At 37.3% G+C, this 144,179-nt stretch overlaps 6 protein-coding genes and 2 pseudogenes across 8 annotated transcripts; 4 read left to right on the forward strand and 4 right to left on the reverse strand.

The window, feature by feature from the left end:
• Positions 1-19,665: 19,665 nt before the first annotated feature.
• Positions 19,666-22,036, reverse strand: LOC143618231 (zinc finger protein WIP5-like). Its single transcript, XM_077090523.1, has 2 exons — positions 21,147-22,036; positions 19,666-20,157 (listed from the first exon to the last, which is right to left on the reverse strand). The coding sequence occupies exons 1-2, from the start codon at positions 21,942-21,944 to the stop codon at positions 19,720-19,722; spliced, it is 1,236 nt and encodes a 411-aa protein (XP_076946638.1). The 5' UTR covers positions 21,945-22,036; the 3' UTR covers positions 19,666-19,719.
• Positions 22,037-24,448: 2,412 nt separating this feature from the next.
• Positions 24,449-26,350, forward strand: LOC143618673 (putative receptor-like protein kinase At2g23200). Its single transcript, XM_077090785.1, has 2 exons — positions 24,449-25,504; positions 26,252-26,350. Exons 1-2 carry the CDS (start codon positions 24,449-24,451, stop codon positions 26,348-26,350), a joined length of 1,155 nt encoding a protein of 384 aa, XP_076946900.1.
• A 12,570-nt stretch (positions 26,351-38,920) lies between these two features.
• Positions 38,921-50,063, forward strand: LOC143618674 (uncharacterized; annotated as a pseudogene). The gene is made up of 14 exons (XR_013151064.1): positions 38,921-39,244; positions 43,084-43,455; positions 43,545-43,638; positions 44,033-44,219; positions 44,815-45,073; positions 45,531-45,746; positions 45,863-45,949; positions 47,055-47,189; positions 47,267-47,380; positions 47,460-47,707; positions 48,018-48,098; positions 48,196-48,427; positions 49,206-49,304; positions 49,506-50,063. The product of XR_013151064.1 is annotated as an uncharacterized LOC143618674 (transcript).
• Positions 50,064-52,449: 2,386 nt separating this feature from the next.
• On the forward strand, positions 52,450-62,170 carry LOC143618741 (uncharacterized; annotated as a pseudogene). Its single transcript, XR_013151069.1, has 15 exons — positions 52,450-52,574; positions 55,447-55,817; positions 55,913-56,006; positions 56,324-56,510; positions 56,662-56,920; positions 57,260-57,475; positions 57,555-57,641; positions 58,373-58,507; positions 58,601-58,714; positions 58,802-59,049; positions 59,664-59,744; positions 59,865-60,052; positions 60,798-60,925; positions 61,633-61,818; positions 62,017-62,170. The product of XR_013151069.1 is annotated as an uncharacterized LOC143618741 (transcript).
• Positions 62,171-63,403: 1,233 nt separating this feature from the next.
• LOC143618236 (adenylosuccinate synthetase 2, chloroplastic-like) lies at positions 63,404-67,108 on the forward strand. The gene is made up of 4 exons (XM_077090527.1): positions 63,404-63,697; positions 64,325-65,017; positions 65,742-66,053; positions 66,737-67,108. Exons 1-4 carry the CDS (start codon positions 63,404-63,406, stop codon positions 66,905-66,907), a joined length of 1,470 nt encoding a protein of 489 aa, XP_076946642.1. The 3' UTR covers positions 66,908-67,108.
• Positions 67,109-67,529: 421 nt separating this feature from the next.
• On the reverse strand, positions 67,530-72,750 carry LOC143618742 (uncharacterized). The gene is made up of 7 exons (XM_077090840.1): positions 71,865-72,750; positions 71,576-71,772; positions 71,374-71,472; positions 69,720-70,102; positions 68,577-69,506; positions 68,125-68,197; positions 67,530-67,866 (listed from the first exon to the last, which is right to left on the reverse strand). Exons 1-7 carry the CDS (start codon positions 71,962-71,964, stop codon positions 67,699-67,701), a joined length of 1,950 nt encoding a protein of 649 aa, XP_076946955.1. The 5' UTR covers positions 71,965-72,750; the 3' UTR covers positions 67,530-67,698.
• Positions 72,751-75,244: 2,494 nt separating this feature from the next.
• Positions 75,245-78,485, reverse strand: LOC143618675 (WAT1-related protein At5g40240-like). Its single transcript, XM_077090786.1, has 5 exons — positions 78,358-78,485; positions 78,023-78,221; positions 77,768-77,926; positions 77,331-77,482; positions 75,245-75,392 (listed from the first exon to the last, which is right to left on the reverse strand). The coding sequence occupies exons 1-5, from the start codon at positions 78,483-78,485 to the stop codon at positions 75,245-75,247; spliced, it is 786 nt and encodes a 261-aa protein (XP_076946901.1).
• Positions 78,486-85,853: 7,368 nt separating this feature from the next.
• LOC143618743 (WAT1-related protein At5g40240-like) lies at positions 85,854-92,772 on the reverse strand. Its single transcript, XM_077090841.1, has 7 exons — positions 92,532-92,772; positions 92,334-92,399; positions 90,501-90,614; positions 90,107-90,308; positions 89,847-90,005; positions 88,958-89,109; positions 85,854-86,145 (listed from the first exon to the last, which is right to left on the reverse strand). The coding sequence occupies exons 1-7, from the start codon at positions 92,735-92,737 to the stop codon at positions 85,992-85,994; spliced, it is 1,053 nt and encodes a 350-aa protein (XP_076946956.1). The 5' UTR covers positions 92,738-92,772; the 3' UTR covers positions 85,854-85,991.
• Between the last annotated feature and the right edge of the window lie 51,407 nt (positions 92,773-144,179).

Genomic DNA, 144,179 nt, shown 5'->3' on the forward strand with positions numbered 1-144,179 from the left:
TTTCACAAATTTGTTTTCCAACTTTAATTACCCTTCAATCAATCAACCTACATGGAAGGCCAACAAAAGCGCATGCATGAGGAACGACTCATTTTACTTTTCAAAATATTTTAAAAAATATTTAACCCGGCCTATAGCCGTTCTAGAAAAAAAGTACGGAGTATGATTTTTCATATTTGAGTGTTATATGACAAGTGCGAGAGGTTGAGCTTACAAGTTACAACTGTACTTTCATTTTGTTCATTTATAAGAAGGTTAGATATAATATAAGATAATACAAATATGAAATATATATGCTCATCTCATATGTAGGGACCCATATTGGGATGGGTTAATGTGTCTTTATTCTATTTGTCAGGATGATTATGCACCACGGACCCCGGTTTCAGGTGATGGTAATGACTGGGGTCCAGTCTCTAAACACATGTTTATTCATATGCAAGAGAGGTCCGCATGAAATACTATTGATTAGGGATGGGAATGATATCATACCGATATTGAAAATCCTGATTCATGCGATTTTTTGTAATATTCGGTTCGGTATCGGTATTAAAAGTAACATTCAGAAAATGCCGGTATCGTGCCGTACCGATACCGAAACTCAAAACTTTGATACCGATTTCGGTTCGTTACCGGTACCAATCGATAAAAATACCGAATTTACTCATCCCTACTATTGATACATACCACCCAAATCATTAGGGTTATTTTAGTTAGACCTGAGTCATGAGAATTAATTGCAGTTAACCAAACGTTATTATTGTTTCAAAATATATTAGGGTGATGTTATACTAAAAATTACACCGTATCCAAGAAAAATAAGGAGTCTATAACTGAATTACTTGATGCCACCTCTTGATTGGATAACGCACAATGCTCCAACAATTTTTTATTCTTCTTTCTTGAACCTGCTAACCAGATGTGTATACAAAAGTCAGACACACGTTAAGTGAGTTCTAGCTTACAGAACAATTATTACAAATAATATATGTCGTGCCGAAGCACAAAACATAGCCTTTTATTTACCATGCCTAAAATAAGTCAACTGAATCTTGTCAATACATCTAACCTTCCTGACCATGACATGATCAAAATCATCTACATACGTAATTGTAATTACCGACACACACCACAAAGGCGTTTCCCAACTTTACCTTACTAGACACATTTATGTATGCACACCAACCAAAAACATGTAAAGAGAAGGGATCTATAGCTCATAGGCTCGACCTTGGAGGTGTGCAAGCCGCACCTTCGGCCAAGACACATTCTTTTTGGCGACAATTTTTTTATAAATATTAAAAAATAATTCTTAGGTATTATAATCGGATTTTGACCCCTCTAAAAATTATCGGGCTCCAAAATTTGTTTGTTCATAATCCATCGGATAAAATTGTAAAGCCCCGTTACTGGTACCTAACATTTGGACGTTGGATTTACTCATTAAGATAGTTCTAATCATCAGAGTTAATAAAAACATTCGCGGAATATAAAACTTTCATAAAACATTACTATAATCCATATCTTGTTTTAAAACAAACATCTTGTCTTTCAAAATAAACAAAACATTAAACATAAAACGTCATGAGTCTTCTGATGCCAGTCTCTTATTCGTCCACCATGTGCCCGCTCAAGCTAGCTGCCTCATCCTACTCACCTGCATGCATACTAAAAGTCAGCTACGCTGAGTGAGTTCTAGTTAATCAGGCGACATACAACACATACACATATCATACATGCTTATATATATCCGAGGATACATATTATACTTAACCAGTTACCTTTCTGTCATACATGCATACATACTAATACTTACCTCAGTCCACCGAGAGTATGTTCATAGTCCCCCGTCTATACCTATACTCAAGGCCGTGAACACGAAAAAGGTCCGCAATCCTTACCTATGTTCACCACTTATGGTAAGTGCAAGGTCCGCATTCCTTCCCTATACCATCCTACATCCACAACACGTACAAGGTCCACAATCCTTCCCTATGTTGCAACCTAGTTCATAGCACGTACGAGGTCCACAGTCCTTCCCTATGCTACCACAATACAATTACAGCACGTATAAGGTCCGCCGTCCTTTCCTATAATAGCCCCTATATGAAGTACGTATAAGGTCCACAGTCCTTAACTACGTTCTCATCTATCATCTATAACACGTATAAGGCCCACAGTCCTTAACTACGCCATTACATGTCAAGTCTATGTCCAATGGAAGTTAGAGGGATTTGCCATTCTAACTTATGTGCAATATCCGAAGATCATTCGCGTACCGACAAGCAATCATTCATATCTATCACATATATCATATATGGCATACACTTACCACGTAAGGTAAGTGTATTAACTAATCACATCGAGTATGCACACAGCCCCGAAAACATAATAAGGAATGGGGCTAGAAACTCACCTGAATCCTGCCATGTTCTCCGTTTATCGCTATTCCTCTTCTTAACTGAGCCATGCTGACTTTTCGAGTTCGTTTGGTCTTGTTTGGCTTGGTTATGAACTCTAAACCTTGGATATATCTTATATATGGAAGATCTAATAATATTTAGCGTTCGATCTTGCTTCTCCTCTCTTTCTCTCGGCCGTTTATAGTAAGGTGTATGTGTGTGTTTGAGTGTGTGTAGAGATTATGGAAGATGGAATGAGGATTTAGGATTTTTGAACGGTTTAAGGGAGTATTTATACTACTCAAGGCCCATGGACCTAAGACCCATCCACCCTCTTAATCCATGTTAATTAATCTAAGTCCATCTTTCTTTCTTTATTTAACACCAATTAAATATTAACACTCGTTTCGGATCATAAACTTTCTTTTATTAAATTCTAAAATTAGGATGTTACAAAAATTTAGGTTATTGGGATAAAAACAGGATTGGACAACTTGTTGTCACAAAATATATATATAATAAAAAAAATATGAATAAATTGCTATAAAGTATAAAAAAAACTTAGTCAACTAAATGAATGTGTTAGAAACAAATTTTTTTAGAAAGTTTTGTCATATGCGAATCCGAATAGGTTAAAATAGCTATTTTTCTCAAATGGTATAAATCTACGCACTAATTTTAATTTGACCAATGAGGATCATACGAATGAATTAGAATGAAAATAAAACGTCATTGGAACCACTACTCAATGAATTTAACCAAATAAATTTAATAATAGGCTTTGGTCCTGAATCATTTAAGTTCTTATGATAAAGTTATGGCACAACCTTTGTTGGCCAAAATGTCTGCCAATTCTAGATCATTGTAATCGGCAATATCTTTGACATTTTGAAATGATTTTTGATGAAAATAAATTGTAAGTTATTGATGGGATGATGAATACATCATATAGAGAAGATGTATCACCAAACCCTTATGGTTATCGTATCATAAAAATTAATAGAAATACTATAAACTACAAGAAATGTTAGAACTTAGTTAATGTGTTTCCATTGAAGATCATTTGAAAACTTTATTTCTTTGTCTCCTTCACTACACACGCCACGATACATAGATTATGTGGGATCATTGACATGAGTATATGACGACTTTAAAACTATGTAAATGAAAAAGATGAACAAAGATTGAAAGGAAAGATTATACTACTACAACTTGTATTTCAAACAAGTTAGATTACTTTGCGATCTTAAGATGAACAATAAAATAAATTAAATTAAGATGAAGATTTTCTTAGCACTTGGTTGATTTCTTAAAGAGGGAGAGAGAGTAAATTTTATTGTGAATAATGTTGATTGATTTCTTAAGATGAATTTTTTGTCATTTTAAATATTGGCACAATACTTTTAGTCTTGAGACACCGGGGCAAAAAAATATATTTATCATTTTACCTTTGGCTACAAAAATTTGAAACTTTTAGACCTTTTACTTCATCATAAAGGTTTCAAATTTTCAAATAAGGTCACAAAACTTTACCGTAGCTAATCGAACCTTTACCGACCGATATGTACTCGTCACATAGGCACGCTAAGTTTTAAATATGTAATTCATTAAAAGTTGTTCGCTGCAACATGCGGGTACAACTACTCGTATAGATAAAATAGTTAAATAAGTTGCGTTCATGTTACATGACTTTAAACGTTCACAAGTTATGGTTGAGGGTTTTTCACACAAATAAAATTTTAAGTTATGTTCAGAATGAACAATTCAACCCGCAATCCTGCGACTCATTACCCGTCACACCATCACAAATTACAACCTTACACTGTAGAATAACTGGACTAGCTAGGAAGTCTCATATCATCATTTCGAGCAGGAACCTTATTTAAAATATCATAACTAAACATATTACTCTACTTTTTGGTTTTAACACAAGCAGTTATTGTCCTTTTTCTATATTGTATTAGAACAATAAATGATGATTTTGACCCGTCACGGTGTCACGGTATTTACCTCAGCGGCCGTTATATGGACTAATCTACTCTTTTTTTAACAACAGCATAAATAAGATTAGTCATAAAATGACTAATCTAATATTGAGTAGATTAGTCATTTTATGACTAATCTACTCAATATTTTGATTATCCAAATGTATAAGTGAAGAGGTAGGTCCCAGCAGAGCCCAGTTGGACCCGCAAGATTCACCTTGAACAGGGACGTCTGCGCAACGACCAACTGCTCCCGCAGGACCCACCATGCTCAGAGAAAACCTTACGCGCAGTACGCCAGCTGTACCCGCAGGGAAAGCCTCCCAATGGTGAAGTACCCCGCCTGTTCCCGCAGTTGCAGATACAAGCCATCAGGGAAGGCTACCCGCACTAACAGCAAGGCTACACGCACAAGGCATTAACTACTTCAGTAGTCACATGAAGGAATGAGCAAGGCGGGAATACTCCCGCCTAAATGAGCCAGTCCGTATGCTTCTGGAAGATCTTTCGTACTATACCTACTAAGGTATGGGCAGAACAGACGATTTGACCAGAACAGCCCATGAACCAATCACAGGGTGACAGCTCACCGACAACAGTACGAGGAGGAGCACCCTCTAGTACTGTTTGTCACTATTAGCCGCTGCCTACTCACCAACCCTTAACGATGGGACGTGCGCAGCCTACAGTTGGTGGAACAGTGCGTAGCCGGCAGTAAAGGAACAGTGTACAGCCGACCTTGTTACTGTCGGCCGTAGCCTATCCACCAACCAGCATGGCCTGTGCGTAGTCCACTGTTGGTGGAACAGGAATACTATTCAGCCGGCTGTACCTTCTAGGAAACCTACCTTCGGCTATAAATACTCCAACACCTTAGAATGGTAAGGACATCATCTGATATCTCATCTTATCTAGCAATCTCTTAATATACACTTATATTCAGAGCAATCTAGTCTGATTCTCACGCCGGAGGGTGGTCACAAGGAGGAACCCCCCCCCCTTCTCAGTGACGAGCTTACGGTGTTTGTTTTGCAGGTCATCTGAAGAACAATCTTCTCTGCTGAACCTCATCCTCGTGGGAAACATTACTTAACCCCCAAATTATCTATAATCTGCCCAGGGTTCACTTAGTGTTTCTTCATTGGCGCCATCCGTGCATAAAAGCTAGAACTAATTCTTAGTTTTTTCAAAATTTCTGAAGAAATGGTTAACGTTACTCCGGTCCCAAGGCTAGTAAGTGACCAGGAAACCCCGGTGACCACAACCCCAGCAACTGGGAACACCGGCGGTTATACAAATCTTACGAACACTACCCCGGTTACCCAAGCTGGGGCAAGTGCAGTAAATATTCCACTGGGGTTCACTGATGCCCAGTTGGAGAAACGAACGAGGGTCCCTCGCCAAACACTAGATCAAGTTAAGGCGTGGGCCGAAGCACGTCAGAAAGAGTTCCAAGCTGAGTTGGATGAACGCTTGCGTTCAGTTCAACAGGCTGACGAATTCGGCAGTACTCGCCAACATCTCAATATGAACAGTGAGTGCGAGTACTCAGACGATGAGCGGGAAGAATCCGATACCGACGCAAACCCTCGCCATAAGGCAAAAGGGAAGCGTAAGGAAACGGACTTCCAACCGACAAGGAATTTTGGGGAAGCCTTTAAACCAACAAATGCGGAGAGAAACCCGCGTGACTTCTCCAAAACCTTTAGACCAACTGCTGCAAATGCAGGAAAGTCTAAGTTCGCAAGGGACATTGCGGAAGCAATCGCCCCTAGAAGTGCCAAACAAATGTCCAACATCGGCACTTATGATGGTCTATCCGACCCAGACGACCACTTGAACAGATTCATTGCGGGGGCAACCGTCAGTAACTGGACGGAACCCACGTGGTGTTATATGTTCCAGATGACTCTGGTTGGAGCGGCCAGGGCATGGTTCGATCGTTTACCGGTCCACCACATTTATGATTGGGCGGACTTTCAGAACAAGTTCAGCCAGCACTTCAGCCAGCAAAGGAAATATACTGAAGAACAGTGGACGATCCTCAACTGCGTTAGAGAAGAGGATGAATCTTTACTAGACTTCATCACTCGCTTCAACTCCAAAAAGCTAAGTCTCGGCAACATAAGTGAAGATCTTGTTCGCGCCGCTTTCATCCAGGGCGCCGAATACCCAGAGCTTATCCGCACATTGACGGGTAAGGACGGCATGCCATCAACATGGGATGCCATCATGACGGCGGCCAAGCGCTTTGCCGAGACGGAGAAGCAACTGGGAAGGGATTTTCCCCAGAGTACACACCTCTACACGCAGAGGACTAGAGAAAACAATGTTCGGATCGCCCGGCAGAACAAAAAGAGGAAGCTAGGTATCTGGCAGTCAAGGGTAAACTTTGACACCTCATCCAGCTCTCACCCTTTTGTTGGCGGAAGAAATAACACACACCCTTCAAGCCAAAAACACCGGTGGACGCCACTCACCAAAAGCGTCACGGAGATATTTGCCACTGAAAAGCTACCATGGCCAAAAGCTCCAATGATCCGGCAGCGACCTAATGCGGATCAGAGTAAATCCTGTGACTTCCACGGGACAAAAGGTCATAGTACGGAAGAGTGTACATCCTTGAAGGATATTGTTGAAGCATTCGTCAAGGATGGAAGACTGGCACACCTGGTGGCATCAATCAAGAAGGGAGGAAGGAACGACAACCGGTACCGAGGCAACGGACGAAAGCCCGTTGACATCAGCATCAACATGGTTCATGGTAAGATCAGAGGAAGAAAAAGGCGAACGACAGAACCATGCGCGTGGAAGGAAGCTGAGGTGCGCTTCCCGCGAGTGCCAGGTGGACCCAGCAAAGAAGGCCCTATCGTCATCAAAAGCCAGCTGGGGCACTACATCACTTCTCGCACTCTTGCTGACAACGGCGCCTCGTCAACGGTGATGTACAGGCAGTTCTTCGACAAGCTAGATGACGAAGACAAAGAGCGCCTGGAAACGATCTGTGCCTCGATGGAAGGGTTCGATGGCAGCACAAACACCCCCTGGGCATCCTATCTTTCCCCGTCACTCTTACGGACGGGAATCACTCACGCACAGAAGACGTGGATTTTGTCGTAATGAGGAAGCCACACCACACATACGACATTCTCTTCGGAAGAGATGGGATGGCAAGATTCAACGCCGTGGTATCCTCAGTCCACGGCATGATGGGATGGCCAACAGCTGAGGGTGTAGCGATGATCACCGGCATTCCCCAGGTATGCATCGCATCTGTCTCATCTAAACCCAAACCAAAGATGGCTAAACCAACCATTACCGAACCAGAAAGATGGGCCTTCAACGGCAAATACCCTGACCAGGCCGTTTCCATTGGCCCAATAGTTGTTGATGCCACACGCACCTTACTCAAGCGCTTATTACAAAAAAACGTTGACATCTTCGCGTGGACACCAGCTGACATGACTGGTGTACCCCGAAGTAAGGCAGAGCATAAACTCAAATGCGATCCGGCTGTTACGCCAATCGTACAAAAGCGTAGAGTAATGGGGCCAGAACAAACTAACGCGTGTAGAACCCAAGTCAAGGAACTCCTTGACGCAGGCATCGTACGCGTTAGTAGATATCAAACTTGGGTTGCAAATCCCGTTATGGTACCGAAGAATAACAAACAATGGCGCATGTGCATAGATTTCAAGGACTTGAACAAAGCATGCCCCAAAGATTGTTATCCGTTACCCGAAATTGATCTTAAGGTGGATTCGTTGGCACCGTTCCGCCTTAAATGCTTCCTGGACGCGTATAAGGGGTACCATCAAATCCACATGGCTGTTGATGATCAGGACAAAACCGCTTTTCGGACGCCCGATGGCACATTTTGTTACCAAATGATGCCATTCGGACTTAAGAATGCCGGGTCCACATACCAACGCCTGATGGACAACCAGTTTCATGCCCAAATTGGGAGGAACTTGGAAGTCTACATGGATGACTTGGTCATCAAAAGCCCTGACCCAGAAGCGATGTTGAAAGACATCGAAGAAACTTTCAACACGCTCAGGAAGATAAACATGAAGCTCAACCCGAGCAAGTGTGCCTTTGGAATGGAAGAAGGGAAGTTCTTGGGGGTCATCGTTACTAAAGATGGCTTCAGAGCGAACCCTGAAAAGGTCGAAGCCATTATCAAAATGGAATCACCTACTACCATCAAACAGGCTCAGACACTGAATGGACGACTAGTGGCACTTAATCGCTTTTTGGCAAACCACGCGGATAAGTCGTTTCCCTTCGTGTCAACGTTGAGAAACTGTTTAAAGAAAACGCACTTCCGCTGGACACCAGAAGCGGAAGCAGCTTTTCAGGAGATTCGGTCACGCTTGATCGAACTCCCAACGCTCACGGCACCAAAAGCGGGAGATGAGTTAATCCTATACCTTTCCGCAACAGATAGAGCAACCGGGGCAGTCCTGCTAGTAGAGCGAAAAGGCATCCAGATGCCAATCTATTATGTCAGTCGTATCCTAACAGATGTAGAAACCCGGTACTCTACCCTCGAAAAATTAGTCTTAGCACTTATACACGCTTCACGCAGGTTAAGACGATATTTCCAGGGTCACCCAATCAATATTCTCTCCAACTTAAAACTTGCAAACGTTCTAGGCAAACCCGAGTTATCGGGACGCCTAGCCAAATGGGCAATTGAGTTGGGGGAATACGCGATAAAGTATAAGCCAAGACCAGCCATAAAAGGCCAGGTTTTGGCCGACTTTATTGCAGAAGTGCCTGCATCGCGGGAAAAAGAGTGCCAGGAAGAGGCTCAACCCTCTCCAGCACAAGACATCAATGATGTCTGGCGACTCTACACTGATGGAGCAGCCAGTAACGAGGGTTCAGGCGCAGGGCTGAAACTAACCAACCCAGCAGGCCAAGAATACACTTACGCTATTCGACTGGATTTTCCAAGTACGAATAACGAAGCCGAGTATGAGGCATTCTTGGCTGGGCTGAGAATTGCGCGCAAGATGGGAGTGAAACACTTGGAAGCCCACGTGGATTCCATGTTAGTAGCCAATCAAATCAACGGGACGTACACGGCCGTGAACGACACAATGGCCCTGTACCTCGCACAAGCAAAATCCCTTATGCGCGATTTCAACGACTGCAAAGTCATACACGTCAAGCGAAGTGAAAACAAATCTGCGGATGCGTTAAGCAAGCTTGCATCGTTAGCCTTCACCCACTTAGGAAAGGACATCCGCATTGAACTCCTCGAGACACCTTCGGTCCCGCACAAGGAAATTTGTGTCATCCAAACCGGCACAGAAACATGGATGACACCAATAATAAAATACCTTGCGGCAGGTACACTACCAGAGTCAAAAGCAGAGGCAAGAAAACTACGCTGTAAAGCACTGAATTATCAACTCATCGATGACATCCTTTACAGACGTAACTTTCTTGGCCCACTCTTAAGATGCGTGGACAACCAAGATGCTGACTACCTCCTAAGGGAAGTACACGAAGGCATCTGTGGAGTACACGCAGGTCCCCGCGCTGTTGTAGCTAAGCTAAACAACGCGGGATACTTTTGGCCGGGGATGCATACGGATGCGCTGGCATACATCAGAAAATGTAGGTCTTGCCAGCTCTACGCACCCAACACGCACCGACCGAAGAATGAACTTGTTCCAGTCACCACTTCATGGCCATTTCAGAAGTGGGCCATCGATGTGACAGGCCCATTTCCTACAGCAGCAGGAAATGTTCAGTTCCTAGTGGTAGCCATCGACTACTTCACCAAGTGGATAGAAGCAAAACCCTTAGCCCAAACAACCGCGAAACATATCAAAAAATTTATTTGAGAATTTATTATTTGTCGTTTTGGACTTCCACAGAATTTGGTGAGCGATAACGGCACCAACTTTGCTGACAAGAAGCTACAACAGTGGCTGAAAGAACTTCAAATCACCCACACCTTTACCTCAGTGGCACACCCGCAAGGTAATGGTGAGGTGGAAAGAGCAAATAAGAGCATCGTCGAAGGCATCAAGAAAAGACTCTTGGAACACAGATCCGGCTGGGTGGACGAGCTTCCGCACGTCCTGTGGGCAAACAGAACGCTGAAGAAGGCCAGTACGGGAGAAACCCCGTTCAGTCTCACTTATGGCACTGAAGCCATGGTCTCGGTCGAAGTTGGTTTACCCTCACCAAGGGTGTTGATTCAGCCAGAAGACAATGATGCGGAAAGACAGTTGGACCTTATGCTAACCGAGGAACGCAGAGACTTAGCCGCAGTGCGTGAAGAGAACTACAAGCGACAAATGCAAAAGTACTACAACACGCGGGTAAAACTCTGCAACTTCAATGTAGGAGACTACATACTGCGTAACAACGAGGCTTCGAACCAAGAACGCCCGGGAAAGCTGGCCCCGGTCTGGGAAGGGCCATACATTATCAAAGAAGTCCTGGGAAAGGGCGCATACCGGCTCGAAAGGCTCGATGGCACTCCCATCCCAAGAACATGGAATGGAGCTCAATTACGCAAATGTTATATGTAGATCAATTCCAAACTTGTAAAGAAAAGGCCTAGAGCCACTTCTAATGGAAATGATTCTCCTTTCACAATGTGTTGATAGCCTTACCTTTATACTTATGAACTTCCCACACTGATGTGCCGGTATTCACCGCATAAATGGGGGAAGAAGTAAGTCGTACGTGTGGAAGGCGGCAAAACCCGCATAAACACAACGCTAGAAATCTCAAGTTTTAAGGAAAACCTACACGCAGGTCAGATGTAAGTAAAGTTTAGCCATCCTTGTAAGTGCAAGTGATGGTCTTACCCGCACAATCACGAACAAGGAAGCAAAACTTCAACCTATCATCTACCACGTTCAAAGGTTAACTTATTCTGAACACTTAGAAAATTTCAAAGGAAAAGATGAGGAAAACTTCCACGCAGGTCAGATATAAGTAAAGTTAAGCCATCCTACTAAGTGTAAGTGACGGTCATACCCGCACAATCATGAAAGAGGAAGCGAAACAAACTTATAATTTACCACGTTAAAAAGTTAACTTATCTAAGTACTAAAGAAATTGCTAAGTTAGATCAAAACATGCGTAAAATAAACAAGGCAAAGAACTAACACAATCTTTATTCCATCAAATTCAAATATTACAAAGATAGCTATACAAAAGCAAAAATCTACACTAATGGTGGAAAGGGATCTTCAGAATCAAGCTTCAGGACCACTTCCACTTGGACCCGCTCCATCAGTAGAGCGTGGTGGTTCAAGGAAAGCTTTAAGGATAGCTAGCCCATCATCAGCAGCAGCGACTTCGTTCACCTTCTCCACCACCGGATGCGGGAAGGCGGCATACTGGTTCACTGCTTGGTCATAAACAGCTTCAGTATCCACATCATACAAAGGGAAGTTGGAAGGCGGGATGCCTTTCTCAACGAACCCTAGACCAAGCAGGAAGCCGGCCTTTTCCCCATCCTCATGAGAAGCGTTGAGGGCTGCGCTCATAGCATCGTCATAAGACGTCTCTGAGAAGACCCGATGCACAACCTACAAAGAAAAAAATACATCAGAACCTTTTCTATTTACAAAGAAAAGCGTAAAGACATGAAAAGCTTACCTGAGACAACGCTTCTCAAAGAAGCCATTCCTTGGCAACCAGAGCTTCTTGGATGGCGGCTTGAGCTTGGGTACAGGCGCGTTCGGCTTCACTTTTATTAAGGTTGGCAAGCAACACTTCCTTTGCAGCAGCCTCTTCGACGCCCTTTAGCTTACGCTCAGTGTGGTCAAGCACGCCCCTCTGGTCCAGGATCTCTTGGAGCTTCTTCGCGTCCTCCATCGCCAAGGCATCATGAGCCTGTTGAAGCGCCTCTAATTTAGCTTTAAGTTCCTCATTCTCGAGGCGTAGAGACTCAGCAACAGCTTCAGCCTTGGTGGCCCTTTCAGTTGCGTTCCTAGCAGTTTCCTTAGCCAGCCGAAGCTGTTCGTTAACAGCTTGGGCAGCCTTGGAACGGGCCTCGAGACGGGCCTGAACCTCAACTTCAAGGGCCTTGAACGCCTTCTCCTTCTCTGCAGCCGCGGCGGAGAGCCTCCTATTCTCCTCCCGGACAGCCCGCTCCTGAGCCACCTCTTGAATGCAAGCTGCTTTTAACTTGTCGTTTTCACGACAAAGCAGCTCGACGCGCGGCTGCATCCGGGCCAGGAGAACCCGAAGCTCATTGGTTAGCCTACCCTCCTGGTAGCTAGCCATGGCTTCCCCCAACGCACCACTGGGAGCTGCGTGACGAGCCCAATCCACGCACTCCACAGGGGTGCGAAGGGTTGTTCCTCGGCGGATGTTCCATCGTGGAACATACACTTCATTGGAATCCGACACTGCAAAAAACAAAAAGCAGTTAGGAAAAGATGATAAAAATATATATATATATATATATATATATATATATATATATATAATAATAGGCCAAGAGAACCCTACGCACCTGTAGGGTCAATAACAGGCCGATAGCCGCCAAACCCGTCACCTGAACCCAAGGGAAATCCGTCCAAGAGGTCAGGTAGATGGGAAGGAGGCAGAGGTTGGCGAGAAGCCCCATGCATACCTGAAGGATCGGCCGTCGAGGCCGATGACGGAGGAGGCATGGTGAAGTCCGCCGCGGTCGCCGCTGCGGAGTCCGCAGCAAAAGTAACTGCCGGCTCGGTGAAAGATGCGGTAAAAATGGCACTCACAGCCGGCGGTGACGTCATCACAGCTGGAACAGTCGGCTCAATGGAATGAGCAACTGAACCAGCGGAAGCAGGCGCAGCCGCCTGGGTCGTCGCCTCAGGTAGGCTGACCAAGCCTACCATCACGGGCGGAGGGGTACTCCTCCCCGCTCCACCCTGGAATGCGTCAACATCCACGCCTGCACAAAGAAAAGTATTAAAGATGGAAAACTATGAAGTTAAAAATAAAGTTTGTACTTACGGGTTTTCTTGAGCCTGAAAGTGCGGACAGGCGGGGATGAACCCGATGGAGCCGGCCTCTTTGCACCACTCACCGTCGTCATCCGGGGCTCTCCGGAGGTGACAGTCGTCACAGCCTCCGGAGCGGTGGTCTTCTCACCACCGGGGTTCCCCGCCACCTCTTCGCTCTCGGCCTCGGAGTCAGACCGAGGCACCGGATCGGCAGTGGAGGCCACCTTCTCCTTCCCCTTCCCGCCGGCAGCCTTCTTCTTCCGCACCAACGGAGGACCATCTGCGGATTCCTCATCAGAACATAAGATTAGAGGAATTCCAGCAGAGGTTTCAACATTGAGGGGTCGAGGGTTGAATAGCGCCTTACCATGCCGCCTGGCGCTCAGGATGTCGTGGCCTAGCGGGTAGACCTCCACGAACCGATCCGCCGTTTGTTCTAGGATGGGCAACTCGTTCTCGTCTAGAGCGCGAGTACTCATCCGAGCGGGACCGTCAGTTTCCCGCGGATACAAGAGCGACTGCAAGTCGTTTCCCTCTGAAATAAACAGGAAAGAAGTTAGAAGAGATTCTAAATCAACAAAAAGAAACATAGCATACCATAAGGAATAGAGTTCAAACCATATTCGAGGATGATCGGGATCTTTCGCGCATCCGCATCCTTCCACACCCGGCTCATCCCGAGCATCACCATTCCGGACTCCGCAAACCGGTAAACCGGAGATTGGACTCGGGATATCCTCGAGAACCATTCCGCCTCCTGGTAGTTGGAGGCGTGAAGGCTGGGAAGTGCTTGCCCATTTTTGAATTTCATGGCAAGGGGGATGGCACGGGCGGAGATGAAGAAGAACTTCCGTTTCCACGCGCGAAGACTGCGCTCGGTTGCGCAAATCTTCAAACCCTTTATCCGGGTTATCAGGGTATACCACCCCTGGATGCACCTCCAAGAGTAGAAGGTCATCAGGCGGTCGACAAAGGGCTCAATGCCCAGAATCCGGCACACCCACTCGAAGTGCCGAATCTTGGCAATCGCCATCGGGTGCACCTTGGTCAGGTGCACACCGTGCCTCTCCAGGACACGGTACACAAACTTTGTCAATGGGAACCTAAGATTCCCATAAACAAAGAATGCAGCATGTACCCCGATCTTGCCTCTGGGGGCATCGTACACCGTCTGATGAGGTTCAGGAAACTCAGGCTCGAGAGACTCGAGCATGAACTTCCTGACGACGTACTGATACAGATCGACAGGCAGAGCACACTGGCACTCGCCAGCAGTACTCTTGTCATCGGCTGTAGCTTCGACATCATGAGAAGACATGTTGCAGATGAAAGAAAACGATTTCGAGAAAAAGCTCGACTGAAAAGTTGAGTATTCACCGGAAATCGTTCTGAAGATGAAGAGAAAAGTGAAAGGGCTCCAAGAGTAGAAGGTTGCGCAAATCTTCAAACCCTTTATCCGGGTTATCAGGGTATACCACCCCTGGATGCACCTCCAAGAGTAGAAGGTCATCAGGCGGTCGACAAAGGGCTCAATGCCCAGAATCCGGCACACCCACTCGAAGTGCCGAATCTTGGTAATCGCTATCGGGTGCACCTTGGTCAGGTGCACACCGTGCCTCTCCAGGACACGGTACACAAACTTTGTCAATGGGAACCTAAGATTCCCATAAACAAAGAATGCAGCATGTACCCCGATCTTGCCTCTGGGGGCATCGTACACCGTCTGATGAGGTTCAGGAAACTCAGGCTCGAGAGACTCGAGCATGAACTTCCTGACGACGTACTGATACAGATCGACAGGCAGAGCACACTGGCACTCGCCAGCAGTACTCTTGTCATCGGCTGTAGCTTCGACATCATGAGAAGACATGTTGCAGATGAAAGAAAACGATTTTGAGAAAAAGCTCGACTGAAAAGTTGAGTATTCACCGGAAATCGTTCTGAAGATGAAGAGAAAAGTGAAAGTGTGAATTACAAAGAACCCTCTCCCCCTTTATATACTAATCGCAATTAATGCGATGAATTTAATGCGGAGGAGAGAGAAATCGAAGGTGCAATGAAACTATGACACGTGGCAAAAAGCAAGCTGGCAACAGATGTTGAAAGGACGCATACCATTAATTTCGCGGCCACGCGCCCGAAAAATCGGGCCCACGCGCCTGAAAAAGCGTCTGGAATGACCAAGTACTGTCACGTCACCATAACTTCCTGCACGTCCTGACACAGTCAGAAGAAACCGTCGCACGACGTTTTAGAGGTTTGGACTGTTCTTATCCTTTCACCAACTCTTCAAATTTCAAAAAAAAAAAAAAAAAAAAAAATTCAAAAAGATTCAAAAGTAAGCGGGAAAATACCCCTTACCTTGGCAACCAAGTAACCATAAGACGGGTGCGGGTACAGTGTCAAGGCAAAACCCTTCACATACTTAGCACCCGCAGGGAATTGACGCCAGGAATACCTTGGAAGTAAAGTAACCGTAAGACGAGTGCGGGTACAGTGTCAAGGCAAAACCCTTCACATACTTAGCACTCTGCAGGGAATTCAAACCAAGAAGGATCTTCTGGGCCATGCTTGCGGAAATGGGAATAACATCCCCGCATGACGGGAACGTCGAGAACAATATTGTTTGAAACTCCATGATGGGATTGGTGGTTTTAGCATAATTGATCAATATGTTGAAAACTACCAAAACCCCATGGAGAATCCACACAAGTGGGACTCAACGCTCCTGACTTGCGAGGAGGTTACAAACCTACCCACTTTACACCCAAAGATCAAGCAGAAAAGTCGGGAATTTCTGCGTGACATCAGGAAAACCGCGGGAAGAATCACCACGGAAAACCTAAAAACTAAACCCTTTTCAAAACCCCTTGCTAAGTCCAAAAGTTCACCTCACTTATTAATAATTCATGAGAAAAACATTGGACTGGGGGGACTTGAAGAGGTAGGTCCCAGCAGAGCCCAGTTGGACCCGCAAGACTTACCTTGAACAGGGACGTCTGCGCAACGACCAACTGCTCCCGCAGGACCCACCATGCTCAGAGAAAACCTTACGCGCAGTACGCCAGCTGTACCCGCAGGGAAAGCCTCCCAATGGTGAAGTACCCCGCCTGTTCCCGCAGTTGCGGATACAAGCCATCAGGGAAGGCTACCCGCACTAACAGCAAGGCTACACGCACAAGGCATTAACTACTTTAGTAGTCACATGAAGGAATGAGCAAGGCGGGAATACTCCCGCCTAAATGAGCCAGTCCGTATGCTTCTGGAAGATCTTTCGTACTATACCTACTAAGGTATGGGCAGAATAGACGATTTGACCAGAACAGCCCATGAACCAATCACAGGGTGACAGCTCACCGACAACAGTACGAGGAGGAGCACCCTCTAGTACTGTTTGTCACTATTAGCCGCTGCCTACTCACCAACCCTTACGATGGGACGTGCGCAGCCTACAGTTGGTGGAACAGTGCGTAGCCGGCAGTAAAGGAACAGTGTACAGCCGACCTTGTTACTGTCGGCCGTAGCCTATCCACCAACCAGCATGGCCTGTGCGTAGTCCACTGTTGGTGGAACATGAATACTATTCAGCCGGCTGTACCTTCTAGGAAACCTACCTTCGGCTATAAATACTCCAACACCTTGGAATGGTAAGGACATCATCTGATATCTCATTTTATCTAGCAATCTCTTAATATACACTTATATTCAGAGCAATCTAGTCTGATTCTCACGCCGGAGGGTGGTCACAAGGAGGAACCCCCCCCCCTTCTCAGTGACGAGCTTACGGTGTTTGTTTTGCAGGTCATCTGAAGAACAATCTTCTCTGCTGAACCTCATCCTCGTGGGAAACATTACTTAACCCCCAGATTATCTATAATCTGCCCAGGGTTCACTTAGTGTTTCTTCAATAAGTATGCAAAAGTAGTACGTTGTCATATTCTCATAAATTTATATATGTATTCCTAATGTCTCTTCGATTCTAACACGCATAGCGGTGTACAATGGCGGTTTTATGTGGGGGCCAGGATACCCCTCAACTTTTTGGCGAAATGCAATTTTATGTATCATACACCCCAAAACTTTAAGACTCGTTATTTTCATATAACAAAACCCTTTTTTTAATATGCAAATTTTTTTTGGGGGGATTACCATGAATTTTTTCTTCTAGATCCGCCACTGACGTTGTATCGACCTAACCAATTATTCAGAACAAAAGAAATTACAAACCCGAGTATATGAAAAACTCGTAGAATTAATGGAGGAGTTTTAATGATAAAATGTTGTTGTGTGAAAAAGAAATTACAAAAGGGAAAAACTGTCAGTGGGATTCCAAGTGAATTGATGATGGTTTTCAAGTGTTTGACCAGAAACATAAACAAGCACAAATGTATACTGTTCATCATGTATGTAGAGTCATAGTCAAAGCCATACAAAGATGCATTTGCTCATGTGAAGAATTAGACGTTATTGTACATTTGTACTGCAACTTACCATATCAGAAGGATCAGAAATGCATGGTGTATGTTCTTTTCATTGAATGTTTCTTCTATTTATTCAAAGAAAAAGAGGCAGATGCATCTGTCTTAATTTGTGTGATAGTTTTTAATGCACTCATCATTAATGCTTGGATATGTGTCACATTGATCAAATTGTGCACAGCAAATTAAAATGAGTACATTTTTAATGATTTTATAAGAATTTTTGGTCATTATCAATGATCCATATATAATGCATGGCGTATGAACGATTGGTATATATTCTTTTAAGAAGGGTTTGTGAAACATCCATAGGTGCAGATATGCAAAAATAAGATTCTGAAGCTTTTAAGTCGTTGCCCGTTGAAAACAAATACGACACCACTAAAATCATCACGATGGCATGAAGCCCTAAACCCAGATTGGGTAATTCAGAGGTTGCGTTTACACATGTATATATCATAGTCGTAATCATTCAAAATTTCATCTAATTTGTAGCGGAAACATAACAAATTTCATACCGAAGGTATGATACAAATAACAGTCACACATTGTCTACACAAACATAACTAAAATCTTAAGCTTCTTGGATGTCAGTTTTCAACCATACCTTATTCTTAGTGCTAGCTAATCCTTATTCTACATTCCATACCTTTAACCTAATTTAAAGTCAACCGCACCGAGTAAGTTCTAGGTTCATAACTTTCGTACATAAAAGTTATTAAAATAATAGTGCTTCATGCTCATATATTTTTTGTAGATATACTTATATTCTTCGTGTATTTTCATGGCTGATTTTATAGGATTTGTTTACAACTGAGCTGTAACTTATTTCACCGATCGATGGTTACCAACTTGTAATTTCTCGGCATTTTCAAATCAACTTATCGTTGATGTATGGTTTTTTAGCATCTACTTATAATAATCTGAAACTAACAAAATATCTGAAGGTATTTTATTATTTTAATGAATTGTATGCTAATAAAATTAGCATAATTCTCCATTAAGCTTTTAGTGTAAATCCAAATATATAAACAATTATACCTAACCTTTTTTGATATACATTGATCAAGAATACTTTGACAACAAATTAAAATAATTGGATATTTCAATAGCTTTTATGAATCTGCAATGATGAGTGATTCCATTGAGATTTATATATATCAGACACCATTTCTGAGCTCTCCTCAGCTTTTCCATGCTTTCTGGGGCAATGTTTTCCATTTTCCTGTTGCCAACAGATTAATTTACAAGTTTCTGTTCCATGTGTAGTATATGCCTTATTTTCTGGTTCTGTTTACTTTTAAGGCTTGTAATCTAAATCCCTATTCAAAAGAGCAAACCACAAAGGTTATATCATCATCACATGTTATAGTGATTTTAATGGAAGTATGCAAGAGTAGAAAATTCTGATGTATTTATTTCAACATAAAGTAATAGAAATCTAAGACATGCCCTCTTTAATCTAACTTCCACAGGTGTTTTAGTATCACTTTTATGACGCATACTTGTAGAGCAAGCTGTGATTTATCTGATCACGTTGGTTTGTACGTCCATAAGTTTTTTTTAGTATTGGTTCCCAAGGTTACCAAAAAGAATATATATTTTATAGATTAGAAATTACCTAATACCGCCCCTAGCATAGTTTGGTGTTCCATTATATAGTTGAAATATGACTAACGCAAAGTTTATCGGTTTTGATGGCAACAAAACCGCAATTGTAACAATCACCATCCTAGAATAACTAACTAGTGATAATAGATATAAGCTTGTACTAAAACGAATCGGCAAGGGGGTTTAGCATAAACTTAGTTGAATATTATCGATCCTACAATGTTTCTTTGGATTAATAGATTAATAGATGGATTTCTTATACCAATGATCATGAATTGGCTTCATCATCTTGTTCGATTTCCGAAGCAGGTTCATCTTCTTCTTCGAAACCATTAATGTCGTAAGCTCCATGTCCATGGCCAAAAGCCTTAATGTGATCTTTGAGTGATCTTTTGTGCTTAAAATCCGAACCGCAAATGCAATACCAAAGCTTCCCACAATTCTTTTCATGTGTTCTCCAATCACCCTTAACTGCAAAAGCCTTGCCACATTTTCTACACATGAAAGGCTTAATTCCATGTTTTCTTTTGTAATGTGTTTGCAGTGTTCTAAAATCTTTCAGTGGACTTGATCGAGGGTGATCGATGTTATTGCGACAGCCGAGTGCACAGCAGTAGCATGGTAGCTTTAACATGCCAGTTGGTTGAGTTCCTCTTAGTGATTCCGGACCTCTCCTGTATTGAGATCCATGCCCCCACATATGCATCTACGATAACAAGTTTTTGTTATAAACCAACATAGACTATTAGTTGAAAATACACACACACACACACAAGCAGTAATTAACTGAATAAATCTAAACCTCATGATAATTTAACTATGTAGTTAAGGTATTGACACATAGATGCATCATCATTCAAGCTTAATTATACTCACACTTAATTGAGACCGTTTTAACATGTAGAGGTTACACACTGCAACCACTCAAGTATTCCACATATTGGGACTTTATTATTATTATGACCTTGTTTGATTCATAAAGATTTGTTAAATGTCATTTACATTACAATATATCTTGATGATAGTTATCACATCGGTCGGTGATCGTGTTTATAAATTAATAATAGATCCCATCTCTTGCAACACAGTATTTTAAACCGTTTTGTGACCATTATAAAAGCTCAATTTAACCGTTATATGAGAAGATGATACAAAGGAAGAGGATGAAGAGGGGTCCGGGGGGGGGGGGGGGGGGCATCTTGAAAGGTAATTAAAAAACTTAAAGGCACTGTAAAAAATGTTAAGTTGGGCACTATTCAAAAGCACACATATCCAAGTATACCAAAAAGCAGTATGAACTATTGCCTGTGCAGTTAAAACAAATGGATATGTAGGGTACTACTGTTCCTAAGCCACTTCAATCATCAGATCCCAAAATCCACAATCCATGCATATCAATAAATTATATGAATCAAACAAATACTAATCAGGAGATCTATCATATGTCACTATGTCAGAACTCCATTCCAACAAAAAGAAACAAATTAAAGCACCCATGTGTCCAGGCTTTAAAAAAATTAACTTTATCAAGCTTCATGGATTGATCTCTGATCATTTAGGTTTTATGAGTTCTGTTAAGAACATAAAAGTTTGAAAAACCACACACACACACAGATATAATTAACTTCTGTAAGATGGAAAGAAAACTGAACAACAAAGGGTATTAATTTTGAGATCAATTATTTGGTTCCCAACCTGCATATTGTTATATCTATTGAAGTTCTTGAAGCAAACAGGACAAGAAAACTGAGTAGGGCCAATAAGAATTTGAGAGGGTGTTGGTATCCAATATTTGTTGAGTCTGCTGATCATTGGGCTATATCCAAGAATACCTTCATCTCCATCTACACTCTTACTATTATTAGTAACCATTATTTCACTAGTAGCAGATGAAGAATTTGATGAATTTGACATTAAAGATGCAAGATCAGCTGCACTAGCCTTTGGTAATCCTATGTGTAGTGCCACAGTCACAGCTGTTTCATCATCTTCATCATCATCATCAACATCCATATCTTGTTTTCTTGATGGGCTCAAGCTCAAGAGAGGAAGAGCTTCGATGAGAGGAGGAGAAGCTGGAGGAGGGGTTGGATGTTGAATATTACTCACAGAAGTGGATGGATTAAAGTTAAAGCTATCATGAATAGTTCTAGTCATGTTTGGATATGAAGAAGGTATGAAGCTGTTGTAGAAGTAGCTTTGAGGGTGTTGATATTGATAATTAGAACAAACATGATGCTGAAAATTTGTAGGGGATGTATTGGTGAACTGATCCAGCCTGAACCACTGTGAGTATAGATTTGAAGAGTGAGGGTCAGTCATGGTGCTTGCTGATGAAACAATAAAGGTTAGAGAACTGATTTGCTTGATGACTCTTAGACATGTGTGTGTGTTTGAGAGAGAGAGAGAGAGAGAGAGAGAGAGAGAATGTATGGAGATGGTGATAGTGATAAGGAGGAGTAAATAAGAGACTTGTTCTGTGTCTTTAGCCATTATTTCATTATGTAAAAGAGAAACACATAAAGGCACATGATGCTACGTGCAGATGAGTGTTTATGGTATATGACAATAATCTATAACCCAAATATGTCACCATGGCCAACATACACTATCTTGCTATATGGATCTTTCATCAGGTTAAACTTGAAAACCCGATGTATATTTCTCAACTTACTTCTACCTATGCATACATAGGTTGTTAAAATTTAACTAATTGTCAGCTTGGTATGGTAACGGATTGGAGAGAGAATGGAATGATTAAGGGAATAAAATGGATTATTACATTTCCTTTGTTTCTTATTTAGTTAACCTATAGAAATGGAATGAATATATCATTACTTTATATTATTTGGTAAATACAAAAAAGGTGTTTGAATGAAATACAAATGATAAGAATACCCCAACCTCAAAATAATGAATATTTGCCAATATAAAAATGGCAATGGCGGCGGAGGTGATGACAACAATGATGGTCGTGTGGTGGCGGTGGCGTTGGCGTTGGCTACAGTGTGGTGGTCAGACAATGGTGGCAGCGGCGACAATGGTGGTGGTGGCGACGATGATGGTAGTGGTGGCGGCAGCGGTGTTGGTGGTCAGGTGGTCCCCTTTTGAAAAAAAAAGCAAAGAAGTAAACTGAAATAGAAAATTGTTCCGATGTGTGATCTAGATGTCGTGGTCTAATAAAAAATAAAGTAATTATGAGCATTAAATACCTACACAAGTACGGGTAAGTAAGGTATCAAACCAAGAGGAGTAAGTGGTCAATGTGCAGTTACACTGATTTTTAACATTATGAAGATTATTATGTTATAAAAATTTAGTCAAGTGCTGATCACACTAGCAATAATTTGAGATGTAAACAATATGATCAGTTGACAAGTTGTAAACAACTAATCAAAGACAAATGCAAATCAGATTTTAATTCAATAAACAGTGTTCTGGTCTCGAGTTGTTTAACATTTGTGGCAAAAGTAAAGCAAATGTGGTGATAAGAAATATTTATGGATAAAACAGACTTTTTGTAAAAAGAGTGAAAGTTTTATGTAAAAAGACATTTTATTTTTGAAAGAAAACACTTTTGAGAAAAAGAAAATAATATTTTGTAAAAAAGGAAACTTTTATGAAAAATGTTTGTAATAAAAAGATATCTTTGTGATAAAAAAGACAATTATGTGATTATGAAAAAAACTTTTGTAATACAAAAGCCATATACGTGTGAGAAAAAAAAAACATTTTTTATGAAAGAAAAGTTAATTTTTAAAAAGTCGGGCAGGCTATGAAATTTGAGCTTATCGTGTTAGGTAAAGCTAAAGAACAACAAAATGGTTGGGCCAATTTTTGGAATATAATTCAGTATGCCCAAAGCCGGTGTCGGGCTGACGGCTATTTGCATACATTGTGATTGCCAACTGTTGATTGGAACAGCTGAAAGTGCAGGGTATAATTACAAATTAACACACATCAATATAGACATAATACGATATGACAACTACTCTCAATGAGAATTATCGTTGTTGACAATTTGAAGTCAAATGATAAGATTGAGAGGAATGAGACTAAAGCCTTTGGAGTATGTCTCTTCAAAGGAAAAACTATCCTAAAAGATAAGGAGATAATCATACAGAAATGATCTTGGCCTCCAATTAGCTCCGGAACCGGGTTTTATGCCCACCTCTACTCATTGGCGGATCTAAAAATGGGGTAGCCTAAATTATTTTTTTTAGAGTTAAGGGTATCCTAATTTTGAAAACTTGAAAACAGTTTATAGTTAAGAGGTAGCCTAAAAAAAATTGGAGCTAAGGGTATCTTAATTTAAAAACAATTTATAGTTAATTGATCAATCTAGTTTTTAAAGGTTAGAAATAGATGCAAATAATAACTGATGACTAATTTTGTAAACAATTTATAGCTAATGGCATATCAACAGGATTCGAACTTGGGCAAAGAACACCCTCATGATTCTTATTCACACCTGGTTGCCCATGCCTCTAGTATATCTAGAATAAACTTTAGCGGTTTAGCCTAAAAAGTTATAGGGCCTTAAAAATTTAGAGACAAACCGTTAATGGGTTTGTGCTAGCCTCGTATACAATCATGTGATCAGAGCATCTGGGCTAGTGGGCTGTTACACACACAGGTTGACTTGGCATTACATATATCCTAACCTCATCAGGTACGTTAGCATCTAGTATTAAGGGACTTGATAACTACCCACAAATTATCTAGTCATGTGATCAGGACAACAAACCTGCCACACGAAAAATAAAACATATGGATGCTTGACTTTTAGGATCTTGTACCAACTACATGTTTTTATAATGTACGCTTGTTTGTAGTTACTTTTTTAATCTTATGCTATCTTTCAAGTCATTGTTTTAATAAGACATTAGGGAGATTACAAACACCTTTTGTGTCGGTTCTTTACACATCTCCTGTCAATCTTTGCACTTTGCAATTGCCCTTGATTGAATATTTAAAGCACTATTTGATCCACAAATATGGAGAACGCATTGCGGCCCTATAAAGGTCTTGAGATCCCACTCGAAGAGATAAGATCAGCAACCAACAACTTTGACGATAAGAACTGTATTGGAGGCGGTGGTTTTGGCAAAGTGTATAAAGGAGAAGTGACTCACTCTAGAGGGCGAAGCATGGTTGCTATTAAGCGTCTAGATCGTAGATATGGTCAAGGAAAAACAGAGTTTTTGAAAGAGGTTACATTGCTTTCCCGTTACAGGCATAAAAATCTCATTGCTCTTTTGGGATTTTGTTACCAAGGGGATGAGATGATCCTTGTGTACGAGCATGCATCTCGTGGAAGCCTTGACCGCTATCTAAATTCCCCTTATCTCACATGGACACAACGTCTCAAGATATGCCTCGATGTTACGAAGGGACTAAGTTACCTTCATGATCCAAGGGAGACACATCAAAGACTGATCCATTGTGATATAAAAAGCTCCAATATCCTTCTCGATGAGCAATGGAATGCTAAAGTTTCTGACTTGGGCCTATCAATAATAGGCCCGGCTAATGAACAAAACTCGGTTATTGTCACCTCTGCAGCAGGTACACACGGGTACTATGATCCGCAATACGCGACGACTCACACCTTGACGAAAGAGTCAGACGTGTACTCTCTTGGTGTGGTCTTATTCGAAGTTTTATTTGGGACACTATGTTGTACATATAGCAATGGCCATGTTAAGCAGATTTTAGTGCCTACATGGATTGAAAACTATGAACAAAATAATTTAAAGGATACCGTCTTTACAAATGCTACAATTCAGTCAGTTATGGATCAAAGCTCTTTAAAAACATTTTCAGACATTGCGTATCAATGTTTGAAGGAGTCTCGTGAAGATCGGCCAAAGATGGCCGAGGTGGTTACAGAACTTGAGGTTGCATTCGGAAGTCAGGAGTTTAGTGAATGGGAACCACCTTTTGATTATGAAGAGATGGCTAAGAGTGTAGAACCTCCTCTGAACTATAGTTCCAAAGGTGAATTGTGGAAGCTTCTGTCCAAAGGGTTCCTCCTTAACCGTGGCAATACGGTAATTACTTTCTATAAAAAAACAGTGTGTGCCGGGGGGGGGATACATATTTTAAAATTTTAAATTGTTTGGGAATGCAAATGGCTTTGTTAAACTCTTTTCACAACATAGTAATAGTGAATGTACACTCTAGTCATCTCCATGATCCTCCAATCGAGAGTTATCTTCACTAATCATCTCCTTAAACGATGGGGATCACCAAATGCAACGTTTCACTAATCCAAGGTAGTGATCACCTTCTTCAACACAGTATGTTGAGATAATATGCTTTTACATGTCTTTAGATATTCACCATGTCAAGATAGTGAACACACTCAAAAAGTAAGTCAAGATCGTGTGTCCTCACAACAAATATAATACTATACCAAGATAGTATTCCCAACCCAACTACAATAACACTATGTCAAGGAAATCATCAATACAATGATGAGTATTCTTCTAATTAAATTAATCACCAGAATAACTTCCAGTGATGCCCCTTCAACAATACAAGAATGAATGAAAGATATTGTAGCACTTTCTTCTATTGATCTTCTTTGATCCTGATTTATTCTTTTTTCTTTGATGCTTGAATGATGTGTTTAACATGATGCAACTAATAATCAAAGTAATATAATTGAATTGGTCAAAAATAACTTTTAGTAGTCAAGACTTAAGACTGACTGGCACTCTCACAAATCATATCATTATACATGAACCAAACTAACTTAAACTTGTTTAATTGACATAGTGGCTTTCACTAAATAGGGAGAGAGAACACTGTGTAATGATATCTTTCGTAGAATGTTTGGATTCAACTCCAAGTATATTAATGTGCAATCCATGGCCTTCTTCAGTTCCAAGTAAATTTAAGTACAATCCGCAATCGTCTAAATATAATTCAAGGTGACTTCTTCCCATGTTTTTTTAGCTTTTGAGAAAATATAATAAGTATAAAAAAGTTTATCATTCTTTGCTACTATGTATGCAGATTTGTTGTGGGTCCCTACCATTATAAGAATAAGAGAGTCAAAATACATATAAAAACTCAACTCTTGACACCACAAATCACATACACGGTAAACCTTGTGTTCAAGATGTACCCCAAAAAGTCGAGAAGACCTACTGATCATATATCCCTCAAATATAAATTACATGGGGAGAAAAAAACTTCAATTTCATATCTTGCGTATAAGAGAGAAGACGGATGGCGGATGTGTGAACTGTATCAGTTTACTAGTGACCATAAAATTGTTGATCTTGAAATTCTGTTTGACGGTTTCTTTTCTAAGTGTACTTCAATAGAAGTAGAAGGCATCGAGTTTTGTCCCTTGGAAAAGGTAAGATGACACATAAATGTTTGTGGTATCAAAAACGACAAACATAAAGATAATCATTTCCATATTAGCTTATGAAAGTATAATATGGTTACGTCTATAGGTGGAACATAAAAATGAGAAGGAACCCGTATTAGATTCAGATGCAAATTGGGAAGAAACATTGCCTGTAGATTATGAAGACATAATGAAATGGTCAAAAAATAGCATTCAGTGGACAACAAAGAAGGAAGCGTACTCAATTATGCGCAAAGGGTTCTTAATCAATGATGGTCAAGAGGTAATTTATTTGATAGTAAATGACTATTTGCTTTCACTAGTGAATTGAACATATTTTGTTATCATATGTATTTGTTGTAGAGCCTATAAACATGGTTCAAAGGGATGCATTACTGAGTTACTAAACATATCTATATTATTTTATTATAGTGGTTTTCTCTTGACAAAAATGGAAAGAAGTGTCATATGCTATCAAGACGGCCGGCTAATGTGTGGGGCATGAATGCGGTGATGTTGTCACCCGAATCAAGGTTCTTTTTTTTTATATCTCCCAACTTTGTGTTCACAGTGTGAGTCTATGAGTATAGATTTCCCTAGTCAAACGACTAGACTGCTTTTAGGTTAGTTTAGAGACACAATTACAAAATTAGTCCCTACGTTTCCGTTAAGGTATAAGATTGTGTACTAAGATTTAAAAGTTGCAAGTATGGATACTAAGGTATTAATTTTGTAACAATGTTAGATACTAAGTTTAACTTCAGTTAAAAGTTAACGGAATTTGCGTCAACTCGTCGTCGTAACGCTCAGGCTTACCAATGGCTAGGCTTCAACGCTCGACTTTTAACAACACTCGATTTTCACGGACCGAATAAACATCGTTATACAAAAAAAATTAAAATATTTATAACGATGTTTATTTGGTCCGTAAAAATTGGGCGTTGTTTAAATCCGAGCGTTGAAGCCTAGACATTGGTAAACCCAAGCGTTACGACGAAGAGTTGACGCAAATTCTATTAAATTTTAGTGGAGTTAAAGTTAGTACCTAACATTGTTACAAAATTAAAACCTTAGTACCAATACCTGCAACTTTTAAACCTTAGTACACAATCTTGTTACTTTATGAAAACGTCAGAGACTAACTTCGTAATTGTGTCAAAGTTTATATTTAAATTGCATGTTAGTATACATACTATTGAAATTCTTACTATTTTAAGTAAACAATTTACTAGACTAATTTTAGGTTAGTTCATATTAAAAGTAATGGAGAGAAAGGAAAAGAAAGGAATGAAAAGTAAATAATTGATGTGTTCCTTAGTTTTTTTAGAAGAGAAAGGAAAAGAAAGATAAAAATGATTGTTCTCAAGTTTCATTAATGTAAAGAAACGAAAGGAAAATAAAGAGAAATAAAGAGGAAAAGCGGTGGAAAACTCTTTCCAAAATGGAAAGAATTGAGAAGAAAGGAAAAGAAAAAGAGAAAGGAGATGAAAAAGAAAAGAAACTTTTCCTTTCCTTTCCTTTCTCTCGTTAAGTAAACTCGGGAACACAACGTAAATTTCATATGTATCTATACTTGTTAGTTAAACTTTCTAAGCATTCAACATGCAACGCAACACGCTGGTAGCAATTGAGATGTTTATGATTGATGTTTCTTATCTGTGTATTCGTTAATTTTTAATTGAGATATGTAAGGCTCATGAGTCGATGGTACGAATCAGAAAACTAATAGATGTAGTTTAAAATATATCACGAAAAGATTAATAAAACAAATTGAAAATGATTGTCGCACTATAAATTGTCATTGGTTCAAAGGAGAACTCATAAAAGTGAAAAACTAGGAACTCATTTCCTTGCCCTTAATCGTCTCCCTCTATCTCTATGTGCACCCTCGATCTACATCATTTTAAAGGGGGAGGGGGACCCCTCCAAAAAGAATTATAAAAGGTAAAAAACAAAAAAAAACGCAAAAATAAATTAACTAAAAAAACAAAATGTATGTATTAGGGGATTTTTAGGTTTTTTTTATGTTTAATGAGGTCATGTGACATGCAAATGATCATATAACACAAAAGAAGCACTATAAGATTTAATGGTTAGTCTAAAATGAAGTTTCCAAGTTTTCAAGGTCTTGTTCGTGTTCGTTCGTTAAGGAAATAATGTGTTCACGAACGGTTCACAAACACTTACCGAACGAGATTTTATGTTCGTGTTCGTTCATTAAGGAAATAAATGTGTTCACGAACACAAGCGAACACAAATAAAATCAACAAAGCCTAGAGATTGTGACCAGCGTATTCATCAATGTGAATAATGAAAGCCTGTAAACGAATCGAACAAACACAAACAAGGGCATATTCGCGTTCGTTCATTTAACTTTAAACGAATACGAACATTTAATCGAACAAATATTTATGTTCCTTTTCGTTTATTTAAGAAAAAGAACATTTGTGTTCATTTATATTCATTTGTTTATAATCTAATCTAAGGGAACATAACTGAACAAAGATAAACAAACATAAATGAATATAGATGAACAAATGTAAGTTAACACAACAAACATAAACGAACATAAATGAAAACACTTCAATGAACACAAATTAAAAAATATAAAACCTTTAATTAGATGACTCATCTAGATAATAATTAATTATTTTATATTAATACATATACGAACATAAATAAACGAACATAAACGAAAGTTCATGAACATAAATGAACGAAAGGAACATTTGTTCATGTTCGTTTGTTTAATTAAACGAACACAATTTTTTGTTCGTGTTCGTTCGTTTAATAAATAAACGAACATAAACGAACTTCCCGCCGAACGGTTCATGAACAGTTCACCGAACGTTTGGTTTCTTTACAGGCCTAGTTTTACATGTAAAATGATTTTCTAAGATTTTTCAGATTTGGAGTAGCCGGTAGATATGAATCCTAAGGTTTTGGGATGCGTATCGAAATCAAGCCCCAACTACTGTCATCTCAAACAACATATGGAAGTTACCTTATTTACAAGTTAACAAAAGACCAATCCCGATGTGAGGCTCCTATAACAATGAGGTTTTCAAACTATGGGTATATCTATCTTGCATGTCCTCGCACCCCAGTTATTAGCCCAAAGGCTGGTCAAAACACCCACAACCCACTCAATAAGCAAAAGATAAAAGGCTTTCCACATCAGAGAAATGACGGTTGGATGGAAGTACAAATTTGGGAATTCCAAACTACTACCATCGCAAAAACGATTCCTATGCTCATTGATTTTCTCACTTGTAACTCTAAGAAGCTTAGTGGGCTTCTTATTGAAGGCGTTGAGTTTAGACCCATATAGTTTTCTAATTTCATAGTCAACAAGAATTTGAATTTTGTTCTTAGTTCTTTAGAAAGTACTATTAAATCTTCTTTCCTTCAAACAAGAACCCTCTCATTTTACTTTTTGAGATGAAGCAGTTACTATTTGTTAGTGATGATACGTCTAACAAAGTTTATTAATAAAACAATCAAAGGTTGTAAATGCTACAATATAATGCACCTTTTATAATTGTTTAGTTCTTTTAACTAAATATATCAATTGATCAATTTATTAGTAACATATATGCTATATTTTTAACCAAATTATAAGAGTACAAACACCTCATTCCTCTTCTCAACTCAGTCTCTAAAATATGGTGAAAAAAAGTTAAGATTTTTCGTCTAATATGATTATACCTTTCAACAAGCGTAACGTCAACAATTTCAAGCCTTGACGACCATTGATACATCACCAATACCGCCACGAAGCTTTAGTGGTGAGAATCTACTTCCTACCCAACTCAAAACGGCTAAAAAAAAGGTCAAAACGGTTGCAACCATCAGCTAAACATATCCAAAGAGGTTCATCTTGTGAAAGCTTTATATGCATATTCGAAGATCCAACGGTACTATGCAATTTATGTACTATGTACGTAATGTTTGTTGTCTCTCTTTACTCTCTAGTTTATGCAATGTGATGTTTTATGTTTTAACTATTTAGGTTTTAACTTTTAGTTTTAATTATATTTATTTATATTTAATTAATTAATTTATATTTTTATTGATGCAAATTTAAACGAATGTATTACTTACAAAACCATTTAGCATTTTAAGAAAATCTAAAGCATGGTGGATGTCACACCCCGACTTAAGACCTAGGCGTGTAACTACAAGTTGGTACCTATTTTGTAAATATATCAGAGTATTGGGTAAATTTTAGCGGAAGACTTTAGGTTTGAATATAATATTAATTTATATTGAAAATTTACTCGGGAATTAAACAACCGAGTATTAGTTTACAAAATATATGTTTCGTATTACAAGGATTTTTAGTTATAAAAAACGAAGCCATCTTGTACGCGCTTCTATCTTCATTAAGACTCCAATCCTTACTAATGCTACTTATGCTTAATTACCTGCAATGGGTTGGAAAAATACGTCAGCTATATACTAGTGAACACGTATGACTCAATAAAACATTTTGAATGACGATTACAATACAAATATAGTTTTCTTGACAACCTCAACGGAAGCATTACTACTTCAGGTATATGTACCACTGCCCTACACACATAACGGTATTCTCCGAGCCAAACGGCCCTGAACAGAGAACTGGTCATGACTGTTTAAGCCCGCGGCTATCTTGCCTTTGATTGATTGATTGAGCTTTAACAGTTATGTTTGGATCCAGACACATGCGTATTCGGTCTGAGTTGATTTTATTCTCTACTTTGTATTATAATGTTTTAGAGATCACGTGATCTCATGTAGACATTCGATTGACTCGTTAAGACAAACACTCGTTCTTCTTATCGAGTATAAATATGTTTTGACTGATTGAAAAGGTTAACGTATTCACGTTATAAAAGGTTTGAACGTATTCACCTATACCGTCGGTGTTGGAAACCTTGATTGATCGATTGATTGTGAATGATATTTAACCTATACATAATAGGTTTGTATAAATACTTTGAATGATGTTACTTGATTAAGCTATGATTGTAAGCTTAACCTTGAAATCGTTTATCTTTGATTGTGAATGAAAAATACTTAGTTTTTATGTGACATTTGATGTAACATGCTTTGGCTTAATAGGTTATAACACGTTGGTAAGTTTCTCCAGGCAAGTAAACAGGTCCCTCGGTTGATTGGGATTTATACGAGTTACTTTTCCTTAGGCAAGAAACATACTACTAATGATATCACCTTTACAGTTACTACATGCCCGTCAAAATATATCTTTGATTGCCATTACTTAGTTATGAAGTAATGTTTATGAAAACTCGTTTATGAATGTTTATAAAAACCTTTCAAGGTTAAAGGCCATAGCCTTGATTGATCGTCTAAGCTATAATTCAAATAACTTAAACATAAATCCTATAACCTTAGATTGGATACTTAGATTGATAATAAGAAAAAGGCAGGTTCTTGATCTACTCGATTATACAATTGCTAGCTTGATTATCATTTCGTTCCTTGCACGAACTACGAGAAAATGGCACGTCAGCTTGTTACGGCAACGGGGCACACCTTTCGAGGTTAAGTGTGTGTAAATGGAGGTGTAATGGGATGAGGAGAGCTCAATAGTCGTCACCCCCCCTTTTATAGGCTGATTATGAACCCCGTCGCGGTACGCGATGGGTTCTTTTACCCCGTCGCGTACCGCGGCGCCGCAATTTAACGCCGCCTTATCTGGTGGTGACACGTGGCCTGTCATATCGTGCCACGTGTTGACACGTGGTTGGACACGTGTCCACTGACTCAACAAGGCCATCGCGCTATGCGATGGGCTTATGTATGCCCTGTCGCGTATCGCGATGGATGAAGTTTTCAAATTTTCATCTTTGGTCCCTATACTTTCTAAGTTAATATTTTAGACTCAGATTTTATAGGGTAAAATACGCGGTGTTACAGTGGATGATGTAGAATTGTTAATATTGGTAAGAATGTTTGTATGGTGGAGATAAAATGAGTGTTTTTGATGCACTTGTGTAAATCTGATGTGACATCTGATTAGACGCGTTTGCCACTAGATAACATTAGTGAAGCTGTGAAGGTAACGATGATGGTGGAGGCGATGACGGTAGGGGGTGGCCAAAAACAATGGTGTTGTCTTGTTGATTTTGTTATCTAACTCACTTTAAGTTAGCAAATTCTATAGAAAGTCATGTTGTAGTATAATACTTTAATTTAATATTACCTCCTGATTCTTAATGATATTTGAGCATTTTATAGATATACATCTTTTTTGTGTTTGGATATAAAAAATTAGTGCGTAATTTATGAGAAGTTTGGGAAGCAACTAGGAAATGTCATGTGTATTAAAGGTTTGAGGGGTAAATTAATCCAACTAAAAATCTAACTATACTAATAAAAGAAAATAATGAGAATGATGTGACAATCTCACATTTATTCTTAGCCTAATCTCTATTCTCATTCATCTTACTTATCCATGGGTTATGGAGCAAAATCATATTGGCAAATGGGTTATAATTTCCTTTCTAATTCTCTAATCTATCATCTCATTCATTCTAACTATCCATTGGTCATGGGTCAAAATAATTTTGAAAAATGACAACTTATAATTTCATTTATAATTCTCTAATTTTTCATCTTATATATCCTACTTATTCATGGGTCGTGGGACAAAAAAATTTGAAAAATGAGTTATAATTTCTCTTCTAATTTTCTAATCTCTCATCTCATTTATCATAGTTATCCACGGGTAATTGGTCAAAACAATTTTTGCAAATGTCGTATTAAAAAAATCGAATTTGTAAATTTGAGATTCTAGACTTCTTATTGTTTGTACTATATATATTATCTTCTTTTTACCTATAATTTGGTTCTTTTTTTTTCCAGATAATGAATCTTTTTATTTTTGTTATTTGATAAATTCCGTGTAATACACGGTTCAAAAGCTAGTATTGTAATAAGACACATTAGGGTGATGTACCATATATAAATTTAACGCACCATGTACATGGTGAACGCTTTAGTTAACTACTGTAGCAATATCATATATGAATTAAAAAAAAAGAATCTTGACTTTATGATAAACTTTTTTAAATTTATTTAGTTGACAATATATAGTCATAATAATTTCTCATTTTGTGATTCCTCAACCATAAATAATGTCCATTTTGATACATCTGATTAGGTAATCGTATCGTAAACTAACACTCTAGTGGTAAGTGGTATGATGATTTTCCTTTGCAAAAGTGATGTGACTTTAAATTCTCATATGTACAAGATTAAAGGGGTGTTTGGCTGAGCTTATTTTTTTTGTTTTTTGCTTTTTGGAGAGGCAAAATGTCCAAAATGCCCCTCCAAAAGCACCTAAAAACACCAAATTAAAGCTTTTTTGCTTTTTGGAGGGACATTTTACCCCTCAAAAAGCAAAAAGCAAAAAAATAAGCTCAGCCAAACACCTTCTAAATGGTATTTAGGGCGGACGGGGCGGTGCGTGGTGGCCTCCCCGTCACGCGTGATGAGCTAGCCCACACCGCCACCGCTCCCATGGTCACGCGCAAATAGGAAGTTTGCGTGATGGCCATCACGCTTGGTGGGGGTGATTTCCAAGAAGAAATAGCCGTTGAGGGGGGTCAATGTAGCCGTTGGAATTGAAAAAAAAACATTAAAACCAAACACAATAAAAACATTATAAATATATCTTCAAAACATACACAAATCCAACTCAAAATCTTCTATTACACACACCATTTTTAACATATCAAATGGAGGGTTCTAAGAAACGTGGGTCGGGTTCAAAGAAAACCCAAACCCGACCAAAGGTTCGACAAAATCTAGGCGAACCGACGAGATTTCGCTTACAAGACGAACCCGACACAAACCAACCTTCCGAACAACAACCTTATTATCCCCAACCTTTTCAACCGTCCCAAAACCAACAACAACCTTCCCAAAAACAACGTTATTATCAACCGTCCCAAAACCAATCGTATCAAAACCAACCTTTTATACCCCATTTTTCTACCCAAAATTACCCAAATAATGCTTTTCAAAATTTTGGATCTCAACCGTCTCAAATGTTTGGCTCTCAACCGTCCCAAATGTCCATCGATCCCCTAGACAATAACGCTGTTATACATCAATTTGCAAGTGCTTTTCGTCACGATGTGCATACTTTGGATGAAGATGAATCCGAGGATGAGGAGCCGCATCAAAGAGGTGCTCGGCGTTGGTTGGCCGATGAGGAGGTCGCCTTGACCAAGGCTTATTTACATTGCTCCGAATCAAAAAACGCTCAAACCAACAAAAAAAGACGCGTTATGGAAACGTATTAAAGAACATTTCTCGCAACTTCCCAGGCGCAACCGAACGAAACAAGGATCAAATGATTAGCAAGTAGGGAGATTTGAATCGGAAAATGTCAAAATTTAATGTTTGTTACGTCCAAGAGGTAACTATTTTAGTTTATTTATTTTATAATCTAGTACTTTATTTTTACAATTTGTTATAAATATATTTTTTCTAAATGTTTTGTAGTCCCGAACTCCATAAAGCGGAGCGAGCGAGGCGACTATGATAACGAACGCTTTGCGCGAATATGTCTCAGTTTACAAATGTAAGGATTTTCCCCACTGGGATGCGTGGCAGATTGCGAGACGTCACGCGAAGTGGGTACCGATTCCGTTGGTCGATTTGAACGGACTAACGGCTCCAAGGAAGAAAGGATCTTGTTCAAAAAGAACAAAAACTTCCGAGTCCGGGGACTACACGACGTCTACCGGTGGCTTGTCATGCAACATGCCGAACATGAACTTGAACAAAGAACCCGAAGACAATCCCGACGAAGACATACCCACACCCACACGGCCGAATCGCAAGAAAAGTGGGGAACCGTTAAGACTTGGAAATGAAGCGGTGGCCGAAAACTTTGCCGAATACAAGTCGGCTAGGATGGGGAAATAGCCGAGAAGAAGGAGTTTAGGAAAGAGGCTCATATGTTAAAAATGAAACGTGAGGAGACATATATCAACCATTTAAATGAAAACAAAAAAACTTTTCTCCTACAACCGCACGACCATCTTGATGAACCATTTAAATCGCTCCCACTTCAACGAAAACACGAGATATGCGACAAGTGGGGTTGGGAAGGGCCGTAGGTTTTTTTTTGTCGGTTTTTTTAATTTAGTTGTCTTTGTTTAATGTAATCTTGTTTTATTTTTTAGTTAATGTAAAATATTGTTTTCTTTTTATTTAATTTAGTATTTATTAAAAAAAAACCATCACACACCATCACACCACACCACCACCCCTAGTAAAAAACCATCACATGTGATGGATTTGAAGTTGATGATGTGGCACCATTTGATTGGGGGGGTGTGTGATGAGTGATCACACCACATCCACCACCCCTCTCCCTTAGGTGTATAAAGTTATTGTTAAAGTAACACCCTTCACTTTAGTAACTTTACTTGATTAAGGTTCCAATTTCTTACTCTTTATGGAATTCTTTATGGAATGTTCACCCATTATTTTTTCCCTTGTGCTGTTTTCCCCGGAAAAAGTAGAACCTTCTTTGGAAGAAGAACAAGGCTTTGATCCTATGCTTTTTATCTATCCAGTGACAGGGCAGCTGCTTTGTCCAATCTAGTTTTTTAGTCTATCTCTACCCGATGGTAAGCAGATCCAATCTATCCGCCCCTCCCATAAGATTCTTTCTTTCTGGCGGAGCAAAGGTTCGCTGGCCACTGCCCTCCGTTCCAAGCGAAAAGACTCGGCTAGACTAGAATAGAAGACTCAAAAATCCTCGGTATCGGCTTTATTGGTTGGCTAGTCTTCCATCTATCGGAATATCTTCTTACCGAGGCAGAAGCCTCTTTTAACCTTAAGAAGACTTTGCAATCTCATTTAGAAAGTTTGGATTGAATAGCCTGTTTACATTAAAAAATATGACGGCCCGAAATAACGAAGAAATCGTCTTGGTATTGGATCCGCTCTTCTCTTAGCATGGACATGGATTCTATTCTATTCGTCTTCTTTATTCAGCCCCCACCCGAACCCTTCTTAAGACCACCAAGCCCTCCCGAATGAGTTCTACTATAGAAGCTTTCAACGGAGACCCGGGGACAAATCTTTCACTCACTGAGAAGTGAAAACCTGTGACTAGATCGTCCTGAAGACGGATGCGACGGGAAGAAGTGGCATTTGGAAGTGTTGCTGACTTAACATTTAGGTTTCGGCATAACAAAGCTTGCACTGTCTTTTCGCACTTAGGCGCACTGCGTGCCATTGGTAATGATTCTACTACGGTGCCACAAATTCGCAAGCTGATCCTAAGTAATCGTTGTTGTTCATTGGATTCCGGAGGAACTACTTCGTTAGGATTGAGGAATTGCTGTGATTCTTCCTGAATAGCCTGGATTCTCCCGTCGAGAGTAACTTTGAAAGTCTTACCTAAACTCTTCCGACTGAATATGATAAAGCCTATAAAACAACGAGCTACTATCATTTCTTCATTATAGATTGAGATCTTCTTCGAACTTGATGCACAAATAGATAGAATAGCAGCAAATAGCATCTTTCTAGCCTGCATATTCGTGGAACTCAATCTCATTTAGAAAGCCTTCTCTATCTTTCAGCAACTGAACGGGAAGTGGTTTAGGAAAGGACTTTAGAATCGGATGCGCTCGCCCAGCGAGAAAGGCCCTGACCCTGCCAACCAAGTAAAAAGAAAAAAGAAAGAAGAGAACGAAAAGAGAACTTCGTATTTTGGTAACTCTCTAGGAGTCATGTTTAACCTTGAATGCTATTAATAGATTCTACAGCAATAGTCCCTCGGACTCGGAAAGTAATAACGAAAATGGCTAACCCAATAGCAGATTCCGCAGCTGCCACCGTTGGAACCAATGAAGCAAATGATTGACCCATCATATCATCCGAAGAAACGGAAAATACCAAAAAGTTCGAATTCACAGCTAATAACATTGATTCAATTGGCATTGACATAATAGGAATATTTCGTCTATTAAGGAGGATTCCCCGAATACCTGAAATAGAGATGATCATAGAAAATGTGAAATATTTGACAGGATCCGTTTCGGGAACGTAGAATGTAAGAGAAATTCAAATGTTAGAACTCCAGAACCTACATTAGAAAACATAGTTGATTAAATCGAGGATATTTACAATCTCCTCCCATAACCAACTAAGAGTTCCTTTGCCTTGTAAGTCATAAACCTGACTAGGGTACTGAAATATTATCCATTTACTGCCCGAACAAGGTCCGGGATGGACCATTCGGTAGGTAATTGCCTTTCTTTTGATTCTAGTAAGTGAAATATTTGTGATGCTTTCCAAGATTTCATCAAAAGGTGGAGCGCTTTGGGTATCAGATTCTGTACTTTCAATAGCTGTTCCCGAATTTAGGGAGACCCCTACGTTCAGATCGGTGCTTCAGGAGATCATAAACAATTTTTCACTAGGGGTTGGTTGCCCCTCAAAAATGATATTTGGATTCGGTGGGTTCATAAGGACTTCAGTTGTTGACTTCTTTTACTTACTACTTTATTTTTAGTAATAGTAAGCAGGACTTGAGAAGTCTTGTTTTACGCCAGACTTCTTTGGCGGTGTATATGGTTGGTTGTTGACCAACGGAAAGAAAGGGATTGTGTCAACTTTGTTCCTTCATCTTTCTATTTTTCTTCTCTTTTTCTTTTTTATATTGTGTAAGGCAAAGCGCATTCCTTTAAGAATGTATCTGGTTCCATTTTTCTTTCGTTAGTTAACAGGGACAAGTGTTTATAGCTATGCGGAAGACCCCGCATCATCATCTCTTCTCAGAGCTACTTTTTTGCTCAATGAGAAAAAAGCTTTAGAGGCCCTCCCGCCCCACTCGAGATCCTCTAACAAGCCATAGAGCCTTGTCAAGGACGACTCCCCTGTAGTGCTATTGGGGGAGTCGAGAGCGCGAGCCCCCTGCCGCATCCAATCCCCGGTCGGATCAAGACCCTCCATTTGCCGAATGATCTGAACCTTGACCTCGAAGAGGTCTTCCGCTTGCATACGGGCGAAGTCGATTTCTTCGGCACTCGGACGGGGGTTAGACGACAAAAGCCGCCTTTGGATGGATGAGACAGAGTCGCCCCCGATCAGCTCATCCGGCTCGTATGGAAAGCGACCGGGGCTAGCTGGCCCCTCCGTCGAATTCGACACGGTATTGTGGACGGGCCCTGCATCAGCAGAAGCGGTTGAGGCGCCCTCCGTTGATGTTTCGGGAAATGGCTCCATCAACACTCCTATCGAGAATGAATCTTCCGTCCAGGAGTTCGAGTGTGATGGTCCCCCTGAACCTGAATTGGAAGGGATTATTTCCCCACCCGACGGATTCATCATATTGGCTCCGTCCCCCGCAGTGACGAGTGCTCGAAAAGCACAGCCAATCACTGAGGCCAGAGCCTAGGAGCACCCCCCCTTTTTTCAAACAGCTAGATAGGCCCTTCGCCGCTATGAAGCCTGCCACTTTTGACATAATAGAAATGAAAAAGGAGATTCCCCCTAGTACATGACAGAGAAGAGAGAACAGCATCATCAGAGCGACGAATAAAAGAACCGGCAAGAATGCGCGAGAGCAAGTCATTCTCACCTTAGATTCAACCTTATGCAAGAGTTTTCCCATAGTAAACATTTTTTTTGCTTTATGATTTTTTATTTTATTTATGATTTTTCCCAGTATCGATAGAATGAGCACTGTGAACTATCTGCTTTAAAAAAGAGAATTGTAAAAAAAAAATCAGAGCAATCTATCTAGTGTAGAACATATTTGTAGTATTGTGGACCACGATTTCTAGCGCTTTTCAAAAAAATTTGCTTGCCTTGAGTGGACTAGGTCAGACAGTACGCTCACTAGATCCAACTATTACACACACGGAACACTAACCCTTTCTCGACATCCATTAGATCAACAAAACCAAACCATTGCCTGACGTGAACTAAAGCTTTCTCATTTGACTGTTTTATCCGGCTCCGTAGAAAGCTTTCTTTACTCAAGCAAAGACGAAGCAAAACCTTTCTTTTCTTATGATTAGAGGGAAGGATCACTCCAAAAAGCAAGCTTTCTTTATATACGATAAATAAATTTGAAGTTCTTTCCTCGGTCTTCATTCAGTGAAAGGTAGTTCGCTGGGCCTGTATTTTGCTCCCAGAGGTGCTGGTTCGACTCCAGCTCGCGACAAGACCAAAGGTCATAGAATATCTAGGCGCCTCCGTTTTCTCCTTAGATGGATGACAGTCCCATTTTTACACATTATAATTGAATTGTTAATATGGGTGTAGCTTTTCAAGGCCAGAAGTCTTCTCTTTTTCACGTTTTTTTTGTCACGTTTTTATTCAAATTCGCCATTGATTGTAAATATAAATTTATTTATGTTAGAAATTTTAGATTAACGTTATATACATATAAAATGTGTGGTTGTTTATAGATTTGGGTTTATTTTAGTGCAATAAAATACTAAAATCCTTCAAGCAACCCACGTCCCAGCTCCATTTTATTCCTAGATCTAGAGATGGAGGAAATAACTCGATTTCAATTAGATTAAAGTAATTATAAAAACAAAAAACCTTTAACTAAAATCGTCATAAATATAATTGACCAATTAACTGTGTTATAAAATTCTGACTTTTGTTTAAGATATGTACTTTTATAAATTTGTAATGAATATTATATATATACATAAGCCAAATTTAAAATATCATATAGACGTTTTTATAGAAAATATCTTATATACTTATTTTATAAAAAACTATTTCATCATTATCTTTGTAAAACTTAAAAAATTCACCCAATTACTAACCTTAAAATTTCAACCAATTTCTAAATCTTAAAAATATTATACGTGCATGCCATCAGGGACGAAAAACTTAGGGCATGTTTGGTATGAGGTCATGGAATGAAATCATGAATGAGAGAATATAATAAGCAAAATAATGAAATAAACAAACGAATGAAATGAATCAATACTATTTCATTGTTTTATTTGGTTACCACATAGCAATGAAATGAACCATCAATTTATTATTATTTTTTTATTAGATGGTAAACTATTCAATAATAATATTTTATTATCAATTAATAAAATGGTAATAAGATAATGCGATATAGTAATAAAATTATAATAACAATTAGAATTTAATAATAGTTATATTATAATAAAATAACAATGATGATGATAAAATGACAATAATAACAGTAGGAGTAATAATAATAACATTGATTAATGACAACCAAACATGTTTTATTTCATTCATTTGGAATGATCTATTTCATTCCGTCTATCATTATTTTATACCAAACACTACTTTAATGACTATTTATTTATTTAATGATAGCATTTTTTATCCAATATTTTATAGGTTTATTTGAACAAGTATTTGGATCGCTTACAAAATAATGACTCACACAATTATCTTCATTCCACTCACAAGAAAAAACTTACCAACATGTGAGACTAAAAGTACTTAAAGATGAATCAAATTTCCTTTGATGAATGAATTATGTACTAAAAACAAAATTTAGTGCTATCAGTTAATATCAAAATTCTTTCTTAAATGAAAATTTGAATGTCCATTAATGATGTGTAAGATATAAATCAAACAATACTTTATTGTAGAAGAGATGAATCAAACAATTGTTTAATTAAACATTTTAAAATATCAACCTTTGAATCTTTCATTAAAACCAACAAAACCTACATAAATAAATGTATTTTTTAAAATTTCAACCGGTCCAAAACTAATCACAACTCAATTATACCAAAGCAAACCCAAAAATCTCATATGTTAATCATTATTTACTAAAAAAGAATATTTTAATCAATTGGTTAATTCTTTTATTTGGAACAACTAATTGGCTAATTCTACATGGAGTAGTTGCAACTTACAATCGTGGTCAACTTCTAGTATACAAATTGCAACATAACAGGCTGTCATTTGACACAAATACCCCTACACATCGAAGCATATATAGTAAGCTGACCATCACCATCAGGGGTATTTCAGGAATTTTGTCCAGTCGTCATTACTATTTATTTTTCTAATTTCTTTACCTCTTCTCCGGCAGACAACAGACGTCTTCCACCTCTTCATCTTTGTACTTTCTGTATTTAATTTCTTCATTTAATTGGTAAGTAAAGTTGATCTGTTCATTCTTTTTAATTAATGTGTTGGTGGGTACTCATTAAATTTGAAAGAAAATAAAAATTTAAATATTTTATGGGTTATTTCATGTGGGTTTTGAATGAGATGAAAAGGGTTTTGGTGAATTTTAATATTGCTGTGTGTTTGATTAAGTTAATGATGATGATTGGTTGTGTTGGTTTTAAAGGTAATACCTTTTTGAGCTGGTAATCATTCCCATTATGCTGTGTTGTTTTCTTTAGGACTAGTGGTTACTAATTATTATTCAAATTTGGTTGTTTTGACATTTTTTTTGTTTAAATGTATGAAGTTTGACCCTGTTCATTTGGTTTTGTTTATCTAAGGCTGTAAACGAGCTGAGCCGAGCTCGGACTGAGCTCGTTTACGGCCCTAATGTAAATCTGACAAAACACAATGAATCAGGTCAAGGCTCATACAATTGAAACAAAAAGTCTAAATAAGCATATTTGACTTTTTTATTCAGTTGTATGAACTTTGACCTGATTTATTTTGTTTTGTTAGATTTAGCTACAAACTGAGCCGAGCCAGGGTAGGCCCTGGCTTGGTTTGATTACAGCATTAGCTAAATCAAACAAAACAAATGAGTTAGATCAAAGTTCATACAACTGATACAAAAAGTCAAATCTGCTTACTTTGACCTTTTGTTTCAGTTGTATGAACTTTGATTTCATTATTATTTTAGATTTAGCTAAAGATGTAACACAATCCGAGTCAGGGCCAGCTTGTTTACAAACCGAGTCAAGCTGGTTTCGACTTATTTATCTTAACAAGCTGAAATTCAGGCCTTAATTTAAACGAGCCAATGAGTCAGCTAATGAGCAAGCCACGAGCTGAGCTTATAGCTCGCGATCTGTTAGTTTACAAACCAAGCCGGCTAAGCGAGCCACAAGCTTTTAGATTGACTTCTTGATTCCACATAGTTTTTGAACAACGCTAAATTTTTATTCATGGTCTCATGGAATTGACTCGAAACAGTTTTAGATTGATTCCACATATATTTGTTGAAGTGAACCCTCAATCTAACCATGCTCTTCATGTTTGACTTTAACCAGGTCAAACTCTCTTGATTACTAGGTAAATGAGAATTACTTGAAAAGTCAACCAAAAAAATTGACCGTGTTCTCGCTTCAAAAGTGGAATTGCTCATGGTCGCTAATAGCAACCATCGCTTTAACCATAGCATTAGTTTCGGTAATCCAACTATTGGTGTTCCCCGCAGTCCCTTCTTTCGAGTACTTGGGATACAAGCAAGTCAAAGACTCATGCATCCCGGCAACTGAACCTCAAAACACCAATGGGTTGCAAAAACAACCTCAATCTTTAAAATCCCGGTTTCCAGCTGACTTGCATAAGGCGGTTGTATACCGTGGTGCACCGTGGAAAGCTGAGATTGGTCGATGGTTATCTGGTTGTGATTCAGCTGCCAGTCCAGTAAACGTGGTTGAGGTGATAATTAAAGTGCATATTAGAGTATTATTGTGTTGTGTTTGAAATTTGAAATGTGTTGTGTTGATCTTGTTTTGTGTCCTTGTTAGGAAATTAATGGCAAGAAATGTAAAGACGGGTGTAGTGGTCAAGGTGTTTGTAATCATGAGTTTGGTCAATGCCGTTGCTTTCATGGATTCAACGGTTAGTATTGTTTCAATGCTTTATCACATAGGCATAGGCTATTCCCACGCCACATAGGTTAGTCAAACACCAGGTGCTCCTATACGAGTCGTATAGGGACTATACGAGCCGTATAGGCCATAACTATGTCTTAATGTGTCGGAGCGTGTCTCAATCTATACTAGTATAGACTCTATACGGCTCGTATAGACTGAAAAAGCTGTCATAAAGTACATTTGTCAGTTATGCAGGGGTTATACGACTCGCATGGCTCCTATACGAGCCGTATACACTTGTTAACACACCATAGGATGGTGTTTGAATATAACATGTCTACAACAATTATGCAGAGTTTTTTTGAACATGCGTTTAAAAATGTATGTATTGTGTAACAGTTTGTGAATTTATAAAACAGGAGATGGATGCTCTGAGAGACAAGAATTAAGTTGCAACTACCCTGCAACTGAGGAGCTACCATACGGTCGATGGGTCGTGTCCATTTGCTCTGCACACTGTGACACGACACGGGCCATGTGTTTTTGTGGTGAAGGAACCAAATGCCCAAATCGTCCTGTTGCTGAGTCATGCGGGTTTCAAATGCTGTAAGCGTATGAATTATAAGTTTCTTTAAGCATGCCAAACCAGGTGGGTTGGGAAACGGTTTAGAATGGGTTTGGGTCAACACAGGTTCTGGGAAAAATGAGTTCGGGTCAAAACTGCTGAGAGTAACATATTGGTACGGCGTCGCAATGCTTGACTAGGCTCGAGCTCAGCTCATTTTGACTTATGAGAGCTCAAGGTCGGCTCGTTTTGAGCTCTTTTTCTAAAGCTCGAGCTTGGCTCCTAAGCTAAAATTGGTTAAAAGTAACGTGAAGAACAGTGTCTTGGCCCTAAAATGTTATACAAACACAACTAAGCTAAAACTAGTTAAAAGTAATGTGAAGAACAATGTGTTGACACTAAAAAGTTACACAAACTATACTAAGTTGTATTGGGCCAAAAAATTTAAATGTATACATTAACAAATGTAAACAATCATAAACTGATGAAGATAATCGAATTAAAATGAACCAACACTTGCAAACATGAATGAACGAACGAGATCTGTGTTCATGTCCATTCGTTTAACTAAATTAACGAACTTTTTTGTTCATATTCGTTTGTTTCTTGATCTATAAAACCAACGCTCTTAACCAGTTTACCTACCGAACCGGGTGGACCGAAAGTGGCCAACTGGTCAAAAGCCGATCACGAAAACATTTTCTCAACAAACGCAAATGTGCCCGGGTGGTGTAATGTGGACCCGGTTGAAGCTTATGATTCAAAGGTGAATTTTAAAGAAGAGTGTGACTTCAAATATGATGGTCTTTTCGGGAGGTTTTGTGAGACACCCGTGCTATCGACGTGCATTAACCAATGCTCGGGTCACGGTCATTGTCGCGGTGGGTTCTGTCAGGTATATTCATTATTTGGTTTCAAACTGATTAATCCGAAAACCGAAACCGTTTGAAACCGAATCCAGTTATATATTTGGTTTTCAGCTTTCATCTCAGGAGTCTAAATTCAGTTTAAACCAAACAAACCAGAATAAATCGAATATAAGATAATGGTAAAAAAGTAATACTAAATAAAGTGAAACACCTATTCGCAAGTGTGTGAATTTCTGACAGGACACAAACTGGATTTAGTATAAACGCGTTCAGGTTAGTGTGGGTCGAATCCGCGAACCCATTTGGATAAACGGGTCAACCCGGTAGGTTCGCGGGTGACGCGTTCAATTCAGTTCAGTCCTGCTTTCAGTTTCACCCTAAAAAGTTTCAAAACTGAACCAATGAATATCCGTAAAAAGAACTGTGTGTTTTAATAATTAAATAAAATATACATTCATATTTTTGAATGTATGGTGAATGCAGTGTGACAATGGCTGGTATGGAGTGGATTGTAGCATTCCATCGGTTTATTCATCAATTAAAGATTGGCCACTTTGGCTAAGTCCCGCCAAAATTAGTATTCCCGATGGTGGACCGGTTGTTGGGTAAATGGACGGGTTAAAAACCGTGGTGGAAAAGAAAAGACCGTTAATTTATGTTTATGATTTACCATCTGAGTTTAATAGCTTGCTACTCGAGGTTAGAATGTTTATATATGAATCATATGTAGTTTAAAAAAATGTTTATATTAAATTGTTACTGTGATTTTTTTATTTTGTTTTATAATTTATGGGTTGTAATTCGTTTGGTTGCAGGGTCGTCATTTTAAGTTCGAGTGCATTAATAGGATTTGTGACCAGGATAATGCTACTGTATGGACGGAACAACTATACGGTTCTCAGGTATTATAATCCTATGATAGTGATCTTTATAGGTGACATGGGTTGGTTTTGGGCTCTAACCGAACCAAAAACGAAAATATGTGTCTTGGGTTTTTGAAAACCGTCCAGTTTTGGTTTTGGGGTTTCTGAAAACTGTTCTATTTCTGTTTTTGGGATTTCAAAAGCCGTTGGATTTTAGTTTTTGGGTTTTTAAGATCGTTCGGTTTCAGTTTTTGTGGGTTTGAAAAACGTTCAGTTTTGGCTTTTTTGATTTTTTGTTTTTGGGTTTTTGAAAACCGTCCAATTTTGGTTTTTCAGTTTAATGGGTTCAGTTCTGTTTCGGTTTTTACAATGGGTTCGGTTCGATTTTTACAATGTATACTGTTCAGTTTCGGATTTTTCAGTTTTACCATTTGGACTTGACAATTTTGGGCAGAAAGAAGTAGGCCAAAATAATGAATTTGGGTCTAAATTGTTTTGTTAATTAGTAACTAATTGATTATTACACGTTTGGATTTTAATTTTTTGGGCTACACCATTTAATAATGTCTTGCAAATTACTTAAATTCGGTTCTTTGGTTATGGTTCGGTTATTTCAGTTAGTTTTTTATTTTTTTATTTATTTAGTCTTTGGCTGCTAGCAAAACCGAAATTGAACCAAAACATCGGTTTTAAGAAAACATATAACCAAATTCTTGATTTTTTATTGGTTTCAGTTACGACGGTTTTTCCACTTACGATTTGGAACTCAGTTTCGTGCGCACCCGTAGCAGATGGGTGGCTCAGTGACGAGTCAAAATGGATTTGCGTATAAAAGATAGAATTTATGTGTGGGTCAAGATGGGTTGGGTTGACCCACCAACACTTTTATGCCCATCTTTTTTACATTATGTATATAATTAATGTTTTAAATGTGATTACAAAATGTCAAAAACTATATCTTTTAAATAACAAGATAACACACTTAAAGACAATGCAAGTATTTTAATACACGCACATCAGACAGATTTTGACACGGTACATTAATCTAAATATCTATATTTGACCCGTTACCATCAAGTTGAATTGTAACTAAAACAAACTTAAGCCATTTTATGTTTGATAGTTTGTTTTTTTCCGTTTATAGATAGCATTGTATGAAAGCATGTTAGCAAGCCCACATCGGACACTAAACGGAGAAGAAGCAGATTATTATTTTGTCCCGGTTCTTGATTCATGCATCATAACTCGTGCAGACGATGCACCTCATTTGAGCATGGAGGTATAACAGCCGTCAGAGAACTTAAAGTTCTTTTATTTTTTATTAGTATTTATGTTCCTGTTTTAACGGTTTTTCAGAAACATAGAGGCTTGAGAAGCTCTTTCACTCTTGAGTTTTACAAGAGAGCACATGACCACATTGTTCAGCAATACCCGTACTGGAACCGTTCATCGGGAAGAGATCACATTTGGGTATGACTCTACAAAAGTCGATTATATATATAAATGAAATTATTCATACAATTAACGATCTTTTTATACGTTAAGGCAGTCATTCTCGTGGGATGAAGGCGCATGTTATGCCCCGAAAGAGATATGGAGCAGCATGATGTTGGTCCATTGGGGAAACACAAACTCAAAACACAACCATTCAACAACCGCTTATTGGGCCGACAATTGGGATGATATTTCTTCGGATGATCGGGGGAATCATTCCTGTTTTGACCCGCAAAAAGATCTTGTGATTCCTGCATGGAAACGGCCCGATGTCACCTCTCTAAGTCAAAAGCTTTGGGCTAGGTATGTTTCCAACAAAATTTACTTAAAACGAGTCGATTTGTGTTATGCTTTAATGAAAACGGGTTAAATGTATAAATTCAGCTAAAAGTAAAATAGGTTGAAAGCCTCCCAAAGTGGTACTAAAATGTTTTCAACTTCATAATGTTAATTTATTCAAAGCAATTAGATATTATTCTAGTTATATTTAGTTGGGCAAAATGTGTTGGCGGGTCAACACTAGGGGTGTAAACGAACCAAGCCGAGCCCATGCTTGCCTATATATTAATTAATGTGTATACATTTTCTGTACTTATTTTACTTCGATGCACAGGCCTCGAGAGGACCGGAAGACATTATTTTACTTCAATGGTAATTTGGGCCCTGCTTATGAAAACGGACGGCCTGAATCTACGTAAGTGTGCACGTTTATTTACGTATTGATTTTTTTTTTCAAATTGATTTCATTTATTTTTCTATTGTAATTGATTGTATATCATGTCATCATGCAGATACAGCATGGGCATAAGGCAAAAACTAGCAGATGAATTTGGATCGTCCCCAAACATAGAGGGGAAGCTTGGAAGACAACATGTTGAAGATGTGATTGTGATCGCGAGGCATACTGAAAGTTACCATGATGACCTGGCAAGCTCCGTGTTCTGTGGAGTTATGCCCGGAGATGGATGGAGTGGTAGGATGGAAGATAGTATTTTGCAAGGTTGCATTCCTGTTGTTATCCAGGTTAATTCTAGCTCAAACTTTGTATTTAATGTTGAGGGTTTAGGGTTCAGTAGAGATGCACAAGTTAGGTCTAAGGGGGAAAACGAGCTGAGCTCGAGCTCAAGCTCGACTCATTTAACTTAACAGGGTTTGAGCTCGAGCTCAAGCTCAAGCTCGACTCGTTTAACTTAACAGGGTTTGAGCTCGAGCTCGGGTCTTTTCGTGCTCTACATCCAAAGTTGAGTGCTGCTCGTGAGTAAATTTTAAGGCTTGAGCTGGGCTCGTTTATTATTATTAGTTATTCAAGTATTTTATTTTACGTGTGTTTATATTGTTTTTACATATATTTAAAATTATGATTTTATATATATGACATAATATAGATTATTAATTTTTTTATTTTTATCATAATAACATATAACAAGATTTATTGCATAGTCAATATTATTATAAAAAATAAGAGTTATTATATTTATAAAAATGACGTGTTGGTTTAGGCTCACAAGCCTAATCAAGCTCGGTATATAAAGCTCAGCTTGTTTACCAAACGGCAAACGAGGTTTGATTTAGGTTCGAGCTTGATCTCGTTTAAGATGGGCTAGATTCGATCTTTTAGCGAGCTCAATCCAAATAGCTCACTAGCCTTACAAAAACATTTAAATTCAAGATAGTTATATTCTTTTAACTATTTTAGATAAGGATAAAATATCACATTTCCATAAAGAAGTACCTCAATCATTGAAAACAAGTTTAACTATAATCAGTATTCGGAAACTTACATCGATATTACATTTTTCAGGACGGTATCTTTTTGCCATGGGAGAACATATTCAACTATGAGAGTTTTGCTGTTCGGTTACGTGAAGATGAAATACCGAACCTCGTAAAGATCCTTCGGGTAATTTCTCTATACCAAGTATTAACCAGTGTTGACTTAGTTAGCTTTTCTGTTACATAACTAACTAACAAAGCTAGCTTTAGTTGTTTCTTGTGTAACTAGATTATTATATATAGATGTGCACAGTGTACCATTTGTAACTAACTTTCATAATGAAAGAAATATTGCTCTCTCTTTCTAAGCATACAACTGATCTTGTAGGGCTTTAATGAGACGGAAGTAGAATTCATGTTGGCGAATGTGAAGAGCATTTGGCAAAGATTCTTGTACCGGGATTCTATTTTACTCGAAGCCAAACAACAGAAATCGGCGTTTGGGTTCGTGAATGATTGGGCTGAACAGTTGTCCGAGTTAAGTGAGGACGATGTTTTCTCAACAATTATACAGGTATGCACACTTTCGTGTTTCGTATCGTAGATATTTAAATAAAATGCCCAAGTTTTAGAAAGTAGTAAACACAAAATTAATAAGGTTTTCGGTTATTATGTATGTTACGGGCGTGGATTGGGCTGTTGGGTCGTTTGGGGCCCAAACCGAAACAGAAACCTAGAATTTAGTTTTTGGGTTTTCGAAAACCGTTCAGTTTTTGGGGTTTTTTCACAATGGGTTGGGTTCGGTTTTGGCTTTATAGGTTTTGAAACTTGGGCTGAAAAATATGGCCCAAAATACTGAACTTGGGCCTAAACATTTTTGTTAATTAATGGTTAATTGATTATTACACTTTTGGGCCTAAATTATATTGTTGTCACCATTTATTAATTTTTTAGACATTACTTAAGATTCAAAAAAAGGAATTCTAATCCATAAATTCAATAACAAAGTTGGTTTTTACGGGTTCGGTTTTTTTAGTAAATGCAAAACCGAAAAGTTGGATTTTGAGAAAACGTAAAATCAAAGCATCTGTTTTGTGTTCTGTTGTGTTATTTCAGATTCATACACAATCCAACAATATCTATTAAATATGTCCATATTCAGGCTTGCCTGTTTAACTAGTTTATGCAAACATGTCAATCGCTTACGACCCTTTAACACGTTTATGACTTGATTTCAATTTACAACCCATTTATAATCCTCAACCAGTTTGAATTGTTTAAAGAAAAATGGTTAAACGGGTCGTGTTCGGGTCACACGAGTTTTAGTGTGCCTGGGTTAGAGTTGATATTTTGACACACAATGTTTGAATCTGCGATTCATCCCGTCAACCTGACACAATTGACACCCTATGTGAGCAACTCAAATTCTGATTAATGTATATTTCTTGGCAGACATTGCACTACAAGTTATATAACGACCCTTGGAGAATACAAAACACAAACGTGACAAAGGAAACCGGTTTACCTAAAGAATGCTTACTCAAAGTATAGTGAAGAACATAACATACAATATGAGCTTGGGAACCCATCATCAATTGTAAAATCATATCTTTTTTCGGGTTCCTTTTGGTTTTGCTTCTTGTTTTATAGTTTTCTGAGTTTTGAGTTAATGCATAGGTTAATTTCTTTTTTTGATATAGAACATTTGAAAGGTCAAAAGGTAATATTAAAACTTAGTGAATCTCAAATTTCAATTAAAATCTGTTAGGATTTGTGACACAAATTATGAAACTTGATTTAAATCACATATTACAAAATCAGTAAATTTAGATATATCAATAGTTTTACCAAAATACAAAAGAAAGAGCATAACTACATGGGAACGGCAAACCAATAATGAAATGTTTGGTTCAGTACCTGTATTTCGTGCAGAAATACCGATACCGAAAACGCTCATCCCTAATGTATAGTTAAAGTTGTATCAATTTAGTTTGCAAAAATACTTACAATAATGGTTTTCTAACTTAAGGGTTAGTTTTGTTAACTTATTAAATAGTTACACATTTATCCCTTTTCTAAACCAACTATCCCACAAAGTTTTAACGGTCATAACTTTTTTAAATGCTAATATTTCTTTTAAAAAAATTACACTATAAAAACAACATTTTAATCTTTTTAATTTGAATATGGTATTGTTATATACTTTTTAAATGTTAATAAATAGCATGTTACGTGACTACCATTTAGGACCGCAACGAGTCACGTGGGCTTGGGTCGTGGGTCATGTGTCAGACTGAGTTACATGTTTACCGACATTGGTTACACGTCCAACACCGCATTACACGCATACTATAGTCAGGCTACGTGCACACTATTGTGAGGTCACCGCTTACGCGCTCGATGTCTTGTTTGTCCGGACACCTTGCTGCATCGCGCGAATACCCGACTAGTATGACATTATACATGATCTGACCATAATACAAGATTCCAACAGACACGAATCACGATACATGATTCTGTCTATAGTTTAACTCAACAGAAAAAAGTTAAATGACCTAAAGAGTTGAGACTAAAAAGGAAGCTAGAAAATAAGCTCAACTTCAATTGCCTTAAATAAAATTCGTCAAAATTGAGCAATTAAGGGGTGTTGTGAAAATCAAATTTAATTTAATACAATTTATAACATTAATAAAAGAATTAAAAGAAAGTATAAATGTAAAAGCGTTGACATTTAACTACACTGTTGAAATCATTACATTCTAAACCGTTAATCTTTAAATGTACATAAAAATGTATAAGATAGTTTATTTTTTAACATCCCAATATTCCTCATGTAACAACTTTAGGTGGAGTACGTAATGTGTTGGAAAATATTGAAACTTCCGGATATTCGTTCATGCAGTACTTTCTTGTAAACATCTCATCGTTGAATGTTTGATTAAAATCGACCAAGTAATGAACTAGCTAGCAACATCTTGAACTTTAATTTGTAACGATACGAATACATATGAAGTCAAAAGTAGAAGTTATGCCTAGCTAGTCGTTTCAGTAATTTTTTGTTCTTATTCGTGTTATCTATCAGCTATATTTAAACAAAAATATTCTTACCCCGCGTCATCTTTCAACTTTTATTCTAGATCCATCACTGGATTTAAGATTAAAAAATAGAAATTCATTTACATTTGAAAATCTAATATTTTAATAAATCGTTTGATTGTACATGGAGTTGTAGTAACTTGCCATCAGGGTCAACTTCTAGTATGCAAGTCCGTACATAACTGGCTGTCATTTGACAAACATACCCCTACAGATAGAAATCTATCCATCAGCGTCAGGGGTATTTTCAGTAATTTTGTCCGGTCACCATTACTATTTAGTTTCCTAATTTCTTAGCCTCTTCTCTGGCAGGCAGACCTCTTTTTCTCGTCTAAAATTTCTTTAATTCTTCACTCAGTTGGTAAGTTGCACTGTCTGTTCTTAATTCATGCCAATTTCTTAGAATTTTTTATAATAATGTTTAGCTTTAGTTCTCCATAAAAATATGAAGACAATACTTTTAATTTTTAAAAGCAAAATATTTTATTTATCTGAAATTTATTTACAATTTTAAATCAGTATCTTTTATTTAAGTTTGATGAAATATTTAAAAGTGTGACCTTTTATATGCTATGCATTTTTCTAAAACTGTTTTAACAATGCTGACAATTTCATCTTTTATGAATCATTTTTTCTAAAAAAATATTTTTTATTTAAGAAAATATTAACTATATCTTGATGCAGTTAGTCGAGAAGAGAACGTACGACTCACCACTAAAATGTTCACTGCTAGCAGGGCTGTTAAATGGTTGTGTTAACCGGTTGGCATGAACGTGACATGACGTTTATATTAAAAAAAATATATTTAATATTATAAGTATATTATTTGTACATTATATAAAGCGGTAAAGCACATATTTAGAAAAATAAATAAACGAGTTAAATGATTAACCCATTGGGTCAGCGTGAATCGTTATTCATACACCCAAATGGGTTTGTGGTTCAACTCAAAACTGAGCCAAACCCGTTACACTAAATTTAAACACAAAATTCGTACGAATAAATAAATTATTGAGTTGCATTTCGCCTATGAGCCCGAATTTCGCCTATGACGCCGGTAAACGTCAAAAGGTAAACACCCCAAGCAGTGAACTTGGAAGGTATGGTGGTACCAACTTTGTGAAACACATGACTCCGGATGAATTTAGAAGTCTTGATTTGCTGGCTTGGTGGAGAGGTAAGGAGGATGAGTTTCCGATCCTCGCCGCCATGGCCAAAGATTTACTAACGGTCCAAGCTTCCACGGTAGCTTCGGAGTCTGCTTTTTCTGTTTCTGGCAGGGTTATATCGATTAGGAGGACTCGACTCACTCCACCAGCTGTAGAGATGTCGATTTGCTACAAGGATTACTTGGACTCTTTAGATAGGGCACAACATCAACGCTCACTCGAGGGGGAAATGGACTATGAGGCGGGCTTGTATGAAGACGGGGTCAATCAAGGACACACTCAACCAATGACCGATGAAGAAGCCGCGTACGACGATTACCTAAGGAATAGCTCGGGATCGGGTAGCGAAGAAAATTAGTTAAAGAAACAGCAAACATGGAGGCAAATAATGAGTAAGAAACAGCAAGTTGTTCATGTAATCGTGTCTAAGCATTCTTTAATGTTTGTATTTTTGAGTTACGAATATGCGATAACGATTTAATGTTTGTATTTTTAATATAAAAACTATAAATGAAAGTTATGTGTTTTTAATCTTCCAAGCAAAGAACCCTAACAACGAAAGCAAAGAATGGCTTCGGTCTTCCAAACTAAACCCTAAACCCAAAAAAAAAAAAAAAAAAAAAACCGGTTAACCTAAAAACCGGTTATAAAAAAACCGGTTAATAAAAAAACCGGTTTATTAACCGGTTCTAACCGGTTTCTAAACCGGTCCTAACCGGTTAGACCGGTTAGGGTTTTGACATACAAAAACCGGTTATTAACCGGTCCGGTTATTAACCGAACTGGTTTTTTTCCGGACAAAAAAAAACCGGTTCGGTCCGATTTGTACACCTCTAGCCCGAAATAGATATCTCTAGAGACTAGAGTTTCTAATTATGTATATAATCAGGGTTTCCCTTTAGTTATTGTAGTTACAAACTTATGATATATTATTCCACTCTCTTTTACAATATCATATATTTTTCTGGAGTGAATCCACAATCTAATTAACCATGTTCTAAGTCTTTGTGAAGAGGTAGGTCCCAGCAGAGCCCAGTTGGTCCCGCAAGACTCACCTTGAACAGGGACGTCTGCGCAAAGGCCATCTGCTTCCGCAGGACCCACCATGCTCATAGAACCTTACGCGCAGTACGCAAGCTGTACACGCAGGGAAAGCCTCCCAATGGTGAAGTACCCCGCCTGTTCCCGCAGTTGCGGATACAAGCCATCAGGGAAGGCTACCCGCAGACAACAGGGCTACACGCACAAGACAATAGATACTTCAGTAGTCACATGAAGGAATGAGCAAGGCGGGAACAATCCCGCCTAAATGAGCCAGTCTGTATGATTCTGAAAGATCTTTTGTACTATACCTACCAAGGTATGGATAGGACAGACGATCTGACCAGAACAACCCATGAGCCAATCACAGGGTGACAGCTCACCGACAACAGTGCGAGGAGGAGCACCCTCTAGTACTGTTTGTCACTATTAGCCGCTGCCTACTCACCAACCCTTACTGTAGGGCGTGCGCAGCCTACAGTTGGTGAAATAGTGTTACTGTTGGCCGTAACCTATTCACCAACCAGCATGGCCTGCGTATAATCCACAGTAGGTAGGACGTGCATAATCTACAGTTGGAGGAATAGTGCAGCCGACATAGTTACTGTTGGCCGTAATCTATCCACCAACCAGTATGGCCTGTGCATAGTCCACTGTTGGTAGAACAGGAATACTATTCAGCCGGCTGTACCTTCTAGGAAACCTACCTTCGGCTATAAATACTCCAACATCTTGGAATGGTAAGATCATATGTTATCCAGTTATCTAGCAATCTCTTAATATACACTTATATTTAGAGCAACCTAGTCTGATTCTCACGCCGGAGGGTGGTCACAAGGAGGAACCCCCCCCCCCCCTTCTCAGTGACGAGCTTACGGTGTTTGTTTTACAGGTCTCCTGAAGAACAGCCTTCTCAGCTAGATCTCATCCGTGGGAAACATCACTTAACCCCCAGATTATCTATAAACTGTACCGGGTCACTTAGTGTTTCTTCACTTTGACATAATGTTTCTTGATTAGTAGGTGAATAAGGATTACTTGAAAAGTCAATTTATAAATTGACCATGTTCTCTCTTCAAAAGTTGAATTGCTCGTTGTCACTCGCGACAACCATTGCTTCAACTGCAGCATTAGTTTTAGTAATTCAATTATTCGTGTTTCTCGCGGTGACTTCTTTTGATTACTTGGGATACAATAAAGTCATATACTCGTCTATCCAGACAATCGAACCTCAAAACACCAATAGTTTGCAAAAACAACATCAATCTTTAGAATCCCGGTTTCCAGCTGACTTGCATAAGGCGGTTGTGTATCGTGGTGCACCGTGGAAAGCTGAGATTGGTCGATAGTTATCTGCTTGAGATTCAGTTGCAAGTCCAATAAAAGTTGTTGAGGTGATAGTTAAAGTGTATATTGGAATAATATTGGTTTGTGTTTGAAAATTGAAATGTGTTGTGTTGATGTTGATCATGTTTTGTGTCTCATACAGGAAATCACCGGAAAGAAAAGTAAAGATGGATGCAGTGGACAAGGCGTTTGTAATCACGAGTTTGGTCATTGTCGTTGCTTCCATGGTTTCAAAGGTTAGTATATTGTTTCAATGTCTCATCACATGATGTAGAGGTAGTAAATTAACATGTAACTTGTCAATTAAAACAAGTTCTGGTACAAAACTTATGAATAGAACGTACGTTGTTAAGTGTTATACGCAAACCAATCAAAACTACGTAGTTATATATAAAATCCTTTCCATGTTTACGATAATTCTGTGTCTTGCATAAAACTATCTTAAAACAAAACAAAGACAATTTTTTATGCTTTAAAACTAGATAAAATATACAAAATTACACGAGTTTAAAAATGTATATATTGTGCAACAATTTGTGAATATATGAAACAGGAGATGGCTGCTCTGAGAGAGAATAGTTTAGTTGCAACTACCCTGCAACGGAGGAGCTACCATACGGTCGATTGGTTCTGTCTATCTGCCCTGCACATTGTGACACAACGCGAGCAATGTGCTTCTGTGGTGAAGGGACCAAATACCCGAATCATCCTGTAGCAGAGTCATGCGGGTTTCAGATGATGTAAGCCTATAATTAAATTATAGATTTCTTTAAGCATGGAAAACCGAGCTGGACTCGGGATAAAATGGGTCATTTTGGGGATTTTCTCAATGTTATTTCGCCCATTCATAACTTAAAACTGCCACCTTTACTAACACATAATACAAACCAGCTTACCATCTGAACCTGGTGGATGGAAAGCCGTCAACTGGTCAAAAGCCGATCATGAAAATATTTTCTCAACAAACGGAAGCGTGCCCGGATGGTGTAATGTAGATCCAGTTGAAGCTTATCAGTCGAAAGTGAAATTCAAAGAAGAGTGTGACTGCAAATATGATGGTTTTTACGGGCGGTTTTGTGAGATTCTCGTGTTATCTACTTGCGTTAACCAGTGTTCAGGTCAAGGTCATTGTCGCGGTGGCTTTTGTCTGGTATACTAAACTTGTAGGATCCCGATATATGAACTCCTTATTATATCTAATAACAAATCTGTTTGAGTCGATTAAATGTTCATTCCATATAGGTTCTATCTATAAGAACCCCCCACTATATGTCCATTCCCAAAACACTACAACCAAAATGGTAATTTGGTTTCAGATTTTTGAATTCAGTTCGAACAGAACAAGATAAATTAACCAAATACTCCATCAAATAATGATATTTTTAGGTTGTCATTTAGCTCAATCCAGTTACAACTAATTCGGTTACTAAACCGGTGCACACCAGGCGGTTTAAATATTTTAATATTTTTGGATGTATCATGTGTGCAGTGTGATAATGGCTGGTATGGAGTGGATTGCAGCATTCCATCTGTTTATTCATCAATTAAAGATTGGCCACAGTGGCTTAGTCCAGCCCAAATCAGTATCCCCGATGATGAACATGTTGTCGGGAATATAGTCGGATTAAAAGTCGTAGTGGAAAAGAAAAGGCCGCTAATTTATATATATGATTTACCACCCGAGTTTAATAGTATGCTACTCGAGGTTAGAACGCTTATATATACCAACTTGTAAACATGATTCTTTTCTTTTTCTTTATTTTTTTACACCCGTTTGGTTGCAGGGTCGTCATTTTAAGTACCAATGTGTTAATAGGATTTATGACCATGAAAATGCTACCGTGTGGACAGATGAACTATACGGTTCTCAGGTATATCATAACATTTATATGTGGGTCAAAACGGGTCAGGTTGACGTGCCAAGACTTATTTATCTTTTTTTTTTCTTGTAAATAAAAAATACTTTAGATATTGTAAGAATGAATACATGTTTAACTGAATCGTGTGATTAGGACGTAGGAAACCCTTAACTGTTTAAACCTAATAAATTAAAAAGCCCTTTTATTTTTTTGTATTTTTTTTAACTTAGGGTCCATATTTTTACTCACCCATCGCCTAAGATCTTTTAACGATTCTCGGGAATGGCCCTGCTAAAATGTACAACACTGTCAATATATATACAGTTGATAATGAAACCAATCGATCTTAAGCGCATTAGCTAAATACAAATGAGGAAAATTGGATTTAAATAATGCAAACTATTGACTATTTGCAAATAACATTCCCAACTAACAAGATGCATGCCGGCGACTAACAGCTTTTGGATTTTGTTAGTTGCGGATTGTTGATAGCAAATATGTTAAAAGATGGGACCGTCAACATGTATTTTGTTAGTTGGGAATGTTATTTGTCAATATAGTGTAATTTACGTGTTTTCGTCTGAAATTTTTATACATGGTGGAAATTTAAAACCCCAGCCACACACAAACAATAGGTTTGTTCAAGGTTTATGATTTCCTATATACCTATATATATACCAACGGTTCCCTTTAATTATAATTGCATTATAAGTCAGTTGAAGGTGTACTCCAATACTCTACAGATAGCAATATATGAAAGCATGTTAGCGAGCTCGCATCGAACCTTAAACGGTGAAGAAGCAGATTATTATTTTGTGCCAGTTCTTGATTCGTGCATCATCGTTCGCGCTGGTGATTCGCCCCATTTGAGCATAGAGGTATTGCAACATAACCAAGTCCTATAGAGATCGACCACATTTTTCTATACTTTTTTAACTGATATTCATCTTTTTATTTTCATGGTTTCTTAGAAACATAGGTACTTGAGAAGCTCTTTCACTCTAGAGATTTACAAGAAAGCGTATGACCATATTGTTCAGCAACACCCGTACTGGAACCGTTCATCAGGAAAAGATCACATTTGGGTATGATTCCGGCACATAGCTCGATCAATATTTACAAGAAAGAAGTACATGTAATGATGCTTGCTTCTTGTATATGCTAATTGGCAGTCATTTTCAAGGGATGAAGGTGCATGTTATGCCCCAAAGGAGATATGGAGCAGCATAATGTTGGTCCATTGGGGCAACACAATGAGAAAGCACGAGCATTCGACAACCGCTTATTGGGGCGACAACTGGGATGATATATCTTTGGATGATAGGGGGAATCATTCTTGTTTTGACCCACAAAAAGATCTCTTCATTCCTGCATGGAGACGGCCCGATGTCACCTCAATAACCGAAAAGTTTTGGGCTAGGTACATATCTTTCCAACCAAAGCGATAAAATTGATTTATTCATAATGTTCAGATATATTTCTAGTCATATAATTAGCTGCAGAAGCATTTAGTTGGACAAAATGTGTTGGTGGATTATAACACTAATGGCCGGACACAAACTTAGTTCGTCTAGGCTCGAGCTCAACTCGTTTATTATTTATTAGTTAATTTATGCACACTTTAATTAATATATACATACATATAATAATATTTATATATATAACATAAGATGTATCATTTATTAATGTTTATCATAATTATATATATATATAGGGGAGGGAATATATGTTTTATACATTAAGCACAAAATACATATAGATGATAGTTTCGTTTAGGTTCACAAGCTAGCTCGAGCTCAGGCGCACTTGTTGAACAAGCTTAATTATAGCCTCAAGATCATTTAAGCATGGTTCAAGTGTCCGATTCGAGCTTTTAGTGAATTAGTTTCTAGTAGCTCACAAGCTGCTTGGCTTGTTTGATGTTTAAACCCCTAGCTAGTCAACACGACACAGGCAGAACCCATGTTGAAACTTACATGTTACCGGCCAGTATTTGTGTCAAAACACATTATATTTTTATACGTGCGCATGCAGGCCTCGTGAGGATCGGAAAACATTGTTTTACTTCAATGGAAATTTAGGGCAAGCTTACGAATATGGACGGCCTCAACCTACGTAAGTAGCGCGTTTACTAAAGTTACTGATTTTTTTTAAAATTGTACATGTTCCAGTTTATTTTTTTTTATTTTTTTTTTGCATATATAAAATTTGATTGTATATCATGTCATAATGCAGATATAGTATGGGTATAAGGCAAAAAGTAGCTGAAGAATTTGGATCATCCCCGAACAAAGACGGGAAGCTTGGGAGACAACATGTTGATCATCCCCGAACTGATGTTGTTATAATTATGTTTATTTTTATAGGTGTTTGCTGCTATTTTTTGTTCGTATTTGCTAATTTTCGATTATGAGACGTTATAAGTATTTGCTTATTTATATTTTATTGTTATTATTAGATGTTTTCTTTTGCTGTTATAAGTATTTGTTGGTATATGTTGTTATTATTTTGTTCTTGATTTTGATTCTTTTGTTGTAATTTTTAGGTTCTTTTCTTTGTTATTATAAGTCATTGTTTATGTAGATTGGTATTGTCGTTTGTATTGTTTCTTACGTTCGCATTTTTAAATAAATTGGCATTATTTTCTACGTACTCATGTTAATTTCAAAATGTACATGAACCTTCCCCTACTTTTTGAGGTATTTCTTTAAGAAAATGTATGTTTTTATCCGTTTAAGCTGATTACACACGCTATATTATAATACATATAAGGATGACAAAAAAGTATATTTATATAATTTTAAAAGTTCATATAATTACAACTTAAAAACAATGTAAACTGCAAAAATCGTCCATGTAGTTTGGTCGCTTTTGTCATTTGGGTTTAAAAATATTTTTTTACATTTCCGTCATCGTTGTTTGTAAAACTCATGATTTCCGTCCAATCACCAAACGTCATTCATTTATAAATGGCCAATGTGGATGACATTATGTGATTGGACGGGAAATAACGAGTTTTAAAAACCATGATGATGAAATTGCTAAAAAAAATTCTTTTTGGATGGTAATGATATAAGTGTATGAACAATTTTGATAATTTACTCTAATTCATTTAAGCAGTAAAATTTACTTATAATCAGAGTGTTACATTTACATTGCATTACATAGAAGACTATTTCTGAGAGTTTTATTTCCAGGACGGTATCTTTTTGCCATGGGAGAACTTGTTCAACTATGAGAGTTTTCCTGTTCGATTACAGGAAGATGAAATACCGAACCTTGTAAAGATCCTTCGGGTAATTTGTCTACATCAAATATTAACTAGGTTGACAATATGTTGACTTTGTCTATTTTCTTTTCTATTGCATAACAAAGTTAGCATTATTTTTAATGTAACTAGATTATTATAAAGGGAAAATTCTCCACATAGTCGATGTTAAATAATTTTTTTCAAAAATTGCCATGGTTTTTAAAAAATTCTCAAAATGGCAATCAAATTCAGTAGGATCCAACGTAAACCATTTCTGACCTGACAAATTAATCTAGCCTATAAGAAGTCAACATGTGTCCTGATGTCTGGTCATCTGACGAAAAAGAAGTTTTCCCGTCGTCCGATGTAATTTTTTTAGAAAAACTAGAGAAATTCGATGGAGGATTAAACCATCGGATCCGACGGTAACGGGAATTAAACCGTCAGGCCCGACTGTTTACTTTTTCATCGGCTCCTTCACAAATTCGTTGGACAAAAACACAGTCAGCCGGATCCACCGGAAAAATGGAACACTTGACGATTTCTAATAGGCCACATCAATACGTCGGATCCGATGTTAAATTTTGGTTGTTTTGGGAATTCTTTGAAAACTATGGCTAAAATTGGAAAACCTTGGTTAAAATTAGTTATTTTGATCATTTTCCAGTTTTAAATAGAGGTGCATATTCTACCATTTCTAACTAGCATGATCATAGTGAAATATTACCCTCTCTAAATTTTATGTTTATGTAGGGTTTTAATGAGACTGAAGTAGAATACAAGTTAGCAAATGTAAGGAGTATTTGGCAAAGATTCTTGTATAGGGATTCAATTTTACTCGAAGCAAAACGACAGAAACTAGCATTCGGGTTCGTTAAAGATTGGGCGGAACAATTGTCCAAGTTAAGTGAAGATGACGTTTTCTCAACGTTCATACAAGTATGCATACTTTTAAATCTTATAAAATTAAATAAAATGAAAGTTTTAGAAAAACAATCATATCTATTAGGGGTTTGCATGGGTTCATTTGGGTTGGTTTTGGGTTGATGTCATTGACACGAATTAACATGCCAACCCAATATGACTGACACCCCTACGTGAGCAACTTGAATTCTGATGAATGTATTTTGTTGCAAGGCATTGCATTACAAGTTATATAATGACGCTTGGAGAATACAAAACACAAATGTAACAAAGGAAACCGGTTTACCCGAAGAATGCTTAGTCAAAGTATAGCGACGAACATACAATATTCATAGAATCGAGCTTTAGAACCTATCACAGGCCCATTAAGACAATTGTAAAATCATGTATTTTTTTTTCAGGTTCTTTTTAGTTTTGCTTTTCTTATATACGATTCAGATAATCTCATATTCTAAATCTTCTCCAATCGTTACATGTCAAAAGTCCTTTTTGTGCACAAAGAAAATTACGATTAAGCCAAACACTGAGTAACAGGTAACCAATATAGCGATAATATGAACGACATAATAATCAAATAATTGATGGTATCATAATAACTTATGGTAATTGATTAGACAATAATATCACAATAACTAAATTGTATTGCTTATGAAAAGATCGGTAACCCATAAGATATAAAATAGATTGAAGACTTGAAGTGTATATATAGACTACAGGTTTATGCAGCATTGTGTTTGGTGTAATGTGTTATCACACCATGTAACGATATAGAGAAGATTAACATGGATCAATGCATCACCTTATGTAAATCCCACATTGGTTCTGGAAATAAGAGATTTTTGATTTATAAGAAATGTCATGTATCTTAAATCACAGCTCATTTTGGGCTTAATGTTATTGTATGAAATGAGAACTCCGCAATTATTTGTTCTTAGGTGGAAATAATATCATGATGAGTGACCACCTCAAAGTCTTCTTCCAAGCAATCAAAAATAAATCCGTTAGCTCCTAGATAGGTTATCATTGAGGACAAAGCTGTCACAAATGACGAAAGGAGACAATATCAGAAAGAACGGGTATTATTTGCATGAAATGATATATACATAAATAACAATTTTTAGTTAAAACTAAAAATAGGTTAACGGCCAAATTTCTAATATTGAAAAGTCAACTTACTAAGTTTAAAGATACCGGTTATTATTTGCATAAAGATAAACGAACGTTGGGTTTTTGCCCCTAACGATCAAACGTTGGGTCGGAAGGAGGATCAAACGATCGTACACAAGACCGAGTGTGTTCGAAATGATGACATATAGTCGGACAAATTAACGTTTGCGATAACGACACGTTTAAACTTATAACAAAATTAAAAAATCGATGGAACTGTGAATAGTATTTTTATCAATGTTTTATTGAATAAAATTTTGTTTAATTATTATGTATTTTTAAATTTATAATGTATGATTTTTATTTTATTTTTGAGTTTTTTAGTTTATAATTTTTGAGTTATTATAATAAAAAAAAAAATAATAATAATAATAACAAAAATTCCATTACCCATATAAAATCCACTTCTTTTTCCGAAACCCTTAAAAGAGTGATGAACAGCATCAGTTGTTGTCTCCGGCTAGACACAAACCCTGTTATATACATCGCTCCACACAAATCCTTCAACGCTCAACGCATTATTACTCTTCGCCATCAATGCCGTCAAACCACCGCTCCAATCACGTGCTCGCCGGTGACCGTCCAACAACAGACCACTGACTCGCCGAGTCGAATCGGAGAATTGAGTCAGGTCTCGGGCGTGTTAGGGTGCCAGTGGGGTGATGAAGGTAAAGGAATGCTTGTTGATATCTTAGCCAAGCATTTCGACATCGTTGCTCGTTGTCAGGTATATATCTTTCATTCTTTCACTTTTAATGCTTAACATTATTTAATATTATTATCACTCTCTTTCCATAATTAATTAATTAGGTAGGCTTTCTTAATGTTAAATGTTGTTAATACTTAATATTATTATCACTCTCTTTCCAACACATTCATTTTTCATAATGAACGAATACGGACACGGACAAGAATTCCTCGTTTGTTTGTTTATACTATTAGCAAGTGATCATAATTGAACGCGAACACACTCATTTTCTTAACGAGTGAACACAAACAACAAAACCTTGTTTGTTTAATTGGTTGTTAGCTTACACTATAAACAAACAAACATAAACGAACATGAAGACACTAATTTTCTTAATGAACCAACACGACCAAATCTTGCTCGTGAAATGTTCGTGTTCTATCGTGTGTTCTGTTAGACACTTAGATGTAAATCAACAAACACATACGTGCTCTGTCCGACTGTCTGTGTCCAACTATCCGTCTGGTTTGTTTAGAAGCCTAGTTAAGCTTTCTGTTAAAATTACAATGTTATGCTACTTTGTGTTGATATATACGATTTGGAGTTAGTTTCACTCACATGCTATAAAATTTAGGGTGTTTTAGTCTATCCGCTTCTCTTTTTCAGGGTGGAGCAAATGCCGGTCACACAATTTACAACTCTGAAGGCAAGAAATTCGCACTTCATCTTGTTCCCTCAGGTATTCTTAACAATGAAACAACGTGTGTTGTTGGAAACGGAGTTGTCGTGCACCTCCCTGGTTTTTTTAAAGAAATCGATGGCCTCGAATCCAATGGCGTTTCTTGCGACGGTCGGATTCTTGTTTCTGACCGCGCTCACTTATTATTTGACTTCCATCAAGAAGTTGACGGTCTCAGAGAAGCCGAGTTAGCTAAATCGTTAATAGGCACCACTAAACGAGGAATCGGGCCATGTTATTCTAGCAAAGTCAACCGAAATGGTATACGAGTGAGCAACTTAAGGCATATGGACACGTTTCCTCAAAAACTCGATCTTTTGTTATCGGACGCGGCTTCGAGATTTAAAAATTTTAAGTATACACCCGAGATGCTTCACGAGGAAGTCGAAAGGTATAAACGGTTTGCTGAGAGGTTGGAACCATTTATTTGTGACACGGTTTGTTTTATGAATGAGTCGATATTACAAAAAATGAAAATATTAGTGGAAGGTGGTCAAGCAACTATGTTGGATATTGATTTTGGAACGTATCCGTTTGTAACGTCTTCGAGCCCATCAGCTGGTGGAATATGCACCGGGTTAGGGATCGCTCCTCGAGCCCTCGGGGATATTATTGGAGTGGTAAGTTATTTAACGTTAATCCAACTTATATTTATATTGTGCTTGTGTTCATACTGTAAATGAGCGTTCAGTGAACTGCTTGGCGTGAAGCTCGTTTATGTAAAAAATACACGAACATGAACAAATTTCTTTGTTCATTTAGTTAAACAAACGGACTTGAACACATTTCTTGTTTGGTTATTTATGTTCATGAGCGTTCACTCACGTTCGTTAGCGTTTGTTTATGTTCATTTATGTTCGTTTGTTTACATATTCATTAATATTGTTTTATGAGTTTAAAATATTACCAGTTACAATTTAGTTTAGGTTCGTTCATTTATGTTATGTTTGTTCGTTATGTTCGTGAACCATTCGTTTATATACTATTATTGAATGAACATAAACGAACACGAACGTGTTCATTTTCTTAACAAACGAACACGAACAAGAAACTTGGTTCGTTTAATTGTTTGTGTTCGATCGTTTATTTGGTCAAAGTTAAACGAACAAACACAAATATGCCTCGTTCATGTTCATTCAGTTCATTTATAGCTCTACAAACGGCTCAAACAGAAAACAATATTTGAAAGGGGCCAAATGGGTTGAACGCATTTTTGTCCAAAATGTTTGCTGGTCAACCCTACCCGACCCATTTTGACCAAGATCCATTTTAGACCTGATTATTTTTTTGACATCAAGTTATTTCTCTGGTGATAAACTTATAATAATCCGTTTTTTGGTGCAGGTGAAGGCGTATACTACTAGGGTTGGATCGGGCCCGTTTCCAACTGAATTGTTAGATAAAACGGGTGACCTTTTAAGGTTTTCTGGGCAAGTGTTTGGCACAACAACGGGCCGTCCTCGTAGATGCGGTTGGCTTGATATAGTTGCTCTGAAATATGTTTGTCAGATAAATGGGTTTTCTTCTTTGAATCTGACCAAACTTGATGTTCTTTCTGATCTTGATGAGATTCAGTTGGGTGTTGCTTATAAACATTCTAATGGGTCTCCTATTAATTCATTCCCTGCTGATTTACATCTTCTTGAGCAGTCAAAGGTAAGTTTTGTTTTAGAACAATAATATGTTGATAACAAATAATATATGTGACATACAAGTCGGTTATGTAACCTTGTCTCTCTCTAACAGTACTCCTGATATAAATTCTATTAACTTTTGTAAAAAAAATTATAAATAAGTATAATATGTAGTTATATGTACCTTGTAATCTATATATATGTACCTTGTATGAGATAAATATATGGATATTAAACACACAACCCTCTCTCTACTTAAAACTACACATTTCGTTATTTATCAACTTGCAGGTTGTGTCATTAGACTAATGCAATTACAAAATCATTCTTTATTTGAAAACTTGTGAGTTGTGACGCATGTTCTTTTCACTAACCAGTGATAAAAATCCCATTAACCATTTACAAAATGACTATTTTGCCCCTACACAATGACAAAATGTGTAATTTTTAACATTTTGTCATGTAGGTGTAAGGACATAATAGTATTTTAAAATAAGTTAACATGAATTTTAGACCAGTAAGTGGAAAAAGGACGTGACGTTTTACCCCTTTTTCAATAAATAATATTTTTTATAATGTTTTTTGTTAATTAACTTAGTTTAAGGACGCAACCTGCAAGTCGATATATGCCTAAAGCACAGAAGTGTAGTTTACTCGACATATAATACGGGTACATGATGATAATCGAAGTATTTTGTGTTTCAGGTGGAGTATGAAACAATGCCAGGGTGGAAGAGTGATATCTCTTCTGTAAGAAACTACTCTGATCTGCCAAAAGGCGCACGCCAGTATGTTGAAAGAATAGAAGAACTCGTTGGCGTGCCAATCCATTACATTGGTGTCGGGCCGGGACGTGATGCTCTTATTTACAAGTGATCACAATATGCAGCAGAGATTTGTAAAGATTCATTGCCACGAATTTCAATTTCAATGCAGTCATTCCCAATGAGATGTATTTTGAATATTACATCACTCATTATGTGGGGAAGATGGGATAATAATGTTATGCTATGGTTGTTATCTTTTTGTTTGTTAAAAAATAAAATAAATATATAAGTAATAGAAAACATTTTTTAATCCAAAGATTCAAGGAACTTGTGCAGGAGCTGGTTGTGAATTTGTGATTTTACTTATCAATGCTGTGTGGGTTATAATGTTGTATGTCGGTTTATGCTTTTAACATATAAAATAATTTTGGTTTATGCTTTTAACATATAAAATAATTTTGAATTTAATATAGTTGATTATCTAAATAATGAAACTACGCCGAGTAATACATTAATTCGACTACAATGAATCTATGATTGGCCTAAAGATGCGCATAGTATCGCTAGACCAATGCTTTCATAACCGGACCCAACATCAAAGCAGACGTTTTACTACTTCACTGATTGCAATTTTCAGGCCAGATAAAAGAACTATATGGCATTTAAAGATTATAAGTATTTAAAACATATATAGAAAGAACAACAATAACATAAAGTTCAATAAAAAAAACTAAGTCATCTGTCTTTTGATCTTAACAAAAGAAACTTTATAATAACTATTAGTCTATTACTTAATGAAACTCTAAAATATGAATAACATTTGCAAGAAAATAATATGTACAAGATTATACACGCTTTCAAGAAACACTAAAACATGAAGAACATTTGCACACAAAAATTCTACAGTTTTTGTTTCTTGACGGCTGGGCCTTCTTTGCATATATTTCTCCATTTATCTTTCAAGTCTATAGTCGTCCGACTTTTATCAAATACGTCCCGACCAAAATCTAGAATTTTCTTCCATGGGATTCTTTTATAATCTTCACTAGAAAATTTCTCCATCCCTTCCTAACAAAGTTGAAACATGAAACAGCAATCAACTAAAAATATATGTATATATATTACAATAATTTTCTATTGTTTGAATGAAATGGTTCATTAGGAAGTTCTATTAAAACACACTTTGAATAAAATGATTCATAAGTAGCCAACGGTCCAACATGGTATATGCATAACATGTTCTTTGTACAAGATGATTTGATAACTACGAATAATTTTATAGTCAAGTAAATAATTAGATTATTAACAATGTAGAAACTCAAGTACCTTTAACTTCTCCTCCTCTGATTTTCCCCAAAAAAGATTCTTCCGCCGCGGTAAAATAATGGTGCTTGATGTGCTATAAATCAAATGTGGATTCATCAAAATACTTAAAACACGCACGAGCAGAACTAGTTGACAGGATGTAATCAAAATGTAACAGAATTAATATGTCATAAACGGTAACACGACACAAACGTGAACAGTTTAACCCAAATTATTTTAATTTTATACGTTTTGTTAAGAAATTAATATTTTAAAATTACAATTTTACAACCAAAAATTGCAAATGTACACAAAAAGTTACATTTTAATTATAAAACCGTATGTCAACCTCTCAATCAAGTTCTAAATGCTGGTATAAAATACCCAATCAAACCCTGCAGATTTCATGTTCGGTTCGTGTCAGAAATTCAAACCCCTAAAAACAACACATTTTTTCATGGTTAAGAACTTACCACTGTGGCTCTCGTTTACGGGTTCGTTTCGAGTGACTAGAAGTAGATGACACTGGACTTTCTTTATCTTCGGACGGCTGTTTAGCGACGTCAGCCTGGCCCGTTGACTGGTGATCTGAGTCAACCGATGCACAATTTTTGCCTCTACTCATAACACGTTCACCACCATTTAATTTAATATGTTCATTTGTTTTAGAGGATATATTCGGTCTATGTTTAACTCCCGAGGTTAAAAACACCTGCAAGTCTTTTCTAGCTAAAGAAGCCTTTTTCTTAACTTCCATATATTTAGATATCGCATGAGAGTAGGAGCAAAACGGGCAGAAAAAAACCTCACTTTCATCAAATGTGGCAGCCGAGCCCAAACACCTCTCGTGAACCCTAAACGGACACGCATCAGAATTACAAACTAATAACTGACCACCTTTGTTACACTTCATACAAAGATATGTTTCAGTGAAGTCAACCGTTGACACAAAATCTTGAGTGAGTGTAAACTGAGAGCTCAAAAAAGCTTCTTTTTTTGCTGCGATATCAGTCATCTCATCGTCATTAGGAGGCTGTTGACCATGGCCAACATTCTCATCATCATAAGCCTCACAAGGTGGCTGTTGACCATGGTCAATATTATCATCATCATCGTCATCATTTTCCAGGGGTAATGTAGTCGTTTCATGTTCTTTTCTTCCAGACTCCTCTGTAATCCCTTTATTAGTATCTTCTACATGAGAATGCTTCTGCAAGGGGAGTTCTTGTAATTTTCTGTTAACGTTTTCCTTTTTCAGAAATACCAAATCATCATCAGCCTCATCATTTTCACCACGAGACACCCGCTGACCATGGTCAACATCATCATCATCACCCAATAAGTCGTTTTCTGGGGGCTCTATAGTCATTTCATGTTCTCTTCTTCCAATATCTTCTATACACCTTTTATTATCCGGCTTCTGCAAGGGGCGTTCTTGTAATTTGCTGTTTACGTTTTCCTTTTTCAGAAATACCAAATCATCATCAACCTCATCATCCTCACTACGAGACACCCGTTGACCATGGTCAACATTATCATCATCATCACCCGATAAGTCTTTTTCCGGGGGCTCTATAGTCATTTCATGTTCTTCTCTTTCAATATCTTCTACACACCCTTTATTAGAATCTTCTACATGATCCGGCTTCTGCAAGGGGCGTATTTGTAAATTGCTGTTTTCGTTTTCATTTTTCATAAATACCAAATCATCATCCTCATCACAAAGCAGCTGTTGAGCATGATCAAAATTACCATCATCATCCACTAAGTCGTTTTTCGGGGATTCTGTCATCATCTCATCTTCTATTCTTCCAGTATCCTTTGTAAACCCTTCATTAAAATTTTTTACATGATGAGGCTTCTGCAAGGGGCATTGTTGTAACTTTCTGCTTTCGTTGTCAGTTTTCAGAACGGTTTTTTCACATACTTTTGCCGTTTTACTCATTTCTTTCAATGATTCAAGAATCGGGTGGTTGTTCTCAAAAAGTGCTTCCTTAAACTGTTTCATCAAACAATGCAGCAAGATGTAAATAAAGTGTGTGTGTGTGTGTGTGTGTGGGCGTGTGTGTGTGTGTGATAGATACTGGAAAATCAAAGTTTGATTTATTGAAAAACAAAGATACTTTACCAGATTCGAGAGGCGATAATCTCTAATACAAGACTCTTGATAATCAAAATAAACAATACAAACTAGAACAGGAAAAGGAATACCTAGAGATAAATTTGGTAATTACTACTTCCTAAAATTAAGCCTCTTGACTTTCAATTCCTTAAATTCAACCTCCCACTAATTTAGCCCTAAACCTTTGCTCCTGTTTAACTAGGTCCAGTTTTTTGACTGGGTATAGGAAATAACTAAACCGAGAAGGGTTGGACACACATGGGTCGACCCAACCCTTCTTGTATGATTGGGTCGTATCAGTGAGGGTGTGTGTGTGTATAAGGAGAAAACAAACCTAAAAGTAGGGGTGCAAACGAGCCGAGCTGCTCGCGAGCTACTCAAGATCGGCTCGTTAAAAAGCTCGATTAATCGAGCTCGAGCCTAAAAGTAAGCTCGTTAAATAAACGAGCCCGAGTCCGAGCTTCACTTATCTCGAGCCGGCTCACAAGCCTAAACAAGCCGGTCATTTATATAATTTTTTAAAATATATATTTAATAATTATTAATAAATATGCAAAATGTCATGAAAAAATAAATAAAGATAACTAAATAATATATATTATTTTATACATAAAATAATAATAGAAAAATATATATAAAGGTTATTATAATTATATAAAAACAATTGATAAATAGTAAACGAGCCGAGATCAAGCTTAAAAATCTATTCACGAGCTAAGCTCGAGCTTTGAAAATAGAGCTCGAAACGAGCCGAGCCGGGGCCCAACTCGTTTGCACCCCTACCTAAAAGGTTTAATTTTTTTTATCAATGGTCAATATTCAAAAAAAAAATACATCTTACATACAAATGTGCATATAATGTACACAAAAATCATTAAATCAATTTATTAATATTCGCTTTTAATTTTTAAATGTGTACACGTGTAGGCTTCATATATAAAACAAATTTGTTCATATTTTGTTTTCACTTTTAAGATAGATGAATAAACATCACATTTCAACCATTTTCTTATATTTCAAAATAATAAGATTGAAAAAATGAATGATTTTGCTTGTTTTCTGTTCTTGCAAAGAACTGTGTGTAGTGTGTGTCAATAACTGTGTGTGTGTGTGTATGTAAATGTGTAGGAAACAAAACAATTATCAACCTTTTGCATAGGGGTTTCGGGCAAAGAAGCATTTTTATGTATTATGAGAGGATGAATATTCCATTTTCGCCTTTTTAGCTCCGTCATCGATTCAGATGTCTGTTGCATTTATTAAAATAAAATAAAATAAAGTAAAAACTATAATTTCTAATAAACATTATTAAACTCATTATTTTTACTTTTAGCAAAATAACCACATTACCTCTTTCAAAATCTTGTTCAAAATGTCTTCACCGTGCTCTGACGAATCAAACATAATTTCAGCATTTTGAATAGAATCCAATTCAACAGTAACATCATTTCCAAGTGGAAACAATCTCTGTAACATTCGCAGCGAGACCATTTCCTTTGCATCCTTTCCTATATCAACTGATATTTCGGGAACTTTATCTACCAAACCTAAAACATAGGTATATATCCATTTGTTATGTAAAAAAAACAAATGAAGTTTAAATAAGAGATAAAAGGGATCATAAAGCATATTTAATTACCGGCTAAAGTAGGTGAATCTACTTGCTTAAACTTTGAAATGGATTGGATAACCCAATTCCATGCCATGGCTGTTGCATCAGATGATGATGTGGCAAACATAAAGATCACTGTTCCAATGTCTCAATAGCTATAATAATAGTTACATCATCTGTTCATCTGTGTTCTTGCAACATGATTGGATGATAAAATTCAAAGTTATGACGGCATAAGTAGCCCCACACATAAGATATACAACATGGGTCAAAATTCAAAGTCAGATATAAGATATCAATATGCGTGTATGCTAGACGTTTGCAATTAAGTGCATACTAAAATGTTACTTATAGATAATGTTTAAACTTGTTAAGTTTTAAACACCAAAAGTTATTTATATCATTAGTATCTATCTTCATCTCTGATCAGATTTGTTCAAATACTCAAACTCAGCTCAATCGATGGTCTAATTCGTTCAAATACTGGTCAACTGCGTTAGGCGCCACATTAGATCACATCATGCGATGTGCACATTATGCGCTCTTGATATGTGCATTCTCGTTGTAAATAAAGCTTATTTGGCTGTACATAGAGCATGACTCACTTTCGCGCTTTGGAACCTAAACAAGACTAGTGTATAATGAACTAAATGAAACCGAAGAACATTGTACCAAAGCTATCTATCTAATAGGCTGCCAATCTACAATCAAACTGAAGGCCAAAAAACTAGTATATAATTGACACAATTATTCATCAGTCAACCGAAAAATGCATCCAATGACTGATAATTAGAAGCATAAACATGAATAACAACAACATGATTCCACATCTTTCAACAAAACCCTAGGTGGAGGAGCTTATACTGATCAATAAATAGAATGTAAAAAACTTACCAAATAACAAGCAGCAGAAGAAACAAATAAAAACCTAATGAATCGCATAAATACAAGTTGTAAGACGAAGATTAAGAATCAAATTATTAAACTAATAATGGAGCGTGTTTTATAAGAAGAATTAAACACTGATAATAGGGTTTGAAATCGAACCTCCTGTCCTATTAGAGAATTGAATTGAATTGAATCGAAGACGATTGATTGAGAATAACAATAAGTAGTAGAATTAGTATCAGGTAGGTAATTAATTAAATTAAAGCTTTCCCACTAACCAACAACTGACTGAGGATGCGAATGAACAAGAGGAAAAGAAAAGGCAAAGCTTCTATGGCAAGCCTACACAATTAATTTCAAACTCATTAAGCATGCCCTCTTTTATTTATTTTTCATTTTATTACATGCAATTGAATCGAGTGATGTCACTCCTTGTGATAGTTCACGGTAAAAATGACGTGACGGTGTAGAACTGGTCGGGTCTTAAGATAGTTTGAAAAACTTACGGAGTTACGGTTGTACCCCCCCCCCCCCTCTTCCACCCTAACCCCTCACCCGCACTTATGTAGGACCTTTGGTTAAGGGTACCAATGATTTTTGAAATTTTCATAGAAACGATATAGAATAATAGTAAACTCACAAGAATTTTAGAGGAGTTCACCCATGCCAACAAATTTAATGTTGGTGTTGTGGTCAAAGTTTTGTCTGCTAACCCTTTCTATGTGGAAAAGATCTCGATTTGAATCTCGTATGCATCTTTTTTTAATTATTTTTTTTTATAATATGTCATAGCGAATCGTTTAGAATCATTGGACATGATTATGTATTTAGGCCTTCAATTGAAAGCATTGACAGCACAAGTGATTAATTGTACATATGCTTCTTAGCAAGTCATAAATCAAAGCTTTGTCAACAATTGAGAGCGTGAATAAAAATTGAAAACATTTATTGCATACTACTAACCATACGCACCAATTGTGATGGTCATGGTGTAGCCCATTAAGACAAAAATGACGATGATCTTTGTGATTATTGATGATTCAATGAACTTGCATCCAATTTGGTAGTCTGTACAAGCGTCAATACTCTGCAGGTATGATCTCCAAAACTAGGCGTCCATACTTCATGATCTTCTTCGTATAAAACTAGTTTTTTTATTCGAATTAAAATACTTCGGGATTTCACAAGTCTTCTCTTCATACCCGTTACTAGACCCGAACCCGGTCCGATATCCAAATTTATCCCTATGTTAGACCTAGAAACTGACCCTATTTAACAATAAACGAGTTTACAGATCTAGGTGTGACGGGTCTTGTGGGTTTTGCAGGTTGTACCCGTATTAAACATTGACTACCCTTTAAAATTTTGAAGTAGTTATATATAGTAGTTCTAATATTTTTTAAAAACACATTTAATTTTTGTCATTTTAATAATATACACGAGATACTCACATTTGCCCATAGGATGCAATGAATTATGAACTTTTTCCTCTTACTCGTTGGCTTCCAAGCTTGAATATAAAAAGCACAAGGGATACTCACCTTTGTCCTTGTTTTTATAACCTTAAATCGTTAATATTAATTTCCAATAATAATCTTTTAACTTTTAATATAATAATATGAAATTTGAGATGTTACAAGTATACTATTGAGGTTTCTATATCCGGTCCTTTGTGTTATTTGAAACATATGTTTTGACTCTTGATGAGTGATACTCTATGTTTGTCATGTTGTTTGCAATACATTTTGCATACGCACTCAACATTACTTTATTGCTTGGTTTAGATTTTGAATTATTTTGTTTCTTTATTTGCTTCATTCGTTCTTGCTCTCAGTCCTCGATGATTACTCTTTTCTTTTAATTTTAATTAAATGTATTGTTGGTGTTTGAAGGTTAGATATACTTTTACTCAACAAAATATCTAGACCGAAAGAAGAAGCAAAAACCCTCCTTTGGCGCACAATAGACACATAGTGTCTATATTAGTGGACACTGAGTGGAAACACGAGGGTTTCATAGAAACTAAGGAACTTTGGTGTACCAATTCATAGTAGATACATAGCGTGTAAATATGAATGAATAATGACACGTGTTGCTTGGTCGAACATTAGAGGTCTATAACTTAAGCAAACTATAATAAAAGGTGCCACCATTAAGCAACTCCAGTGCAACAACGTGCCGGGACATATTCTAGTAGTAATAATAGTTTCACTTCTCTAATTCATAAAAGATTACAAAAATTGATTCGATTTTTAGTGTGTGTATAGAGGTGAAATTAACATACAAGAGCATCTTAATATGTTGGTTTTGAGGTGTTACTAAAAAGAGAGGACTTAATGTACAAAATTAGAGCAAAATATATATCAGTAATATACATATGCTTTTATAATAATTTTGTTAATCTTTTGAAAGAAATGGAATGATATTGAATAAATAAATCTTGTAAAAATAAAAATGTCTGATAAAAAACATACATCATTATCATGTTATATGCAAGTAACCCGATGCAAACATCATATTTATGAACCATGTTCTAGAGCATTAATATGAGGTTTCAGTAGAGGGTCGGTTGTGGCCTGAGTGAACAATGCACCTTCGTGGTCCTCCTTAGCTTTCCCCCAAACCACCCCATAAAATCCTATTGTTATTATGATGCCACCTACAACACTACATCATGCAAATACAATTCAACCCATTAAACAAACCTTATTATTTATATCATTCAACAAATAATAATATCAATATTTAAAATCGGATTTTAATCATTCAAGTTATAATCCATGGACCAATAATAACTAATGCTCGTAATTTTGCTAATGACAGTCTTAACTTTTACTTTCGTCGTGAAAGTAATCTAACATGTATAACTATCACAAATTTATATTTGAATTTCACTCGAGACCCTCAAGTACGTAAAATTCTATAATACTTCTGTGGGTTTAGTTCTTTCAATATTTTTCTTTAATCATGTTAACTATGAATGTTTATGTAATGTGACTTTCCTTTATGTATCTAAATAAAATAACTAAGAGGTTTAACATCGTTATTTACTCAAATCGATTTATTATTATGATTTGATGTACAAGATTTTTAGAACCACAAGAAATTGGATTTAAAAAGCCGATAATATAATAACAAAAGAAAATTCGGTTTGCATTGTACATGATTTTAACTTTAACTTTAACTTTAACTTTAACTTTAACTTTTTCAAAGTAGATGATCATTAATAAAAAAAAAGGTCCATTAATATGCTTAGAAATAATGCAACCCATTTAACATACACGGCCTACCACCCACCATTAGAGAGGTGCACAAAAAAACCGGTTTCGGAACCTAACTGGTGGAACCGAACCGAACCGGAACTGGTTCCAGTTCCTACCCGGTTGGCCCAATACCCGGTTTGGGTATTTTTGTACCCAAAAATCGTACCCGGTTCTCCTATTTGTATGTCCCCATCGGTTCCAACCCGGTTCCTACCCGGTTCTTAATTGTAACCGGTTCGGTTCCTACCCGAAAAAACCGGTTCCGGCGGGTTTTTTTTTATTAGTCAAACATTGGTCAAATTAGCCGTTGGAACCGGTTCCAACGGTAATATAGCCGTTGGAACCGGTTTTTGAGACACAAAATAGCCGTTGGAACCGGTTCCAACGGTAATATAGCCGTTGGAACCGGTTTTTGAGAGAGAATAGAGCCGTTGTAACCGGTTCCAACGGTAATATAGCCGTCGGAACCGGTTTTTGATGCCCGCCGGAACCCAAACATCGGGGCATCTTGTTGTTTCGATCACCATAACAACGTCGTCATTAGTTGCCATTTGTTGTCGGTTTAAGCTTAATTGTGTTTTGGAGTGTGTTTTATAGTTTTGGAAGTGATTTAACAAGTACACACTCATACATTGGTATTTATAGAATGAAAAATGGCTAAATATAGTAATAAAACCGGTTCCAACGGTCAAAACCGGCTATATAGCCGTTGGAATCGGTTTGTAACGGCTATATTGTTTGAATTTCAAAAAAAACCGGTGGAACCGGTTTTTACGTAATAACCGGTCCGGTTCCAACCCTACCCGGTTCCTAAAAGTTTGCATTTCTGGGCATCGGTTCGGGTCCGGAACCGAACCGGTTCTTGACTGGAACCGGTTTCATTTTCTACCCGGTGTGAAAAAAACCGGTTCCGAACCGGTTCGGGTTTTCAAGGTGAACCCGATTTGTGCACCTCTACCCACCATTAATCGAATTAATTCATAAGATCACTTGTTGTGGGCCGTATAGAAGGCAACATGAGGGCTTTAAAGAAGGGCTATATGCCTATATATAAGAAGAGAAGCTTTAAACACATACCGGGACGGTATTGATGGAAGCCGGGGCCAACCGTCACTTTCTCTCTCACACACAAACACATAGATATACACGTATATATGCATATGATATGGTAATTGAAGCTTTAAATCACAACGGAGCTTTATTGAGAAGGGCTTTAAAGCTCCGTTTCCTACGTGACGATGGCGTGGAGGGACAGTAAAGTCCTTCCACAACACGTAGTCTTAGACAAACGCATGGGGTATTGTGTGCAGGAAATAATGAAATTGAGGTCAAGATAAATAACCTTCCAAGATGTAGCGAATCACCAAGAATCGTGACACCCATGAACACCGCTATGACAATTGTTAATGGCTTGAACATGGCTACGTATACCGGACCTTTCAGCCGCAACACCCAAATTTGTACCACAACATTAAAGAATCCTGAAGAAAACCCCTGCACACAACAGTACATCAATTCTTAATATTTTCTTAAGTTTTATAATCATGTGTAATTAATTGACTTATAATTATATCATTTAGTGGTTTTCATATTCCGCTTTGACAGTGAAATTTCTTGGGCTACGGGTTGCGCGGTAAATGGTTCGGTTTGATGGTACTTTCTTTCAACATCATTATTTGCATTATTTTTGTTTATTTCATATTAAACATACAAAAGTCCATATTCATACTTAAAACAACACACAAATGTGAAATGCCCTAGATACCACTTATATCTTACCATGTATAGTATAGTGGCCAAAACAACATCAAGCCTTAGTTTCCAAGCTTCTAAATCTCTAGCCATGATTAATGCTGCAAGTCCAGCTACAAACAGTCCACTTATGCTGAACACAAGCACTACAATGAGGTCCACCGAATACTCCACCAATATCTTGGCCTACAACAGTTTTAACAATGCTCATGTGTTTCGAGAACATATACAATATTCATCGTTTTGAACCGTAACATATAGTGCAAGTGTAGTAATTAGTACCTGGGCAACTAGAGCGAAGGCAATAAGAAAATATTGACCTGCAAGTAATATACCTCCAATAATCCAGTCCGTGTTCATTGAAGTCGATAAAAGTGTCGGGCCGCTATAAACTGTTGCTATAATCGCTCCTGATATCGACACTAATGTCCCTATAATTTTCTCTTGACTTGTATAGCTTTGCAAGCGTACCTTTTCCATCCTATCAAATGCAAGTGAGTTTGTTCTTTGAGCCTTAGGCTATGTAAATATTAATTAAATACATTTATTTAAAGTCGTCACTTTCTTGTAATTCGAAAGATATTCTTGGTAAAATAATCGGTGATTGGAAAGATAACCTGAAAATGAATGCAAGCACAAAGGTAAACGCCGGTGAAAGGTTGCTCATGATCGATGATAGGGTCGGAGAACCATACTTTAGTCCAATATAACCAAATATTTGTGACAAGTACCTGTCATATGACATTTTACCGTAGTTACTATATGTATTATCATGGGTTATTTATTGATTTCCGGGGCACACCTATATGCATAATGCATGGCAAGGAAAAGTTTTATCGATACACTAATTACAGTTGGCAAGTTGTTAGTGCATGAATCTGGTTGTATGATGACAAAGATAGGGTGTATATATATGATGTTGGTGAGACTACCTGTTAAGGACCATATGAAGATTTAGAGGAAAATGGAATGTGTGATGTTGAAGTGGATATGAAGGATTATAGAATATTGAGTGTGGATGCAGACGTAGAGGTCCCGTTACTGTAATTAAATGAGCACGGTTATGTGGATGAAGTCGAACAAGAGGTGTTGGACAATGATTTCATTGAAAGTGGGACATAATATTATGAGAATGCTTGTAGGTAGCATTAAAATGGGAAATTAAAGTATCTTAGTAGGACCAATATATAAACAAATACCAAGTTTCACCCTTGTCAAATATTTGTAAGTAAGCAAGAAATGAAGGGTGTGACCCGAAGTACATGCAATGGTATTAAGGACGGTGAAAGAAGAAGGTTAAGGGCACTGTGTGTGGAGGGTCTTAAGTCAATGAATATGGCACACATTGGAAGTTAAGGTAAAAATGAAACAGAAATTTTATGTTTGCATTCATGTGGTTAACGGCGTACGATCAATGGCGAAGTTTGGACGAGTTCGGGTAGGGGGGCCTCAAAATGTATTTTAAAAAAACCATAAAGAAAGGGGGGGGGGGGGGCGTGTTCAAATTTTAGGAAAAATCGGGTAAATTTACACTGCATATACATATTTTCGGATGAAAAATGGTCAATGTACACTATTACACAAAAAAACAGGGGAGGCTCGGGCCACCCGGGCCCTAAAGAAGCTTCGCCCACGCGTACAATGATCGTGACATTGGGGTCACCAGCTCAATAAGGCTCATTTACATATCTAAAATACTAATTAATCTTGGAAAATTATAAATGTGATGAAGGGAATTAATGTATTAGTTATTAATATTAAACTCTTCTTAGGTTGAAACTCTTGAGTAGAGTTGTTTTATGACTTCTTATGAGTTTTTATTAGAGTATTAAGTCTTTATTTAAGTTAAACTCCTCACTCACCGTTAACTATTTTTTATGTGGCTCATTTATAAAGAGACTGAAAAAAATACAAGTAGAAATAACAACAAAAAATTATTGGAAAAGTGAGAGCACTTGAAGATCTATATGTTGAGAACCTATAGAGATGAGAGGAGTACTCTGTACTAGATTCCATCATCGTCTTATTCTTCCATTTTCCTTTCAAGAATACCGATATACCCAGTGCAATCTCGGGTGCAAGTGTCATCTTCGGCAATACACATACCTATATACCGGTTGTTGTACCCTAGGAGACAGACGGACTCTTTACTCTTTAGAGAGCATGAATTTGTTTTAAGGGAAACATATTGAATACGTGTCTCAACCAATGCTCAGTATTTTGATTTAGTTCATTCGTTGTTGTAGTCAACGGATTGCCAAGAACAAGAAAAATAAAGATGAAGGTAAAGATACTAAACGGGTGGACGACTCAAGACAAGAAATTATTGTTGAAGCATTCACCAAAGATATCCGCTTGAATCATTATATGTATATCAATAGTAATTTATATTTCCCATTCTGTTTTGTACAATATACGGTATTATACTACGGTATTTTCCATGTATAAAGAGACGCATGTAATAATTATTTTATTATTTTTAATAGATGTGAGCCCATCTCCTACAATTAATTTGTTTGATGAGAAAAGTAAAGAGCTTAATGACACAAATAGATAAAAGAATTTAAAAACTATTTTTATAATATAAGATGATTAGTTATTTATTTATTTTTTTGAACGACCAACTAAGTAACGTCGGGTACTTCGTACGTGACTCCCATTGGCTAAAGGTAGCCCGAGCCGGCCACTAGTCCGGACGGACGGAGCCCCTAACGGTCCACCTATTGAGGGATTCACCGGATAAAACCCAACCCCCACGCCTGCCAAATGGCACGACGGTGAGGAGCCGGTAAATCAGGTGAGATCAGGACTCGAACCCTGGCAAGCCAGGGTCATCCCTCATATCTCTCATATAAATTGGTGATAGTGAGGTTTGAACCTCATACCTCTCACTAGTAAAGTGAGTGTTCTACCATTGAGCCACATCCAATTTTTTTTAGACGATTAGCTAGTTACTTGAATTAAAAAAAGTTTATAGGATAAAAATGATAATAAGATTAAAAGAAAACGAAAGAAAAGAAAGATAAAGAGAAGAAAAAAATCATTTTAAATATTAGATTATTACTGTAATTTAATAATTTAAGTACACAAGCGACAAGATGGTACACACTACAAAGTATAAACATGAATGACGGAAACTTGAATTTAACGTATCATAAATCTATTAAAAATATAAAAATCAGCTTCAACAATAAAAGAAAAGAATCAACTTTATGGATGAAATATTCGTAAGGCGTGTTTAGACAATTTTGGTGAATATGCGGTTCATTGCAAAGAACTCTCGGAATTTAGATATAGACATGATTTGGTCAGGGATGTCCTTTTTGACGTGTTAAAACGAGCGGGAATCTCGGCAAGAAAAGAGTCTCCTGTGAATTTCTTGTCGGATCCGCGTGAAGGAAGGTCTCTCCGACCAGCAGACATTCTTGTGTTTGGATGGGCTGGGGGGAAGCATGCTTGTGTGGACCTTACTGGGGTGTCCCCTCTTGTCAGGCTTAGGGACACCAGGTTTGTTGCTAGGCAGGCCGTGTTAAAGGCAGAAGCAGGAAAAATTGTTAAGCACGAGAAGGCGTGTGTGGAGAATCAACACGCCTTCATTCCTTTTGCTTTTAATACATTTGGGTCTCTTGCTCCCGATGCTGCTACGTTTTAAAAAAAGAGTTCAGCGGGTCGTGCACAGTAACTCAACGCATCGAGTATAATTCCGACTTAGGGCATTAAGCCTTTATAATATTTTATTATTATTTTAGTCGGGTAGTAAACCTTACCTTTCCTCGGCTTATAATTCCCTAGATACTGGAGCAGCACTTCTACGCCGCTTAGTCCTTCCAACACTCGCCTTCATCGCCACTTCACTTCGGCACGCAAATCGAGACACCCAAACTAATTGGCACGCACTTCGAGACAATCGTCGGGTTGTAAAAACAGCACCACCTTTTGTTCGGAACGTCGTCGGGGAGTGGTACGAATATCGAGGTATGACACGTTTATCGAGGAATCGGGGCACGGTTTTTGAGGTGGATCGTTGGCACGAATTTCGAGGCTTAGAGAGATGTTTAGAGAGAGGATTGAGAGTTGAGTGTAAGGCCCCGAACCCGGTAGCCCTACTTTAATGTCGGATTTACTCATAAACACAGTCCTTCAAATCAGAGTTTATTAAAACTTTTCGCGGAATATAAAACATCAATCATTTGTTACAAAACATTAAATCTTTTCTTTGATACCATAACACAAAACTTTATATTCAAAACATTTTTACTTCTTTCTTCAGATGCCAGCCGTTCAATCCATGCCGTGTGTCATCCTCATGCTAACTCTATAATCAGCTCACCTGCGTGCATACTAAAAGTCAGCTACGCTGAGTGAGTTCTAGTTAATCAAGCAACTTATCATACAACCACTACATGCATCATATACGTATCCGAAGACACTTAACCCACTGTCTAACCCGCTACTTCTCAACCACTTAATTATCCCTACAGCTTAGCCAATTAATTACCCCTACAGCTTAACCATTGATGCCACTTATGCCACTTTATGCCACTTATGCCACTTGTGCCACTTTATGCCACTTATGCCACTTGTGCCACTTTATGCCACTTATGCCACTTATGCCACTTGTGCCACTTTATGCCACTTATGCCACTTGTGCCACTTTATGCCACTTATGCCACTTGTGCCACTTTATGCCACTTATGCCACTTGTGCCACTTTATGCCACTTTATGCCACTTATGCCACTTGTGCCACTTTAATAACGAAGACACGCATAGACTTACTCTACCACGTGCTCACGTTATGCCCCTAACTCTATTACTAGACCCCTATCCACTTCTATCACACTATACTTCTACTTGTCTATAACCCACTTCCTATCAGCACATTATTTACATACTAAGCAAGTAACATCAACAATCATACACACATAATAACGATGGCACGTACAGGCTTTCCCTATCACGCGCTCACGTTATGCCACTAACACCCTTACTAGTCTCTTGCCACTTCTAACACACTCTACCTCTACCTGCCTATATCACACTTCATATCAGTTCAGTATTTACGTAATAAACAAGTCACATCATAACATTCATACACACTATCAACCACTTGGAATTTACTATCCTTGGCGATACGTGCAATATCCGAAGATCGTTCACGTACCGACAAGCATTATAAAATATATACCTCATATAACATCTATAGCATACACTTACCACTTACGGTAAGTGTATTCACACTTCACATCGAGTATGCACACAGCCCCGAAAACATAGCAAGGAAATGGGGCTAGAAACTCACCTGAACACGGTTACGTTCTCCGTTGATCGTAATCCCTTTCTTCAGTTGTGCACGGCTGACTGTATAACAAGTATACATATTAATACTCGTCTGATCTAATCTGGTGGCCTAGTATTAGCTTACTTTAACTTATCGCTTTATAATTTATTTTCTAATCAAACTTGGCTTTAGGCGAAGTTAACCCTCGGGCGAACTTAGCTTCAGGCGAAGTTAAACCTTAGGCGAACTTGGCTTCAGGCGAAGTTAAACCTTAGGCGAACTTGGCTTCAGGCGAAGTTAAACCTTAGGCGAACTTGGCTTCAGGCGAAGTTATCCTTAGGCGAACTTGGCTTCAGGCGAAGTTAAACCTTAGGCGAACTTGGCTTCAGGCGAAGTTATCCTTAGGCGAACTTGGCCGTAGGCGAAGTTATCCTTAGGCGAAGTTACGCTTGAAGGCGAAGTTCATCAGGCGAACTTAATCTTGCAGGCGAAGTTATCGCGCTGCAGATCTGTTTGCCCATAACTCCTTCGTTTCTTAGCCAAATAACTCGATTTTGGTACCCACGGAATCGTATGATCGGCGCCTACAAATCCCAACCATCAAATCGGCATAAAATCGACGTTTTAGGGGTCCGATTTGGGCAGTTTGGGTTTCGGGCCCGGTTAACCCATCCAATCCTAACCATTTTCAGTAATATTAGCTTTGTTGGATTTGTTCTTACCTTACCAACTCAGATCTATCAACAAAATCTCGGGTCTCGGCTTCGAATCTTGATCGGTTAGAATGTGTGTATGTGTGTGTGTAGTGTGCTTGGATAAAGATAGAATGAAGATATTTTTGGGTTTTGGGGGTATTTATATCCCTGAAATCCCATTCTCATTTAACCCATCTCAATTAATCCAAATCTATAACCAACGTCCATTACCCGACACTAGCCCGACCCATACCAACTCCTACTCTTTTATTTATTTCCTGATAACCCGGGTAAACTTTCTCTCTAATATTAAGTAATATAATTAATATTACTTGGAAATTTCGGGATGTTACATTGAGTTTGGTGTGAAATGGTGAATGCCCAGACCTGCTATTTATAGACAATATTTTGGATCCTATCGCGATACGCGATAGGCTTCTTGCACCCATCGCGTAGCGCGATGTAGCTTCGCACAGTCACAACGTAGGTCTGCCACGTGTTGCTACGATACAGACGGTGTGCCACGTGTTAACACGTTGGGGACGATGTGCCACGTGTCGGGACACGTGGCGAGAGGTGTGCCACGTGTGGACGCGTGGCAATCTTGTGCCAGAGGTGTCAGGGCACGTCATCGCGATACGCGATGACGTTGGTTCAACCAGCGATCGCGTATCGCTGTTGACCCTTCCAGAAGGTTTGACCAAGCCCCTTTACGATACGCGATGGCTTGTCCTTTGTCCCCATCGCGTAGCGCGATAGGACAAGAAAATAAATTTTTCATTTTTAACCTTGGAGTTTGGATTTGGCAGAATTAGTCCCTTAACTTTGGAAAGTTGACATTTTTAGCTCAAAATTCCCGTGATGTTACATCTGAAGACCACAACCTCATTGAAGATATGTAATTTTGCTTCATAAAGAGTGTTTTCAAACTCCGGATCTGATCCATTCCTCCGATTGATTCCCCACAGTGGCAGCGGCTGCCAAAATCCCATATCTGTGTACGTCGAGGAAAAAGAAAGAGAGACAGAGAGAAAATTTAAGGACAGAGAGAGTGGGTGGTGATGTTGTTATGTTGCCGGAAAAAAAAACGACATAGCGTTTGTGTTATAGGTTCAAAATCCTAACTTGTTGCTCAAATTGGTGATTTATGGCAGAGCAAAACCCTAGTTAGTTGCTCAATTTGGGGATTTAGGTTTGTGTTATATATTTTCACAACTTTTTGGCCAAATCTTTTACTAAAAGGACAATGCCGAATTCTGTTAAAATTAACTTAAGAGAATGAACGTTACATCTTCTTATCACTTAAAATTAAGTGTCGGGTCATCCCCCAGAAACCATCCGATTTATATGATGATATATATCATAGGGTTCCAACCCTAATGAACCGATTATGTATTCAGCTCTCAGTTTGTACCGAAAACGTATAGATTTCAAATCTATCAATCTGTATCATTTGGTGGGTTCAAGTTTGAAGGGATTAATATGGAATCAGTAGTACACGTATAGCACGAAAAGGCTAAGCAGTCAAAGATGAAGCCATTGAGGAAGTTGGAAACGTTAGACTTTCTTACATCAAGGATGTGTGACTCCACCTACCACCATGCACATAGTGCATTAGCTTGCCCCTTTTCTCTAAAATGTGACATATATAATAATATTAGCTTATGAAGGGGATAAATTAAAAATTAAGATAAGAGCTCACCAACTCCTTATGCTGACTATGTGTCTTAATACTTTTGACAATTGATTATTGGTGAAATCATGTTACTATTTCTTCTATAAATTTACATTGTATTTTGTTAGTACATTTTTTAGCTCTATTATATTATTTGTGTCCATCTCCACGTATGCTTTTGCCTTTTGTTTCCAAAAGAGTTTATCCAATATCCAGGTGTCTCTGATTGGTAACCAATTAATCATGATTGAATCCCCACCAATTTATATTATCAACCATTTAAAATGAATGTTTGAACAAATTGCCATTGATATTCAAATTAGTGGTTCGGGATAGTCAATATAGTGACCTGAATCAGAGTGTTTTTGTTGAGCCCGAGAGACACGGTGTGGTGTTATCGGCAATTCCAAGACCCAAGCACACCCCGCCCTTAGTATAGTGTGAAGAACGTTTCATTTATGGCATTCGTAAACAAAGTTACAAGATGTACTCAATGTTAAAAAGATTATACTCAAAATCATGGTTTATAATAAATACATTTGAAGAGACAAACTATATTGCAACGTATGTTTCAAAACAACGGTTTAACGAGGTTAAGTGGGTTAGGAAATTTGTGAACCATCTTCCAAAACATCATGTGGTTCGAGCAGGGGTGCGGTTGTGGTTCGAGCGGTGAATACATCTTCGTAGTTTTCTTTGGCCTTTCCCCAAACGACCCCATAAAATCCTATTGTGATTATGCAGCCCCCCAAAACACTACACCACACGAAGACAATACAATAAATTCAGCACGTTACACAAACCCATTCTATTTGTGAAATAATTTTATAACTAAAGTTCAAAATAATTATTTTTTATATTTATAGTTATGGTTGATAGAATATAAAAATATTCTATTGTATTATTTAGCGAATATTTAGACCATGTGTAATAGTGCGTTGTGGCTAGCGTTTTGGATGAAAACGCGGGGGGGGGGGGGGGGGGGGGGCGGTAAACACTGCACCACACGAAGACAATACAATAAATTCAGCACGTTACACAAACCCCATTCTATTTGTGAAATAATTTTATAACTAAAGTTCAAAATAATTATTTTTTATATTTATAGTTATGGTTGATAGAATATAAAAATATTCTATTGTATTATTTAGCGAATATTTAGACCATGTGTAATGGTGCGTTGTGGCTAGCGTTTTGGGTGAAAACGCAGGGGGTACACCGCCCCCCCTGCGTTATGTTGAAATTTTTTTTTTGCGCGTTGTATCTAAAACGCGAGAATGGCACGAGAATCAAAAAAAGTAACCGTTGGTTTGGAGCCGTTGGAGTTTTAAAAAAAAAATAATTATATTTATACTATATAAACAAACCAAACTCATATTTTTTAACACATTCCTTCCAATCTACCAATTTACACAAATATTTATATCTTTTACACTAATATTTCTACCATCATGTTTCCAAACAACAACCAAAATATTCTCGGTTTCGGTCAATATGCCCGTCAAGCCAACCAAAATCCACAACCGAACCAATCTACCGCCCCGACGCCAACCGTGCCCGTCCCGCAAATGTATAACCCGCAAATGGCCGCGTACTTTGCACTTCTACAAAACTCTATGCCAAATGCGGTGCCCGGTTTCCAAAACCCATTGACAAACATTTTTGCGGGTTCGGGTTCCCAACCCTCCCCGGAGACCCAACCCGAGGTCGAGTTCGTGCCGGAGACACAACCCGAGGGCGGTTCGAGCCAACGCAGACGTTCGAAAAAACACGCAAAGAAGCCCGCCGGCGAACCTCCGGTTAAAAAGACGGTGATATCGTGGAGTATTGACGAGTGCGTACTATGTGCTCGTGCTTGGTGCCAAATATCGGAAGATGCCAAATGCGGTAGGTTTTTAAAATGCATATATATGTTTTTAAATTTCTTATAACAAACATTAAACTTGTAATGTTTTTATTTTTTTAGCGAACTATCAAAAAATGGGGGTATTTTGGCACAAAATTATAGAGAGGTTTCACAACCTTGGCGGAGACTCGCGTCGAGAAAAAGATTCGTTACTGTCGAAATGGGGCGACATAAACACCAAATGCATGGCTTTCCATACGGTTTTCTATCGGATGAATCGAACTAGGAGTAGCGGTGTCTCGGACGCGGAAGTCATGGATAACGCGTTGGTTGAGTTTCAACATAAGGTCGGCGGGACCTTCAACTACTTTGGCATTTGGAAAGACCTCTTGAGGTTTCACCCAAAATGGGGCTTGGTGTTGGATGCCGAAGCCGAAGCCGAAGGCGAAGGTGGTCCGCGTAAAAAAAAGTCTAAAACATCATCTTCGGTTGATCCAGACACGCCCCGTTCCGACGCTCGAAACTTCAACTTAAGCGATAATGACCCCGTGAATAATACCGACATGCCTCGGCCGGGGGGTAGAAGAACCAAAGGCAAAGGAAAAGGGAAAGGGGCCGGTTCGTCGTGGCAACGGGTTCGAATCCCGAATTGGAAAGCCAATTCCAATTAATGAACTCTCGACTCCAAGATTTACACCAACTTGGAACCCAACGACTTCAAGTAAATTTGGACGCCGTCGACCTACTTCGAAGGAATGAGATGGACAAAGACATCGAGATTTTATCAAACGAGCTATCCGAAGACGACCCAATAGTCCAATCTCTAAAAGCCAATCGACGAGCGAAAATTCTAGAAAAATATAAATGAGTTTTAGTTTTATTAGTATTATTTATGTTTTTTTATTTTAATTTGATGTATTTTTTTTAATTTAGTTTAATGTAATTTTTATTTGGAAGTTTAATGTAATTTTTAATTTTATGTTAATTTTTTTAAATGAATTATTATTTAAAAAAAAACAAATAAAATTATAATGACTGGGCGCCACGTGGCGCATAACCCCTGGATGTGGAGAGTTATGACTACAGCCTGTTTTTGTACAAAACCATAACTCTGACTGGGCGCCACGTGACGCATAACTCCTGGATGTGAAGCTTTACAACTACACATGGTCTTATAATTGACAATTCTCACGTGGGTACAACTCCCAATTTCAAATCTTGACAGTTGACCCATTGATTTATTTTTATTATATATGTTCATCAAATTTATATGTAACTTCAAAAAAAATCGATGATCGTTTAAAAGAATATATGAGTCGATCTGTTGTAAAACTTACATCAGAACTTGCCCTGAACAATGAAACGGTGCTTCAATTTGGATATTTAAACTTTCAATTAACAAAAATAAGTCATTTGGAGCATCGTTTCAAGATAAGTTTTACATCAATCGACTTGTGTCTTTCTTTCGACTTGTCTCCTCCTTTCGATTTTAAGACCAAACAAGGTTTCAATGAAGCGTGAAAGGTTGGACAATTGACAACAATTTTCTAAGGTAAGATTATTACCGGTCAATTACAAAAATGTGTAGTTAATAAGATCCAATTTTCCTTTTAAAAAATGCATTGAAAAAAGATATTCAGTTATGTTTGTGAAACATTTACAAATGAGTTGTAAATTTGCGTTAGTGAATGAAAGTAAGATGAAGATGAGTAGATGACTAACCTTCCAAGATGCAGTGAATCACCAAGAATTAAGATACCCATAATCACCGCTATAATAATTGTTAACGGCTTGAACATGGCAACATACACTGGACCCTTCAGTCGCAACACCCAAATTTGTAACACAACATTAAAGAATCCAGAAGAGAACCCCTGCACATATATTATAAGTATGCAAAATATTCTTAGAAATTTCTTCAAATTTAGTGATGTGCACGACATTTTTTTTGTTCTGGTAGAATCTATTTGTTCAAACTAGTAACTAAAAATCAAAATAAAGAAAAACAGTGAAACTGATCAAAACGTTTTGATGCAAGGGAAATTTTCAATTAGTGTTAAGTTGACCAAAAATCTTCATAGGTAATGACTTTTTAAAAATTAAAAAAAAAAACGCAAACTCAAAAAGACCCAAATGAAGTTATAGTTCCTCTATGGCCAACTAGGGTGTCTGTTAGGTTATGTGTAGTGGAGGGACTATAAAATGGAACGTTTTGTGTCATTTGACGCATAGTTAGTAAATTATGGGTTTTTGTTTTAGGTGTGTAGTTGTGTTGTAGAACTATGTACACACACACCAGACACACAAAACGTTTTGTGTCATTTGACGCATAGTTGTTTTATAGTACCTCGACTAGGGTGTTTGTCAACTCCATCCCTTACAACAGAGTTAGTCCACGTGTAACATGTTGATTAGATATTGCATGGACATATAGTTTGAATACACTAGTGTCTTTCTACCAAACGAGCTTATTTTCAACCTTCGGTTAGGTGTTTTAGATTTCCTTATTTTTATAAACAAAAGGTCATAAAACTATTTGAGAAGAATTTGGTTAGCTTATTTTGGAGATTTTCTCTCAAATTAATGGTTTGGAAGTTGATATACATCTTACCATGTAAAGTATAGTGACCAAAACAACATCAAGCCTTAGTTTCCAAGCTTCTAGATCTCTTGCCATGATTAACGCTCCAAGTCCAGCTACAAACAGTCCACTTATGCCGAACACAAACACTACTATGAGGTCCACTGAGTACTCTACCAAAATCTTTGCCTGCAAAGGTTTTAACAATGCTCATCTTTTCCGAAAACATATACAATATTCATCGTTTAATTTGAACCGTAATTAATATATGGTGCAAGCCTACTAAGTACCTGAGCAACTAGGGTGAATGAAAGTAGAAAATATTGACCTGCAAGTAAAATGCCTCCAATAATCCAATCCATATTCATTGAGGCTGTCGATAAAAGTGATGGACCAGTATAAATTGTTGCTATAATCGCTCCTGATATTGATAATATTGTTCCTATAATTTTCGCCTGACTCGTGTAGCTTCGCAAATGAACCTTCTCCATCCTAACAAATGCAAATAATATGATGATCCTCAAGCTTGCTAAATTCTTTTATCAAATATATATAGGCATTCTCTTATAGTTTGACTCATTAGTAATTTCAATAACTGTTCATTGATTCTAAATTACAAATTTGAGCCCAAATACGTCTAAACCGATTAGCAGTTAGTTGAAGAACAATGATCGAGAAGATAACCTGAAAAAGAACGCAAGCACGAATGTAAAAGCAGGTGATAGGTTACTCATGATCGATGATAAAGTTGGAGAACCATACTTGAGGCCAATATATCCGAATACTTGTGATAAGTACCTATCATATAACATGAAATACATATTTTTTTAAGAAAAATTTATAAAAACATACGTAAACGCCAGTCAATCTGTGAGCCCACCAGGTTAACGCGAATACACGACCCATTTAGCTACCCGAAAGTCCAAACCAGTTTAGACTAAACCAAACTCACGAATTTCATGTTAGATTAATTTCGTGTTTCAGGTTAAGCATGTGCGGGTTCAATTCAGCTATTGGCTAAAACTGAATGTATATTGAGTTTTTGTATTTTTGATTTTTATAATTGATTAGTTTAGGTTTGATTAATTTGATTGTTAATTTGATTGTTAATAAAAGTAATATATGGTAATTAACAAATTCAATTATATCACGTGTGTTAAAAGTCTACTTCAAATTTATAGGGGAAAAAAATAAAATAAAAAGCGCTAAATCTAATACTTTATTAACGAAAGTAGCACATAATTTATGAACTTATCTCATATAAAAAATTAAAAGACTTGGTCGATTTCGATAATCTTTTGATCAGTTACTCACATTTAAAATTTCACTTCATTGGTGTCCCCACCAATCACGTCTTTATCAACCTCGATTGGCACAACTTATAACAAATAAAATAAATAACAAAAGCTGCTTAAATCTATAATTAAACACAATTATTCAAAGCATCCCACGCGGATGCAAATTAATAAAACCTGATCATCGAAAATGAAAAAAAAATGTAGACAAAAAGTCTTATCCGTTATCACCCACCAAATCTTTAGGCTGGTCGCTATGGGGCATCGTTGGATGATGTGGCGGACGTCGAACACCGCCGTGGGCGTGGTCCAACCAAGGGCGCGGACGGATTATGCAAAGCAACGGCCGGCGCGGATGAGTGAATTGTGTGGGCCCCTCCCATTTCCTCTCTCTCAACCTCTCACACACAAATAAATATATATGTGTATATATATATAGGATCAGGATCATGAGATAACTTTTTTGAAATTAAGAATCATAAGAACCATTTTGGATCACAAAAAACCCAAAAATAAAAAAAATAATTAAATAAAAAAAACACAAAAATGAAAAAAGCAAAAAAAAACCAAAATTCTTATTTTAACATCCCGGTTTCATAAAAAAAAACTCGGTTTAGCCAAATTATATACACATATGTATAATATATACATATATGTACATTTACGTGATTTTTTATACACATGTGTATAATTTAAGATAAATGACACTGTACATATGTGTATATTACGTAACTAAAGATTAAATAAAATTATACATATGTGTATAATACGTCGTTTTTATTTTTTTTAATAAAACCAGAATGAAATATAAGAATTTTGATTTTTTTACTTTTTTAAAATTTTTGTTATTTTTTGTTCTATGATTTTTTTAAATATTTTTTTCAAATGTGTTTTTAGTGGTCCAAAATGGTTCTCAAAGTTCTAAATTTGCAAAAGATTCTCTTAGGATCCTTACCCTATATATATATATATATATATATATATATGGGCGCCTATGGGCATTAAACCACAGCGGGGCATATTGGTTGGGGCTTCGAAGTCCCCTGGTGGTTACGTGGCACTGACGTGACACTAGAGAGGGGCTTCAAAGCCCTCACCATAAAGGACAGCCTTAGTATTCAATAGTTACTTGAAAAAAAAAGAATATACTAACAATATGTCTATCAAAATATATATAAGTATAATAAAGGTGAACTATTCAAGTAAATTGGAAGAAACTTACATGACCACACTAAGCACAAATATTTTCCCAGCCACCGAGAGTTTGATGGCCGGGATACTTGTCCTTCTGCAACCAAACATGCCAAAAATAATATTAATTAAATTTAAAAAAAAAAACAATCAAGGACAGGTCCGCCTCCAATCAAAAACCTTTAGTTTGTTTATAAAATATTATAAGCTTGAATCTGATCATTAATACCTATTCAGGATAAAGATGCATGGCAAGATGAAGATGAAGCCAACGAGGAAGACATAGAAGGTGAACACATAAGAGTTTATGTCTTCAACACTTGCTGATTTGTAGAGTGTGTTACCACCTACAAGCATGCACTCCACCATCACCATACCTGCAAATGGTAATACATCTTTGAATATTAATTTTCCAGCTCCCTCTTCCATACCCATTCTCTCTCTTTGTTGTTGTTGTTGTTGGGTATCCTGAAAATGATATATATTAATTGAATATTTTAATACTATAACGATGACAAGTCACTATGCTTATGTTTGTGATTTTACACTTATGCCCTTCGTTATTTAACATGGTTCATGAACGTACCAAACTTCTAACCTTGACAATTATAGTTTTTCTTGAAGGGTATAATAGGTCACCAACTTTTAAATTGATTTTTCATCTTATCCTTTTACAATTATATGAATTCACAAAATTTGTAAATAATAATTCATGTCTTAAAGAAATTTATACGTTATTTTCTTTATATATAGTATATTGCGAACAAATAACCCAATTAATCAAACAATCACTGCGAATTAACTAGCGTATTACCGATGAGTGTGGAATGCGTGATTTACGTGTGAGCTGAGGTGGCGTTCAGCCACGATGTGGAACCCAACACCTCGGTTGTGTGATACACAAGCGTGGTTCATTACTGTGGAGATAGCAACGTACGTGGTCGTGGTTGGGGTTACAATTTAAAAGAAATGTTAATTTTTAAAAGCTATATTTTTTATAACATCTTGACGCGGGTGAATATATATATATATATATATATATATATATATATATATATTAAAATTTAGGTAAAATTTCACATAAATCGGGTTTTAAAAATAGTTTTTCATCTATAACTAAACCACACATGTCACGTATTCAACCACACAATGGTCCCTATAGTTTTTGTTTAATTAGTTAAACTCCAGAAGTTTATTTATTTAGTCGTTTAACTAAGTTTTGACGAAGTATACAAATAACTAGAACAATTATTATCACTTAGTTATTTTAAACAAAAGTAATTACACAACAAAAATGAAGTAGAGCAAACATAAATATTCTAATTCAAAACCGTAGAGTAATAATAAATACTCCAGTATTATTATAATTATTTTAGATATTTGTACACTTAACATGTATATATAATTATATGTATTTTCTTATCTTAACACTTTTACACTATATTTATTTGGCAATAAAGTAATAAAAAGACAGGAAACAAACATGAAGGATAAAAAGTAAAAACTACAAAACGTGCTTTGGAAAGATTTTTATTTTAATTAAAACTAATGCTTAGCGAGCTCATACTAAATAACGAAATAATAATGAGTGATTTATCAGGAGTTGACATCCATCGATACGGTGTGGGTCATGTGACATACAATGATACAAGTGTGTGCAATTTCTTGGAAGCTTCGTGATCTCATTTCCAAAATTAACGTTTAGGATTTTATACTTTGTAATAGTACGATGTTTAAAGCATTTTAATAATACTTGTAGTTAAAACCCGTGAGTTATTTTGGGTTTGTAGAAATATGAAAAAATTTAAAATATAGAAAGAAACAAAAATAAGAAGTTTGAAAAAAATTTATGGCTTATATAAAAAAAAAAAAAGGAAGCAGGTGACAAAAGTTGTGATTATATATAATATCTGGTGTGGCTACTGTGCGAAAGGAGACATTCGGAAAGGAAAAAAGAAAACATACTAATTGATTGATTGAGGTTGGTGAAAAAAATAATAATTCTTTTCTTTTGGAGCAGTTCAGTTCGTGACACAACATCTAAAAAAATTCATAAAAAAATAAAAAATCATAACTCAAAATATAAATTAAAAACGAAAAAAAAATTAAAAAACTAAAATGTTTCCCTCCGTCTTTCTCCTTTAAAATAATAGAGAGAGAGAGAGAAGACACAATATCGAAAAAATACAATTTGACAAAAATAAACAAAATACATAATGATAAATAAAAAAATACATAATATATCACAAAATATAACACAATTTCGAGCAAAATATAATTCAGTGTTAAGTAATATAAAACAATATCAATGAAAAAGGACATAATGTCAAAGAAAAAATGTCAATCAATGACAAAAGTAAACAAAAAAACACAATGATATTTTTTTCTCTGACATTATGTTTTTTTAACGTGGACAACGGACGAAACATTTTAGGTTTTTATTTTTACTTTTTTTATTTATATTTTTGAGCTATGATTTTTTTAATTAATTTTTTTTATTAATTTTACGGTTTTTTAAGGCTATAAATACTTATCATTCTTCTAATTTTTATCCTCATTTGTAAAGTAACTTTACCCTGTAGAAATAATGACAGTTAGTTTCTCATCATTCTTCTAACTTTACCCTGTAGAAATAATGACAGTTATTTATAGATGGGTTCAAATGGTTGTGCGACCTGAAAACCATAGCATATGGTTCATGTTAGTAGACAATAAAACTTCATCCATATATAAATGAAATCTGTTATGAATAACAATGGGGTGCACACTAGTGGTGTTCAAAAGAATCCGAATTCAAATTATCCGAAAATCTAAATTCGAACTATCCGAAATTTTGAATATCCAAAAATTCGGATATTCAAATCCTGGATATCCGAAGATTCGGATTCGGATAGTAATTTTGGGATTTTTCGGATATCCGAATTATCCGAAATATATATTAACTTTAATATTTTTTTAAAAATTTGTTTTAATATTCAAATAAATAAAACATCTGAATGTTTGGAAACCTACTTCCCTAACAAATGAACACTCATCCTCTTCTACATCTCGTCTCCACCTGTTGGTCTTCGTGCCTCCTCCTCTCCTCACTGCCTATGATACCGATAGACGACGGTGGTGGACACAGGTGGCCGTTAGCCTCTCCTTCTCTCCTCGCCGCTGACTCTGTCGCTCTCTCGGCTGTCGCTTCCTTCTCCAGATTTCGGCGTTCCTCCCTCCGATGATGGTGATTCAATTTTCAGACGGTTGTGTACCAAATTTCCAGATTAAGTTGTTATTGAATTTGTTTATAAGAATATAAGATATTCACAACTTGTTTTAGATTTCTGATATAGACAAAATGGCAAAACTCGTCATTTATGTTTGCACGGTTTTTCATTTGACGTCCTTTGGCAAACATAATGAGAAAAAACATCCTTTATGTTCAAAAAACATTGCACGATTCGTACTTTTCACTAACGAGGGTTAATTTTTCTCGTTAAATCCAGTCATGTGCACCTCATGTGAGGGCAATTTGGTCTTTTTACCCTCTCAGGGGTTATTTGTGTAATTGACTAATTTTAGGTATATATAAAATAAACTCTCTCTCTCTCCCCCCCCCCTCCCGGCCAAGCCTAACATCAAGACACCACCACCACTTCTCTAGCATCTCTGTCAGTCGTTGTCTCTACCTGCCGACCACCATCACCACTTACTCAAAAACCTTTACCCTACCACCGTTCATCGCACACCCTTCACCATCACCGCTAGGTCCGCTACAACCACCCATCACCAGAATATCTGTCCCCGACCACCATACCCACCACCGCCATTGTCACCATTCTCCATCAATATCAAAACCATCACCACAGCCATCACCCTTTGTCACACCCCAACCTACTGCGGAAATGTCGGGGCGTGAGATGATTGTCACAGCTCACAAGGTTACTATCATGAAATTTTAAAGCGACAATATCTAATTAATTTATTTATTATCAAATAACATTCATATACAACAAAAATAAAGAAAATTACAAATACAAAACCAACTACTGTTGTATATGTTTTATCCTAAAGTCATCTCTATGTGAGCTTTAGTTCGATAAGCAATCCAAATCTATAACCTGCAAATGCGTACAAAATATATTTTTTTTCAACAACACATGTTGAGTGAGTAGATCACCAGTTTGACACAAACAAAAATGGTAATAATATATAATGATATAAGTGAATAAAAATAGGCAAAACTGTTATCTGTGAGTATAAATAATTAAACCATAGCACAAACATAAACAATCAACCATAAAGAAAGGGCTAAACCGTTGCCATGTGAATGGGCATTGGTTACCAAAAATGAGGTGTCGGTGAAACCATTGCCAATGCGATCGGACTCCGGCCACTACGACGGTCGTATGATCATACTATAATGAGATTATGTTGGACCTCTCCGAATGCGATTCAAGTAAGCAAGTAAACAAATAGCAAGTAACAGGCAATCATTCAATTGATACACAGCACAAAGATCACAGTTTAAGTTTGAGAAATAATAAGATAAATAATATGATAAATGGTACGCAAGTGTCCCCAAACATTTGAAAACAAGTAAAATAGGGGAGTGATTACTCACCTGATCAGATGGACGAAATACAAGTGATGATATGAGAGAGATGAACCCTTCGGGATACACCGACAAGGATTCCTAGTTAAATAGAATAATATAAATTTATAAATTAATTATAAATTATTTAACATAATTTAATATTATGAGTTATTAACAACTGAGATAATGCATATAATAGACTTGAGATTTCGATGTTATTTGAGTTATGTTGGAGATTGAATTGTCTATTGATTGGACGATTATTTTCCATTTGCTATTATGATATCATTATTATTAGTTTAAATAAATAATTAGGAGTTGAATGCTTATATAATTATATAAATAATACTTAAATAAATATAAAGCAATTATAAACGTGTACATAAATGTAACTTGGAATAAAACGTTCAACAAGAAAACATGAATTAGAAGTGTCGGGTTTTGGTAAAATAAAGTTTATTATTATTAAGATATAATTATAATTCATACATATATATATATATAAACGAAAACTTTTAACGAGGTTTGACACGTAACATAACTCCAAGATGTCGGTTTTAATAAAATAATGTTTATCTAATAATTAATATAATTTATCATTTATTAAAATAAATTATAATAATCAACTAAAAACTAATAAATAGAAAATAAGACCTAAAAATACGGGTGGCCGGGTTCGAACCCGTCACCCCCAGATCCACAACACAAAGACCTTACCAACTGAACTAGCTGCTTGACTGAGTTATAAATGAAAACTATTTATTATATGCAGACATGGACAAAACCCCCAAATCATATAAACCCTAGAAGTTCAATTGGTTAATCTGTTCATTGTGTGTTTAATTAATGTTAGGGCTTCGATTAAACAGATAAACACGATCACAATGAATGAATCAATTACCTGCTACAATGATGATTTGTTGGTGAACGACGAAGCGGAAACCTACGGCCCAATACGTCTACGAACAACAGGTTGCGATGCACCTTAAAGCAAATAGTGTTAGGGTTTTAGGTCTCCTAGTTGTGAGGGAGGTGCAGGTATGTTTAATTGCGTTATTATGATGTTTACATATAAATTTAAGAAACGATATGGGACAGCTCGTTAATTATGCTATTTCATATTCTATTGATCTTGATTTCCTAATTAACCATGTCGGTAAGGACAAATATAGTATGAAGGATTGTATCAGTGATCTAATTCCATAATTTTTGGCGATAATTGTGGTTCAAGCAGGCTAAAAGTTTCTGGGTCACAATACGGGTCAATGGTTATGGGTTTATTTGACTGATAGGTTAAAGGTTTATTATATTAATATCTCACATGTGCAGATTGGACCCTGTAGTTTGGGTATGGATACGAAAGGAAATCAAAGTATTGTTAAGGGTGTATAATATATATTTCAAAGTTAATTTATATATATATTAAATAAATATAATAACAATAATAATTAAATGATATTATCTTGAATAATACGATGTTTTTTTTTGTCGATAAAAATTTCCCGAACATAATACGGCTCGGGTATAGGTTAATAAATGATAACTGAAAAATCTGAGTTGTTACACCCTTCATAATATATAACAAAATGCGTCTCGAATAAACCATCAAGTTGTTCATAATCTAACCACCGACGACGTTGGTTCTCTAAACCTAACCGTTTTTCGGCGATGTACCCGTCATGTATTTTCCGGCGATGTGAAGGTTCCGGCAAACACACCTGAAACCCAGATTTGAGAACAAAAATGGCAGCCGATAATCTGATGTCACACCCCCATCTTAGGCCTAGGCTTGTGACTCGATAGTTGGTACCAAATTTGTAAACAAATCAGAGTTACGATTGTTAGCGGAAGACTTTATAAAATATAAGGATTAAAGTTGTAAAATATTTACATTACAAAAGTCAAGACAAAAGTCTCGATTGGATTTACTTGTTTATAAGTTTAACAAAAACATCATATTTTATATTTAAACAAAATTATTCGAGCCATCGGATTCTTGAGCCTTCGTCCTTTAGCTCTAATCTTAGTTACCTGCAAAATGTTAAAAATACGTCAGCAACGAATGCTGGTGAATATGCTGACGCGAAAACATTTTCTTTTACTTTGTTACCCCTCGAGGGTTACGCATGCCTCGGTCATCTTGGCTTAGGAATAACAAAGTTACAACAATATCATTATAAACTCGAGCCTCTACCTAGGTCACCCCAGCAAGACAGCGCAACGTCCCGACGTACTTAGATACCATAAATATACACAAGGTCATTCTCACTCGAACATACTTTGGTTCGGCCCATCGTGGCTGGAGGTTGTGACTAGGCGTGGTGCGATGTGCCCACCGCATTTTACCACATATGTAAGGATCCAGACAAACGTATACTACAGCCTGAGGGCTAGGCTTTTACTCTTATTCATAATGTTTTTAGGGACACTTAGTCTCAGGTAAAGTTTTACACATAACACGTTTATTTATTTGAAAACAAGTTTGTAAAAGTGGGGTGTATTCACCTTTGATCGGGATCGCTTTCCAACACCGTCCTTGCGTACTCTTTCTTGCTATCTCGCACCTATAGTACTAGTATAATTTTTATTAGTCGGATATACAATCCGGCTTAAGACTTTTAGTCTTATTTATCTCGATGAACCTTTAGTTCAATAATCTTTTACTTTAAAACCTTTAGTTTTAAAAGCAATATTTATAAACCTTTAGTTTATTATAAAAACCCGACGTTTCTTCTTTTCTAAGAAACGTATTCTTTTTCTTTTATTATTTAAGAATATCCTTATTACCTAAATAATATTCACAACAAAGAATTATATATATATAATCACACACACACACACATATATATACCTACATTTTTATACTTCTTTCTTTTCTTTTCTTTGTTGTATAATTTCTTTTTCATAAGCATCGAGTATAATTCCGACTTGGGGCATTAAGCCTTAATAATATTTTATTATTATTTTAGTCGGGTAGTAAACCTTACCTTTCCTCGGCTTATAATTCCCTAAATACTAGAGCAGCACTTCTACGCCGCTTAGTCCTTCCAACACTCGCCTTGATCGCCACTTCACTTCGGCACGCAAATCGAGACACCCAAACTTCCTGGCACACACTTCGAGACAATCGTCGGGTTGTAAAAACAGCACCGCCTTCTTGTTCGGAACGTCGTCGGGGAGTGGTACGAATATCGAGGTATGGCACGTTTATCGAGGAATCGGGGCACGGTTTTCGAGGTGGATCGTTGGCACGAATTTCGAGGCTTAGAGAGATGTTTAGAGAGAGGATTGAGAGCTGAGTTTGGTGTGAAATGGTGAATGCCCGGACCTGCTATTTATAGGCAATATATTGGATCCTATCGCGATACGCGATAGGCTTCTTGTCACCCATCGCGTAGCGCGATGTAGCTTCGCACAGTCACAACGTAGGTTTGCCACGTGTTGCTACGTGGCAGACAGCGTGCCACGTGTTAACACGTGGCGGAGGATGTGCCTCGTTTTGCCACGTGTCGGGACACGTGGCGAGAGGTGTGCCACGTGTGGACGCGTGGCAGTCTTGTGCCAGAGGTGTCAGGGACGTCATCGCGATACGCGATGACGTAGGTTCAACCAGCGATCGCGTATCGCTGTTGACCCTTCCAGAAGGTTTGACCAAGCCCCTTCGCGATATGCGATGGCTTGTCCTTTGTCCCCATCGCGTAGCGCGTTAGGACAAGAAAATAGATTTTTCATTTTTAACCTTGGAGTTTGGATTTGGCAGAATTAGTCCCTTAACTTTGGAAAGTTGACATTTTTAGCTCAAAATTCCCGCGACGGTAACAATTCGTTCAAGTACCTCAAAGGGTCCAACGAATCGAGGACTTAACTTTCCTTTCTTGCCGAATCGGAATACGCCTTTCCATGGCGAAACTTTCAAAAGAACTTTATCACCGACACTAAACTCTAACGGCTTACAACGGACATCAGCGTAACTCTTTTGGCGATCACGTGCCGTCTTAAGTCGTTCTCGAATTTGAAAAACCTTGTCGGTGGTTTCTTGGACTATCTCGGGTCCAGATAATTGATTATCTCCGGTATCAGACCAGCATACGGGCGTTCTACATTTTCGACCATATAACGCCTCAAATAGTGCGGCTTGAATACTTGCATGATAACTATTGTTATACAAAATTTCCATTAGGGGTAAGTGGCCGTCACAACTTCCACCTAAGTCTATCATACAAGCTTGGAGCATATCTTCCAACGTTTGAATTGTCCTTTCGCTTTGCCCATCAGTTTGTGGGTGATAGGTAGTGCTAAGGTTTAACTTCGTCCCAAGCGCTTGTTGGAAGCTTTTCTAGAAGTGAGACGTGAAAACGACTGTCTCGATCAGAGATTATAGATAGCAGTACTCCATGCAATGCGACAATGTTGTTTACATATATACACACTAATCTATCCATTGAGTACGACTCATTGATAGGTATGAAATGTGTGGACTTTGTTAAACGGTCCACAAACACCCATATAGCATTATGTTGCCGAGTCGTTTTAGGGAGTTTGGTAATGAAATCCATAGTAATTAACTCCCACTTCCATACGGGAAGTTCGGGTTGCTGGAGCAGTCCCGAAGGCTTTTGGTGTTCAGCCTTGACTTTCAAACAAGTTAAGCATTTCGCAACATGTGAGGCGACATCCCTTTTCATTCCATTCCACCAATAGTTTGCTTTAAGATTATGGTACATTTTGTCGCTCCCGGGATGCATCGTATATTTGGACTTATGAGATTCGTTCAAGATTTTCTCACGCAATCCTCCAACCGTTGGTACCCAAATTCGGTTTCCCATTCTAAGAATACCATCATCACCTTTGACTAACGAGTCAATGGTGCCATTACGTTTTTCATCAGAGATTTGGTTTTCGTTGATCTGTTGGTGCATAAATGTCAGTAGTTCATATGTCTAGTGTCTGTAATCGAGTCTGTAATATTGTTTATGTATTTGTTTGTTTAAAGCGAAGTTGTTGACAAGTTCGCCTAGGCGAACTTGTTAACCAAGCGAAGTTGTTGACAAGTTCGCTTAGGCGAACTTGTTAACCAAGCGAAGTTATGGACAACTTCGCCTGAGGCGAAGTTGTCGTGTATTTATATAGGTTACGGATTATTGTTTAGGAGTTGTTCAAGTTCGTGTAAATCAGTGAGTCAAGTGACGTGAGGTCGAGAGTCTGTAACTGTGATTATATCACGTGTTGAGTTATTAATATAACATGAGTTTGTTCGTATCGTATTCGTGTGATCGTGTGTTTGTGTTCTACGTCCGTAACGATCTACACAGGGATTCCGCACCTGTGTATATCGGGATATCTCGTGTGATCCGTCCAGGGAACCTACAATTGGTATCAGAGCTTTTGCTCGATTGTGTGGTTCGGGATATTCACGCGGGTGTAGAATTCGTCCCGGTTCGACTATTCACGAGACGGGTTTTTGGTGTTTTTGCTCATTCTAGCCTCCTACCAGTGTGTTCAAGCCTTTAAACCGTCAAAAACCTCGTTAAAATCCGATTTTCAGATCTGCAGAAAGTTTGAGTTCGTCAGGCGAAGTTGCTGTTCATCAGGCGAAGTTGCCGTCAGGATACGTAGGGTTTCGGCGAAGATATAAGGAGAAGCGAAGTTATTTACAACTTCGCCTACCTCCTCAACTTCGCCTAACTCAGCGAAGTTCTCATCAAGTTCGCCTAGCTCAGCGAATTTTTCTTCAAGTTCGCCTACTTTCTAAGTTCGCTTACCCTAAGCGAAGTTATTCTCAACTTCGCCCAGTCACGCGAATTTAAGAAAGATCCAGCGAAGTTATTACTTAAGCGAAGTTATCCTTAACTTCGCCTACAGTACTGTTCAGAGGAAAATTTTTTTTTAACTTCGCCTACTCAGAATTTTTCGGGTTTCTTAGTCTTCAAGAAGGATGTCGTCGATCAACATTTCGGAGCTTGTAAAGATGGAAGTTGAAGCGGGGTCAGCTACAAAGGCCCCAAGGTTGCTGAAGGGAACCAACTTTGTCGCGTGGAAGGATCGGTTCATACAATACGTTAAGTACCAGGATGCGAAAATGTGGGTATGCATCCAAGATGGATATATTCCACCAGTCATGGAGTATGAGGGTCGAGACCAAATCAAGAAATACAGTAAAATGGAAGAGGAGGAGAAAAAGATGTATGAAGCCGAAAGCAAGGCTCATGCTGCAATCACAATGGCTCTTCCACAGGAGATCCTCCATACGTTCAGAAAGTATACATCAGCTAGAGAGCTTTGGGAAGCTCTTGAGAACAGATTTGAAGGGAATGTAGGTATTCGGGCTTCAAAGATAAAGTTGCACAAAACTCAATTTTCAGTCTTTAAGTACTTGAAGAACGAATCTCTTGATGATATTATCACTCGATATTATCATCTAATGACTGAATTGAGTAACTACTCCATTTCTTACCGAGAAGAAGAGATTGTGGAAAAGCTTCTCGATGCCCTCCCACCAAAATGGGAGATGTATACTGTACTGATGAGGGAAGACAAGGACTTCCCTACTTATGATCTTGAAACCACTGTCAACAAGCTCAGAACTTTTGAGCTTAATACGGTAAGAAAATAAACATCTATGGATCAGGTTCAAGATCCAGGCATGTACGGTGCTAAAGTAAACTCCAATTCAAGTTCAAAGACTGATTCTGCCGCCTACTACTCGAAGGGCGAGTCGGGTGCCAAGTCTTCACAGGAGGGGCATGTGTCAGTAAACTCAAATGGGGATGTTTGCTTTGTTGCGGGTGGATCAAGTGGTACTCAACAGACAGCAAGCAAGAGTAGTGGATCTTCAAGTTCCTCAAGCAATAATTACTCTAAGATGCCAATGAGCGTCAAATCTGCTGAAGAGCAGTTTGGCCTCTATCCTTCGTTTATTGCTTCGTATGAAAACTATATTCAAGGAAAGGTTGTTGATCCAGCGATGTTGGATGAAGACTATGACCAGATCGATGCTGATGATCTGGAGGAAATGGATTTACAATGGCAGATGGCCATGATAGTGAGGAGAGTGAAGAAGTTTATGAGAAAGACGGGGAGAAAGTTTGTTGGTGGCAGGCCAGGGTTCGACAAGTCTAAGGTGAGGTGCTATAACTGTCAACAAAATGGGCACTTTGCCAAAGAGTGCAGAAACGAGCGAGTTGAACGTGGTCTAGGCCGGTCTGCACAGCACACTGGGAGTAGTAAAGAAGTCAATGCCATGATGTCCAGAGAAGCAGGTGAATACAACTGGAACCTGCATTCGAATAAAACTAGTGAGCAGGCAAATATGGCTAAGGTTGAGAATGAATAATGTGAGAAGATTACCGGAGAAGAGAAAGCTACTGGTAAGGAAAAAGCTTTCATGGCAGATAACAAGGATCAACTCTCCGAGGTAAGTTCTAAACCTATTTGTACTAAATGTGAGAATTTGTCTGAGCAACTTGCTACCATAACTGATCAGTATGTTCGTTTAGATGCTGAATTTAAAACTCTTAAAGAAGATCATCACTTTATGAAAGCAAGAGAAAACAGTTACAAAGTTAAAATAAAAGCGTGTGAAAAAGATGTTAAAAGCTTAAAAACAAAACTTGCTGAAAAAATTGAAGTAATTGATCTAAGTTATGAGGTTTTAGAAGAAAAGACTAAACTGATTGCTGAACGAGAAAAGCAGATTGCTGACCACCAGGTGAAAGTGGTGGAACTGAACCGAAAACTTGAGCAGTTCAGAAATTCCTCAGCTATTCTTGATCACCTTGTTAGTGGTCAAGATTCCTCTGCGAAGAGGGGAGGAATTGGTTATCACGAGGTTCCACCACCTTATAACCACAATTACACTTTTAACCCTAGTGTTCAGAAATCTGTTGATTTTGAAGTTCCTCAGACAGTTCCAATCAAGGTTACGAGTAAAGAACCAAGTGTTAGTAGTGGCGAAACGAGTTCGCCTGTTTCAAGTGTGAAAATTTCTGTTACGAGTCCAATCTCATCAGATTTGGATAAGATGTCCGAATCGGGTAAGACAAAAGAGAAGGTAGTGTTACCCACTGGTGGAGAAAAAGATAAAACTTATAAAAAGAGTACTCCACTCAACCCGTACGTCCCACCTTATGTGAGACGAACGGCTGGTAACACAGCCTCGACATCCAAAACAACCTTTGAAAAGAAAATGGAGCATAGGTGTTGTTTTAGGTGTAATAAGTTAGGACATCTTGTTGCAGATTGCCCTCTGACGCTGAAATTCAGAGGTGTGAGGCCTATTAAAACTGAGCATAAGCCTAATGGTAATTTTAATACTGCTAAAAATGAAAACCCTTCAAAGTTCCGAAATGTAACTAATTCAGGTTTTCACAGAAACAAACCTCAGTTTAACAATGCTAATAACCAAACCGCAAGATATAATACTTTCAATACACATAGGTTTGAAAGGCCTCACACTCAATTTCCAAGGAGATTTACTAATAGGACTGACAGGAATTATCCAGATGCTAACTTTGGAAAGCAGAAGTACGGGATGTATAGATCCAAGACCAATTGGTCTTGGGTCCCTAGATTCTAATCCTTTGCTTTATTGTGCAGGAACAGTTGAACAGGGCTGCCCACAGTCTTTGGATTGTAGATAGCGGCTGTTCCCGGCACATGACGGGTAACAAATACTTGTTGCACGACTTAAAACCTGTTCAAGGAGCGAGAGTTAGCTTTGCCGGTGAAAGTGGAGGCAGAATTACTGGAAGAGGAACGGTGTCCAATGGAAAAATGACTCTTGAGAATGTGAACTTTGTAGAAGAATTGAAGCACAATCTGCTGAGTGTGTCGCATATTTGTGATAAGGAGTACACTGTTCATTTCACGAAGAATGAGGCGATCGTGTTGAAGCCTGGTTTTCAGATACCAGACGAGTGGATAGTGATGAAAGCTCCACGTGATACAAATACTTATGTGATGGATATGAGGTATACTGAAATGGCCACGGAAGAATCATGTTTAATGACGAAAGCAAGCGAATCGGAATCCGAACTGTGGCACAGGAGGATGGAGCACATTCATCTTCGGAAGATGAACCACATTGTCAGGAATGGACTTGTGATGGGCGTTCCCTTGAAAAGTTTTAATTTTGAAGACAAATGTATAGCATGCAAGAAGGGAAAGCAACACAAGAAATCCCATCTCACCAAGAAGGTCAACTCTATTGCCAGTACACTAGAATTGCTTCACATGGATCTCTTCGGTCCCGTATATGCAAAAAGTCTAGGAGGTACTTCTTACTGCTTGGTGATCACTGATGACTACTCGCGATATTCGTGGGTATATTTTCTGAAATCGAAAGATGAGACGGCCCAAATGGTGAAGAATTTGATTACCAAAGTTGAGAACGTCATGGGTAAAACAGTTAAATTCATCAGGAGTGACAATGGAACGGAGTTCAAGAATTTTGAGATGGAGATCTTCTGTCTTCAGAAAGGAATTGAACACCAATACAGCGCTCCGTATACTCCGCAACAAAATGAGGTGGCTGAAAGGAAGAACCGAACTTTAATTGACGGAGCCAGAACTATGCTGGCAGATTCGAAGCTTCCTGTGGTGTTCTGGGCTGAAGCTGTTGCTACAGCCTGTTATGTCCTGAACAGAGTCTTAACGGTTAAGAGGTTTAATAAAACGTGTTACGAGCTTATGCATGGGAGAAAGCCCAATTTGAGTGGTCTTGAACCATTCGGGTCCCCTTGTTCGATTTTGAAGACAAATTCTAAAGTTGGTGAAGTAGCCGATGAAGGAATCTTAGTCGGTTATGTTGTTGGTACTCCCAACAGACGTGTCTTCAATACTTCGACCTGCAAGGTGGAGGTGGTGTGTAACACCGACATCACAAGTTACCAACCGCCAAAACCAAGCAATGGACCTGCTGAGCTTTTCGACTATGTTAAACTTTTTAAGTCTTTTAACATACCGGATTTGGAAATTTCTGAAGAAGAAGAAATAGTTGCGACGAAGATGATACTTGATGAGGAAGAAAATCTATTGCAAAGACAGCTGATTGATAAATGTCAACCTTCCTCATCAAACTCTACTGGTACCCCTGCTGCCTCGACTGAAGAAGAATTTTTCAATCCATTTCACTCTCAGCCAGAAACAACCATTGACGAGATCTCTTCTAATTTGGAAGATAATTTGCATGTCGGCTCTGTTCCGACCACGAGAATTCATAAAGATCACCCATTGGATAATGTGATTGGTGATGTGTCCTCAGGTGTACAAACGAGAAGTAGCTTGAATGAACACACCTGTGTTTATACAAGCATTAAGGAGACAGGAATAATCAATGAATGCCTGTACACCTGCTTTATAAGCCAGATTGAACCGAAGAATTATCAAATGGCTTTAAAGGACAGCTCGTGGGTCGAAGCCATGCAAGAAGAGTTGGCTCAATTCGAGAAGATGGAAGTTTGGACTTTGGTTGAAAAACCAAAGAATGTGCATGCGATAGGCACAAAATGGGTGTTTAAGTGCAAGAGAGATGATAAGGGGATTATTATAAGAAACAAGGCGAGGCTAGTCGTTAAAGGTTTTAATCAACAAGAGGGGATTGATTATAACGAAGTGTTCGCTCCTGTCGCCAGGTTGGAAGCCATAAGATTGTTTTTAGCGTTTGCTGCTTATGAAAAGATGAAGGTGTTTCAGCTAGATGTGAAGAGTGCGTTTTTGAATGGGAAAGTTGATGAGGTTGTGTATGTTAAACAACCTCCGGGTTTTCCTGACCCAGACTTTCCAGATCACGTGTACAAGTTGAGCAAGGCGTTGTATGGATTACATCAGGCACCTCATGCCTGGTATTCAACTTTATCGGATTACTTGCTCGAGAATGGTTTTGAAATAGGGAAAATTGATAGCACGTTGTTCTTCAAAAGAGATGGAAGCGACTTCCTGCTGGTACAAGTCTACGTGGATGATATTATATTTGCTGCGTCAAAAGCCCATGTGTCAGGAGTTTGAAGCCGTCATGAATAAAAGGTTTGAAATGAGTGCTATGGGTGAACTAACTTTCTTTCTAGGATTGCAGGTTGATCAGAAGAAGGACGGGATGTTCATTCATCAGACGAAGTATGTTCATGATGTGCTCAAGCGCTTCAAGATGGAGGACAGTTCTCCATATGATACTCCAATCTGCGTCAATCACAAATTGGGTGCTGAAGTAGACGGTGATGCAGATGTGGACCCAACTCAATATCGGGCAATAATAGGTTCTTTAATGTACTTAACTGCATCTAGGCCTGATATAATGTTTGCTGTTTGTCTTTGTGCACGTTTTCAGGCAAATCCAAAAGAATCTCATTTGAAAGGTGCAAAGAGGATACTGCGGTATCTCAAGGGCAAGCCGAAGCTGGGGTTGTGGTACCCGAGAGGAGGAGACTTGGAGCTGGTCGCTTACACAGATTCTGATTATGGAGGGTGCAATAAGAGTCGGAAGTCAACAACTGGAGGATGTCAGTTTCTTGGTGGCAGATTGGTGTCGTGGCAATGCAAGAAGCAGACTTCAGTCGCAATTTCAACCTGTGAGGTAGAATACATGGCAGCATCCAACTGCTGCTCTCAGGTTCTTTGGATTCAACAACAGTTGCGCGACTATGGTCTGAATTTCTTACTTACTCCTATTTGCATTGATAACACAGCTGCTATCTCAGTAACTAACAATCCCGTGAAACATAGTAAAACTAAACATATTGACATACGTCATCATTTTATACGGGATTGTGCTGAGAAGAAATTGATTGTGCTTGAAAAGGTGGATACGCTTGATAATTTCGCTGATTTATATACTAAAGCGTTTGACAAATCCAGATTTCAAAACCTTATTGAACTGAATGGGATGATCAATCCCGAGTAACCATGCTTTTATTGTGATATTTAAAAAAAAAAAAACTAATCGCTTAAAAATATGTCGGTTACATCAGTTTGAAGGACTTGTCTTCGGATATGTTTTGGTCCTCATTTTCTACTTGTAGATTTTGAGGATAGCCATTAACCAGATTACTGATAGTGACCGGGGCGGTTTATGATGAGTTTTTCATTCTTTCGCTTAAAATTAGTCGATCATACTTAGTTAGAAGGACACATACTAGTATGTGGTCGGTCCAGCTGATCCATTGGATCTTCGGGATAGCCGTTTACCTGAAGACTTTGTTTTGGTCGGAGCGATTAATGTTAAAATTTTGAAAGAAAAGGGAAATGAAATTATTTTTCAAGTCTGTTACTTCGTAAGAAGTTCGTTAGCTATGTTTAACAGAAAATTGATCCAACCTTGGAAAATGATAGATATACTAATTCTGTATGCTTAACTAGTGAAGTTATTAGGCTTAAAAGGCTTTAGGACAGTCATTGTATGTCATGGTAACTTTTTATGGTGCGTAAAAGTAGACGTGATACAAACTAAATCTACTTGATTTTACGTGGAAACTCCTTAAGAGTTTTGCATGTCTTCATATATATCTTTCCGAATGATAGGCAGAAAAGCGATTACCCAGTCATACACGAGCCCATGTGTGTTCTGATTCCCGTGAAGATAGCGTCTCAAGATACTGCAGTGATCCAGACTCGGGACTTGCAGTTAATTTCTACTTTGAAGTCTATGTTTATTAGTAAAAAAAAAATAAATAAATAAAAAAAAAAAAAAATTGGAGTTATTGAAACATATTAGAGATGACAAAATCAAGACTTCACAATCATTGAGTAAGAGAGAAGAACGGGAAGCAGATCAAGAATAATTACAACTTAATCAGACACTATGGGTCGAGGTCAATTCGGGGTGACTTGGGGAAAGCCAAATACGCTTTGAGGATAGATAGGAGGCATCAATATTTCTGAGTTGTTGCCCACTTAAATTTTGAGGCATAATTGAACCTAACTCGTATCACAGACACGATGAAAACCATCTTAAGTTATTTACATGCTTACAACCTGTCTCTTTATGTCATAATATAGCTAAACACGGATCTATGGGACAGTCACATACTTAGTATGATTCCTGTTCGGATCTTTTCTAAAACGTAGCAGTCCTTATCGAGACTGAAATTTGATCCCTTATACTTTAAATTTTTTAAGTTTTTGTACTTAGATAGTTTTATGACTTTTTAACTGGTTACTTAGAATTGATCATGTCATTTATTTCTTAAAGGGAAGTTTTAAAGAGTTAATTGAAAAATGTTCAAATTATAAGGTTTGATTTTGTAAATATAGGCGATGTTGTTAAACAGGCGAAGTTGTGAATAACTTCGCCTAGACGAAGTTATCCTTAACTTCGCCTGTATAACCCAGACCCTATATAAGGATGTTCAAGAGTCAAACTGTTCATCACTTTTCAAAAAACAGCGAACTTATCCGGCGAACTTACTGATTTTCAGGCGAACTTATTGTTTATTTCGATTCCGAGTTATTTTTCCCAGATTTCATTAAGATTCAAGGTTCGAGATGTCGATTTATCATATATTCCATGTTCATTCATGCTAATCAGGGGTCGTTTGGACCGATTTCGAAACCTCGGACAATCGGAATTTAAAAACCGATTTTCAAATCTTGTTTTTACGTGTTAAGAACCACTTTGATCGTCCAGATAAACTTAACATCATGTTTTTCGGATTCCTTAATCACGAAAACATCAACTGCACGTTGTTCCATAATCCTTACTGTCGCCGATTCAGATTCAGGCGAACTTAAGGTTTAGGCGAAGTTATCCATAACTTCGCCTGAGGTTCAACTTCGCCTGAGGCGATGTTGTGATGAGGCAAAGTTACCATTAACTTCGCCTGGATCATTTTTACTTAATATTAATTAGACGAACTTAAAGCTGAAGCGAAGTTGTTCCCAACTTCCCCTCATCTTTAACTTCGCCTATACAGAGTTTATCACAACTTCGCTCATGGTAACTAGCGAACTTGTGTTATTCATTAACGTTTATCTAACTTGGTTCGTTTGTTGCAGATATGGCTGCAGTAGCTGGTGCTGGAGGTGCAGGAGGAGACGATGGTGATAACCAACGGCAATTTTTCCCAGGTCACAATATGTACATCACCCTTGACCCGGAAGCGAGCGGCGTTGAGGATTACCGCGAGATTATTACTTTCCTCATACGCTCGAGGATTTTTCATGCTATCACGAACACTCTGCCGATATCCTTACCAAATATCGAAGACTTTTGGCAGACGGTATAATACGATTGTCGTGTTGAGCCCCCGGTCATGCGAGCGACTGTGAACAATCAACAGGTTCAGTTCAATTCTGAACAGATTTGGGTGGCGTTACGGTTTGGAGAAGAGACGAGGGACGACCCAACTGAGTTTGTGGCTCCGTTTCGTGATGGAGCGTTTCTCCGAATGGGCTATTCTGGTCCATTAGGCGATACACAGAGACGGAAGGGTTTTCTACTTGATCAGTGGCGCTTCCTTATGCACGTCATGATAGTTTGCATGTCAGGAAGGAAGGCGGGCACTGACAGTATGGGTGCGACCATGCAGTCCGCAATGACTGCACTGACTTACAATAAACGCTATAGTTTTAGTCAGATGGTCTTTTACGAGATTGACAGACAGAGGAGGGCGATGGCTCGTGAGCGGTTCATTATGTATCCACGTTTCATCCAGATGATATTGAACCATGTGGCTCCGAATCTACCTCAGCGACGACCAATAAGATACGTGGAATCTGTGAGCAAACGTATCTTTGCTCAATGCCGCACTTCGAGTGCGAGGAGCAACCCTGAACGTCGTCCAAGGCATACTCCACTGTTTGGGTTTTTAATCAACCCAGAGTATGTTCCTGCTGGTGGGGACGAGTTCAGAGATCCTCAACCGCGACAGGCAAGAGCAACTCAAGCATCATCTGCTGTGCCTGTTGTGTCGGCTGCAGAGGATATAGATCTTGATGCTGTCTTTGGAGGTCAAGGTTATTTCGATATGGATCAAGTTGATACACATGTAGAGGTGCAGGTCTCTGCTGCACAGGGTTCGGGTGTGAGTGTTACTAGAGCAGCTACGTCGATGGCTGACTCATATTTGGATGAGATCATGGATGAGGGGAGACGGTTGATGGTGTCTCGAGAGAGAACGTTTGGGAAGAGAAAGAGAACGGAGGATGATGATGAGTCAGAAGAGGAAGAAGATATACATAAGCTGATAAGACGTTCAAGACGGGAAAGGACAGGTGCAGGTATGGGAGCTGGAGAGACTTCAAGGATGGTACGTTTCGCTCCGGCTGCACTGTCTGGTATGTCTATCGTTCCTACTTCTGTACAGGTTACAAGTACAAGCGCTGCGGATGTTTCCGTGGTGGCTACTTCATCTGCTGGCATTCCATCTACCACTACTATCCAGATGTTGACTCCGGAGATTGTGTCTCTACCACCTCCAACGCTTACTCAGTCGGTGGTTGCTGCACGATTTGTAGAGTCAACGGTCGTCACTATTGCAGGGTTATCAGGTATGGTACCACCTGCGGTTACGCCTGCTTCTGATGTCTCGCCTACGCCTATGTCAGATTCAGAGAGATAGCTTCACTAGAGCGGATCGTGGCAGAGCAATCGAAGACTATTCAACGCCTAGTAGAAGCAAATCAACTACAGTCATCCCTCCTGGTTGAGCATGGGAAAATTATCGATGCCTTGAAGGAGTTCTTGGCATCTCAGGGGGAGATGAGCTGTAAGGGCGACGAGCTAAGGACGAAAAGAAGAAATGATCGAGACGATAATCCCAATGCATCGAAAGATGCAGGTGGTGAGCTGCCAAGAACTTCTCAAGCTCTTGGTACTTCCACAGCTGAGGGGGAGTCTGCCGACGCGGCTGGTGGTTCTGGTGGTGATGATGTGGTGTTGGTTGATGATGAGAATATAGGTGATGACGTGATTGATGCGTTGAAAGAACTTGACGATGATATGTTCAGCGATGATGTGTTATTTGATGAAGATGTGCTGCCGAGTGATGTGATTGAGAAGATCGGTGAGCAGATTGAGATTGAGAATGAGATTGAGGAAGGAGAGATAGTAGAGGAAAATGTCGAACATGACATTCCAGAGGTTGAGAAGGCCGATATGGGTGATCAGACGGCAGTTAAAGATACTGAATGGGAAGAGCAGCCGAGGTGGAAGGAAGGATACGCTCAATGGTTCGTCAAAACGAAGAAACCGGCAGTCCCTACCATGTTCAAAAAGAGTTACAATATTAAGGGCTATGCTGAAGCAAAGAAAGGGATTATATGCTGGATTTATGATGAGCAGTTGCGGCTCTTCGTGATTAAACGATATGATGGAATTCAGTACCTTAGAAGAATGTTGAGATCGTTAAACACACTGCCTGAGTGTGAGGTTAAAGACTTAGCCAGATCGGGGTTGATCAATCGAAGTGACGATAATATGGCTAGAGTCATAGGGAAAATCGTATGGAAAGAGAGCATAAAGGAAAAGAAGTTTGAGCTGTTGAAACCACAGAAAGGGAAACTTGTTGAAGACAAGGATAGAGGTTTGAGAGCTGATGGAAAGCCTTGGATGGTTATGAAGTATAAACCAATCCGGTGCCTTAAAGAAGTACCGATAAAGCTTATGCCCAAGGATGTGCTCAAAGACCTAAAGTGGTGGTTCGTTGATTGTGAGACAGCGGAGGCAGTGATGGAAGATGAGGATGAACAAGAGATCCTTAGAGTTTACGATCCGATGCATCTTGTTAACTTATCGCAAGCTGATCTGAAGGTGCTTAACGAGAAAAAGATCTTTTATATTCCTGCTTGGAAGGACGAAGCAAGGAAATATCAAAGGGTTGTGTCGGTGTGCGTTAGAGAAGGAGTGCACGCTTGAAGTTACAGGATTACGAGACAAGAGCTGAAAGATCAAGATATGAAGTTACTGCCAAGGGGGAGTCTGTTGGTGCATAAATGTCAGTAGTTCATATGTCTAGTGTCTGTAATCGAGTCTGTAATATTGTTTATGTATTTGTTTGTTTAAAGCGAAGTTGTTGACAAGTTCGCCTAGGCGAACTTGTTAACCAAGCGAAGTTGTTGACAAGTTCGCTTAGGCGAACTTGTTAACCAAGCGAAGTTATGGACAACTTCGCCTGAGGCGAAGTTGTCGTGTATTTATATAGGTTACGGATTATTGTTTAGGAGTTGTTCAAGTTCGTGTAAATCAGTGAGTCAAGTGACGTGAGGTCGAGAGTCTGTAACTGTGATTATATCACGTGTTGAGTTATTAATATAACGTGAGTTTGTTCGTATCGTATTCGTGTGATCGTGTGTTTGTGTTCTACGTCCGTAACGATCTACACAAGGATTCCGCACCTGTGTATATCGGGATATCTCGTGTGATCCGTCCAGGGAACCTACATGATCGCTTGAGTTTGAGCGGATTTTATTTGGTCAACAACATCGATTTGAAGTTCTAACCTTAACGCTCGGACTCTTTTAGGCTTCTCATGTTCTTTACGACTTAAGGCATCAGCCACAACGTTGGCTTTACCTTCATGATAAACTATTTCGTAGTCATAGTCATTGAGAGTCTCCATCCAGCGTCGTTGACGCATGTTGAGCTCCTTTGGATCAAAGATGTGATTTAAGCTCTTATGATCAGTGTACACAGTAAATCTTACTCCATAGAGATAGTGCCTCCATATCTTAAGTGTAAAGATTATGGCGCTTAACTATATATTGTGAGTTGTGTAGTTCTTTTCGTGCATTTTAATTTGACGAGAGGCGTAAGTGATTACCTTCGTACGTTGCATTAATACACATCCCAAGCCGGAATAAGACGCATCGCAAAAGATAACGAAATCTTCAATACCTTCTGGCAAGGCTAGTATAGGAGCTTGGGTAAGCCTTTGTTAAGTATATCGAACGCCTTTTGTCGCTTTGTTCCTCATTCGTATTTGATGTTCTTTCGAGTCAAGGAGGTTAGGGGAACAACGATTCGAGAAAAGTTTTCGATGAACCTTCGGTAGTATTCGGCCAATCCCAAGAAGCTTCGAATCTTGGTTGGCGACTTTGGAATCTCCCACTTAGAGATGGCTTCAATCTTAGCGGGGTCAACTTGAATACCATTGACGTTGGTAATATGACCAAGAAATTGCACCTCGTGCAACCAGAATTGACATTTTGAGAACTTGGCGTACAATTTCTCGGTCCTAAGGATCTCAAGTAACGTTCGAAGATGATTTTCATGATCGGCCTTAGACTTAGAATAAATTAATATGTCTTCGATTAATACGATCACAAATTTATCTAAGTAAGGTTTACAAATACAATTCATCATGTCCATGAACGCAATCGGCGCATTGGTAAGTCCGAATGGCATAACGGTGAACTCGTAATGTCCGTACCGTATTCGAAACGAAGTTTTCGGAATATCTTCGGATTGGACTTTGAGCTGGTGATAGCCGGAACGAAGATCGAATTTGGGAAAGAAGCTAGCACCTTGAAGTTGATCGAACAAGTCGTCGATTCGCGGGAGTGGATAACGATTCTTGATTGTGACTTTGTTGAGAGCTCGGTAATTGATGCACATTCGCATGGATCCATCCTTCTTCTTGACAAAAAGTATCGGCGCTCCCCATGGTGATGAACTTGGTTGTATGAATCCTTTCTCGAGAAGCTCGTCAAGTTGTTTCTTTAATTCTTTCATCTCGGTTGGTGCGAGGCGATATGGAGCTTTTGCGATCGGAGCAGTTCCAGGAATTAGATCGATACTAAATTCTACTTCACGATTGGGAGGAATATCAGGAAGTTCATCGGGAAAGACATGTAACATCCTAAATTTTATAATATTGAATAAAGAAAGACTTCGTTAAATGATTGAGCGTTTAATGATATTAGTTAGTATTAAGCAAGAAATTATCATGGACTTGGATTTAATTAAGATGGATTAGGGGTAATGGGCCTTAAGTCCATGGGCCTTGAGGAGTATAAATACCTCCTTAAAACACCTTTAAACACTAAACCCTCATTATTTCCATCTTATTCTCTAAATACTCCAAACACACACACCACCTCCTACGGCTCCTACTGCCGAGAGAGAGAGAGAGAGAGAGAGAGAGAGAGAGCGGATTCGAGTCCGAAGATCAAGCCAACCATTATTGGATCTTCACTATACGAGCTAGATACAATACACCAAGCCAACCACTACCGCATCGATCGCATAAAAGTAAGCCTTTACCTTAAAGTTTATGTTTTTAGGATCGGTTAGCCTCGAAACTTAGAACGGAGATAGATCGAGTGTAAACAAAATGTAAAGTTATAAACTTGATGTTAAAACGAACCAAACGAACCCAAGAACATAAACGGCTCGTTAAAATGGAACCCTAAGATCTAGTGTTAAACGTTCTAGCTTAAAGGTCCAAACTTTACACTTATCCGAGTCAAGTCTTGTCCGAGGTTGGCTATGGGAATGTTTACGAGGACGGTTAAAAGGTTTATACGTTGAAATATAGCCGATTAGCGGAGTTAAAACCAAACCAGTGGCCGTCACTGGATAACTTCGCTGTAAGCAGGTTCATGGTAGGCAACTTCGCCTGCAAAGCTAAGTTCGCTGGATGACAACTTCGCCTACAAGCGAAATTCGCCTGCAAGCAAGTTCGCTTGCAAGAAAGTTCGCCTAACTGATAACTTCGCCTAAGGCTAAGTTCGCTAATGCTCAACTTCGCTTGGCATAAGTTCGCTTAAGGTTTAACTTCGCCAAGTTAACTTCGCCCAAAGATAAGTTCGCTTAATGTTAAGTTCGATTATTGTTAAGTTCGCTTAATGATAACTTCGCCTGAGTTAATTTCGCTGAATGCTTAACTTCGCTAAAAGATAAGTTCGCTTACAGCAAGTTCGCTTAATGTTAAGTTCGCTTAATGATAAGTTCGCTGGAGTTAGCAAATTAGAAAGTAAATTAAAAACCTAATGAAAAATGTGTTAAGACAGTTAATGGAAATAAAATTTTTCCAAGCTGACCTAGCAGCTTGACCCCAGCCAGGGGCTCTGCCCCTTGGACCCTGCTAGGGGCTGCCGCCCCTAGATTCCGCTGCCAGGGGCGGTGCCCCCGGACCCCCGTTCGTTGTGGGTTATATAAAGATAGAAATTCAACATGAGTAGTAGTAGTTAATTGATACATGTAAATATTATACAGTTAGCCGTGCACAACTCAAGAAGGGAATAACGATTAACGGAGAGCGTAACAGGATTCAGGTGAGTTTCTAGCCCCACTTCTGTGTTATGTTTTCGGGGCTGTGTGCATACTCGATATGTTTGTTAATACACTTATCCTAAGTGATAAGTGTATGCCTTATATGAATGATGTGAAATGTATGAATGATTGCTTGTTAGTACGTGAACGATATTCGGATATTGCACGTACTGTCAGGTTGTAGTGTTACGTATTAGGTAAGTATAATGTATTTGCTTATATGTATGAATGCGATAAAGTTAACAAACGAAGGAAATGCATGGTTGTATGGTAACGAAGAGGGACCAGACCCTAATAATATCTGTGATGTTAGGGACCAGACCCTAATAATATCTGTGATGTTAGGGACCAGACCCTAATAATATCTGTGATGTTAGGGACCATACCCTTATAATATCTGTGATGTTAGGGACCAGACCCTTATAATATCCGTGAGGTTATAGGGCGAAAGGCTCTTTAAAACGTATGATTATGTATGTAAAGAAAGTATGAAGGTAAGAATGAAAGTATATGCACTTATGTGTGTATGAAAGAAAGTTAAGAGGTTAAGTATGAAATGTAAGAAGGTATTGTATGAGTATGTGATTAACTAGAACTCACTCAGCGTAGCTGACTTTTAGTATGCACGCAGGTGAGTAGAATGTGGCAGGTAGCTTGAGAAGGACACATGGCAGAGTTGGACGAAGCTGGCATCTGAAGATTTTGCTATGATGTTTTATTTTAAAAGACTATGTTTTGTTTTTAAATGACTATGAATGCTCGATAAGACAAGAATTATGGTTATGGAATGTAATGGTTTGAATGTTTTTAATGTTCCGCGAATGTTTTAATTAACTCTGATATTTAGAACGGCGTTTATGAGTAAATCCAACACGAAAGTAGGACCACCGGTAACGGGGCCTTACAAGACATCGACAAAATCAGAAACTATAGGAACGTCTTTGATTTCTTTGGGTTTCGATTCCTTGGTGACGTAGGCCATGAATGCTAAGCATCCTTGATTCAAACATTTGTTAGCCCTAATCATGGAGATTAGGCTAATTTGACCAGAGTCTTTATCCCCTTCAATTCGTATGGTACGTTTATCAGGGGCTCGAAGTTCGACGGTCTTGCTATCGCAAAGGATACGAGCATGGTTGTCGGATAACCAATCCATACCCAATACAATATCAAAACCAACAAGAGTCATGGGCAACAATTGAATAGGTAAAACGTATCCAGCTAAAAAGATTTTTTCGTTTTCTAAAGCTTCGGAGATTTTAACTATTTCGCCATTAGCGGTCTCGACGCTTAGAGTTTTATTAAGTTTGACTAAAGGTTCGTTTAATAGACTACAAAACTTATAATCTATAAAACTTAAATTGGCTCCTGAATCAAACAAAACTCTAGCATAGGCATTGTTAACAAGGAACGTACCGGTAATGGTTTCCGGCATGTCGGCCGCTTTCTTAGTATCCAAGACGAAGACTCTTGTGTTGCTCTTTTTGGGCTCGTTCTTTTGACCGCTACCACCTGCACCGCCAGTCGCGGGCTTATTCTTGGGACACTCGAAACAAAGATGTCCCATCTCCTTGTAGTTGTAGCAAGTCATCTTCTTCTTCCAAAAATCGGCCGTGGCGTGGCCGGGTTTATGACACGATTCACAAAGTCGCAGTGTCAAATGGCATCTCCCGCTATGATACTTCTTGAAAATATATATATATGTCATTATATATATAAACCAAAAAAAAATAAAACCTAACCCTAAACACACACAACATGCACAGCCGCTCTCTTTCTCTTCCATTTATTCCGGCGCCGAATTCCGGCGACCTCGGAACCTACGGTGACCACCACCGAACTCCGACACCACCCTCTTTTTCCCCTTGTACCTCCGACGCACCACCACCACCCACTCGCGCTTTCGGCAGCCCCAAAACCCTCCACCCTCGTCTTTCCGGTGACTGGAAAATCGGCCACCGGTGCAGCCGTGGCCGCCATCTCTACTCTCTCTCCCGGCTCACTCTATCTCTCTCTCCCTCTCTGCTCTCTACGGGTCTCTCAAACTCTCTCACTCTATCTCTCTCTATCCGTTCTCTCTCCCTCTCCGTCTCTCTATCTCTCTCGTCTTTCTCTCCCTCCGCCTCGTCTCTCTCTCCCTCTGTATCGTTTTTCCGGCACGCCTCCGGCGGCCGGAAATGGCTTCAGCTTCTGTTTCTTTGTCTTCGGCAGGTTTCGGCTCGGGTTTTGTTCCCAGTGTAGAGCCGACCTCGTAAACATCTAACAGGTAAAGAAATTCAGTTTTTAGTGTTATAAATTTTATACATCGGTTATTAGATTTAAATTGCCAATAGTCGGTTTTATCGTTCGGTTATTTTCTTTGAAACAATTCGGATGGGTCTTTGGTTTGTTATGAATTTAGGGAAAATGATTTGTCGGCAAACTTAAACAAATCGGGTTTGGTTAGTTAAGACGGAATACACCCGGGTTACTAACCACTTAAAATCGGTCTTGGATTTATATATAAAAATAAATATATATAAATGTTATATTATTATTTTAGATTTAATTCATATTATTACTATTAAGTATTACTATTATTATTATTATCATTAGATATATATATATATATATATATATATGTATATGTATATATGTATATATACAATATAAAAGATTTTAAAGTTATTAATACATTAACTGTCTTAACACATTTTTCATTAGGTTTTTAATTTATTTTCTAATCGAACTTGACTTTAGGCGAAGTTAAACCTTAAGCGAACTTAGCTTTAGGCGAAGTTAAACCTTAAGCGAACTTAGCTTTAGGCGAAGATATCATGGGCGAACTTATCACCAGGCGAAGTTAAGGCTTGGCGAACTTATCAGCGAACTTATGCCAGGCGAAGTTGTCAGGGGCGAACTTGGCTGGCGAACTTGCTTGCAAGCGAACTTGCATGAAGGCGAAGTTAGCTTGCAGGCGAAGTTATTCAGCCTTCGCCTCTGTTCAATCTTAATCACCAAAATCACCCTTATTTCATCGAGAATTTCTTGGATATTACGTTAACTAACTCCGCGATCATTCCCATGGCCTAGTTCGGGTAAAACCTAGCCCGGAAAGACATAAAGTTTGGACCTTTCGGCTTAAAACGTTTAATAACAAGTCGCCGTACATAGCCATAGGTTTGTCAAGTTCATTTCCAACATCAAGTTTGTTATTTTACGTTTCGTTTAGACCCGATTTACTTTATGTTTAAGTTTCAAAGCTAACCGATCTAAAAACGTAAACTTTAAGGTAAAAGGCATACCTTTACGCGTTCGGTGTGGTCGTGGTTTGCTTGGTTATCTCGTATCTAGCTCGTATAACGAAGGTCTAATAATGGTTGGCTTGATTTTGGACTCGAATCCCGTTCTCTCTCTCGCGGCCGTGTGAGGTGAAGGATGTGTGTGTTTTTGAGTGTGTAGAGAATAAGATGGAAATGAATGATGGTTTAGGGTTTAAGGGTGATTTAAGGAGGTATTTATACCCCTTAAGGCTCATGGACCTAAGGCCCATTACCCTTAACCCATCTTAATTAAATCCAAGTCCATGATCTTTTCCATATTAGACGTTAGTTAATATTACTAACGCACGACAATTTAACGCAACTTTCTTTATTTATATTAGAATATTTTAGGATGTTACACAAGTTCCCAAACTCCCGTATCCCATCTCAAACTACCGCCTTAAATCAAACCATCCTTACACTTCAAAAGTTTTTCCGCTCACTCAAATTTTTCCTCAATATGGACGAAACCTAAACATCCAAAAGTATACCCTCACCTACTCAAACCCCATGCAAAATCCAAGATGTACAACATTAACCCAAAAAAAAGCCAGAATACCGACACCTTTACGCCACAAACACCTATCACACTCACTATCCAAATACTTCAAAGACACCGACAAACACACCCACAAAATGCCTTGAACATATACGAACCAAAGCTTACCCAACTATGACTTAAAATCCTTCGACCCATACTATGTCGAGTCACAAACCATATCGCCACACTGTTTCCCATCCAACCATAGAGTTGATATTAAAATATTAACCCAAACACTCCTTGTAAAATACGTGTATAAACCAAATCTCAACCCAGACTAGCCAAGATCAAATTATTCAACCCACCAACTTAACCTAAGCTCAAATAAGCCAAATCTCACCTAATAGCCCAACCATTACTCATACAAATCATCCAAGCCTAAACCACTCAAACGACCTAAACTCAACAAACCCCATTGATTCATCTCAAGAAAACTCAACTATCCAAGCCGACCTAAACACCCCGACTTACTACTACACATTCCAAACCATTCACCGTACGAAGCCTGAAACCCCTTCCTACGCATGCAAGCTTCATTTTCCCTAAAATTATATTTATATATATATATATACAATTAGTGTGTTTATAACGACCCCATGTGTTCAAATAATCACTTTTAAATTATATACTCTAAAAATATGTTTATATATATATATATATATATATATTGTATTGTCATGACAACAAAATTTTATTATGAGGATTTGCTTTCAAAGATTATTAAACGATTATATAGGTGATTTCAAGATTTATAAATATTGTCACCTAAGGTGATAAATCTCATTAAGACTTTATAAATTCGAGGTTTCATTTTGAATGTTGAATGCGAGATTTATTTAGTAACAAATTTCAACTTTCACCGTATTGCATAAACTCAATGACCATGGCTTTGCAAATCTTTTGGGACGCGTTTATAAATACTTTATGTTGTTACACAAATTTTCGTCCGATAACGTTTTATGCAAATTATTACTTCTTATTATCGCAAGCATCATCACTTTATATAATTTATTTTCATCACAATAGCTTTATGTATACAAACCCCTTTAACAATTTGGGTTACAAGATTTACATTCAATAATGATTTAAACGTTTCTCTAGCTACGCGATACCGCGATATATTGATATTATTATATTCATTTTCTTGGAAACAATAAAACGACTTTACTTGAGATTTCTTTTATATTTTCAATGAGCATAAAAAACGTGATTTACCTATTTCGTCATTTATTCGAGTCCCACAATTACTGCGATTTCATTTTCATTTGATGAGATGTTTCGATAACAATATTATGCACATGAGATTTCATTTTTGTGTTTTAATGTTCATTACCGAATGCAAACTATTCAATAATAATTTGTGTAATACTTTCAAAACCTTAACTTCGCCAAAATCTCGTTTATCTTTTAAACGATATTATCATGACTATGTTATTTATATTTGAGCATTTATGTAAACACGATTCTATACATTATTCTATATAATTTTCATCTAATCTTTTAACGGCCTATGTGTGGCTGTCTACAAGTTTTGGCGCTATTAGAAACCGTTATTATAATGACGATTATATAAATGGTTTCACAATAGTGGCCGTATTCAAGTTTTATCACATTTCATTGATGGTTTTGGTTGTTAACTAAATACTATTTTATCTATATTGATGCACGTATGCGTCACCCCAAAGAAACTCACCTCATTCTCATGTTATCACATTTCATGTAATCATATCCTCAAATCCTTATAACCTCAAGTTTGTACACATATGGAACTCATTGTACGACTTTATTGATAATTGTAACGTTGTTTACCCCTACCTCATGTACTCACTTTTGGGTTTCCTCATTTACACCTATCGGGTTTCTCATTTTTTTTTCACTCTTTGGATTCTCGTTTCCTTTATTGGATTTCCCATTTCCTTCTATCAGAGTTCTCATTTTTAAAATTCAACAGATTTATGCATGTTTCAAATGTTTAAAATTTCAAAAAAAAATATATAAATATGTCTTTTTAAACCACACAAGGGGACGAACCATGTGGACCATACGACGATCTAAATAATTATGGGTGCACACTTAATTATCGAAATCCCCGTATGAAAGCCATAGTGAGTACACTTGTGTGCGATAACTCAGACCCGAGGATGATGGCAGAAAAACGAGAAAAATGTGAAAACATAATAAGGGCATGGTGGATACGCCGCTGGTACATCCTGTATATAAGTGTCTTTATTGTGTTTCTCATTTGTAGCGTTTTTCGAGTCATGCAAGGATTTGACGTTATTATTTTGCAAAAAAAAATAAAAAAAATTCATGCAATTGTCTTATCAAGAGCGACGTTCGTTACTAATTACTTTTTTTTAAGTTTATTTTAATTTCGGGACGAAATTTTCAAAAAGTTGGAAATACTGTGACATTCGTCAAATTTGAGTCTCGATTTATATTCGTTTTGTAAACTTTCATATTGTAAACCCGACTCAATACTTTTAAAACCTTATTTAATTATTGTATAATATTATTATATACGTCGACCATAATTATCGATACTTGTCATATTATAGTGTCGTTAGGAAAACATAGAGGGTTTAAAATGATTTTCGTAAACTAGTTATAAACTTTAGAAACCTTTTAACTCGTTTTAAACTTTGATTAGAACTTAAGGGGGTGTTTTTGTAAATATGTCATTATATATATAAACCAAAAAAAAAAACCTAACCCTAAACACACACAACATGCACAGCCGCTCTCTTTCTCTTCCATTTATTCTGTCGCCGAATTCCGGCGACCTCGGAACCTCCGAGGTCGCCGCCGAACTCCGACACCACCCTCTCTTTCCTCTTGTACCTCCGACGCACCACCATCACCCACTCGCGCTTCCGGCAGTCCCAAAACCCTCCACCCTCGTCTTTCCGGTGACCGGAAAATCGGCCACCGGTGCAGCCGTGGCCGCCGTCTCTACTCTCTCTCTCTCGGCTCTCTCTCTCTCTCTCTACTCTCTACTCTCTATGGCTCTCTCCAACTCTCTCACTCTATCTCTCTCTCTCTCTCCGTTCTCTCTCCCTATTCGTCTCTCTATCTCTCTCGTCTTTCTCTCCCTCCGCCTCGTCTCTCTCTCCCTCTGTATCGTTTTTCCGGCACGCTTCCGGCGGCCGGAAATGGCTTTGGCTTCTGTTTCTTTGTCTTCGGCAGGTTTCGGCTCGGGTTTTGTTCCCGATGTAGAGCCGACCTCATAAACATCTAACAGGTAAAGAAATTTAGTTTTTAGTGTTCTTAATTTTATATATCGGTTATTAGATTTAAATTGTCAATAGTCGGTTTTATCGTTCGGTTATTTTCTTTGAAACAAGTCGGATGGGTATTTGGTTTGTTTTGAATTTGGGGGAAAATGGTTTTTTCGGCAAACTTAAACAAATCGGGTTTGGTTAGTTAAGACGGAATACACCCGGGTTACTAACCACTTAAAATCGGTCTTGGATTTATATATAAAAATAAATATATATAAATGTTATATTATTATTTTAGATTTAATTCATATTATTACTATTATGTATTACTATTATTATTATCATTAGATGTATATGTATATATGTATATATACAATATAAAAGACTTATTTTAAAGTTATTAATACTACTTTATTATTATTATTATCATTACTATCTTATCATTAATAATATTATTATAAACTTTATTATCTATTTCATTTTTATAAAACCGAACTCTTAAATTAAGCTCGTCTTGTTTCTATTTAATATTGGTTTAGTTATTTAAAAGTCCCAATAAAATGATATTATTTTTATTCTAATTATTAATTAAGTACGAGCCTCTAATCATTAACAAACTAACCGATAACCCGATTTAACAACCGAACCTCCTCGTTCAATGTTTCCAATATAGTTTCATTATGGTTTCAAGTTCATTAATATATATTACATTATTTATTTTAGCTAAGGTGTTTATCGTTTCAAGTCGGATCTGTTCATTTACCGTTCGAGCTTTATTTATTTATCTATTTATTTCTCGGTTCATTAATCGAGGTGAGTACTTTCATACCCCTTTTTCCATCTTCCGTTTTGGGGTGACATTTCATACTTATCAAACTAAATGCTTTATTTACCTGAATCTTTAAACCCACAAACGTGATTGTATACTTTACTTAAATAAATGCTCAATTTGGTGCTATATTCTTACATGCTTAAATGTTTATTGCTTTGGCGGGTAGCCACACTTGAATGCTAAACTTTGAATGCTAAGACAGGTTGGCCTCACAAAATCCGATCTATTTGGCATCCCCTTATAGATGGTATCGCGATCCGAATCGAAATCCCGAGTCCATTTGGTATTCTCTTATGGAGGGTGTCGTTAATGTATTCTTATTAACGATAACTATTTTAGCATGAGGCGGGTAATCTCATGGACACTATTTTAGCATGAGGCGGGTAGCCTCATGGACACTATTTTAGCATGAGACGGGTAGCCTCATGGACACTATTTTTAGCATGAGGCAGGTAGCCTCATGGACACTATGATCCGAGTATACTTGGTTGTTACCATTTAGAAAGGGTCCGAACTATTTATCTTTTGCAAATCTAAATTGTTGCTATTATTTATTGTTTTGTATACAAGTTTTGTGGCTTTTTATTACTATATATTTATATGCTCAAACTTATGAATTGCACACCAACCTTTGTGTTGACAAACTTTATTTTATGAAATGTTACAGGTTTGACTTTTGTTGACTCGAGGACTTGATGAAAAACGTTACCAAGACTATTAGGGTATTAGTAAAACGAACAATATGATTACTACTTATTTCCAAATTTGTTTATATGAACGAGATGTGTTGGTTTATTGATTTATGAAATAAAATGAGTTGATTAAATATTGTCACTTTAAATAGTGTCTTGTGTATTTGGGCAATCGGTTGCACCCCGGCACGTTCCGCTGCCTTTGGTCGGGGTGTGACAAAGTACCCAACCAACTCCATCACGGAGTCAGCGGTGTGTGGCAAGTGCGACCTCACCATGTCACGGATCTCTCGTGGTAATTCCCATATGTAGCGTGTAACTTTGCTGGATTCCGGGGTAACCAGCTGGGGAACCAGGCGACAGTATTCGTGGAATTTTGTATTATACTCACGAAGGTTTGTTCCAACAATCTTGTGAGATAAGAACTTGGTTTGAATTGGGTCCGTTTCGTGCATCGGACAGAACTTCGACATCAGCAACTCTTTAAACTCGCTCCATGACATGTTGTACATAACTTCCCTTCATTTTCTTATTATCAAAGTATTCCACCACTCTAGAGACTCACCTCTAAACATTAGGGCAAAGTATTGAATCTTTTCTTCTTCTGAACACTTGCTCGCAATCATGATTGTCCCCATCTCTTCAAGCCACCTTACGGTCGTGATGGCTCCCTTATCACCATGGAATTCCTTTGGCCCATAGTACTTGAAGTATTTGAACGTACACCCACCTATTTTGAGCCTCTTGAATTCTTGACGAACGCCACCATCAGTGTTTGATTCATGTACACTTTCATTTACACGCGAGGGTCTAGAACGGGGTTTAGAAACAGATTTTCTGGAAGGATTAGCCGAGTGAGAATGTTTTGTTTGTCTAGATTGAGATCTAGCCATGGATTCTTCCCTAACTGCATCTTTAATCATATTTTGAATTCGGTCCATAAATTTTTCGGGAATTGGATCTTCTTGTTCGTTTTCGGGTCCCTTTCTCTTTTCTTTTTGTTTTTCGGCTTCCTTTCGGGAAACCTCAAGGTTATTACTTTGTTGAGATATATTATCTTTTCTTTTTATTCTTTTATATCTGAAATTTAACGAATGTTCTTTATTAAACACGCATTTTATTTCAACATTTATATATACTATACAAGGTTTATACAAGGATTATTACAACACCACATATATATATATATACATCCATACTCGATGTATATATATTCTTATCCATACATCACTTAACACATTACAAACAAACTATATTACACACAGACGCTTCATCTTTGAAACACGCCATCACCACCATCGTCTCAATCCTTCAAAAATTTCTTAACAACCCTTGTTAGTTTGTTGCATTTGTGAAGAAACTTCTCCCCCGTCTTCTTCTTTTTCTTCCCTTCCTCAACCACCTTCTTCCTCCAGTCATCCGTCTCGTGCAGAGCGCGATCCAGGTGTTCTTCATATGACTGCGGGACTATGTCGGGGTATCCGTATTGTGGAGGTGGATCGCGGTAACCCAATGTCACCATCTCGTAATGATTCCTCGGTTCAGGATACGGGACCTCAGTCATATCAGATGCAAGGTAGAAGTAAGTCTTAGCAGCTCTGTTTTGCTCACGAATCTCATGGGCTTGTTCTTCCTCAGTTGGAATTACACCTTGGAACGGTGGGAAGCTTGACGAAGCTTGGTTTCTAATCTTCTCAAGGTACTGAACATACGGATCGACGGAACCATAGCTTGGGTTGTGGGAAGTGAGTGATCCACCAATGGATGTTGATATCTCATTAGGGTTGTCGGGATGCTCTTCTTCCGGTTCAGTTTCTTCCATAGGATCCTCCTCTTTGGGATCCTCCTCTTCTTCCTCCATAGGCTCTTCCTCTTCTTCTATATACTGAGTGGCTTCGTTGATCATCGCGGGCATCTTGAAACTCTCGTAAGGCATCGTCACTCTCATTCTTGGTTTGCGGGATGATCCTTCACCATTGTTGGGTTGTGAGTTGACTTTGTCACATCCTCAAAATCCACTAACGGAGTTTTACCGTCAGAGGGTGTGAACTAACAGGATCGGAATCATTAGTTATAATCAAACCATAAAACAAAGTTTTAAAAACCATGAAAACGTTTACGAGTAATTAAATGCGGAAGCGTAAAACCATAGAAACCAATGTTGCGTCACGCAGGACGACTTAAAACCAATGATAACAGTTTAAAACAAGTTTGCATAATTAAAAGTGTTTCAAGCAATGCATGATCCTAAACCGCGCGCCCGCCTCGGCTACCTGAGAATAACATACTAAAAGTGTCAACACAGGGTTGGTGAGTTCACGAGTTCAAATAAAATAAAGCGTTAGCGTTTGCGTGAAGCGTTTTGCGTTAAGCGTTTTGCGTTACCAGATAGTGTTATGTCAATTATATATCTATAGGTAGCTAGCCAATAAAACAAGTATTACTAAGTGTTCGACACCGAAGCTGACTGTTTATCATTTGCCTTGCCACCAGGTCTATCCCGACCATGGTATGTGTTAAGCCAAGATTACACCCACTCGACCTCCAGTCGAGTTTAGCGTTGGGTGGGGTTTGTCAAACCCAGTAGTACTACTCAACAATGACTCGCTATTATCCAATATTAAACGGTTCGATGTGAATGAAGGACTTTAGTTAACGCGTTTGCCACTTAGTCTTTACAAGTGATATATAATTTATACTAACAAAATCTTAAATGCGTTTTTTCGGAGTATGTTATCTCCCCAAGTGAAAAGCGTTTGAAAACAGTTTAAAAGGGGTAAGTGAACTCACTGTTTGCGAAGTATTCCCAAAATAATTCACCAAGATGCGCGTCACAGAAAAACTCTCTCTAGCGTTCTAAAACAACAAAGAGATTTTTCTAAGTGTCGGAATATTATCGAGTCTCTAGACCCGGCACATAATACCTATGCACACAACATGTTTCGTGTTTCGTTTGTGAATCGTGTGTGACTTTAACAAGTGTATTTGTGATACGTTACATGTGTGAGCAATTATTTACGTGTCATGTATTTATAATGTACATCACTAGCAATTACTCCCCGTAAGGGCAATTTGGTCAACACATAACAATTAACTAGCAATTATTCCCCACGAGGGCAATTTGGTCAAATCATGACAATCAATTAGCAATTATTCCCCGCAAGGGCATTTTGGTCAAAACACGACAATTAATTAGCAATCATTCCCCTCAAGGGCAATTTGGTCAAAACACGATAATAAATTAGCAATTACGTTGTTTCATGCAACTTTCACAAAATTCAGCAACTAGTTTCTTAACGACAGAATTTCTACTTGAAAAACTAGTCTATCCCACCGATCATAGCATCACAATTAATTTACCAAAAATCATCACAAAAGCATATATGTCCTAGGTTTCCAGAACATATTTTATTATATTTTTATTCCACATAGGTTTCTCACAATAATCAAATCATTACAGCAAACTCATAACAGTCAAATTCATGCGCAACAGAATGTTATTTGAAATTCCCGTTAAACGAAAAATACAATAAATGCAAGACCACTTGGGTTAGGTTCCTAACTCAACAAGTCAACTTTCAGAAGTGAAACTAACCCAATTGGTCTCGTATTTCATGATATATAACATTTACAAAACAACCTAACAGCAGGTCTAACAACTCAGCTTTGCACAACGTTTTTGTAAAATCATAAAGGTAAACTTTTACACGTCCAAAAATTGCAAATTTATATTCTTTAGAAACTAGACTCAACCTAGTTTACTTTAGTATCAATAATCTCAACCATTTTTCACATTTACACCCCGTTACAGTCAATCAAACATCAACAACACAATCTGTCCAGAAACTGTTTGCATCCAAACTCAACAATTTAACCATCTATGGACCACAAATCATTCATATAACATTCTAGACACTATAACTACTATCCATGCATATCAATTACACCATACATACATAGTTAGGGTTTTATTTGATCTCAAACTCAAAGACACAACAATTAACATGCAATCATATCAAAACTAGTTATCAAATCATCATCAATACACCATCAAATCAACAAGAATCATATGAACACCATACATAGGAAAAATCGGACCTAGGGTTTGCAATTATACCTTCGAAAACACCAATACAAGCAATAGGAAGGTAGAGGATGGCTAGAAACGGATGTAGGATGCTTCAATTGTGAAAGACAAGATCAAAATCCAAGAGGTATGTGTGTGTGTGTGAACCGATTGTGAGGAGAGGGGGAGGGGGGGGGGGGGTTTGGCCGTCGGCTATGTGAGGGAAAGAGGGAGGAGAGTTAGGGTTTATAATAATATTATTTAATAACATGTTACACTTTAGTCCCTAAACTTCCAAATGTTACATCTCTAGCTTAATTAACTTAGTTTTGCACATTGAGTTAACATTATATAACATGTTATCACATAACACATAATCCTAACACATAATTATCACATAATTAGTGTTTTGACGTTTTTCGTTTATTCACCGATCGTTTGCGTCAACTCGTTTGCGTTTCGGTGCAATTCCCGAAAGACTACACATGTAGTAAGTGTTAAGCGTCATTTAAACCCTAATTTAAATGTAATGAGGTGTGCGTTATAGATTCAGTGATCTTTAAGTTTGAATTGACGGAGTTGAGTTAACGGAGTTAACCTGAAATTGACGATTGTCACAGACTTCATGAGCGGTAGAGCTTCCAGTATGCCACCTTCGCTGGTCGGAGTGGCACTGCATCCAATCGGAGGATGAGGATTTTGGTTCTTCCTTTATGGGTCGGTTTGAAAGGAAGGCATAGGATGGGTGTGCATTTGGGAAATATCCGATGGGAAAGTATTGCGGTATCTCCGATGGTTGATACATTGGTATTTCGGATGGATGATATATATGCATTGTGGGTGGATGATAGCTCGAGTGTCTTGAGGGTTCGATTTTTGGTGGTGGCGGACTATCGGGTAATTTAATTGGACATTGCTCAGTCCCGGGGAAGTATATCGGTTTGGGACATTCAATGTATTGGTCTCAGCTAAAGAAGGCCTCAAAGTAATCTTCATCCATGGCGTCTTTTGGGAATTTGTAGTATTTTCTTGCTCTTCTTGCTTCACGATCATAATACTCCAATAATTTCTCATAAGACATCTTTGGTGGGTGGTTTAGAATGTAGAGAGGGAAAGAGAGGGTTACCAACCAATCTTATCCCTATTCAAATAAACAAGTAAAATACTTACCTATGATTGGATCGAAGCTTGGGTATTGTTTTATGATACCCAATTCGCTAACATCGATGGCTCTGATACCAACCTGTCACACCCCCATCTTAGGCCTAGGCGTGTGACTCGATAGTTGGTACCACATTTGTAAACAAATCAGAGTTACGATTGTTAGCGGAAGACTTTAAAAAATATAAGGATTAAAGTTGTAAAATATTTACATTACAAAAGTCGAGACAAAAGTCTCGATTGGATTTACTTGTTTATAAGTTTAACAAAAACATTATATTTAATATTTAAACAAAATTATCCGAGCCATCGGATTCTTGAGCCTTCGTCCTTTAGCTCTAATCTTGGTTACCTGCAAAATGTTAAAAATACGTCAGCAACGAATGCTGGTGAATATGCTGACGCGAAAACATTTTCTTTTACTTTGTTACCCCTCGAGGGTTACGCATGCCTCAACCCATCTTGGCTTAGGAATAACAAAGTTACAACAATATCATTATAAACTCGAGCCTCTACCTAGGTCAACCCAACAAGACACCGCAACGTCCCGACGTACTTAGGTACCATAAATATACACAAGGTCATTCTCACTCGAACATACTTTGGTCGGCCCATCGTGGCTGGAGGTCGTGACCAGGCGTGGTGCGATGTGCCCACCGCATTTTACCACATATGTAAGGATCCAGACAAACGTATACTACAGCCTGAGGGCTAGGCTTTTACTCCTATTCATAATGTTTTTAGAGACACTTAGTCTCAGGTAAAGTTTTACACATAACACGTTTATTTATTTGAAAACAAGTTTGTAAAAGTGGGGCGTATTCACCTTTGATCGGGATCGCTTTCCAACACCGTCCTTGCGTACTCTTTCTTGCTATCTCGCACCTATAGTACGAGTATAACTTTTATTAGTCGGATATACAATCTGGATTAAGACCTTTAGTCTTATTTATCTCGATGAACCTTTAGTTCAATAATCTTTTACTTTAAAACCTTTAGTTTTAAAAGCAATATTTATAAACATTTAGTTTATTATAAAAACCCGACGTTTCTTCTTTTCTAAGAAACGTATTCTTTTTCTTTTATTATTTAAGAATATCCTTATTACTTAAATAATATTCACAACAAAGAATTATATATATATATATATATATATATATATATATATATATATAAATATAATCACACACATATATATATACCTACATTTTTATACTTTTTTCTTTTAATTTCTTTGTTGTATAATTTCTTTTTCATAAGCATCGAGTATAATTCCGACTTAGGGCATTAAGCCTTTATAATATTTTATTATTATTTTAGTCGGGTAGTAAACCTTACCTTTCCTCGGCTTATAATTCCCTAGATATTGGAGCAGCACTTCTACGCCGCTTAGTCCTTCCAACACTCGCCTTCATCGCCACTTCACTTCGGCACGCAAATCGAGACACCCAAACTAATTGGCACGCACTTCGAGACAATCGTCGGGTTGTAAAAACAGCACCACCTTTTGTTCGGAACGTCGTCGGGGAGTGGTACGAATATCGAGGTATGCCACGTTTATCGAGGAATCGGGGCACGGTTTTTGAGGTGGATCGTTGGCACGAATTTCGAGGCTTAGAGAGATGTTTAGAGAGAGGATTGAGAGTTGAGTTTGGTGTGAAATGGTGAATGCCCAGACCTGCTATTTATAGACAATATTTTGGATCCTATCGCGATACGCGATAGGCTTCTTGCACCCATCGCGTAGCGCGATGTAGCTTGCGTCGGGACATGTGGCGAGAGGTGTGCCACGTGTGGACGCGTGGCAATCTTGTGCCAGAGGTGTCAGGGCACGTCATCGCGATACGCGATGACGTTGGTTCAACCAGCGATCGCGTATCGCTGTTGACCCTTCCAGAAGGTTTGACCAAGCCCCTTAACGATACGCGATGGCTTGTCTTTTGTCCCCATCGCGTAGCGCAATAGGACAAGAAAATAGATTTTTCATTTTTAACCTTGGAGTTTGGATTTGGCAGAATTAGTCCCTTAACTTTGGAAAGTTGACATTTTTAGCTCAAAATTCCCGTGATGTTACATCTGAAGACCACAACCTCATTGAAGATATGTAATTTTGCTTCATAAAGAGTGTTTTCAAACTCCGGATCTGATCCATTCCTCCGATTGATTCCCCACAGTGGCAGCGGCTGCCAAAATCCCAGATCTGTGTACGTCGAGGAAAAAGAAAGAGAGACAGAGAGAAAATTTAAGGACAGAGAGAGTGGGTGGTGATGTTGTTATGTTGCCGGAAAAAAAAACGACATAGCGTTTGTGTTATAGGTTCAAAATCCTAACTTGTTGCTCAAATTGGTGATTTATGGTGGAGCAAAACCCTAATTAGTTGCTCAATTTGGGGATTTAGGTTTGTGTTATAAGGTCAGATGTTGAAGATGTGCATTTACTTTTATATATGTTTACTTATTTTGTATTTTCAATTATTAAATAAATATGTAAAATTACAATACTACCCTCATGTGCAATGCACATGACTGGATTTAATGAGAAAAGATAACTGGGTTAAGACCAAAGGACATACCGTGGTAGAGTTTTTAATAATAAAGGATGTTTTTTGTCATTAAGTTTGCCAAAGGACGACCATTGAAAAAACGTGCAAAAATAAAGGACCAGTTTTGCCATTTTGTCTTCGATGTATTACTGATAAACCTGGATTTTTGATACTCAATACCAATGTGGAGGAGTTCTTTTTTGCTTTTTCTAATTCAGATTTCGGATATCCGTTTTACTATCCGAACGGATATCCGAAATTTCAGATACGGATTCGGACAGTGAAACCCACTATCCGAAATGTTCGGATATCCGAAACTCCGGATATCCGGTTTTGAACACCCCTAGTGCACACACACTTTGACGGGGAACACAACACCTGGTCAAACAAAGATAATTATTTTTGTCGTAGTCAATGATATTAAGATCGATTGGGCCAGCTCATCCGGTCCAACCAGTACCGTTGAGTCCTCATGTTAGCAACTTAAGTTGTCTTTTAAATAAGAGGTAATTTCATAAAATAGTAACCAAGTTTTAAATGTGTTCCAATTAAGCCACCTAACTTTAAAAAGTGTTCCAATTAAGCCACTCAAAACTTTCATATTTTATTAAATTAAATGTTTAACATGTTTGTTAGCATTTTTCTTTTTTGTTTCAGATAGAAAATATTTGTATCTTTTTTTATGTTGACATTGAGTAGCGACGTGAATTTTAGTTTTTATTTTTAAATTTTAATATAATTAACGTTTTTTTATTTTTTAATATAACTACATATATTACAAACTCCGACCCCCACACCTTATCCTCCATTTCTTTCTTGACGTACAATAAAATCGGTGAGACTCAATTTGAAAATTTAGTGACCGATTAGAGAAAAATATGCATGAGTGACCTAATTAAAACAATTTTGAAAGTTGGTTACTATTTAATGAGATATTCCCTTTAAATAACCAGCCAATTTAAGCAAACCAAGTTGATCCTAAACTAACTCGGATCGTCTGGCCTGTAATCAACTTATTAATGGTGACCTGACCTACTTTAAACACCGCTTACATTACTACTACTACTGCTGCTACTACTATGTAAATATTTAGTAACAAGGTATTTACCAGGGAGATATGATTACCATCGATTTTTCAGCAGCAGTCTCCAACACGTAGAGGCAGCCAAGACGAACATCCGTTGAATCAGTGGTCGTCGAAACAAACAAAGGAAGATAGAATCACAGAAAAAATGATGTAAAATCGCAGTAACACTCAAACCCTAAAACTCACCAATAGAGAATTTCAAAATCGTTTCATAGGTTGAGAAGGTCTCCCAGAAAGACGTAAGCAATTGGAAGGAAGAGCACAAAAATGAACAAAATATGATGAGGGCGGGGGATATGGAGTACTCAGGGTTTACGGTGGGGCATGGGGGAACGACATTGGAAGGCTATGACGATGGGTGAAATCTGGCTTAAACTGAACCCAAGTGCAACATACAATTCACAGAGTACAACTCTAAATGCATAACTATCTTTGAAATTGTAATATAATTATACAATTGAGCATTTAAATAAGATGATAATTTAAATAGTATTTAGTTATAAAAATTTAAATTTAAATCTCTAACTTTAAATATTATTTAATAATACCTAATGTATAAAACTTAATAATTTCATGTGTATTTTCGGGAAAAAAGAAACATATATTAATTAGGAAAGAGTTGTGTACTTTTTGCACTAATTTGGTTATGGACGGATTCACTTTGCAACATCACTTTCGAATTTCAGCCACCTGGACAATGAATTTTGGCTCGCTGTGACCATGAGACAATCGAAAGCACCAAGTTAACAGTTTAACACACAACCCTAGAAGACATGAAACTAATTCATGCAAAACAAGGTCACATAGGATTCTATTCATCCGATCATGGTAGCAATCACATAATACTCATAAAAATATGAACTTCACAATAGAAATATGATCATATGCTTGTTAACAACCCGAAACACTCATTAAAACATCTTTAATCAACGAAAACCAAACCTAGGTAGTTTAAACAAGTTAGCTATTCATAATAATGATAAACGAAACGAAATAAATTGAGTAAATGACAGAAAATTGTTAAAAAAATATTTAAAAGTCCATAACTAATAATTAACGAGATGAACTAGTTAACCGTATTCACTCTTTGATATTCTTGAACGCTTGCAATTTATTCCCTTTGATCTAGTCGACTAGTCGTCCTAAATCCTAATTAATTGTCGAAACAGTATTTCTAGTGGGCTTTATCTATTATATATTATGGGCTTGTTAAAATGAGATGCTTTCCAACCAGCAAACCCATTTTCCTAGTTGCTCTTTGTAGTAAAACCAACACACGTATGTTATTTGAACTCACAAATTAGCACCATGGTTAAGTAATTAAATAATATTATAAACCTATATATTTTATTAAATTATACATATTATTTTAAGTAAAAATAAAAAAGTTGATAAATATAGTAATATATAAAAACTGTATTGAGTATTCACTCGTTAGTCTCAAGCTTATTAAAATTGCCCCATGTAAGCTTGTTGTCTCATAAAACCTTTAAAACATAATTATGAAACAATTAAGAATACTATTTAATAATAACAAACCCAAAACTATTAACAATGTATTAAATATTATATAATTATGTTGTGATGAAGAAAACGAACCCTCAGATAAATATTTGCAATCACAGTGACACAAAGTGTATCACAATCGGGAGTATTATCGTCTTTTCAACATTTTGTAAACAGAATAATGAAGACTAACTGACTGAAGGGCTCAAAGTGCATCACACTAACTACGTCAAGGTTGCAGGTGGCTTAAATTTAAAAGTAGGTTTGCAAAGTGCATCTGCCCATTGACCAGTGAGGAAGAAAAAATACTTAAATCATTAGAAAAAGGGTATTAAGTGGGGACAAACTAGGAACTACTTTAACTTACACAACACAATTTGTCGTAAATGTCTAAAATTTTGAGATAAGTTACAACGTTACCTCAACAAGGTGCTTTATAAGGTAGACATATAACATTTTAAATTTGGTAAATTATCAAACGAATAAATTTTCATTTAGTATGAAAAAGCTAGTTTACAAAACATGTGTATTATATATTTCATTGACAAATGATAGTGTAACCATTCTTTGGGTTGATTTCGGCCTTTTAAAGTCTCCGACTTCTAATATAAGTCGTACAATTTTTTATTCTAATTCACGTTTCAATTTCTCAATTTCTAATTAATGCTTTCACCCCTTTCAAAATTCAATATCATTTTAAAAATTGTAGTTGTGTTCCTTCACTACTTCACTCTAGCTAAAATTTTCTGAACACAAAGCGACTAACGACAACGAGGTTTGTTTCTTCAATGGTATTGATATGAAACTATATAATCACTAACTAAGTAAAAAGCCGAATCTGTTTATACAACCAAGAGTAAAGTGTAATTTCCGTCCACGTGGTTTCATTTTACCTGCAGTTAAACCCGAATTCACTAACCTCGTTAAGTCTAGACGTTAAACTCAGCCTCTCACGTGAGGGGGTTTACGAATTTGGACTTGAGTTTATTTTGGGAGAAAAAAGACAAAATTGTCCCTCACGTGAGGAGGTTTGCGAATTAGGACTGGAGTTTAGTTTGAGAGAAAAAGGACAAAATTGTCCCTCATGTGAGGGCACATTGATAAGTTTAACGACCATACTTAGCGGAGTTGGTGAATTCAGATTTAATTGCAAGTAAAATGAAACCATATAGACGAAAATCACAAATTTAAAATTATTGAATTAAAACCACATATCTGGACAAAACACAGGGACGAAAATCGCAGTTTACTTTATAAACAATAATAACCAATTTTTATTTCAAGTCATAATACTCCAAAACATTAAAACACCCGGATAGCATATATATTCTATCACATATGTTTCAATCACATAAAGAAGTAAAACTGTGTGCTAACGTTGGGTGATGATGAAGTTGAAGCTGAAATAGAGGAAAGTGTAAACCTTATTACCATGTACACATATTCATTTTTAAAGTATTTTGTTAACGTTAATTAATCCATGTTTTACAGGAGTTAAGAGGTTCAAGAGAATATTGTAGGAAGTCAATCAAGTGTCTAACGCTCCTCATTAGGCTAATAAGATTTGTTAATAGTGTGATGATGATATATCCTAATCCCAAAACAAAAAAAAAGTGTGAAAACATAAAAAGCCAAAACATGAAGGAGGTAAGCAGACTAAATAAAAACATGTGTGACTAGGGTTAACCAAAAACAATACACCGCCTCACTCAAACCCACACTTACCAAAAATAAACAAACTCATACTACACTACGATATGGTCGTCTCTGAAGCTTAGAAATACATCATATGATCTCATCTGTTCTGTTCTGTTCTGTTCTGTTCGTTGATGATTTATTATGATGTTTTCTAAGTCTCAGAATCGGCAATACTCGTATATATATATGCTTTCTGGTTTCTAATTATCCGATGCAACTTCATCGCCTCTGAAGCTCAAAAACATGTTGTCAACTGCTTTGTTACATGATTTGTCTTTGATCTTCGAGGCTATGATGTTGGTCAATAACCCTTGTTGTTTTATATCTCACGGTTATAGTTTAGATCTTTATGTGGAGTTTAGTAGATCTGGTCATTTGTGGCTGTAGATATGGTTTGTGGTAATTAATAATTTACGTAGATTGTTGATTTGATATTTTTGAATTAGTTTGTGTTTGTTAGTTTATCATAGATTTGTATGTGCAGTTTATTATTATTATTATTATTATTATTATTATTATTATTATTATTATTATTATTATTATTTGTATTTGGGTAGTTTTAAGTAGATCTTCATGCTTGTAATCTTAGATCTGTATATGGTTTAGTTGATATGTGTGAAGATTGAAAACTCTGTGTCTTAAATAACATTTATTTTGAAAATAGATTATTATTTCACAATAACCTTATTTATGCCAACCTTCTCTGGGATCGAATCTATTTACTTGAAACTGCACACATCGATCAACCTATTTCCGCACGAACACTAATTGATCCTTCGTAAACACTCTTGTGTGTTTTTCTTTGATTAGTAATTAGACAAACAAAAACTTTAAAAAAGTTGCATATTATCTTTGTAAAATGAGGATCTGGCTACTATACACCTATTTCTTTCATTCAATTACAAGGTGGTTAAATTTTAAACTCTACTAAGGCTGCATGCAATTTTAGTAAGAAACGTTATTTCAACCCAAAAATGATAAAACTGATTTAGAAATCCCAAAATGATAGTCCGTTTAAAATAAGTTTAGGCACTTACCAGTTATGAATTGTTTAGTAATTAAGGTTATAGGAAATCAAATAATGACTAAATATGTTTAATAAAATTAATTAAAGTATTTTCGATGATTAATGTTTTGGTTGTAAAAATGTTTTATAGTGACAAATATTTTAATAATTTAGATTACTTTTGACAAACTATGGGATTTTTCTATTGATGTGTCATTTCCATTATTTATAAAATAACTTGATTTTTTAAAAGCACAAATTTAGCCATGTTAATAATGAATTGGCTTTGGAGGTTCAAGAATGATCCGCAGGTGCTGTGGGTGTTCTTATTAAATCTAATCATAGCAGTTCAAGAAAAATAAGACTCATTTCCGCTTAAAAAGTCTAATCGAGTGTATGGAAAAACATGATGAACGTGGGAGAGAAGTTAGATACTTAGATATAATACAGATTTGGCCCACTTTCACATTCCCTGTTAGAGTTGGGCCTAAATTTCTTAACTAACAAAATTTTTTGGCCCAAATTCATTATTATTATCAAGCTTACAAGGGAAAACCGAACCAACCCCAACCTATCTAGGAACCGAAAAACTAAAACCAAACGTTTTTTAAAAGCTTAAAAACCAGAATTTTGTTTTTTTAATTTAATTAGTTTTAGCCGAAAATCAAACTAAACTGCCCCACTTAAAGAAAATAACTTTTTTTTTTTGAAAAGTCAATATTATTTATTTAAAAAACTCAAAGAGGACAACTTGCAAGTTACAAGCAGGGCCGGCCTAAGGGTGTGACAGGATAGTCGACGACCACAGGCCCGAAACTCCACCAGACCCATTTTTTTTTTATTATTTGTAATTTTATGAAAAAAATATGTATAATCAATGTCTCATCACAATTACATAACCACTAGCTTGGTTTAGTGACAAAGATGTTTGACATCTAACCAAGTGATTGTGAGTTGTAGTCTTATTTGATACATTTTTAAGTTTATTTTATACAAAAAATATTTACATTACTCAAATAATAACCAAGTAAGTCCATTTAAAATTAAATTGTTTAAACCCAACAAAATGTTCCTTTTTAGTTAAGGTCCAAAAATTTTTTCGTCTTTGACCAAAAAAAATTTCGTCTTCTCAGAGCCGGCTTTGGTTACAAGAGACCCATACAACCAAGGAAGCAAAGTAAATAAAATAAATTACAAAGGAAAAGTTAAGAAAGTTGAACTTGCACCAATCTTCCCATTCAACATTGGATCTTCGACCCCTATTCATTACCCCCTTGATGTCAATCACCACATTTTCTACCAAAATTGGTTTAATTACCTATAAACATCTTGTCGTACCTTGTTATCTAAATCAACCAACATGTTATAACTGAAATAGCTTGAATTACTAAACATTCCTCCTTTGTCCTCCTTAGCTTGATCGGATATTGTAACACATCTTTAACTGATTCGAAGTTCGAAAATACTGGCAAATCTATAAAAGTTAATTAATCACACATCAAGAGAGATGGATGAGAAGAGAGTGAAAACATAAAAAACCCAAAACTTGAAGGGGGTAAATATAACAAAATAAAAGTGTGTAACAGCTAGGGTTTTAAGAATCAGTACAGGTCCGCCGCTCTTTAAAGTCACCATTTTACCCAAAATCCAAATTAACCTATTAACCTATTTATAATATAATCAATCGTGAGATATTGCCAATACCCGTAAACATGTTCTTCTCTGATGCAGTGTCATCACCTCTGAAACTCAGTAACATGTCGTCGACTTCATCGATTGTGTATCTGTTTCTTACACGATGTGTTATTGAGTTTCGAAGTTATGATGCTGCTCAACCACTGCTGGTCTTTCAGATCTAACGGCTTATCTCATTTTTCATACATAAATTGTGTGTGCGTTTTTAATATTATTATTGCAGATGTAATTTTAATAATTTGCAGTTTACTCAATTTTTAATATCTGGCTGCATATGTCAACAAACCTTTTTAGGCTATTGTGCAGGCCAAAAGAACAGTCATAACATTTAATAAACATACGAAGAGATTCAAACTGTTAATGAGACATAACTAGGCTCAGCTTGATTTTAAACTTTAACGCGCTTAAAATCGAGCCTACGAGCTGAGCCTCGGTCGATTTTGGCCCTGTTACAAAATTGATCCAACTTAGGTTAGGTTGTTTTTAATCAAGTTTGTTTAGCTAGTTTTATTCGAGTTTTATGTTTGTTCTTTTCATCGAGTTCCTTTATCCAATTTGAAATGGAAAGTTATAATTATGGTAAATTACATACACAGTCCTTTGTTAAAGTATACCGGAAATTACAGGTTATGTTCTTAAACTAAGTTTGTTACGAAGAAAATTTTTATATAAAAGTGGTGACGCATTCGGGCATTTTTACCAAACGGTGCTACCTTTTCTCTTACCGTATTAAAAAATGTCCATTTTGCCCTTAAAGTTAGAAAATAATTTTCATAAATTTTTTATTTTTTTCTTTTTTAATATTGCATCACTAAACATTATCGGCCCATGAGTTTGGTTAAAGAGATACATGGAAAGTGGATATGATTGGATTACAACTTTTCTTCATTATAATGTTATTTTACGAAAAAATTATGAAACATGGGAGATTAATAGAATTGCACCATGACTGCATCACTATAAATCATCAAAAATTAGGTTTTATGATCATAACAAGAAAAATTATTACGAAATAAAGAAGAATAAAACCATAAAAACCAAAAACTTGAGGGGGCAAATGTAATAATAATGAAAGTAAGTGACAGCTAGGGTTTTTTTATTATATATCCAAATGCAAACAATCCATTATCCATCGCCTCCTTCCTCTTTAAATATATCCACACCAAATTCCACCTTAGTCAAGTTTATCATATCATCCTAAGTTAATACTAATACTGCGGTATATAGTCGTCTCTGAAACTTAGAAACACATCATGATCTAATCGGCTATGATCCATCATGATGTTTTCTAGGTTTAAGAATCGACAATACTCGTAACCAAAATCACATATCTGAAACTCAAAAACATGTAGCACCGATTATTTTTCTGCTGATGTGTTTTTGAGTTTCGAGGTTATGACGCTGATCAATAATCTTTATTCTTCCAGATCTACTAACGGTTTGGGTCATATTTGCCTTTTATTTTTGTTTTTTTTTTCATGGATTTGTTTATTAAATATGCTTTGTTTAGCTAGATCTACATGTTAACCGAGTAAGTGGTGACTACGGAGTGCAAAAAAAGAGAAATAACTTTTTTAAAATTGTGTAAATGTTTAATGTTTTTTTACATTTTTTTATTCTCAGATTATGTCTTTAAAATCTTCATTTCAATAAACTATTTTAGAAAATACATTAAATGTATGTAATTCTCTAAAGTGCATCGGGTCTCCCACGGATGTCTCAGTTAAACTTCCATTTTCAGTCCCATACCGTAAAAAAGTGAATTTGTTAAAAAAAACCAATTTTCTCAATTTTAAGTTTTTTTTTAAATAAAAGAAAGAATGAAAAGAAAAATTATGGTTTTATTCATCCAAAACTATCCGGTCAAATATAGCCTGATAGTAAAGAAAAACTTTATAGCTTTTAGCCTTTTATAATATTACTAATTTACCATATTTCAAAACTATAAGATACAAATTTTTTTTTTCTCTTGATCTAACTCAAAAATGTAATGTAATTAAAATTTTCTTTTTTTATTTAAACTCGAAAATGCCTTTTTAGTACATACTTCTTTTTTTATATTTCTTCCCCTATCCAATTTTATCATTTTTTTTCTTTGTATTTTAAACCCGAGAACGCTGAGAATTAAGCCATTTGTAATGGTAGAGTTATAGGTAAAGTTATGTGTTTTAAAGTTATTGGAGACGTTTTGTGAGAGAGGGAGAGGGGAGTAATTTTCAATGTTGATTGAACCGTCCTGTGTCTCTAAACACCAAGTGTGTAAAGTTTTGACCGCGCTTGGTCTTAAAAAGGAGAATGATTGCATGGGAGTTATGTACGTAACGTTGCACCCCAAAATGCCATCCATAACGCCGAGGTGGGAGGTGGGGTTCCCGCCGTTTTGGCCTCTAAACACCTGGATAGCTTGTCGGACGGTCTTAGAACACCCTATATTGTAAGAGCAAAAAAGAATACGAGATCTAGCCTCAAAATTATCTCAAATACTTCAATCTTTTTCTCACACTTCTCTTTATAAACATACACAAATTTTAAATGGGCTGGACCTTCAGCAGCTTATGTCCATGAGTCGAGCTAACATCCTAATTCAAATAAAGTTGCTCCCAACTCCACACTCTAGCACTAACTTTAATTACACATTTACACCAACCTTATACGCACAAACAACAAACAAAAATATTAAGAACCACAATGTGTCAAAAAATTACCGCTCATTCCTAGTCTCACTCCTTCGAGTCACAAGGTTATGTCTTTGGGAAATTCCATTAACATGCTTTGTAACATCATAATGCCGTTTTTATTTTAACAACAAGTAAGTTATGAACGATGCTAATTTGTTAACAATTCAAGGTGTTAATAGTCTTAATTTGTTTTCGGTTCACAATTCAACGTTTTTATCCTAATTTGTTACTAAACACCCCTTCAGGTCCTATCATTTGGTAGATGTCCACGACGATTGTGCTACGTATGTATAGTAATACTACGTAGACCGCATTTGAACATTTGAATACAATTTGAAGTGTTTTCCAACGGTGCTATATTTATAAACTTAGTATTTCTGGGTTGTTTAACCTCCTTCAATTATTAACTTATTATTGTTAAGCTTGTGTAATGTATGACTTCAAGTGAAAGTTACATACAGATTGTGGTAAGATCGTCTTAAAGTGGATTATATTGGTAAAGGTGTTCATGTCTTGTTTATACTAAAAGCATAACAAGTAATTTTTTGAACTAGGCTTTGTGATCAACTTTTACACCTTTACGAAGAAAATTTTAAACTCTTGTAACAAATATATTTTGTAAATTTTAATCTTAACCTAGGATGTATTATGTTATCATGTGAACATTCGATTCTTTCGTATTTTTTCTATTATTCAAGCTTAATTTAAAAAAATAATCATAAGGATGTTACAACCATTATCCGCCACCATTTCTACTCGAGAATCAAACCATGTAAACACAAAACAAACTAGTTCTACGGGTTTAACTAGTAAACGGATTTAAAACACACAAACATGCTCGAATCAAACACACCCTAAAACTACAACACACAATAACCTATTAATTAAACATATAAAAAATACACACAAACCTAAACCTTATAACATATGTTTAAAAATAATCTTACAACACACAAACATGCTAGCAACGTCATTAATCTTACAACCTCAATTGTTTAAAAATATTACATTATAAATTACCTTAACCAAAATATTAATAGCATGTTATCTCATTTATACTTGAGCATA

Source organism: Bidens hawaiensis, unplaced genomic scaffold, assembly GCF_021521415.1.
Source record: "Bidens hawaiensis isolate Kalapana, Puna unplaced genomic scaffold, B.hawaiensis_p1.1 tig00002338_1, whole genome shotgun sequence".
Lineage (NCBI taxonomy): Eukaryota > Viridiplantae > Streptophyta > Magnoliopsida > Asterales > Asteraceae > Bidens > Bidens hawaiensis.

What these genes read in the sequence shown, in the direction of transcription:
- LOC143618742 (XM_077090840.1), bottom strand. Translation starts at nt 71,964, where the DNA reads ATGTTTGCCACATCATCATCTGATGCAACAGCCATGGCATGGAATTGG. An exon ending in AGATTCACCTACTTTAGCCG is followed by an intron (nt 71,773 to 71,864) that starts GTAATTAAATAT and finishes CCTATGTTTTAG; the next exon opens with GTTTGGTAGATAAAGTTCCC. An exon ending in CCGAAACCCCTATGCAAAAG is followed by an intron (nt 70,103 to 71,373) that starts GTTGATAATTGT and finishes TTGATGAAACAG; the next exon opens with TTTAAGGAAGCACTTTTTGA.
- LOC143618675 (XM_077090786.1), bottom strand. Translation starts at nt 78,485, where the DNA reads ATGTCATATGACAGGTACTTGTCACAAATATTTGGTTATATTGGACTA. An exon ending in GTGCTTGCATTCATTTTCAG is followed by an intron (nt 78,222 to 78,357) that starts GTTATCTTTCCA and finishes TGCATTTGATAG; the next exon opens with GATGGAAAAGGTACGCTTGC. An exon ending in TGGCCACTATACTATACATG is followed by an intron (nt 77,483 to 77,767) that starts GTAAGATATAAG and finishes TGTTGTGTGCAG; the next exon opens with GGGTTTTCTTCAGGATTCTT.
- LOC143618743 (XM_077090841.1), bottom strand. Translation starts at nt 92,737, where the DNA reads ATGGGTATGGAAGAGGGAGCTGGAAAATTAATATTCAAAGATGTATTA. An exon ending in GTGCTTGCGTTCTTTTTCAG is followed by an intron (nt 90,309 to 90,500) that starts GTTATCTTCTCG and finishes TGCATTTGTTAG; the next exon opens with GATGGAGAAGGTTCATTTGC. An exon ending in GATTCACTGCATCTTGGAAG is followed by an intron (nt 86,146 to 88,957) that starts GTTAGTCATCTA and finishes CGTGTGGTGTAG; the next exon opens with TGTTTTGGGGGGCTGCATAA.
- LOC143618231 (XM_077090523.1), bottom strand. Translation starts at nt 21,944, where the DNA reads ATGGCTAAAGACACAGAACAAGTCTCTTATTTACTCCTCCTTATCACT. An exon ending in ATAGATATAACAATATGCAG is followed by an intron (nt 20,158 to 21,146) that starts GTTGGGAACCAA and finishes TTGTTATCGTAG; the next exon opens with ATGCATATGTGGGGGCATGG.
- LOC143618673 (XM_077090785.1), top strand. Translation starts at nt 24,449, where the DNA reads ATGGAGAACGCATTGCGGCCCTATAAAGGTCTTGAGATCCCACTCGAA. An exon ending in TCCTTAACCGTGGCAATACG is followed by an intron (nt 25,505 to 26,251) that starts GTAATTACTTTC and finishes TTCACTAAATAG; the next exon opens with GGAGAGAGAACACTGTGTAA.
- LOC143618236 (XM_077090527.1), top strand. Translation starts at nt 63,404, where the DNA reads ATGAACAGCATCAGTTGTTGTCTCCGGCTAGACACAAACCCTGTTATA. An exon ending in TCGGGGATATTATTGGAGTG is followed by an intron (nt 65,018 to 65,741) that starts GTAAGTTATTTA and finishes TTTTTGGTGCAG; the next exon opens with GTGAAGGCGTATACTACTAG. An exon ending in ATCTTCTTGAGCAGTCAAAG is followed by an intron (nt 66,054 to 66,736) that starts GTAAGTTTTGTT and finishes TTTGTGTTTCAG; the next exon opens with GTGGAGTATGAAACAATGCC.